The following is a 144,179-nucleotide window of genomic DNA, read 5'->3' on the forward strand; positions in this document are numbered from 1 at the left end:
TACTTGCTTACACTGTAATCCAATTACTTTTTGGAGAGGTGTAGCTCTGTGTAGTTATCACTCAGGGATCCATGTTGATGGGGTCTCCAGAAGGTGGCCAAGGCAGGAAAAGGGGAGAATGGAGGATTACACACAGATTCTTCAGTGCTTCTGTGCGTCACTTCCATTTACATTCCGTGCCCAAAGCAAGTCTCTTGGCCTTACGTAACTCCAAGGTGGAAAGGAGATACAATCTCCCGCCTCCACTCTGTGCGGGAATGGAGAGGAGGATCCAAAATCTGAGTGGGTAGGGCTAACGTCTACACAGGCTTATGGTACTATCAATCAAATTCTCTTCGATAGAATGACATCTGAGCAGGGATGTGGAGGCAATGAGAAAATAGCCCTGTGGACATCTGAGTGAAGAAAATTCTGGGCAAGTGAAACAGTGGAGCATAGGTTTGAGGGAATTCTGCTGGCATGTGTCAGGATAACAAGGAGACTGGGCTGACTGAGTGATGGTGGGGAAGAACGATAATGCTATAAGGTGATGCCACAGAAGTCGCAGAGACATTGCCTCAGAAAACCCCATGGGCCACTTACTCTAAGAATGTGGCCCGAGTCCAAAAAAATGAGATGAGCTAAAACCAAGGGAATGACGAGATCCGTCTTATGTTTATAAAAGATTATTCTGTCGGCTGTGAGGAGAATAAACTGGGAGCGGGAGGCAAAAGTGGAAGCAGAGACGAATTAAAAGGCAACTGAAATCATTCATGAGAGATGACGGTGGCTCGGGATAAAACGCTGGCACAAAAGGATATCAAATTTTGTATATATTGTAAGGTACCATACACAATGGAGAGACAGTGGGGAAAAAAAGATAAATGGTATGTGCACTATGATACCATTTGTGTAACTCTCGACTGTAACTACTTCTGGGCAATAACTCACACTGAGATAGGGGACTCTCTTAGTAGGACCTTGGATTAATCGTAGTGAGAGATAATTAGGAAGAGATTGGTGGATTCGGAATTCAGAATAGGGAGGAGGGCACAAATTTAATTGCGATTTAAGAGCTAAAATACCCTGAACTTGGTTAGTTAGTCGAAGGAAGGAGATAATTACTTTTATTTTATATTGTTCTATAAAACTGTATTTTCCTTTTTTGCCATTAGCATTCATAACTTTTAATAACCGACAATAAACACACTAGAAATGTGGACCTTAAATGTACATACTGCAAAGACAAATAATTTCAAAAATATTATGAGCTGTGGGTTAGAATATTGAAAGAATAGATTCAAATTACATGCATACGGATTTCTCAGTGAAAGGAAAAAGTGCATTCAGGTTATGAAGAATTATATTGTACTATCTAATTGGATCCTCGCAATAACCCACGAATAGCTATTTGAAATTTATTCATTGGAACATTGATTTATTCATTCAACATACCCAATTATTGGGTACTTTACTATATACCAGTAATTACGTTAGATACTGGGAGGAGGGGAATTAGACGAAAGCACAAAACAAATATAGCAAGCTCAATGTAAATACTAATAGTGTAAAACATCACTACTTTAGAAAAATGAGAAAGAGTATTACATTGAATCATAAGCAACAAGAGCACGAATAACTCAGAAGCAACTGGCCTACTATAATCAACATTTACAATTCTTACTAGATCATTGTCTCTAGTTTGGGGCTCCAAAGTACAGACAGATATGAAATCTTGGAGACTTTTCATGAGAGAACCACAAAGACAATTAAAGGATTAGGAAGTAAAGTTTATGAGGAAAGGCTAGAGAAAGGGGATTATTTAGCCTGCAAAAAGAATGTGGACGGTGATTTAATATTGGCCTTAGGAGTAACCAACAGTTTTAAAGATCCTGACTGACTGTTCTCTACTTCAACTGAGAAGAGAAAATAAGGAAATGGTTTAAAGCTGCGATGTCAGGTTAGACATAGCTAAGAGTGAAGGTTGTCAGGAGCTGGTAGAAAGGAATGGCATTTCTTCCTCAGGGGGCTTGGTCTTTAAAAAAAAAAGATCAATTTTCATCTGCCTGAATGACTTCCCAAATCCCCTTCAGCCTTCTGATTCTCTCTCTGGGGAAAGGGATTCCTTGACCTGGCTTAGCAATTCATTCCCATGCCAAATAGCCTTCAAGGTCAGGAAGCACTCTAATATAATTCACCTAAATAGATCCTGCTTCAACTTGAATCCATTTCCTCTTGCTCTTCCTCTTTCTTGGTGGAGAAAAAGTAACATTTGTCATGGAGCTCCATTTCAGAACATTTCAAATAATTCAAGACAGCAATTTTGTGCTCTAGCCTTCCTTTCTTCCTGCTAAATGATTTCAATTCCTTCAATATTTCACAAACTTTGCCCACCTTTTAATCTAGTTCATTATGGTATCAATCACAGCACCTCAATTTACAGGAGCGAATTGAAGAGAAACTCTTAGAGACCCTCTCTGTTCTTTGCATCTCTTCTATACGATGAAACAAGCTTTGATTTATAATCAGCACCTCTAGTCCTATATGATATCAAGAGATGCATAAAGGCATAACATTTTATGCCTTGAAAGCTGATGCTGAATTATTCGGCTTCAGTGATCCACATCTGGGAGGTCAGATCTTGCATTGGATTGTCCCCTCTACTTCCTAAAACTTAAACATTTGTGGTTCCTGGATGTATTAGTCAAAAATATTTTTTTGCTGAAAATGCCAAAAATCCAATTTGAACTAGCTTAGAACAAAAAGTGGATTTATGAAACCAAACCACAGAGGCAGGGATGCAGCTAAGCTTCAAAAATTGAATAAAAAAATCAAACACAACAGTACTTTTTCCTTTTGGTCTTTTGACTCTACTTCTCTCTGCAATTCAGCTTCAATCTTTCTTCTGACTAACTAAGTTCAGAAGATTTTAACTCCTAAATATCAGTTAAATTTGTGCCCTTCTCCCTATTCTGAATTTAAAATCCACCAGTCTGTTCCTAATTATTTCTCACCAAGATCAATCCAAGATCTTACTAAGAGATTCCCTTATCCTTAGCTTCTTTCCTTCTAACCATTTTAAGTTGTCTCTGGTTATAACTCTTAAAAGTCTAGAAAATAAAACTTTAAACTTTTGCAACATTCAAGACCCTAAATGATCAGCATATTTCTGACTCACTACCTTCCATCTCGCCTTACAATTTAACTATTCTGAACTATTTGCATTTTCCTGTTTCTGCCACAACCTCTTAACTACCCATGACTTTGGTCAGGATGCTCCTCCCTGCTTTGTCTACCAGATGATTTTTAAAAATAAATCGTCTTTCAAGATGGAGCTCAAACGCCTCTAGTCACAGCTAATCACTCCTGTGAGGGGGATGTGGTGTTACAGTGTAATAACAAGCACTATCTCCTCGTGCATTTTTCGGTTTTATTTTTTATTTATTTTATTTCATTAGTCTGCTTACCTTTCCTGCTATACTATGAACCCTTTGTGGGGACAGAGTTGATGTCTTTTTCATCTTCAAATCCCACCTTGGTGTCGTCACTTCTAAAATGAGATGGTGATAAAAGTATCTACTCCATAGGCTTGTGGTGAAAACCAAATAATCAAGAAATATAGAGTGCTTAAAATACATAAAATGCCTGGGACAGGACACACTCAATGAATGTCACTTGTCATTATTATTATTTTATGTGTTCTATTTCTACCATTGTGCTTGATTCACTGTAATACTCAATAAATTCTGGATGAATAAAGAGATGACTATACCAATATAAGAAGAGATAAAAGAGTGAATATATCTTCTTAAGCTTCAAAATATTCCTGAAGCTTTTTAATGCCAGTTGGGACTTGGTAGTAACCAAAGTTTGTTATTAACAGAGAGATATTGAACGATGTGTGAAAACAGAGTTGGTGATGTAACTTGGGTCTGCATTGGCCTGACAAAGAGCCTTTCAATCACAGCTGTGCTAGCTGACAGGAGAGGTCAGGTGGATCAAAGCAAGACTCTGCCCAGGAGGGATACCTACATTTACCTTCAGAGAATCTCTTCTCAGCTAAGGCCGAGATCTAATGCAAGGGGAAACTGATGTTTCGACTACATAGGCTAGACAATCAGATCCCTTTCCCCTACCTCCCAGTGTCCCCCATTCTATATTTCATCAGAACTGGGGGAAGAAGATTGCCCTTTTTGATTCAGTATATACAAGTCTTCCTGCACTAAATGTTTCGTGTGGGCTATATAATGGAATCTGCCAGACAATCCTAGGAGCTGTCTTACCATTCTCAAAGTACAAACCAAGACTCCAACAAGCCAAACCCTATGTCTTTTCCATTTTATTATGTTACCTTTTTTGAAATCTTTTAAGAGAACAAAGGACAAAGATAGGAACTACAGATGGGATTCACCTTGCATGTTTATCCTCTTTTGGAATCAGAGAGATGAACTAAAAAAAAACATCTAAAATGCCTTTGGAAAGGAGTAAGTAAATGAGAGAGAAAGACAGAGACAGAGAGAGAAGGTACCTGGTACTGTACTGGCCAAGACAATGCAAGAAAATGCAGACTTGAGAATAAAGGCAATGTGACTTAGACTTCCGTTGTTCCTAGCTATTTTCCATACTTTTTTATCGATCCTCCTGTATCGGTCATAGATTTTGAAGTTAGATATTTTATTCTCATCTCTACCAGTGGCTGAATAAATTTGAGCAAGTTTGTGTGTGTGTTTCTGTGTGTATGTGTAAAAGAGCTAGAGAGACAGAGAAATAAAATATATGTGTATATGTCATTTCTCCCTTCTCTCATAAATTTTCAAGATCTATCCATTTCATCTCTGTGAAGAGAGGAAATAGCAACATACATAAGTTGTAAATCTTGTGGCTTGTGTACTGGAAAATATCTGCAAGAAATCTAGTCTCATGTCCTCATTTTACAGAGTCAAATTATTTAGAAAACTACTCTTATGAGTCTAACTGTGTCTATCCCTTGTCTTATTCCAATTAAAGGAATTTCAGAAAACTTAGCTTTCCTCCCAAACATGATTAGGGATAAAAGAATTCAGCTGTAGATAGCACAGTTCTTTAATTTACATACACCCATAGATCTTCTGGCAAGTGAGAACATAATCCCTTTCCATTCCTTTTCTCACTAATAAGGAGAACTACCACAGCTTGTAACAAAATTATAATGGCAGGTGTATTTTTGAAAAGGCTGAATGCCTGGGGCACAAAGTGAGTAACAAGATGAAGTTCCGTCCTATCTCTCCCTAATAACAATCTTGCAGTTCATGCATTACTGGTGGTGGTCTACTACCTACTCTGCCAGTATTTGTCTTCTGTTACTACATGGCTTCTGAACCTGAAACAGATATTTCTGCCCTGGTACCTTTTTATCTTATAAGGATGTAGCTTCTTTTCTTTTCTTTAGTTTAAGGAGTTGAATTGTCATAGTCATTGAGGGAAAATAATAGCCATGATGTAATAGATTTCTTAGCACATGAGTTGATCATAGAAATATGACTTACTTAGAGAAATTTCTCCCTGATCTTAAAACTGCAATCATTTCTACCAGCCAAACCTCTAAAAAGCTTTCAAGGAAGAGTGGAAAATGTTGGCATTTAACCAACATAGGCCTCTAAAAATTCTTTTAAATATTTAACTATTTACTTTGGTTCTAGCCAAGTTAGAAGGAAAAAAATTTAAACCTCATTATAAGTGGATTTCTTGATTTTTTAAAATCTTCTTTGCGTGTTATGGTAAAAAGAACACTGGTTTAGATATAGGGTAATCTGGGTTTGAGTCACAACTGTGCCCATAACCAAATTTGTGCTTTGGAAAAAACATTTAACCTTCTTGTCTGCAAAATAAGGAGCCATTCAACCAGACGACATCTCAAGTTATTCCACTCTCAAATTGGATTATTAATCTTTTCTGAATATCAAATTCTAATTTGATCTTGAAGAATCCTTCAAGATCTAGAGTCATTCACCCTTCACCTAACCCTCCCCCCCCAAAAAAAATAAAGCAAAATGGTAACATATATTAGTTGTTATGATTATTCCCTGATTTTCTTTCAAAATAGCCATTGTCTGTATAATAAAGGTACAGAGATAGACAGAGGTAAAGAGAGAGGGAATTTAAGCTACCTTGAGAAAACTAGGTGTGATACTCTATCAGAGGTAAAGGCGACATTAATCTATAGATTAACCCTACTGTGACCCTGTTCTGAGAGAACATGCTGGAAACAAGCCCCTGGAGGCTTGATGGGATATGAACCAATGGCATAACCTAGTTCGGTTATATGTCACAATCTGAGCAGTCTTCTGTTACCGAATGCAAAAACAAGATCTTTGGCCCAGGCAGTAGGGTAGTAAAGCAGTAGCTTGAGCTTGAGCTCCTCTGATGGCTTGCCTGTGCCCACCCTTGACCTCCACGGGGCACTGCCAAGTCTGAGGTGGAGGTAGACACAGTTCCCTGACAGAGGAGGGCAGAGATAGGGCCACGCCAGACTTAAGTCCTCTCCCTGGCCCTGTTCTGCTTCTTGACTTTGTTTTTGTATTCTGTTTTGTTTCTTCATTACTTACAGCCGGAGAAAAGCCTTAAGATTTACTGACTTGGCTTCTGATCAATTTATTTTTTCTTTAGAAAATCCACTCTCTCCCTTCTCTAAACTTTTATTTTATAGCCCTCTCCTCATGTTCCCTCAGTCCTTCAATAATGTCTCACTCTCAATCACATACACAAAATGGCATTTAGTTTTTCGTGTTCCCCTTATAAGTAAGCAGATTCAAACAGAGACCTGAATCATAAGTCTCTGCTCTTTACTTCCATGTGACCTATTGTGTTTTGCAAAGTCTCTCCAAATTCTGATTTCACAGAATGAGGCAATGCAGTCAAAACGTGTGTTTTCAGAGCAGATAGTGTTAAATCCCAGCTCTGCCCCCAGTCGTCTTTAGATCACGAGGAAGTTCACCCAATCTCATGTTTACTCACCTCCAAAAGTGTAAGATAAATCTTTACTTTGGATAGTTTGATGAGTATTTAGTTTGATAACAGGAATGGACTTAATACAGTTCCTGATGCAAAGTAAAATTTCAAAAATATTTAATTTTTATGCTCTTACTACAGTTATTAATACAGCATATAGAATTAAATAAGCCATAAATACAAATCAAATGATACAAAAGAATAAAGTATTAGTCAGTGTCCTCAAAGAACTTAAAATCAAGTAATGATACAATTTTGAATATTAAAATTTCTTTGCTGATTGACATTGTTGGAAAGAATTTGGGAAAAAAATAAACTTTTTTGTAGATTCTAAACAATTTACACCAAGAATAATGTCTAACAGTAGTAAGCGCTTAATGATATTTACATAGATGAATAAATGTCTCTCTCTAAAATGTTCTCTCTGATCAGAAGAAACTGGAAGATTTCCACATTTACTCCCTTTTCTTGTGAGCTATCCACTTGGACCAAATCCCACAAGACTACTAAGACTTTCTGATCAGCAGCTCCATCCCCTACCCTGTACTTATTCCCACATGCTCCCTAACTGCTGAAAGAGCAACTTTCGAATAGGGAAACTGATTATCTCCTCTGTCTGCTCATTTTGGTCTCTGTCAGAAGATTGAGATGATTAGATGTCTTTGAAGTACAGCTTCCTGGTCATAAAAGGAATAATGGGGCCTCTATCCTCTGGATAAAATTGCACATGTTAGCACTCTCAAGTCCAAGATCATGGGTGCCCATTTTAAAGGAGCATTTTAAAAGAGAGACAGAGAAAGAATACTAAGTGCAATGTGGTGTCCTGGACTGGATTCTGGGACGGAAAAGGGACATTTCTGATGAAATCCCAATGAAGTCTGTAATTTAGTTAATAATTTTGTAGCCGTGTTAATTTCATAGTTTTGACAAATGGTCAGTGGTTATGTAAGATATAACCATTACAGTAAGCTGTTTGAAGGGTACACAGGAACTCCCCATGTTATCTTTGCAACTTTCTATAAGTCTAAAATTATTTCAAAATTAAAAAAATATATATTTAAAAATATCCAGAAGAAAGTCAAAGATCCTGGCGAATTGTTCGAGATATAGTGACATAAAGTGGCATAGGGGGCCTTACAGTTCAGTGACAGGTACACGAGCACAGACCAGTGGGTGACTATCATAATAAGAACAAACACATGCAGAGTTTGCATATGTAGTGATCAAAGTGCCTTATCTATATTAAATCTATTCTGCACAATCACTTATGAGGTAAATGCTGTTGCTATATCCATTTCGTAGATAAGAAAACTGAGCCTCCAAAAGCTTGAATCACCCACCCGAAGTCACCAAACTAGAGAGATGCAAAGCCAGCATTATGAACTTAGGCAGTTCATGGTCCTGTGCTGTTAATACAAACTGGCTTGCGGCTAAATATAGCAGCAAGTAATAAAAAAAAGGCAGAAGGCATATTTATGAAAGATAAATTAGAAACAATAGTAGAAAGTAGAATAGTGAATGTTATATAGGAAAGATAGAGATGACGAGTTTTGATATCAGCTCTACCACTAATGAGCTGTGATGACTTCTGCAATTACATTTTTTGCGCCTCAATTTTCTTATCTTTAAAAAGATAATGGTGATTATAGTACAAGTGGCAGATGACTAGAACCCAAAAAAAATTTTTTTGGAAATAAGAAAATACAAACCATCAACCATTTCTGCCAGAACAAGTCGATGGTGGAAGGAATATCAACATGAGTATTTCATTAATTCAGTCAAAAACTGAGTAATTTAATAAAAAAAATAAGTCTAACAATTCATCTAATATTTCATAATTTCATAAAAGTAAAGCAGTTGTAATTAAAGAGTTAATATAACTTAATACCACAATAATTAATTAACTGAGTGAATAAATTTTGAACATCTGTATGTGCTGGGCAGAGAATCAAAGCTGATAAAACAGAGGTGAATGTTTTCTGCCCTCAGTATCTGGAAAATGCTTACAGTTGGGTGACACAGACTTAAAAGATTATTATAATAAAAGGTGATAACTGCTATGATTGAGATGGGGCTCAAGGGAAAGTGCCACCTAACTAAGTAAAAATAAAATGAAGAATGGGGAACATTTTTTTTTTTTTTCAGGTAGAGAAAAGAGGGAGAACATCTAGAAAAAAAGAATCGTGCGTCCACAGAAAAGACTGAGAAATGATGAAGAATTCTGAGAGGCTTGCGTCAGTTGTTTGAAAAGAAACTGAGATGAGTGGGGACGAAGCCATCAATACAAATTGAGCATGATTGGCAAAGACCAAGAAAGGGAATCAGATGAGGTTGTAAGCAGAAAACCACTTTGATTAGATATGATTTTGAGGAATGGCATTAACTATATTATTGTGCACTGACCGAACCAGGTCACATCTGGAACATTAGGTTCAATTAGAAGTGTCCCATTTTGAGAAATATATTAACAAACGGAAGCATATGCAGAGAGGCTACTGAGATGGCAAATGAGCTGAGAACTCTCTTTAATTGTAAAAGAGCATATTTAACTAATTTCTGCTAGTAGTCAGGACCCCACCTCTTAGCCTTGATGTCAAACCCATCTCCCACACAATTTCACGAAATCCAATAGTAAGGTATCTTCATTACTATGCACGGAAGCCTTATTTTCTTAAGTAAAGATGCATGAAGTTGGAGTGCCAGTGTGTAAGAAAAGAAAGAGATAATTGGAAAAGAATGGAGAAGGATAGAATAACATCTTTATCCCACAAGTCCTTTGGATTAGGCATAAAACTACTGTAGAGAAATGGGAAGAGGCTGATGGAAGTATTGAGGGGACTTTAGGATATGACAGAGCTGCTTCTGGCATCTAAAGATAACTTAAGGCACAAAGAAGAAGAAGATACCCCTTCGTCTTCTCAGCATGGTGCTCTGCACCATCTTTTGTAAGGCTTGGAAACCCGGGGCATTTCATGGTGGGCAGTGAGAATAGATATGGGCAAGTGGGAGTCTAAGAAGGGCTGAGGCACAGTGTTATACTGCTGACAAACCTGAAAATTCCTTTGAGGATCTCCAGATAGAACTAAGGGCGATTTGAGGATGAATGCCAAAGTACTGTAACATCATAGGTGGACACTATCAAGCCAATAGACTAGACAGTGGGGTACCAGTTGAATGTGGTTCACACTAAAAGATAGACTAAAAGAAAATAATTTAATCTAGTTATCAAAAACAAAATACTAGAGGAATGGGCCAGGGACAATGGATAAAAATGATTCAGAATTAAAATTTTTAATGCGACCAAGTTACTGGTTATTTACAAGTAATATCTCAAAGAGTTCGAGCTTTACATGGGTTTTAAACAACCTGAAGCTAGGCTAGAGAGAAGACATAGATGAGAAAAGTTCCAAGTTTCACTGTGTGTAATTTTCAGTTAAAGTCAACCAAGGCTGAAAAATAAAGGCCTACCATGAGAAAAATATATGCCAGGAAAGTTTAAACTAAAAACTAAAGTAGAAAAATAATTTTAGAAAGCCATGGTGTCTCCAGGTGGCACAAAGAGCAAGTTATGAGTTTGACATGTAATACATCCCATAGCAAGAAAATGGCAGCTTCATGGACATTGCAAAGTACTTTTGCATTAATGCATGATAAAAACAAATAAACACATGCACACTTCTCTGGGCGCCAAACACATGGAAATCCATTGTTGCTCAATTTTCCTGATTTCTAAGACTGCAAAGTCTTGGACTATACACTTATGACATTAGAAAAATATTTCCTTTTGTTCCTTTAGGTGACTAAAATTAAGCACAACTCTGCCTTCACATGACTTTCTAACCATACTATCAGGAACTCAGAATTTTAGGCTCAAGGGTTAGGCTATCTGACAAGATCAGTAGGGATGTCGGCAGAATAGCGTGAGGTATGTGTTCTCTCACCTAGCAAGTAGCACTGGACATGGATACACAATCATTTACTAGAGTAAGACCACAAGTGTAAGAAACTAGTGTCACTTGTCCCTCAGGATGCTCATGACACAGTCAAATAACTCTTCATAAAGCTTCTAAATCCTTGTTTCTAATCCAGAGACTTAGAGTGGATACGTTGGCCCTTCTGGCACACACAGCACATGAGTTCGTCAGTAAGGATCCACACATTAAGTATTAGCACACCATACTTCTCTTATTTCTACATTAAGAAAAAAGCTACGTCCTTTTAGAGCAAATACAGCCTTTTAGAAACCACTACTCTCCAAAGCTTTTCGATTGTCCCCTACATCACTAAAATTAGTTTAAATGTAGTCTTCATGTTTGTTGGTTTACGATGTATAGACACATAAAACCATACCATTAGTTAGATACATTATAAAATATACACAACAATATATATCAAATAAAATAAAATAAATAGAAATAAATATTTGTAAATAGTTTTTTTACTGTAATTATTAATGATACAGGATTAATACTCTAAATAATACAAAATTAGACCAAATTAATTGTAAAAATTAGTGACCTACTAAATATAACAACTTACTAGTTTTTGATGTCTAATTTTAAAATCTGTCATAGTTCAAAAGGAAATCTTACACTAGCTTTTACGTACAAATGAAGAAGTGCATTGTTGGCTATTTTTAAGTCCCACCTACAGATATTCAAAGGTTTCAGGTTTTAATAAGCTGACAAATTCCTTCTTCTCACATAGTAATGGAAATTAGTTCATCCAAATTTATAAAAATGCACACATTTTCTATTTTTAGCAAATCGATTTAAAATTTACTGAAGCATCTTTGGAAAAATTTTAAAGATTTTGAAAAATTATAAGTTTTTAAGTGTATAGTATGAGATTTTTTTTAAAAAAAAAAACAGGGACTCACTTGAATACTCTTAAGTAACGAAATCCACACAATGCTAATCATCTTTCTCAAAATACTCTTTTCATAGCATATATATTTTAAAAATCCTTTCTTTTCATCACTTTAGAGGAAAATATAAGGTATATATCAATTTTCATACCAAAGCTGTTAGTCATCACAGAAAGCTTACAAATTTTGTCACTCTCATCTTCTGTAAAAGAAAAATGTATAACTTACTTTTAATGCTATAAATCCTATTAAATATTATTGCTGTCAGTAATATCCATACTCTTCTTTAGTTAAAAGAGTCACCAACTTCAGCTGGGCACATGCTAACAATGCAGCTAATCTCCACATTTCTGTTTCCCAAGCAGCTGGGTGGGTTTGGCCACAGGAATAAATTCTGGCAGATGGGAGGTGAGCTTAAGTGCAATATGAGACATTCTGACTGTATCCTCTTCTTCCTAGATCCCCTGTCCCTGACAACCCGAAGATGGACCTGGCACTGTCTATCCAAGTAACAAAAACACCTTGAAGTGGCAGAGCGACAAGACAGAATGAACTCCAGTCTTTAACTATCATTCTAGCCCTGGATCTTCACAACTTAAGATTATTTTACAAGGAAGAGGAAAAACAGAAATAAAAGTCCTAACATATTCTTTCTGTCACACATGGATCATCTTGAGCAACTGTGCTTTGAAGAGCATTGCTTCACATGGGCAACAGCTAAAACAAAATGTCCATGAGCAGTCATCAAATTAAGAATCTGAAGAAAAGGCTTTCTTCCTCACTTTCCTTATATTCTATTTTTCCTTTTATTTTAGTCGCTCTGTTAATTTTGCTTCAAAACTTAATTCCAGACAATTTAATTAGAGCAAACGTGGCTTGGTATAATTTTTGTTGTTGTTTTCATTTTTGATTTTGTTTTTGTTTTAAGAAAACATACATAGCTTCCACCAAAATGCTACCCCAGAAATGGCTTGTTTGCATATTATTTAAAGACTGATTCATTTAATACCTTAAGTATTTGTTTAAATACATTCTGTGCATTCACTTTACCTCTCTTTTTCCATTTATTATAACTTTCTTTGTTCAGTTTTATTCATTTCTGGAAATGTACCATTTGCTGTCCTTCGATACATTTATTTTTCTTCTACTTTAATACTAATATTGCTGCCATCAGAGTATTTTTCTACCTAATGTAACTTGTTTATAAGCTTTTTCTTAGACAAGAGTGTCTAAGAAAAAATATTGAACTTTCGATGTAGATTTATTAGATAGCTCCTGAGAAGGCCTGACATCCACTTTTAAATTGAAAATGATGCTAATAATTAGTCCTCAAACCTATGTGACCCAAATGTATGTGCATGTGCATAACACAGTACTCACCTATACCAAGAAGCAATACAGCATAGGATACATTGCCTGGATCTTAACCCTTACTCTATCATTTGCCAGCTGAATAAGCATGGGTACATTGCTTAATCATTCCACACATCCATTTTCAGGAAAATAAAATGAGAATAATTATAATTGTGCTTAATTATAGGACTGTTGTGAGGATCAAATCATATCAAGTGTGTAGAACACTATCTTGCATATAGCGAGTTCTATAACCATTATTATTTCAATTGACTACCTCATTAGATTTATTGTAGTCCAATATCTTTGAAAATCCAGCATTTATGGTTCAGTGTCAATGTGTAAGTAACAAAGAAGTTTTAGAGATTCTATCAAATAAGACATGTCAATGTGAAAGAGGAAGTTTTGCCAGTAGACAAAGCCAATTTGTTTTAGCTAGGCAGAGGTCCCCAAATAATGTCTTGCTGGAAAATAGCCATTCCCATTCAATTACATATTGTCTGTAGCTGCTTTTGTGCTACAATTGAGCTGTGTAGCTGCAACAGAGACTGTGTGACCCACAGATAAAAAAAAAAAATTATTATCTGGCTCTTTACAGAAATAGTTTGCCAACTGCGTTCTAGGCCATAATTCATAGTCCTTTCTATTCAAAGGCAACAAAGATGGCTGTGCCCCTTATATGCCCGAAAAGTCTCTCACACATGCACGCACTCAGAACACCTTTCTGTTTTCAGGGATGGACCCATTTGTCTTGACTAACCTTTCAAGCTGTGTCATCACCATTATGAGATTACTTTAACTGGCTTGTCATTTCCCATCAGCTAGAAACTCCCATGCAGTGGGTACACGTGCTCAGTGCCTTAGAATTACTCAACTCCTGCTTACTTTGCCTGGTAGGGAAGTCTGGTAGACTGTAAAATGGTAAGGAAAGAAGGAGAAGAATGAAGAGGTGTGTAAAAGCAGTTGGTGTTCAGGTATAACAGTGAGCAATGGTAGAGATGCCCACTCATTTTTACTATGGACTCTATTATTTAAAACCTGCTGACCAATTGCCAAAGGGCTTCCTCCCAACCTAAGTTAAACCACCCTCCCAAACACACACACACACACACACACACACACACACACACACACACACGTATGGAATTTAGAATTACTTAGGGTTTTTCTTTTTCTTGGATGGAAAGAATTCTAAGGATTCTGAAATAACGGCTCTCATAGTATGGCCTAAAGATCTTGGAGTATCCTGAGATGTCTTCAGTGGCTTGATGAGGTTAAAACTATTTTTATAATAACACTAAGAAATTATTTGCTTTCTTAAGCTCATTAGCTCACAAGGAAACAGTGAAGTTTCCAAGCTACATGAAATGTGATATCACAACACACAGAATATAGAAGCCCACATAATAATCTAGCTGTTTTCTATTAAACCTGACATTAAAGATATTTAGAAAAACTGTCTCAATACTTTTTTTCTGAAAATGTAATTACTTTTTATGAAAACATTTTCTTTATATGAACATATATTGGGCCTATGTTTATTTTAAACTATTTAATAAATAGATATTCTTTAATTTATCAATTTTAGTTTCTTCTCTGGTAAACAAGTTCATTGAATAAAAAGCCTCGATGGGTAATCTTTGCAGATATCCATAATGTAAATATTCCCTCCATGTTGATTTCAAGCTACCAATGGTTTAATAACAGGTTGCAGAATTCATGAATATTTAACAGTTGGTTCTCATAGCAACACTGCATTAGCACCAAAAAAAGAAGAAAGAAAGAAAGAAAGAAAGAAAGAAAGAAAGAAAGAAAGAAAGAAAGAAAGAAAAAAGAAAAGAAAAAAAAAGAAAAGAAAAAAAAAGAAAAGAAAAAAAATATCTGAGATAAATATCTGTCCCTGGATTACCAGAGTAAAGAAGTACACAGCCTTCTCTAGAACCCAGCCTCTTTACTCCAGTTTCTCCGAGCTGAACTAGAAAGAAAGGGACAATTGGCCCACCACACTTAAGCATCAAACCTGATTTCAAATGAAAGACAAGGAAGGTATAGTGGTGGGGAGTAATGGTGAGAGAAGGAGAATGAAGAAAAATAAATTTTGTTGTATGTCTTAAAGGACAAATGCCATATAAAACATGTTTTTTTTTTTTAATAAAAGGATCCCAAAGGTAAGCAAAATTAATAGAAAAGTAGCCTTCTAAAGCCAAAGCTTCTTTATTCCTTAAATCTCCATAATCCTTCTGAAAGAAATAAGTCATACGTCAAATAAACACAGGGTGTTATGCAGGTCCCCTTTATTTGAAGGATGAGACACAATAGTCCACTTTAAAGGAGAGCAATTACAGCTCGATGCCCTTAGGACACACTCTGTGTACCTCATGTTAAATCAAAGTCAATCTCTAAAGGAGAGATGCTCAATTCTACCTATAAAAGTAAGGCTTCGTGCTTGTTCATTACTTTCTAAAGAGAGGACAGAGAGAATCCATGTTATCTGAATTAACCTGAGTGTTCTCCATATTTATTCGGATATAAGCTTATTATGCCACATTTCTGTTGAGTCCTATAAAGTACAGCAGAGGTCCCCAAACCAATGCCCCCCTCTAACCTAGGGCTAAGGACAATACCAGTCACTAGCCTATTAGGAACCTGGCCACACGGCAGGCAGGTGAGCTGCAGGTGAGGGAGAGCAAAGCTTCATCTGTATGTTCAGCCCCTCCCCAGGACTAGCGTCACTGCCTCAGCTCTACCTCAGAGCCTAAGGCATTAGATTCTCACAAGAGCACTGGTTCCTGGTGCCAAAAATGTTGGAGACTGCTGATTAGTACAGGACCAAGCTGTTCTAGGGACAGCATGCTGATAAATCCATAAACAACTTACAACAATCTGTGGAACACAATCCCAGTTTCCACTGCTAAATTATAGCAGCTCCCTTGAAATCCAGGTCTTTTCTGATCCAACAGGCTTCATGGAAACAAAGAGTGAGACAGACCTTCAGGGGCCAGACAAACAGTGTCTCAAACCACAGATCAAGACATCACTCTGACCAAAACAGCTAGTGTCCAGCAACTGTACTTTGGGTGTTAACACAAGATATTTAAAGAAATCACTGATAACTTCATGAGCACGCAATATTCAACTAAACTGAAACTTGAACAATCAAAAAGAAAGTCCAGAAAGGTTTAGAAAGTTAAAATTTCCCTCAAGAAATCAACTTTAGAACATCCTTTAAACTTTAGCATATCCCTAAACAAAAATTCTTCTATTTTTACTCCGCTCTCTAAAATATCTCATTATATTTTATTATATTTTCATAATGCTGATCATGGTCTGAAATATATATTTATATTTTTCTTGCTTCTTGAGTGGGTTTTTTTTTTTGGTCTCCTCTCCTAATCATAGAATATAAACTCTGAGAATGGGATCAACATTCCTAGTATATAGAACAATGCTTGCAACATGTAGGATACTAATAAATATTTGTTGAATGCACAAACATATGAATTCAGGTCAATCTCTCTTCTGTTCAATTTGTCCTTTTGTCTTCCAAGTCTCACATGAATGCTTCTCATTGAATAACACTAAACTGGAACCATATGGAGTAGGGAGGCTCTGTGCATTCAGTTCCTTATTTCTCTTCTGCCTAAGAATGTGTTGGTAGTGAACCTAAGACAAAAACAGACAATCTATCATGGACAGGTTGTACCCTGGGTCTCATCTCAGGCTTCCTTTGGGCTACTTTGCCAAGAAGAGTGTAAAACATTTCTTAATATTTCCAAAACTCCATCAAACATACATGCAAAAGCATTATTGTCCTATAGGGAAAGACTCTGAAAGTTTGCAAGAAACAAAATAGAATGGCGAGAGTCCCCCTAGATAGGCATTATATAAATGAAAAGAGATTAAATTCCATAGTAGCACAAACCAGAAGTAAAATACAATAAGGCAGAACAAAGAAGGGTGATGGTTAGTTCCTCTTTAATTGTTTTTCTATTGCTTAATGAGCACCACTCCTGATTCAGACCAGGCAGAAATAGAGTCTGGCATGAGCTACATGCAGGTGTGTAAGCAGCTAATGGAAGTGACAGCTAAGATGACATATAACCAGGGTGTTGAAAAATGAATTATCCATGTGGTTTCAATGGGCCAAATGATATATTGGAACATCATGTGGTTTAGCACAAAGCATGGCATTCAAGATGGAAGATCTAAATCCTAACCCTGGCTCTCACACAGACCACTTTTACGAGACCGAATGAGTCATTTAAACCACATCGTGCTGTGGTTTCTCCCTCAGTCAAATCAGTGTAGCAAAATGTATTGCCCACTGACAACACAGGATGTTGCGAAGAAACAAGGAAGGGAACAACAAAAGTAACCTATTCTGAACACTGCAAGGTGCATGCTTGTGCAAAATAATGGCCCGTATTGTGTGATTGTCAAGGCAAGACTCTTGAAAAATTAGTTTTTCAAACTAATAAATCCCATTTTTCTAAAACGGTACAATACTTTAGAAATATTAAACTTCATTGCTTCAATTCTGACTTCCCTCCCTTTATATAAATTTTCATTATATACCACAAACATTTAGAATTAGAGAATTCATTTTAGTTACATCAACTGTTGCCAATAACTTGCCTACAAGATCCCCTCTGGCCAGAAATATGCATCCTTTCCCTGTATTCACAATCTTATATTTAGTCCTTGCCAATAGGCCGTTTAGGTTGCTCCAAATCAAATAAACTCTGAAGCCCACACAGTAAGTATTAGATCATTACTGAGCAGGCGGTACACAGGCTGGAGGTGCAAACAAAACGCAGGGCAAAAGAGAATCACCAGATCTGAAATCAGACACAGAAGCAATTATGCAAAGTGGAAAAAGCGTGAGACAAGGAGTCAAAATAGCCGGACTTAAATATCAGCTCTTTCTTAATGGTATACCTTGGTCGGTCTTGAACATGACTTTGAACCTCAGCTGTAAAATCAAAATAAGAGATTATGCTAGGTGACCAAATGAAAGAAGGCCTGTATGTATTACTCAATCCAGCAAGCACAGAGTGCCTGTAAGGGGACAAGCTAAACAGAGACAATGCAGTGGCTATCTCACGGTGACGTGAGAATTAAATGAGTTAACCTGTGTAAACCACTTAGAAGTCTGTGGCTCATGGTAGCACTCAAAAACATTGGCTATTATTGCTACATGCCAGGAAGAGCGGACACAAAGATCAAATAAGATATCATCCATGCCCAGAAGAAGTCATAATGTATATCAGATGATTTCCCAAGGTCTCTTCCAAATTCATGACTCCCTTCCTCTTAGTTAATTCTAGTTTTGCTTTCTCATTTTTCACGTCTTTTCTTACAGGCAAGGAAATTTCATGAAAATTGGCTGTTTACTGAGGAGAGGTTGCCCGTCTGTGATCACAAACTCTGTCTCCCCTGAGAAATACTCCTCAGTGACAGTGGTGCCAGTCCTCTCTACAGCAATTGCTACAGGACAGAGAACAGATCACCACGGGACCAAGAGCAAGAGCGGTGACAGGTACACCAAAAATCAAAGCAGTTTTCATAATCTTCTTGCTAAAAATAAGACAAGGAGTAGAAAATACAAAAAAAAAAAAATCCTTCTATTCCCTCAGTGACTATGCTCTTTATTGAAGAGTCTCATGGGTAAGGAATAAAAACCAGGTTTAATGAACTCTAAATTAAAGACACTTTCAAAACCCTACTTTGGTAGTATTCCTAACATTTCATGGTAAGCAATTTACTCTCTTTGCAAACCAATAACCTCCCTACTACACTCTTTTCCCTCAGCAGATGTCCTCACTAAAGGCCCCATGGTTTCTGCGAAAGATATAATTCATGGCTTCCTGTCACCAAATGTACACATTTACTTATGTCACCTCCCTATCTATCCTTTATTTTTGTATGTCACCCTTACTTAAATGGAAGAGTTATTCTCTCACACAGAGGATAAGCCTAAGTAATAAGTCCCATCCCGTCTCCCACTCTAGTTCTATATTTAATTTTTCCTTTCCTGTAGCTCCACTGGTTCCTCCATTTTAGTGTATAAACTTCATCAAGGGTCTCGATTTGTGAAAAAGTAGAAGAAAAAAAATTCTCCCTCAGTCTCACATACTCTTCTAGCTTCACCCTATCTTTCTCAACATTTTAAAAGCCACAGTTCTCAAAGTAGTTATCTACAATTGGTATCACCATTTGTTCACTTCTCTTTTTCATATTAAGTCATTCAAAGCAGGTTTCTGTTCCACCGAAACTGTTCTTGCTGAGATATTCAGCGATCTCCATCCATATCTCAAAGTACAATAGACTCCTCCGTTTTTATCTTGCTTGAACTGACAATGGCATTTGACCTGTTACCACTTCCTCCTTTAAAAAAAAAAAAGGCACTACAATTTTTACTGTGTCAGCACACCACATGCTCCTGCTTTTCCACCTACGTCTTTAGCTGTCCTAGCCAGGTCTTTTTGTTGGTTCTTTCTCTGCTACCCATTTCTCAAACATTGAAATTTGCCAGCACTAACCCTAAGACTTCGTGTTCATCTCCATACCCCCTAAGTGATCTCATGTATATTCAAAGCTATAGCACATTTTACCTCTAGTCCAGAGTGACCTCATCTGACCTTTAAACTCAAATACTCAAATATGTGGTCCATATCTCTACTTGAGATGTCTCGCAAGCATCTCAAAATCAGTTTTCCAAGACTAGTCATGGCATCTACATTAACACAAGTGTCCAAGCTCGTACTAGGAAAGTCCTTGACTCCTCCTTCTTACTCAATGTGCACATCTGATCCATATCATATAATTTCAACATTCTCATTTCTCAGCTTAAATGTCATTTCCTAAGAATAGTCTTCCTTGGTTCTAAAGATAAAATTAGCTCCCTTCCCTTCCTCCATACTTTATGGTTCCATACATAGCTTTCCCTTCTTCTCCAACTCTGTTATATATAAATCAAATCATCATTTCCTTCTGCTCATGTTTTATACTCATAATATTAGAATTTATATAATATAAGTCTTCCTTGCTGAGCAACTTAAGGCTGGGACCACCTCAACTTTGCCTCTATCTGTATTTCCAGTGTCTTGAACAAAGACTGGCACGTAAAGATTGTTTAATAGACATTTCATAACAAATGAATGAATAAGCTTCAAATTTAATCAAATACTATACAAGAGAAGACTCTAACCAAGTTCTGAATGATCATGGAGAGCTCCCAGAAGAAGCCTTATGCAAGCTGAGATTTGAAGCATGACTTTGATACTGTCAGGCAAATGACCTAAGTTTTAAGGAAAGAGGATGATTCCAGTAATAGAAGTGAAGGTTTTAGAACAGTTCCATGAAACTTGATCTTGGCAACATAAGTCAGTATAGACTTCAGGTTTCAAAGAACATTTGCTTTGGAATAATGTATTCCCCAACCCTGACTTACATGTTGAAGCCTTAAACACCAATGTGGTGCTATCTGGGGGCAGGACCTTTGGGAGGTAATTAGATCTAGATTGTTATGAGGATGGGATCCTCATGATGGAACTGCCGCCCTTATAAGAAGAGGAAGACAGAAAGATCTTGCTCTCTCTGCATCTCTATGTTGCACACACCACTGAAAGGCTGTGTGAGGACACAGCTAGAAAGCAGCTGTCTACAAGACAGGAAGTGGGTCCTCACCAGGAAATGAATCCACAAGCACCTTGATCTTAGATTTCCCAGCCTCCAAAACTGTAAGATATTATGTTGCTAAACCACCAGTCTATGGTATTTTTCATGGCAATCTGAGCTAACAAATACACCATAAGAAAATACCTTAAGAAGTTTAGCTGCATTTAATGTGCAATATGGAACCATCACTGAAGGAATTTAATGGGGGGGGGCACATGATCAGATTTGTGCTTTCAAACACACACTGTGGTTTTTGCAGAAATTGTATACATGTGAGCAAAACTAGAGTCCCAGCTGCCAGGTAAACAACTTTTTAATGACACCCTCAAAATATGATGATTACTAGAAGGAACCATTTGAAATGGAGATGGAAAATAGTGCATAAATTTAAGAGAATAAATGCCATCAAATTTATTAATTTGTTGGATTATGAGGTATCGTTAAATAATACCATTAAGTAAGAGGTAAATGAAAAGAAAAGAGGTTTTAAAAGGGTAATTAACAACTTTAGCTTTAGATATTTGATTTGAGTTCCCTGTGGGATATCCAAAATTTTATGCCCAGCAACTGATGGTCTATAAAAGGCTGGAACTCAGAATAGAGATATAAGTTAAATAGTGCATGTGTGGATGATTAGATAGATTCTGGGAAGGAGGAAAGGAGATAAAAATGAAAGAGAGCTAAATAAATAGATTTGAATGTGTTCACAATAAAGATAATTCAAGTCAGCCGAGGGGATCAAATTCTATAAGAGAAAAATAAAAATTCAGAAAAACAAAAAGAAAAGAAAAAATTTTGGAGAGAACTTAGAGACACACCAAAAGTTAAAGAATATATCAAGACAATTTGGAAGTGAGCATTTTTGGTCATCTAAAGAGGTCTTTAAAAAAAAAAAAAAGTTCCCCAAAACTGTGGTTTATTGAAGAGCGTAGGCCATTAGTTACTAATTGTATAATCTTAAGGAACTTCTTAATTTTTTTGTGCTTCGATTTCTTTATCTGTAAAATGGGGGAAGTGATAGCATCAATTCCACAAGAATGCTGTAAGAATTAAATGAGCTAGTGTTTATGTATAAAAACTTAAGGAATTGGCAGAATGTTAGCACTCACATTGCTGGCCATAAGAGAAGGTTTTATGGACAGCTGCCTTCACATATCTGCTCAGCCTATCTGAACTTCCTTCTGCAGATACCTTTTTCAATAATGCAGAGCACTAATTACCTATACCAAAAATAGAGGATATGATGTTGAGAAAACACACACAGACACACACACACACACACACACACACACACACACACACACACACATACACACACCGAACTTCATCTAATAGCAAAATAATAGTGCTCCACAAAAATGTCATGGAACTTAATGCCTGTGTGATTTTGTTCATTTTGGCCCACTATTCACTGCTGCTCACCGGCCAGGCCATCTCGTCCATAAAGCCATTTTTCACGCGTGGGCCACTCAAACAGTGCTAATCTTTTTTGTAGCCCCTGAAGCCCTTTGTTTCAACCCTAACTTGGTAAACAGCCTTGGCTCAAGTCTCCCTTGCTAGAGCAACTTCTTCTAATATAAATTAGATCTTATTTTACATAAGAAATAATTTACAATTTATTCATATAAGAAATAAGACTCTCCTAACATCTAACAGAGAGCTGAATACAAAATGTTCAATTTACATTTATTAATTTAAATTGAAAAACTGGAAAAGAGGCATCAAGTCATTAGTCTACACAGTAAAAATAAGGAATTTAGTCTCTATTTTCATAAATTTGGAAAATATTGTAAGAAATTTCCTTAAATCTTAATAAGAGAACATTAATGTTCCAAGTACAATATCATATATATTCTGAGAAAGAAGAAACGATACATTATCCTTGACTAGCAAATGGGGGGGGGGAGCAATAATCAAAGATTAATGCTAACTGTGAAAAGATTAAACTCTAATACTTATTAATAATTTTTTTAAAATAATATGGCAATTTCCTCAGGATTTTTCTGAAAATACATGTAAAGTACTTGAAGGAACGCTGAGAAAATTCGGGGAAAACACTGTCTTCATGTATAATATTAATGGCATAATAATGTTAAAAATAATTTAGCATTATCTCAAACTAGGACAAGAACAAAGTCCTACACATGTTGGGCCTAATGATATGAAATCACATAGGGAGCATCGCCCTCTGCTTTTTTCCAGGAGTTTGGAGAATACTAATTTTGTTGCAGGTAATTAGGTTATACTACACTGAGCTCCAAACGTGATTTTAGATTGTACTATGTGTCCACGATAGACAGAAAATTATGAAGCAGCCCCTTTCCTCAAACAATTTTCCGTCTGGTAGGAGGACAGAAAAGTAAAGAAATAACTTCAATAGACTTATTCCTATGAGTAATAAAGAAAAAACATGGAGAAGAGAGAGTAGTGAATGCTATAGATAAACTTTGTAAGAGAACTTTGCAGGAAAAGTGATGACCCTTGAACTAAGTATTGCGATTTATTTAAAAGCTATTTCAAAGCTTTACTTATTATCAAAGTAACATATTTGATTGTTGAAAATTGGAAAGTAGAGAATAAAATAACACCTGTAATCTAATACCACCACCTAGAGTTACACATGATAAAATATTAGACTTTTTTTCTATTATTTTCTATCTAATTTTCTTTATGTCATTGGACTAACACTATACCTTATACTGCGTTTTTTTTGTTGTTGTTGTTGATAGCACACATAATAGACGCTTTAAATAATGTCGTGAACTTGAAACACTTTAGTAAACTTTAAAGAGTTTTCCGAGCATGATTTTTACAGAAGCATTATATTGTTTTCTATGATACACTAAAACATCCTCTAATAAATTTTTTTTTCTGATTTTGAGTATCCTAAAAATAGTTATTACAAACGCGATTCTAATCAAAAGTAGTCTTCATAAATCTTTCTCCTCATTTAAAATGAGAATTTGGTATAGACATGGCAGATAGAAGAATGTGATCTTTTTTTTAAGATGAATAATTTTTTTCATTGAATGATCAGCATTCGACACATGCCTGATGACAGGACAGGCATTATAGGCCTCTGAAAGAGAATGTACAAAGGCACACAATATTGACACATAGCAGGGGTTTAAAATCCATAAGCGCATTGTCTTGCTAATCCATAAATATAAGTCAAGCAAGGTGGGATGTTGGATGAAGTTGAAGAAGTAGGTAGAAATCAGATCATAAATATACTTTTATGCCATGATCAGTAATGTATCTTTTATCCTGAAGGTAATGGAAATTCAATAAATGTTTGCTCAATGTAATTAATTTACTCACTGAGGAACAGTTTGTTTTCTTAAGTAAATAAGACTAGTAATGGGATACCTAGCAAAGGCCCAGCTGAAAATATTCTTCCTTCAGGAAGTATACCTTATCTTTCTAGGTAAAACTAGAGGAAGCCCTCTTCCAAATTATGCAGGACTTTTAATCAGTTAATTAATCAAAAATGATAGGCATAAATCCTTTTTACGTTTTACACACAGATTGAGTGTTAATTTATTTTAAAACTTAGACAGATACTCTAGTTATGAACTTGTTATGGCTCAAGTCTTTTCTTTGATTAGTGATTCAATGATCAGAGTTCAACCTCCTGCCCTTTTGCATAAAACACATCTATGATTCATAATATACGATACCTATTTTCATGTCTTTAAAATGGAGCAAGATATTTAAGATATGTTAGCATTCTAAATGCAAACTTCATCCTTGAAAATTTTTATCAATCTTATGTTTTATAAATTTTTCAAACTTTAAAAATTACTATTTCTAACCCTATAGCAAATTTTTCCTACCAACTCATATATCAATTCTTTTTTTTTAAAAAAAATATATTCCATTTAGATTTCATCGTAAAAACAAACTTCATTTAAAACATATTCATTAGTTTATTTAACATTAAATGCTTTGAGTACTCATATTAATTAGTAAAACTGGCTTCATCAGGTTGAGTTTACTAACCAGTTAAATCAGGTTTACGACTGACTCGTAATAGGAATTAAGAGTCACAAATGGAGTCAGTGGAATTGCAAGGGTGTTAGGAAGCAGAGTGGCTGGTTTGCTGTAGATACCAGTCAGCCCGCCTTACAGAGGGAATGGAGGGAACCCGTAAACCAGACAAACCTCCTAAGTGGAGTCTGTCCGGGGAATTACCAAGATGATTTCTCTTTTTTCCAAATTTCCAAAGACCTTTATCTGTAACTCTCATCACTATCTACCCATGCATTTCTGGTTTATGTGTTCAAGATGTGAAAGCTTTCATTAAATTTTTTATTTTATTGTTGGTAAAAGCAAAAAGGTTAAACCAATTCCACATGGACTTTAAAAAATGTAAATATTGTTCAAATTGATATACTTTATATGTATTCTATGACTACTTCATGAGGATTTACGTGAACATGTACATTAGTCATTTAAACTCATCTATGCAATAAATATTTAGAAACTATAGATTCTTAGGGTTGAGTGGACCATTATTTTTTTAATGTAATGATTATAAAAGAGATAATACAGAAAATGTTTTAGGACAATTGAGACCAGATACCCCTGTGATGGTTGTTTTGTCTTTACACACTCCCTGCCCTATATATATTCTCCACACTTCCTGCTCTGACCCCTAAAACTATTTCAACCTGTCTGTATTGTTCTGGAATCCAGAGGGGTTTGGCCAACAAAAGGCATGATCTGATGACTACAGGATGGTAGCAGACAGTGACCAGGAAATTTTGAACCCCATTCCCACCCTACCTCAGCAGTAATGTTTTAAGGAGTAGGGTAGCCTCCACTGGGCTCCAGAAAAACTATGTTCTCTCCCTGTCCCATCAAACTGAAACTAGTGACAGTATCCTTAGGAAGCTCAACATCCTATACTTCTGTAAATGGTCCCTCAATCTATTTTCTTCAAGATCCCAGTTGAATATTTATTCTATCTCCTGCCAAAACCCAGGCTGATACAACTACCAAATATCAGGCTATAAATCCTTGCATTAAGTTTCTGTTATTCAAAGAAACTTAAAAGTTCTTACTTTTTCTCTTCCTACTTGATATATGCTGAGTTTAGGTCTAACTGAGAATCTAGAGGAAAAAGCATGCTGGGTATTTAATACAATCTGAAAATAATTTTACAGCACTTATCAAAAATCTAGCATGATTCTATCCTTTGACCCAGAAAGTTCACTACTTAGGCTTTATCATTTACTAATACAAACATTTACTAAAGATACATCTCAGGGATCACAGACCTCAGGGCCTGTGAGAATCAGGCGTAAACGTAAAAAGCTAGACAAGTGCAATGTGACAGGGAGAGCAGGGCTGTGGCATGAATAACAAATGTAAATTTATAATTGCAGTAGACTCTGCTTTGTCAGAGCTACTTACTACAATGTTTATGTTGTTTATTGATCTGCAGGTTTTTTGAAAGAAGGCAAAAATCTGGATTTTCATCCAAATTCTCTCGATTTATACATGTTCACTCAACTTTTTAAAAAAATTTAAAAACAATTTGGAACCCAAATCCGTGAATCTGCACTCTTAATCTGGCCTCCAAGGGGCCAGTTTTTGAACCTTGATGGTTGCATAAGAACGTTATTGTTTGTAATGTTTGAAATAGCAAACATTTAGAAAGAAACTAAATGTCAGTCATAAGATAGATTTTATATTCCATACCTTCTAGGGACTAGATTGTCACAATTAAAAGAACAAGGCAGATTTGCATGTAAGAACCCAAAAGGATATGTTTTTACATCAAGTTTGAGAATACTATGAAGGCAATAATCTAATATTTTAAAGGGTTTGTGCAGTATAATTGTGTGTGCATGAATAACAGACAATCTAGAAAAATACACACCATACTGCTGACGATGGTTTAACCATGGTTAGTGTAAATGAAGATGGAGGAATATTTATCTTTTTATTTCTTCTTTTTATTAACTTTTCACAATGAGGTTATAATATGCATGCAATTAAAATAAAAATAAGATTTAATTAAAAGTTTCTGAAACTATTTTTCATGAAATAACTTTGGAGATTTATAGTCCATCATAAACTATAACAAAAAGAAATTGTAAACTGTCAATAAATATTGACTAAGTTGTGTCAGGCACATTTCTAAGAGACAAGCATATATCAACTCAGTTAAAACTCACAACAACCTTTATGAGGTAGTTACTATTATTTCCCCCCTTTAGCTGCTGCAAAAACTGTAGCACATAGAAGATTAAGGGATTTGCCAAAAGTCATACAGCTAATAAGTGGTAGAGCTAAGAATCAAACTTAGTTTATCTCGAGAACTCACTTAACCTCAACGATGCTGCCTAAATGCTGTCTATATCATGTCAATACTTAAGGAAAGGTTCAATATAATTTCAACAATAGATTAATGTTACTGAAGTTATTATTCATAGATTATGCAAACTAAATTATCAAAAATAACTTCAATAGTATTTAATTCAAGATAATATAACCCTCTTATTGTAAAACAAACAACTCACAAAGAATTTTCCATATCTCTTTTGAATAAGTTTTTACCACAGCTTAAGAATTTATAGATTTACCTTTATCTAATGTAAACCAGCCAATAACTATATTTTAAATATTCAGCCAAGGAAGAAACACTTCAGTTCTCAATATATGTGCCAAAATCTTTTGATAGCTGCCAAAATTATAATTTAAAGAGAAATCAAGGTCATTTTATCTTTTGTGGAAAAAAGAAGAGTTAAGTTAACCTTGTAAACCCAAATAAGAATAAAGAAGAGCAAAACATCTGGGAGACATGCCTTGTAATGTCAAATGCTTCTCTTGTTAAGTATGACCACAACAGGCACGTCTCAAGAGTCACGCATTGTTAGGCCATGTTCGCCCTCTACACAACCAGCAGTGTGTTAGAACATCTAGAGGGGCTTCAGAATTTTCCTTTCACTACATTTTATACTTGGTGTCACTTCTTCCAGCATTTGTCAAGGCAGAGGACTGTTTTGACAAGAAGAAAGATTATAATTTTGCCATTAATACTTTTCAGAGCATGGCATTTTTATTGACCAAAGGATGAAATTCGGCATTCCTTCTTTCTCTTCTCAAGCACTCTTAATCATTACCCTAATTCAATCAAACATGCAAGGCTTATCTGCAGGATGTTTTCAAGACATCAAAACAAATTACTGTTTATTCTTGCTTTAGCTTTAGTTTTTGTTTTGCTAACAAAGATAACTGGGTATATTGCATAGTTGCACTGTCTGGGAAATTACTAAAGTTGCAAAAATTGATTCCTAAAATGCCTTATACTTAAGAAAAAAAGAATGTATAAAAGTATAACATATCACCACATTATCAATTTCTGTGAGGACACAACAAATAAGGGAGGAAAGGGACACATCTGAGCCAAATTCTAACAAGTAAACTGAATTCATTCGGGAGATAAAATGGAGAAACAGAATTAAAACTTCTTCCTCCTGTGATCATCCGCATTGAGCCACAAAACACAAGGCCATTTCTCAGAGATAAGGGTATGGGAGCAAGAAGATAAGTATATAAAATTATTAGTTCTAAGATCAAAGCTTTACCTACACCAAGGTCCAGAGTTGTGATTACCATATTATGTTTGAAGCAAAAGACCAGTTTAAGAAAGAAACAGACCAAGACCAAGAAGGAGATTGGCTACCTCCCTAGTGAAGCCATATCACACCCACATACTAAGATGAAAGCTAAAAGTATGTAAGAATGAAGTACTCCAGGACATTCAATTCTAGGATTCTACCGACCAGATTTAGCCCTTCATCCTGCTGACTTTCTCTACTTATCACTTTCCTTGAAAATCCAATAGAGCTTTAGCAGCCCCAAAGGTTCCTTTAGGACCAAAAATTCTGAAGATTATTATAAATATTAATCTCTGCTCATTCCATACTAAAGATTCTTAAAATGTTGAAAGAGTGGTAGTATCATGTGTCCTCATTAGGATATTTTAATACTATGAACTTCTTCCCCCAGGAAGATACATACACAAGGTCATTTAGCTATCATTTCAGGGTGACTGCTGCATTGTCCAAGACCCTCCCACGCTGGGAACCAATGCTCCAAATAAATGCAAAACAAACAGACAAAAACAAACAGACCTCCACCACCACCTTTATGGTTTTAACCACCACCTAAAGGCAGACGACAACTAAATTCTCGACTCAAATTCAGACCTCATTCTTAAAGTCCAGAGATACATTACCTAGTGCTTTTCAAATGTTCTGGCCAGAATCCAAATTGTGTCAACTGTTTAAGAATATAAATTTAACCTACCTGGGCTTGATCCCAGTTCAGCCACTTGTTATCTGCATGACCTAGAGTACCTCTGAGTCCTCATAATAACTCTGCGTATCTCATTACCATCAGGACTGAGAGTGTTTGTATATGCAAAACATCTGGTACAACATCTGGCACAAAGTTAGTGCCAAATAAATGTTACATTATCATCACCAGCATTATTAGCATTATCAGTGATATTAATATTGATACTAATATCAATATTAATAATATTAATTCAATATTTATAAAATAGAGCTCTTTATCCAATCCCTAAAACTAGCCTGTTATTCCCCATTTCCTATTTCAATTAATTGTGGCATAATGTACGTAGTTTTCTAAGTTAAAAACTGGAAAAGATCTTCTCAATCACCTCTTTTCCACCCCACACTCAGCTGCCTTTTCTCTACCAAAATAAACAACTCATTTTCTTATCAAGATCCCATTTACTATGTTATGTTCCATGAAACTATTTACATTTTACCAAAAATATATCTCTATCTTTAAATTATTTTCTCTGCCTATAATTCTCTTCCCCACTAACTTTATTGGTAATTATACTTTCTAAAAAAAAATGGTTACATATCACTACTTTAGAAATAGTTTCCTAACACTTACTCCACCAACTCAGTCAGAATTACTTATTCTTCTCTATATTTTTTCCTGTGAATGTCCATAACACACTTGACCTACATCCAATATAATAACTGCGATAATATATTGTAGCAGTTAAGCATCTTATCTATATGAGTGATCATTACAGACTTTGTCTTGTTTACCTTAGTGAAGTTAGATCAATCACAGTGCCTAGCCTATACCAAGCAGTTGCAAAGATTTATTGAATACATGTAGATAAAATCAAGCACACAACTTTTGATGGTGTATAAACTATAACTTCAAAATCATCCTCTCCTCTTTCAAAGTAGTTCTGAGTAAGAAAGTAATTTAAGCGAACTTGCTAATCATTCCTGAGAATAGAAAAATTAGAACATTATCGCCGATGTATGATTTCAAAGGAAAGCATTTATATTCAGAAACGTCGAAGTAATACTGTCCTATCAGTTATGTAGACATAGCATTTTGCTTGCAAAGGCAAACTGCTTATCTGATATGAATCCCCAACAGAGACTTAAGATTATGATTATGGTCCCCAAATTTAATTGCTTTATGTTCCTGTTCATCTCAACATGTGTTTTTCCATAAATAGTTCTTACATTGTACAGTTTTCGAATCACAAAATACCACATTAGTGCATATTTCTGACAAAATATCGCTCTTATACAAACGTTAGTGTTATACTCTACAAATTTCGAAATAACATGTCTGAATACATATCTTTCATTGCCATCAATTTATAGGCAAAAATGTGAAATGTCTAAAGAGAAATGCTTCATAATATATCTCTAACTTCCTGGCATTTGACAAAATCAAGTTACAGAGTTTAACCAAAGGGGGAAATATTTCTAAATTGAATCTATTTGTGATATACTGGTTTAAAATTCAAAACTGCCAGCATATTCTGTTTACTCCCCTGGCATCTGTTGCATCTGCCAACTGGTGGCCAAAAATTAGAGCAGACTTAACTAATTAGAATGATCCCCATCTGGTAGCTGAACCTCTTGTTTACGCTTCCTTTACATTCTAAGTACAGAGATTTGAACCATAACTTTTGCGGTTTGTAGCAGAGGGGGCTCTCTCTGGCCAGCCTATTTGCTATTGTCCCACTGAATCGAACTTGATGCAGATGGAAATGTTCTCTACATTTTATGGTTTCTCTCCTATGTTCCTCTTGGGATGAATCATCTTTGCCACAAGAGTTTCCATTGTCTCCCAAAATACTTTCATGTTTGTTTTTTTATCACTGTAGGCCTAGATCTAAGAGTATACAGTACTTCCTTGAGAAATAAAACTTCTAAAGAGATTCATGATTTGGTGAAGCCAATACTATCCTTCCAAAGAATAAAATTAAAGGAGCGGATTAAAAGAAAATATTATGATATAGTTTATTTCTTCATGTTTTTTATTTAATCATTGTAAATACAGTTTCATAATAAAGCAAACTCCCGGCAGAATCATCAAGTGGTTACAATCTCAGGCTTTGGATAAAGGCTTCTGTTGACATTTCAGTCCTGTCTGCTGTTAATTGTGTGTCCCTCAGCAAGCTGACCTAACTTCGTTAAAGCTCGGTTTGTCCATATGCAAATTTAGAACAATATTTTAATTGCTGTTTCATAGAATTATGAGAATTAGATGAGAAATTATTATGTGTAGAGTGTTTACATCAATATGTGGCATAAAGAAAACTGGCAAAAGACATAATTGTTGAGAATAGAGGCCTAAAATATTCTTTTTTAATAACAATAGTCTTTTCAAATGTAGTATGCCTTGCATTTGGTTGTTCTAAGGTCTGTTATTTTGTCACGTTTTTAAGTTTCTCTTAGAAGCATTCTGATTTCCCTGAGCACCATCCTGCCAGTGTTAGAGAAGGATTAGCAACATGCTGGGTGACGGAAGAAAGCAAGCATGAGATTATTGTATTACCAATCTCACTTTACTACCATTTTGCCTGTTTCCCAATGTTATTTTTTTCTCCTAAGCGGACAAGAAGCAATAGTAAATTTGGAAACAAACTTAGTTGGAGAGACTGAGGAATAGCTCAACATCTATTAAACACCAACAATGTACTAGCACTGTTTTAAGCCCTGGTAATACAAAAATGAGAAAGACATGTTCTCTGCCTTCATAGTATTTGGGGGAGCCAGGTGTATGAATAAATAAATAGTTTTCTGAATAAATAAATAGGTTTCTGAATAAATTATCCTGGGTCTGTATTATAGTGTTTGGGAACACTTCCTAAGAGAAGTGACTTCCGAGATGATTTTTAAGGGGTTCATAGGATTAGTGAAGCTTCCTGTTATGATTGAAAGCCATTCCAGTTAAAAAAAATAAAAAAGATAGTGTGAGCTCAAGCATGGAATGGAGTTGAAAAAACAGTATGATGCTCTTTTGAGCTAATACAAGTAATACAAGTATAGAATTGCTGGAACCTAATGTGCATGGCAGACAGCATAGAGGGCCAAGATGAGAGAGGTGGCAGGGATCAACTGTAGAAATTCATCTTACAGTGGTAATGAGAAGCTACTGAATGGTTTAAAACAGTGAGGTAGCAAAGACAGACTTTCATTTTACATGACTCTTTCAGTAGCACTGAGGACAGGTCTTAAAAGCATAAATACAACTCTGCTGCAACTCAGGCATTAGCTAAGGAAAAACAGCCTCAACTGGGGCAGTAATAGTTTGAACAGAGTAGGTAGACTCGTTGATAAATCGGATATGGGGCTTGTCCCAGCTCGGCAAGGGAGGAGAAATACAACACTTTCTTTGTAGCTGAATAACTAGAGGGATAGTGAGGCCATACACTGAACTAGGAAACAGAAGGAGAAGCCAGGCTAAGTAGGAAGATAGGCAGTTCAGCTGAATGTGGTGTACTTACTGCACATGGGGGCACAATGAGGAACAAGTTCTTGGCAAACCGGTTAGAATTAAAATCATGTGAATCAATGAGATTATCCAGAAAATGTGCAGAATGAGAAAAGGAGTAGTCCAAGAATGGAGAAGGAATGGTTAGAGAGCCAAGAGAGAATCGAATCATAGAAGCCAAAGACATAAAGCATTAGAAGATGGACGCCAGTGACAAATGAACAGAGCAAATGCCATAACGTCACACGAGAACTAAAATGTGTTGTGAGTCAGCTTGGATTTTGGAGTCAGACCAACTTGGGTTCAAGTCCCTCTACCACAACTTACCATTTGTGTGACTTTGAGCATATAATTTTAAGGCTCTAACGTTTCATTTCTAAATCTGTAAAAATGATGCAATGTATCCCTGAAGTTAGTTGGGAGGACTAAATGGAACAATGTAAGTAAAACACCCTTTCATAGAAGCACCTATTTTGATTTTTTCCCCTAAAATGTTAGTGTTGTAAAATAATCCCATAGTTTAAATTTTTGAGTCAACAAATCAACAGTATGATCTCTCTACTTGATTATTTGACTATGAGCACTGTGTTTTAATTGTTCCCCTAATTATATAAATATCAGTATACGTATTGATGAATGAGGCATAATTAAAAAGGCAATCCATGGTCAATTCTTATAATTACAGGTCTAACACTTAATCAATCTAGATAATATCTTTAAATATAATGAGAGTATAGAATTGTGATCATCCTTTTTTGGGAAATTTACCATAGTATATGTAAAAATTTTATACATTTAGAAGAGTCTGGCTCTAAAGTAGAAACAATAATCCAAATCCTAGTCTATTCTCATGACCATAAATTTGACACAAACCACCTTTCACGGTTGCTCTCAGAAAGCAGTCAAGCAGAAAAACATGAGACATATAAGAATCAAAAGGATGCACAGAATACAAAAAAAAATGCAATTTGAGTGTTACCAAGTGAAATGTATTAGTCTGGGTAAAGAGACTCTGCCCTCAAGAAACATATCATCTACCAGCAGAGACATGACATTTCAAAAGATGAAGAAATCACATGAGGATGAGCCCTCAGAAAAGGCTTCAAGAGGATTTTATTAGAGATGAAATTAAGTAAAGAATAACATTGCAATAAGTTGACTCATGGGTATCTCTGTGTTGGGCATATTTTTTCAAGGTTGAGACATAGTTGCAAATAAAAGTATTAGGGACAATGGCTATGAAAAATTTCAACTAAAAAATACTTTCAAATCACAATAATAGCTACTATTTTGAGACATTATGACTGAAGCACTTGTCAGTCTCTGTGTCTCTCCCTCCTCCCTCTCACACATATACACGTGCATGCATGCACACACATGCACCCATGCACACACACATGCACACACGCACCCAGATGGTCAGATCTCATCCTCCCATAAATGCAAAATAAGGTTCTTTAATCACTCTTCAGTAATATTGAACCCCCTATCTATTAAATTATTTAAGAGTCATCATCCTAGTTCTCCCTGATCTCAGTTTTGTTTTTACTTGTGGAGCTGGTTATTTAGTATTGCGCTTAGCCCCATACCTATTCTTTTTTCCTCTGCTCTGTTATGCTGGGGCTAGGATTTTGTAAACTACATTTCTCAGGCTCTCCTGCCAGCTGGCTGGCTGCCTTTCAGCCTGTCCTAATAGGAGGTCCTGGCAGATTTATAACCAAGAGGAATGAAGAAGGCATGTTTCTCTCTCTCCCTGTATTCTATTTCTCTTTTGCTGCTTCTAGTAGAAACTCTGGAACTTGTATCAATTTCTCAGAAAACCTAGCCTTGCCTCAATGCCCCTCCTGCACAATCTCAGAGTGGATAGTTTACCCTGAGCCTTCGTGCACCATCTCCTTTCTTATTTCTCTAGCATGAGAAGCTGCTTTCTTGCCATTATTTATCTCTGGATTACCTCACTTCCTCGTCTTACTTCCTCAACCCTTTCAACACTTGTATAATCAATACCCTGTATTAAATTCCCTCTGTTTGAAACACTTGAAAGTGTTTTCTGTTTTCCTGACTAGACTTGAGCTTATGTACTAGTCTATTAATCAGTCCTCTTCAACGCTCTGCCGGGTTGCCAAAAGTGCGGGAACTCAAAAACATCCATGTAAGAGTCTTCAAATCCCTGGTCCCACATGTATGTATATTATATTTACACACACACACACACACACACACACAAACATGCACACTTTAAAGAGTACAGCAGGTACTCAAATAACCTCATTTCCTTCAATATCACTTCATTATAACATTGATGAAATGCCATAGGAACTTAACTCCTGTCTATATCATCTAAGATAAAATTTGTTTTGTTATAGGTTGTTTCGTTGCAGTTCTAAGAACGTGCAATGTTAAGTGAGGACTTGTTGTATTATCAGAGAAGCATTTCATAGTACAATTCCTTTCACATAAAAAATGTATGTACATACACATAGGTATCTATATGGATCATCACAATAACAATTATGATAGAGAATATTAATGGTTTTTATCCATGTTTCTCATATCAAAAATATATCAATTTATAAAGGTATTTTCATTTTGAAAAATATTCAAATATTTTAACATTTAAGAGCACATAAATATATTATAAAATTGTATATTCATTAATTTGGTTATATTAATGGGTATATGAAATGTAAATAGAAAATAAATATCACCTATGAGGTAAAATAATGTGACTACAATATGCCTTTCACAAGAGACTTAATGAATGTTCATTAATATTTTTGTCTTTTAAAATTTGATTTTGTTATATTATTCATCACATTGTCATTTCTTCTACTAAAACATAAACTCGCATAACTGGGATCAATTATACTTTAAGACATCCTTGCATACATTAATCTGATACCAACTGGTAAACACAATAAGTAAACAAAAGACTTTAAATCAAAAGAAAATGAAGCACCAAATGCAAGATTGGTAATTACCTCTCTTGGGCACCTGTTTTTACTATAACTGAACAGCATGATACTGCATGACTACAAACAATATTTAAAAAGAGAATAAGGCAATTTCCACAGAACAAGTTAAAGATCGAGTGACTCCATTTTGGTGGTTTGTATTGCAAGCTTAATGTTATTTAAATGTATTTTTTATAGTGTGTTAATAACAGTAATAAAAAAAGAGGAAGAAATGACAACATACAGTTATGTTATAACAAGCAGATGGTGGCTGGAGATGGGCTGTTCTCCAACTGTTCCCATTCTTTTCCAATTCATGATCAGTAAAAGGAATAAACATTTGTGTTCCCCTAGTCTGCCATAATATTCCAAATACAAGGTACAGAACCTCCATATATTACCAGATGAAAATTCTATACAATAATTGTTTATCATTCTAAACTTAGAATTGCTAATCCAAACCATGAGTGGTGATTTAGAAAGTTCAGGAGTGGGATTCTTTTGTCATTATAGGCAATATTGTGTCTACTGTTTCTATTAGGAAAGACCGATCAACAATAAACTGCAGTCATAATTCATTAATAAAGATATATTGTTAACCCCCTCAAAATTTCTTTGGTGATAACTTGTTTTAATAAACACCACAATAGGATATGTCGGTCATAATTAGTGCACATATTTACAGTCTGGTGTATGGTGTATTTTTGGCACCATAAATTAGTACTGATTTTAAAATCCATTTGAGGTCATATTTACATTTGGGGACATGTTTAGAGAAAAATATACTGTACGTCAAGTAGATTCCACCAATCATACTGGATTCATGATCTGTGCTTAGCAGTTAGTTTTATTCCACGCCAATCAATATCTGCTCTAATTATCTTCAAAACATTTAGATTTATTTCATTCTTGATATCCTATTATATTAGGTCATTGCAATAAAAACTGTGGCATGGAAGAAGTGGACCATTTCTATCTCTATATCATAACATGAAAAGTTACCTAAATTTAATGTACCACTCTGTTATCACAGGCTCCTCAAGTCCTCATGCCCCCTCTTCATTTTCCCCAAGGAAATCTACACTGTGCATAGAGTCTGATATAAATTCACACTGAAGTGTAATAGACTGCTACGCATGATAGCTGTGGGGCATTGTATACTTAACTGAGCATGACACCTTAAGTCAGTCACCTCTTCCATGACTACTGCTACTGCCTCAGCTCACACCCTGATGAATTCCCATCTGAATATCTACCACAGCATCTAAAATAATCTCCCTTGCTCAATAGCCTTATGCCATCTTGGATCCAACTCAGGCTATCATACTACACCAGCAAGGTCTTTAAAAAAAAAAAAAAATGCCATGCTTTTATTTCTTCTGCCCCAAAAGGTTCCCCAGTCCATGCTTGATAAAATCAACCTTTAGCTAATTTTCCGAAATTAATCTTTTCCTATACCATTCTTACATCTTACTCAACTGCTAGCAGTTTTCGAATACTGCACAATGTTTTACGCTGCTACTTTTCATTCAGAATTTTGTTTGCTTCGATTTGGTTTTCATTTCTTTTGTTTTGTTTTGTTTTTGTCTGGCTGAGATTAATGCCACCATTGAGCCACTTGGTGAAATTTTGTTGGTTCTTCAAAATAGCTCTAGTGCGAGCACCTTTCTGTGGCCTCTCCTGGCACCTTTTAGGAACAACCACTCTCTCCCTGACAATCCTTATACACACCTGTGTTTGTCTGCTTCTCATCCTAGCCTTTAGGCCCCTTGAGGCCAGGGACTATGTCTTAATCTGTGTTTTATTTGTCTCGGTATTCCATACAATTTAGCATTGTAGTCACTTCATGTATGTGTGTTAGTTGAATAAAGTGAAATAACATAAATGCAATTATTAATATCAAACATCATTTAGCCAATAGAGGAAATGTTTTTTGATGTGGAAGTTTCACACTTGAAGGCAAAATATGTATACGACTTCTTAATCATAACGCTAGTGTACAGAAAATCTTAACTCCTTACATAGACACTGCCAAGAACACTTGCTGGGTGTCTTCCTAGCATGTACTTTACTTTCCTCTCTCTTTATTAATGATAAAGCTATGTGGTTTACATGAGACTAATTTGCCTCCATTAATGACACAAGCTTTGCTTTCCATCTTCTTAGAAGATAATCTCATTCTCTGGCCACAGTGTTTGGATCACAGGTAGCCACATGCTTTAAGTCAAGCCAGTCAAAGCCAGTGAAATTCAGGTCTGGAATTCCAGTGAGTTATCAGAAAGGTGATGTTTTGTTTCCTCATAGATATGTGAGAAAAGACATAACCCAAGGAAATAAAGGCAATCACTCTGTGGTGTTGAGAAAAAGATCTGCTTTGGAATAGAGCCAACACTAAAAAATTTACATCCTGATATAGAGAGAATCTGAATGCTGGTAATATATATGAACTTTGAATCAAGCTGTGCCTATGTACTTACTGTATGCTAAATATTTCCTTTGTTATACTATTTTTATTTTTTAGAGAAGTTTTATATTTACAGAAAAATTACACAGAAAGTGCAGAGAACTGTCATATACTCTTTCTTCCCACACACAGTTTCTTCTATTATGAATACCATTCATTACTGAGGTACATTAATTACAATTGATGAACTATTACTGATGAATTGTTATTAACTAAAGTCTATAGATTACATTAGAGTTCATCTTTGTGTTGTATAGTTGGTGGGGTTTAAAAAATGCATTATGTCATGTGTCCACCATTATAGTATCATACAGAATAGTTTGCTTTCTTAAAAATTCCCTGTGTGCTTTCTCTTATTCATTCATCCCTCCATCCTACCTAAACTCCTGGCAACTACTAACCATTTTATTGTTTCGATTGTCCGGTCTTTTCCAGAATGTCCTATAGTCAAGTCATCAAAACTTAGTCTTTTCAAACTGTCTTCTTTCACTTAGCAATATGCATTCAAGATTTTCCCTGTCTCTTCATGGCTTAATAGCTCTTTTTTTTTTTTTTTTTTTAATTGTTGAATGATATTCCATTGTTCGGACTTAACGTAGTTTGTTTATCCATTCATCTATTGAGGAACATCTTAGTTGTTTCTAAGTTAGGGCAGTTATAAATAAGCCACCATAAACATTCATGCGTAGGTTTTTGTGTGGAATAATTTTCCACTCAGTTGGGTAGATACCTAGGAGTACAATTGCTAGGTCATATATAATAAGCCTATGTTTAGCTTCATAAAAACAACAACAACAACAACTGTCAAACAGTCTTCTAAAGTGGCTATACCATTTTGTATTTCCTAGAAATCAATGAGCATGTAATTACATTCTCATCAACATTTGTTTCTTTTCTTTTTTAAGTCAGTCTTACTGTAAATTTTTATGTACTTATAACTGATATTATAAGAATAAAAATGGGAAAAACACAGAGACATAATTTAAGGATCTAAGTCCATGGTACCTGGAATAGAATTCTAGTTCTTTCATTTATTAAATGCTTCATTTTGAAGAAATTACTTAGCCTCCCTCAGTCTCAATTTTCTTACTGGTATAGAAAACAGAGGGACTGGTTCTTCTCAGACTGTTGTGAACCCTCAACACAAATGACAACCTAATGATCAGTATTTAAAAAGTTAAGTCAAGATGTAGCTTAACCCCCTGGAAATTAGATGGAAATGAGGAAAAATGGAGGTTTACTGTTAAATTCTCTCTTCTTATGAATCTCGGATCAATTGAATTTCCTCTTTTGCATTTTTTCCCTAAGGTATGTCTCAGAAATCTTTCTTTTAAGATGGCAGAACTGAAATCTAGGACTTTTTGTTTGCCTCCACCTGATTCGACCCACATATTTAATGTACTATTTAATTAAACATAAAAATATCAGTTTTGTGTTCCTATACATTGATACTTGAACAATAATTTAGTCATTTTAAACAGATATATTATGAAACAAAAGTTAGATAATGATAACTTTCTCTGCACGGAGAAAACCTTGAGGAGACATTTTATTCTCATCTAAGTATTTTCTGTTCATCTCTTCCTATGTCTGTCTAAATGTTCCCTTCCTTTTCAGTTTTTGTCCATCTTCAAAACATAGACCTTTACTCCGTAATCTTTTGGCTCTGTCATAAGGTTCCTATCCACCACATTTTCTTATGTGTTCTCTTACCTTTTAAAAGCCAAATATAAGAGTAATGTGAGTAAAATAAAATACTTCAATATGTATTCCAATTCTTTATTTGCTTGAGGGAAAATACATTGCAGGCATTCCTGGGAAACTATTAAGAACTATAAGAAAGAGAACTATCTGACTTCCTTTCTCTATATTTTTTTGATGTTTACTTTTATTAGGAATTCCACAAGTTCTAGTTAAGTCTTTAGACTACTCCAAATAATTGATGGTTTCTCTTGAATTTGCATTTCTAAAAAGCTTACCTTTTTTCCTTTTTCTCTTTTCTGCTAAATATCAGATTTTTATTATTTATGACCATTAATACAGCTTATAATTACAAAAATTGTTCAAGATCTAGATGATAGTGACCTACAAAAATATTAATTCTAAAACATGACATAACTATAAGTCATTGTACTTTGATAATGCATAGGTAATATTCAGTCAAGCAACTAATAAATGTATTAAAATGTATCAGCAAATAACTGTTGCATTAGATACAAGAGACATTAAGCTAAATAGAATCCATTCTTTGAAGAAGTTGACAGTCTGGCAGAATGTGGCAGGAACATAAACAAACACAAGAACATGTTTCATAAATTATATCAGTAAGTGTCTAACTTGGACACTAAAAATCACATAAATACAACAGAAGGAATGTAATGCAGAGACTTGTTAAATGGGTGATAGGAGAGGTGAGAGCCACACAAAGAACCAAACAATTAGGCAGACAAAAGCAGTCTGAGGCAGAGAAGAAGAGAAAATATCTTGGCTTTCTCAATCCTCTCTTTTGGATTTTCAGCCAGTGTGTCCCACTGGCAGACTGACTAAATTTAACTGGATTCTAGCCAACGTGGGAGCCTGAGAAATTTACCCCCACTGCAATCAAGCTCCTTACAATACAGAGCAGAGCAAAGGAAAGGCACAGAATAGCTCAGAGGGTCATTAGGCCCAGAAACAGCACATACACAACGACAAAAGTCTGTGTGAGGTAGAGTAGAGGCATAAAAGAACTGATCAATTCTGGACTGACGGAGAGAAATAAGCAGTAAATTCCTCATGCTAGTACTCAGAATGAACATAGGAAGGAAGGAAGGAAGGAAGGAAGGAAGGAAGGAAGGAAGGAAGGAAGGAAGGAAGGGAGGGAAAAGGAAGGAGGGAGGGAGAGCGGATAGACAGAAGAAAGAAAGCAGACAGGTGGGCCAGAAACAAGTCATTTAATCTTGAACCTTATATTTTTTAAAAAAGTAATTACAATTTTATATATACATATCTGCGTCAATAAAGAAAAAAAAATAGATATTAAAATGTAAAGTGACCCAGAGAAAACATTTCTATGTGAGTAACAGCTCAGAGGCTGTCACCACCAGATAGAAAATTTCCCTCTTATGTAGCATCCTAATGGTCATGTGTGAAGACAGAATAGTAAGAGCCTAGCCCATAAAAGAAAATCTTAAAGATGTAGCTTTAAGGTTCCAGGGGACTTCAGGAATGGTGGTGGTGATTCAGATCTATAACAAAACTTTCATTTTAAGTGATCGTTACAGCATGCTAAACTAAGGCCAAAAAGAAATCCAAGTTTCAGATCTTTTACATAATTTATTTCATGCCCGAAGCCTGGCAAGAATCAATAAAAGAAAGAAAAGTGTTGTGGGCATGAGCCATAGAAGAAACTTTAAGGCAAAGACTCAGCTTCAGAAACCACATTGAAACAAGACTATTAAGAGTCTGGTCTATTCAGCACAAAGCACAATAGCCAAGAAAATAAATTGAGAATCAATAACACCAAATCCTGAAATCACCTGAGAACTTCAAACAATGATATTTATCTTTCTCTTTTAAAGCAACACACAACAGGGTCACAGCGTCACATGGAAACCACAACCTGGGAAATTCTATCTTCCCTGATGACCTCGCAAATCTTATTTCACCTCGTGCCACAGACATGACCATGGCTGTACGCAAGTCCTGATGTGAGGATCGTGCCCCTGAGAAGACTGGAACTAAAGGTTGAAATCCACTATAATTCTGTGTGTTTTTTATTTCTTTTCTGTGTTCAACATTTATTTTTTCAATGTGCCTGTTAGAAGGAAATACAAATCAGTACTTACGATCTCCCAAATCTACTTTTAATGTCTTCCTCTGTTTTTGCCTTCTAGTAAGAAAAAAAATCTAAAGTCTCAAAAGATTAATGAATTCACATCGTCAAACATAGTTTACTTGAGGCCAGCAGACCTTTCAGTGAAAAAGGAAAAACATTCTACGATTTAATGCTAAATCTCTGGATTTCATTATTGCCTCCTTTGTATTCAGTTTGTCTCTCAAATTGTCAAAAGCCCTAAAGTCTTTCTGATGATCACAAATTCCCATTTAGAAAGCGTTTTCCTTTCTCAGTGGAAAAGTGGCATATTGATGTTATAACTGTGTCTGCAAATAAGATCCTTCAGGACTGTCTTCGGAGGTTTGTGAGGAGTGTCAGGGAGACCCTCCTTGAATAGACCCTCAATCCTATCCATTATTTATAGAAAAAGGGATAGTTAGGATATTTTTAAAGATTATTCTGCACACCTAAAAGCAGATAAAACAAATAAATGTAAGGGAAAACTTTCTCTAAGGCTCCTGTTTCTCTGAAATGACTCAAAAATGAGGTCCACTATAGACAAGATTTTGCTTCAAGACAGGACAACACACTGAACTTAATCTGGAGGTTGTGTAGCTGCTAAATTGACTCACCATTCCAAGATAATTTATTCAAACTCAATCCTTATGATTCTAATTGTTTGACGGAATAATGGAGGCTTAAAAAGTGTCCAGGAGAAAAAGCTTTCAAGCTTTCTCAGAGTCGCTCACATCATTCCACCTGATGTTCATTTTTACCCCAAAGCCAATTGCTTTCTGGGAAACACAGAAATTAGAGAGACAGGACTAGAGAAGAGGATGGAATTTGAAAAGATCATCTGGTTCAAGCTTTCAGACTAGTGTATGTCTGAATCATCGAGAACAAATACCTAGTTTCTTGAAGACCTCAAAGAGGGATAAGGAAAGGGTTTCTTGAGCACCTAATAAAGATAATCTCAACACCTGCTATTTTCCTGGATATGGAATTCCAATTATAGAGAATAACTGCTCAGTAAACCTCCTTGATTTAATATATAGTACAGATAAAGACCACAATCAAAACACCCTTTGTACTTCCCTAATCCCACAAACCAATCCTATTAGTCATTCTTTGCAATTTTCCACTATTGCACATCTTTTTAAATGTAGAAAAACAAAATTAAAAGATTACTTCACAGCCTCTTGCCCATTGTATTCTTTTCTCTGTATTAAATCAGGTAGGCTTATTTCCACAACAGCGTCATAGTACTGACTCATTCAGAGTTAACTCAACCAAGCCCCAGGTCCTTCACTTTTTATTCTTATGTACAGATAGGTCTTCTTCCAGTTGTATTTATAATGTTTACATTTTTGTCCCTAAGTAACAGAGAAAATATATTGTAGTTATAGCCAGAGGATGTAAGGAATTAAAGACAACAGGTTTTAGAGAATCCCACTGAGAATCACACTAGTTTTCCTCCAGCACCGAATTTTAAGAACAAGTTTCCAAAATCTTTTAAATCAATTTTGATGAATTTCTCCAATTTTTTGTTTTAACATCTCACAGATAAAAGATAAAATTCTAAGGTGGTCAACAAATTATCTCACTGACCTTAGTTCCTTAGAAAAGATATGACATATAGAGAAAATTATGCTTTAAGATAGTAAGGATTTGTAAAAATAAATAAGTAACAAGGACTGATTGATTAAAGTTTATATCTTGAACAAAACCTGGAAATGCTATGGAAACTAGTATAAACTTCGTTGTTTGGGTGCTTAAAAAAAAAAAGCAAAAGATAGAAGGCTAGCTCTTCTCAGCCTTTAGGTAGCTTTTAAAGCTAACATTGGGAATGTTTTGTTTATTTTTAAATAATTTTTTACTTTCTCAATTACAGATGACAAACAATAATATATTAGTTTCAGATGTACAGCATAGTGATTAGACATTTATACAACGTGTGAAAAAATCACCCCAATAAATCTAATACCCGTCTAATAACATACATAATTATTATGATAATATTGACTATATTTCCTATGCTATATTTTACATGTCCATGAATGTTGTTACTACCAATTTATACTTTTTAATCACTCCCCCTTTCTCACTCAGCCCCTTAACACTCCTACTCTCTGATAACTGTGTGTGTCGTTTAATCTGAAGTGAGTCCCTTGTAGGTAGTATATGTAAGGGTCTTGTTTCCTTATCCATTCAGCTACCCTATGTCTTTTGATTCATTTAATCCATTTATGTTTAAAGTAATTTTGACAAATATGTAGTTATTATCTTTAAATTGTTCATATTTTTTAAATCTTTTTCTTCTTATTCTTATAGAATTCCTTTTATCGTTTCTTGTAATATTGGTTTAGCGGTGATTAATTCCCTTAGTTTATTTCTTGTTTGGGAAGCTCTTTACCTGTTTTTCAATTCTACATGACAGCTTTGCTGAGTAGAGTAATCTTGGTTGTAAATCCTTGTGTCTCGATTTGAATATTTTATGTCAGTCTCTTCTAGTCTGCAAAATATCTGTTGAGAAATCAGCTGACAGTCTATGGGAGCTCCCTTGTAGGTAACTAACTGCTTTTCTCTTGTAACTTTTAAGATTCTCTCTTCTTCATTTGACATTTTAATAATGATATTTCTTGATTGGTCTTTTGAGGTTCATTTTGTGTGCTTCCTGGGCTTGTATGTCTATTTCCTTTGCCAGGTTAAGGACATTTCCATCATTATTTCCTCAAATAGGTTTTCAATTCCTTGTTCTCTCATTTCCTTGTGGTACCCCTATGTTGCAAATGTTATTACATTTCATGTTGTCTCAGAGACTCCTTAAACTATGCTCATTTTTGCAATTCATTTTTTGCTGTTCCAATTGGGTGTTTTCTTGTACCTTATCTTCCAAATTGCTGATTTGATCCTCTGCTTCATCTAATCTACTGTTGATTCCCTTTAATGTATTCTTCATTTCAGTTATTGTATTCATCATTTCTGACTGGTTCTTTTTAATGTTTTCTATTTTCACTTTTATGTTTCCCGTCTCTTTGTTAAACTTTTCACTGAGATCATTAAAGATTCTTATAACTGATGTTTTGAACCCTGCATCTCATAGATTGATTGTCTCAATTTCGTTTAGGTTTTCTTTTTAGAGTTTTGTACTGTTCTTTCATTTATGACATGTTTCTTTGTATCCTCACTTTGGCTGCCTCCTTGTGTCTGTTTCTATGTATTAAGTAGAGTTGCTATGAATTCCAGTCTTGGTTGAGTGCCTTTATGTAATAGGTGTCCTGTGGAGCCCAGCGCACAGTCTCCCTAATCACCTGAGCTGTGTGCTCCAGGTGTATTCCTTGTGTGGGTTGTGTGTGACCTTTTATTGTAGTTGAGTATTGATTGCTGTTTGCATATCAGTGGGAAGGATCGACCCCCGTGCTGCTTGGTTGTGAGGACTGGCTATGACTATAGTGAAGGAGCCATTGTGTAGAGGCTGACCCTGTAGAACAGTATTTTCTTTAGCAGGGGTCTGTTGCCTGCCAAATCTGCCTTTTGGGTGTGTCATTTGTAGAGCTGGTTAGGTGATGCTCTGGTGTGGTCTGAAGCTGGCTACCAGGTGTGTTGATTCTGGCCCCTCTTGGGAGGGGCTCTGGTATGGGCCAAGGTCAGCTTCTGCCTATGTCCTGCTCAGGGCTGCTTGGTGATCTGAGCTACAAAGTAATTTGCATATAGTTGCCACTTGTGCTGGACTTAAAGGTGCCTAAGAGAAGCTAAGCTGCAAACTGAGGTTGGCTGTCACTAATGCCAGGCATGGGGCTGCTTAGCCAGAAGTATGGGACATAACAAGGCCAGATTCTGCTCCTTTAGGGTCTGTGAATCTTTGAGAGGTTTTAGGAAAGTCCATAGTATAAGCCAAGACAGGCTATTTATACGGAAAAGCCACGGGAAGTGGTTTTGAATGGCCTGCAAGTTAGGCGAGGCAGGGTCTCAGAGAATCACCAGGCTGGAATGAATGATGTTAGCTAAGCTGATGGAGACTCAGATATGGCCCATCTATATGTGCAAGCTGGATGCAGGGAGGGCTCAACAAAGGAACAGTGTCCTCTGCCAGGACTTCTATCTGGGAGAAAGATGTCCCTCCAGCTCTTTTTCTGAAGCCAGATAATTCAGTTCCTCCACGTATGTCCCTGTGCCTTTTGAGTGACTTCCCTCCACTGGATCACAGAGCGAGTAAGTTCATGAGTGAGTGAGTCTGTCAGTGAATAAGTCCATGGTCAACCCCTTTAAGAGGAATGCCTGGAACTCCAGCCACCTTCCACCTCATTCAGCCTCAATCTCTGCTGGTTTTTATAGCCAAAATTATAAGGACGTCTCTTTCTGGCACTGTAACACCAGGCTGGCTGAGGCTCCTCGCTCCTTATGGGGAGACTTCCACAGTCTATATATCCCTCTCAATTTTTAACTGATACATTTGAGTGTGGCACACGCCTATTCCAAGTCTCCACCACTTTCTACCAGTCTCGGAGTCAGTTCTTCTGTATGTCCTTAGTTATAGGACTTCTGTTTATCTAGATTTCAGACAGTTCTCAATGACAGTTGTTCTGTACTTTAGTTGTAATTTTGACATGGTCCGGGAGGAGGCAAGCACAACATTTACCAGAAATCCTCTTGAAGATGTTTCTATATGTAGTAATAGATGATAAAACACTCAGTCTTATATCAAAGCTAAATAGATATTCCTTGGAAGCTGGTTTGTGCCTTAATAAAATTCAATCTTTATGAGATATGTACAATATGAAAGTGTGCTAGTTTTGAAATCAATACACGAAAGTCATAATAACTACCACAAATAGCTATTATTTTTACCTATCAGGGTTATTTCAAACTTGTATACTAAGACATCGCTTGACTTAACCTCACAAAATCAAAACACTCACACTTTTTTCTAGACTGATTAGAATTTATTGGTAACTTACTCAGCAAACTGCAGGAGCTCAGACGTCCCCATTCATCTGGTCTCATAAGCTAAAATTTTAAATATTTTTGATATAAACTCTTCCTTCATTCCACATGGTAGGCTGTCATCAAGACTTGTCTAAGTTGAACTTGAGTTGTTTCTTATTCAACATTTCCTCTTTGCTCTAATGACCACGATATGCTGTACCTACTTAATCTCAATAGTCTACTGATTATTTCAACAGTTTTCAAGTGATCTTTTGACATTAGTCATCACCTTTTTGCTACTAGAGTGATATTTTTAAATGTTTCTTTTATAGTTTCACTTTTTTTTGTGCAAAATCTTTCTGACTTTTATATTGTTTAGGACATTGGGTTACAAATTACAGAAAACTTGATTGTATAAGAATGCTTAGTCACATGACCACACATAAGCACTTAGGAGACTAGAAAATGTAGTCTCTAACTGGGCAGCCCAGGACAAGCTTAAACCAAGTTAAAGTCTGTCCATCACTGATCAGAGAGAGACAAATCCTAGTAATAGCAGTCTCTGCACAGTCACACAAATACTCTGTAATTGTTTTGTTTTTAAGTGACCCTCGTAATAGCAGTTTTAGGTTGAGAGAATGGTAGTGCGACTAGTCCAGCAACTTTTTTAAAAAAACTATGCTCTGCTGAAGCTTAATATTCAGCCAAGATGCCTCTAGGCTACCTCCGGGCAAAAAGTGGTTGAGCAATAAGAATTCTGGTCCCTCAATCTTCTTCAACAATAATAGCAGTATTTTACATGTATTATATTTACTATTTTTTAATGTGTATTTTTTTTCAGCTCTATATCACACAGGTTAATCACAGACACTTTCTCATCCTAGGATAGATATTCCTCTTGACTAGCCCATCTCCATTATTTGAACAATTATTTCTTAAGGTGAAACTTCATTGAAAACAAAAGATTGAAACCCTCCTAACATATTATTGCATAAGGAAGAAGAAAACTGAAAAAAATTCATCTGGTACGTTCATAAGAAAAATGTTTTCTATTCGGAATGTGAAAAGAGAATTTTTCAATTTAGAATGTAGAGAAGAAAGTGACTTATAGACAGGTATACTCAAATAATAGTAAAGGGTAACTTTGGTCTAAACTTAATGTTAAATCTCAATATTTTTACCTTTCTGATAAGTATTTATGACTTCCTATCAAGTTATACAGTGCTGGAAGGGACAAGAAATGGTATTCTTTGAATTAACTCAAGCCCTTTCCACACCAATCGACTTAATTATTTTCTCCCTTGTCTGCTACATGTTTCTTGGTATTTAGAATATCAGAATATTTTCAATAGACAAAAAGCTGACCTCTGACATCCAGCACACAGTTATAATTTTAATTCCAAGAGAACACCCACTCAATCCTTTTGACAGTAATCCTTGCCAGAGCTTTAATACATAGGGCGGGTGAAATCTCCCAAGACTAGAACTTTTTCTTGGCAGAAGGACATCAAAGGAATGAAAAATACTTTGAGAGAAGGGCTTTTTTGTTTGTTTGTTTATAATTTTTACACAATAAGGTTTATTATTCGTCAAGTGTTTTTTCCAGGTTCAGTCTGTAATATCTAAAGAATAGAAAATGTATGCCCTTATGAGATTTTGCTACAATGTAATTTATTAAAAGACTTCACGTGGTTTACACCTTCAAAGATAGCTTAAAGGCCTTGCCACTCATATTCCTAACCTGGCTCCAGTGCTCTTTGTATTCTTCCACTTCCTCTTCCAAAATTTAGGTATAGAATCCACATCACTATAATAGTTTCACTCATTCTTTATTAATTCCACTCCATTTGTGATCCTGCTTTTCTATTTTCAAAATTTGTATTATTTCTAATTTCATTTCTTTTGCATTTTATCAAAGGACCCATTTAATTCTGGATACATGAAAAAAATTATAAACAAACCATCAATTTCTTCTAGCTATATTGTTCTACCATATTAACTTTGTATGAAGCAGTTCTTCTGGAGAAACCTTGAATTTGTTTTTCTGTTCTAGCCTTTATTTTCTTTGTTCTGCTAATTCTCATTGGGGGTTTTCATAATAATAATTTATTATACTACTCCATATAGTTCCCCATTACTTATTCTTTAACCTTCATCCTCAAATCTGTAACTGGGTAGTCTTTTTAATAAAAAGTGTATTATGTATTAGGTAGTGTGACTGACCAAGGACATTTACTGAATTTATTCATCCCCCTCCCCCCAAAAATTCATTTTGGTAAATTGTCTATGTTTGTTAATGTTTCTACTCTCCCCTAATAATAGAAAGGTAAAATAAAACCTCTATGAGGTGATATATCTGGAGAATTCGGGAAATTTTGTAAAAGATAAGTAACATTAGGTGATTAGTACCAAAGGTATAGGAATGTTGGTTTCAAAAATTGACTCTTTAGCAATCCTACATACTCCTTTTCTGAGATTCAATCCTTTAACTCCCTCACATGGCTTGAAGGCATAGGTTTAAAACCATTTCATTAGTGAAAACTAATTAAGTACCCACATAGTATTTCAAAGAGTAGAGATCAAAGACATGGAACTACTATTACTAGAAAATATTTTTCTTTTTAAAATAAGGTACATACATTGTGTAAAACAAAATAGAAGCATCTGCTTTTATTGTAAATAAAAATTGTCAAGGAAATTAAAATATCGATTGGCAAGTTTACCATGTAAAATTATTTGAAAAATTCTAGACATTTTGTTTAAGATGGCAACATTAGGGTGATTATATTTATTGTCTAAGCTGGGATACTTTTAAAAGTAAAAGAGCACTATTATATTATAATTATGTTGGATGATAGGTATAAAGTGGGACCACCTCCAAAGAAATTGAGATACATGATCATTCTTTAAAAATCACAAACATTATACACTTAGGTATAAATGCAGCCCAATTCCATAACTATTTCTTGATAATAATGTTGAAAACTACTCAGATACCATGAACAAAGTAGAAAGGAAAAAATAAAGATAAATTACAGGAGGATTGCTATCTATATAAAAAGCATCAGAGAGCAGACAGAGGTACTACCATTATAATTAAAGAATATGCTATTAGTATCTAAAAATGGAAAAGACACATAGACAACTGGAACAAAAGAAGTATCTTGATTTCTCTTTCAATTCAAAATAAACTTGAGTAATAAAATGGAGTTGTTTTTTTTTAAATAGAATTCAAGTGCAGTTCAATATGATCAAATTAAAAATAAAAGCATGAGTTGACCATCTATCTGATAATTTAGTCATGAACTATAATAAAAATTTCTATGGCCTGAACTCCAGGCTGATAGATGCAGGAGCTATATTAGCTATTGCATATCTGGTTAACAGTTTACAAACTTCCAGGATATGAGCAGACACAATTTTCATCAATAGGCTTAAGTAATATTTCCTATTAACTAAAAGAAAGCTGAAAGTACATAAAGAGAGAAAATGTTTCTTATAAATATTTATAACCTAAAGAATTTATTCAATGCCTGTTTTTACATGAGAATTGTGAAACTGTCCTAAGAATTTGTCATAAGAACAGTTGTCCTAAGAACTTGACTAGAATTTGTCCTAAGAACATTATCAAGATCTAGTTCATGTTCAGAAACAACAGCAATGTTCTCTTCTTCCATAAAAGAAAGCCTATAAAATTTATGAGAAACAGAATTCTAGAATAGGAGGATAATCATAATTGATTTTAAAGCTGGAAATAAAATAATCTATCATTAAGAAAACATTCAATTTATTTTGAAATATGTTTGGTCATTAATAATAATGTTACATTTTCTAATCTAACACAGTATTCATAATATTTGCTCTATTTAGAAAGGCTTGTAAAACAAAATCAGGAAAAATCAAATATTTAAAATGATACTGTCACAAGTTATTTCTACTTGTAAGCTCCGTTCTTGTTTATATAATCTCACCTGTATTTAGCAAGCTGCAAACAAATGCTTCATTCTATAATAAGTAAATTCAAATTTATGACAAGAATATTTATAAATCTGTTTAGGTTCCCTATATCTTCTAACTCAATTTTCATAACTAAGAAAGCTAAAGTGTCCCTTTTTTTTTTTACTGTAAATGCTTTTCAGCAAACACTGATTTCATCATTTCCTACATAAAATTACAGAAATTTTTTTTGCACAAATATGAACAGAGTTTCATGTTTTTCACTGATATAAGAAAACAAAATGTGATGTATTTTCCCTAGTAAACACTAGGAAAAAGTAATACAAACTAACCGTAACAGAGAATAGGGTAGCGTTATCAAGTTGGATGTTTTTCCTAAAGATCAGTACACTTACGGAAGGTCTGAATGTGGACGTTTTTCATTGAAACTCTATGGCATTGAGATCAAAAGTTTTTAATGCTAATAAACTTGCCAAGATATTTTGGTTTTATACAAATAATTGGCTTTAGAGTCTTGTAAAATACAAAATCTTTTTTTTTGTTTTGTTTTGCTTTGTTTCCATTTTAAAATTTATCTTTACTTTGTGTTTTCACAGTACTATGAAACCTGGGAACAAGAGCCACCTCCCCACCCCCAATTTTTGGCCTGTTTAAAACCTCCCGAGGTCTCTCAACCACCAACAGCACTGTGGTTAGAGGAGGCACGATTTGGTGGGACCCTTATATTCGTTTGAGGCTGTAATTTTTGTTCCAGTAACTAACACTTCATTAAGTTAAAATAGTTTCATTATGAAAGGAAATATTCACAGAGAATTTAACCAATGAATGGAAAATTACTAAGTTTCCAACCAGTTTGATTCAAACTAAATGTAAAGCTTATTAATAAAGTTGGTCTATGTTTTGAATTTTTGAAATTTTTTAATTGCAGGAGAATGAAAACAGGAGGCATTTGTAATCTTTTAAATTTACCACAGAAGAGCAAAATGGCACACACAAAAAAATACTTAATTACTCTTTAAAAATATGTCATCTTCTATTTCATTGAAGTTGAATGCAAACGCATGCTTTATTTTCTTTAAAAACCGTGTATTATGTCCTGGACTTTATGCTCACGTTTAAGCATAGAAATTCTTGTTTTATCTCCTTCATTCATTCAACAACTATTTACTGAACACCCACTGTGTTCAAAGCATTGAACTAGAACAACAAGGAAAGCAAAACCAATAGTTCCCTCAGGAATTAACACTACAGAAATTACATAACCAAAATTATTTCACTAGAATCATGATAAGTGGCATGAAAGTGAAGTCCAAGGTACTAAGAACATTTCTCTGAAAAAAAAAATAATCATTTAAAATCATATCTGAAATAGAGTGGGTCTGGCTTAGGTGAAGGGTGATGATAAAGAGGGTAATTAATTTAATAAGAATAGACAGCCTAAAGAGGAAAATAGTATGACTCATTTGAGGAGATGAAAAGGAAACCAAAAACCTACTGAAACTGGAACACAAATAACCAAGTAGAAAAAAGTGCTGACTCGAGTCAGATGTTTTGGATGCCCAGTTCTGGCATCATCATCACCTCTAAGTTATATAAGTTTGTGTGACTTCAGTTTCCTTATCGAAAGGATAAGGATAATAACAGTATTGACTCTATCATTGCTAGAAGGATTAAAGAGTTTAGACACTTACAAGCTTATGAACACATAGGAAATGCTACAGTAATGTTAGTTCTTTTTATTATTAAGTTTGGCATAATCCCAATGAAAATACCTAAAATATATGTATTATTTATTGTACTTTTCTTTCTCTGAACGACGTCTTCATTTATACAATAGGATGAAAATAGGGATTCTTTGTATACCCACAGTACATGTTGAACAATTTAAAGTAAATGGACATCATGGTCAAAGCACTGGCATACATTTTCAAAATACCCTTTGCAAAGATCTCACAAACTACAGTCCCAGGAAATTCAGCTCTTTCTTCCTGATGGTGGTCAATATTATCATTATTATTTGGTTTAGTTTTCCTTTAATAAAGCTAAGTCATTAAGCCTGGGAAACATTGTTTTACACATTTACCAAGTCTAGAATTGAGTTCCATTATTATGGCTGAGCTCTTATAGTAACAACTACTTTAGATTTTTTAAAAAATACTGTAATATGGTACAAAAGTAGGGCCCATTAAAACAGAATAACTATATAAATGTACATGTGTCTTTGAACCAAACTGTAAGTTTTAAGCTTTAAATTGATTTTCACAATTTCTGTTTTCTTTGTCTCCCTTCCTTTCTTCCTATTTCAAGTCTTATTATTTTTATTCACTCCTTACTATGTAGCCAACATAAGCTATCCTCCTTGTTTGTTTTTCAAGTCTTGGCCATTCAAATTTAATTAAATTCTTCTTATTTTGTTGGTCAATTATTTTTCTATTCCTGTTTGTTTCTGAAGATTGGAATACTTAGGGCCTCCCATTTGTAGAAGGATTAACGAGGCCAATTATTTTCATATCATTTGTTACACATGCAAGAGATGATTTCGGCCCTGTTCTCGGACCTGAGGTCATAAAGTTCTCACATACAGCCTATAAATGCAGAATTTACTACAGAGACCAGCGAACCCACTGATAGTGATGTTCTTACTCCAAGTACTTATCTGACATTCCTAGTGCAACAGAAATTCAGGTTCTGGATGAATCCCTCTATGCTCTCTTGGAAAGATTCCCAGCTTTACTGATGTTCACTCAGGAAGAGATTCAGGACTTTTCTAAATTTATCTGAAAATGAAACTACTCGGGGGAGTGATTATAATCCATTTATAGTCTGGCTCTGCATGAACATCTATCCTGAAACTTGCCTATAATCGTCAAAGGCTAAAAGTATTCACTCCTGAAGCCCAAATACTTGCCTTATTTAATTTCGAATTCTGTGTAAAGACTTTCGAGTGTTCATTAAGGCTTCCTAGACCCATTTGGTTTCCCACTTATCTTAATTTTAAAATATGTGATGCTTTTTTCATTACAGGCACCATCGTGAACTACCTCATTCCTAATTGGTTCCAGTTCTACATTTTTACTCATTATAAAATTAATGATCTGATTATTATGAAAAATTAAGGATGCAGAGTAACACATATCCATCATCACTCACTACCCCAAGAAGATTGATTTCAGCATATTTCCTTTCTAAATTTCTAAAACTAAAGTGGTTTTTTTTCCTCATGCACTTAAACTTCAGAAAAATAGCAATTATTTATTCAAAATGAAATCTATAATCTATATCCACCAGTCCTCCCCTAATAGAGTATATCAATTTTTTTGCATCCCTGTAGCATTTTAAGATACAAAGACAAGTATATATTTTACAGATGCCACCACTTCTAGGGCAGTATATCTTTCCATTTTAAAAAAAGTACAATGAGAAAGTTACACTTTAAAATCAATAACAGCCTTAAACAATAAGAAAGATTATATCTTTCTTTAGCTTAAAAAAGGATATAATCTCATCTTCTTTCTGTTTTTTTTTTTTTTTTTTGCATGTAGGAAAAAAAAAAAACATAAAAAGAAGGAACAAAGCCATTCTTGACTTTTTGATTTGTCAAGAATATTTACCATCCTGGCTAAAACATATTGCATATTCTTGGGAGTTTAAAGTTAAATTACACACCAAGAAATTATGGTTGAATGTAGATCTACCTATTTAGGGCTTTTTGTAAACATACAGTTATCTGAAGTACAATAACCATGCCTATTTCTTCAATGAAGAAATAGCATTTTTGTATGTCACATATGGAGATATGCTTACATTCACATAAAAGCTAATTCTGATCTCTAAAATGTGGAAAAGATTTCACAAGGGGCCGTATAAGCACACTTAAATGGATAAGATAGGAAATTTACTTTGGGGTAATTTAGTAATTTTTGCACCCCACTGGGGTTTGTTTATTCACAGGAAGAGCACAATTTTGTGGAAACAAAGGCCACAGTCAAGAGATCCTCTTGTCTTTTCTTTTTCGTTCTTAATCCTAGATTGGCCAGGAGAACAAATAAATTACTAAAGAAATTGTGCCCTTTATATTTCTTCCTTTGATGCCCACAGGCAATAGATATACACTGGGATAGAAGTGGGATATTACAGTTATTCTAAGTAGCTATCAAACCTGATGACTTTGGGTCTACAATCTTCAATATGTTTAGGATATTAACCAATTTACACATGAGATTTCTCCTTCTGTACCATGAGAAAGGCTAGCCGAAGAGTTAATACTGTTAAGCTAGAGATACTGGACTAGACTATGAGACAGTCTATCTAGGTTCTAACACCACAGAGTGCAAGCAAGAGGTGGGTGTTGGAGAGATTTGCCACTGTTAAGTAGAAAAGAAAACCCATTGAATTAATTCACACCTTGCTTATCTTTTCCTATGGGATTGACACTTTTGCCATTATTGTTTGGATTCTCTATGACACACTGTTGCTTCTTTTTTCTTCATTTTTTCATCATGTGAAACAAGTGGTCTACACATTGAGGTACATGGTGCAAAAATCACTCATTAAGATATGTGAGAATATAGTAAAACTATATTATTTTTTTCAAAGAAAATAAGAAAATTTAAGTCTTAGTAATCTTTAGTAGACTGCCTTTGTTATTGTTATATAATGTATAAATAAATATACATTTATGAAGAATATACACACTACACATTTTTACCACAGATGCACAAAAATCAATAAAGTTTGAAACCATTTGTCTCTACCAACAACTAATATTGTTACTTTGGAAAATGTTCTTGGGAAAGTAAGCAAAACTCTCTCTGTCCAATCTCTGCTATTCTTATATAAAAGTGGAGGCATGTTTCTAATGGACCTCTCACAAAACAAGACATAACAGACTTCTTTCTGAGGGTATTTTATGCCTGAGTTGGGAGTTTTCTGACTTTGTTTCTTCAAGGGCTATTAGGTTAGTTAGTCTTCGAAAAGATCCCACCTTCCAGGATTTAGGTGTTTGTGTAGTCCCTTCCACATCAAATAGAGTTGACCTATGTAACCCATATAACACTGAATAAATTACAGTATGCAATTTTCAAAGCTAGGTTAAAAAAAAACACATTGTGACTTCCACTTTGGTCTGTTGGATCACTTACTCTGAGAAAGTCGGTCACCATGTCATGAATATACTCAAGTACACCAAAAGTGAGGAATTGTACCTTTATGGAACATTCAAAAAGGAACTGAAGCCTCCTGGCAATATCCAGCAAAAATTTCAGTTCTCCTAGCAACAGCTAGCAAGTAACTGACATCCCCTCCCAATAGCTATATGAGTGAGCCATTTTGGAAGCAAATCTACCAGCCTCAGTCAGGTCTTCAGACCAGGTCTATGAACCCAGTCAACATCTTGAATACAACCTCAGGGAAAAGTCTGCGCCAGAAAGATCTAGCAATGAGATTAACCTTAACCTATTTCTCTTGTCTGAAGAAACTTTCCCAGAGTAATCTCATTCACCACCATGGAATCAACTACTATATAAAAAGAGATGATCCCCAAACCTAACCTTCAATCCAGATCCCTTCCTGAGTAATTCAGATTGCCTCGTAGACCTCTCTATCTAAATTTTTAATGACATTTTATATTCCGCAAGTTAAAATTAAAGGTCACCATTCCCTCTTATGTTCTATCTTGAGTAACCTCACTGTCTTACCCAAGCTGAAGCTTAAATTCACCCTCGAAATTTTTTATACCCTCATTTCAGGCTTCTCCCTGCTCTTACTTACTTATTTTCCAAGACCTCCAATAGACCCCTTTAACATTTCTCAAATATGCATCTTCTTCATTTCTACCATTACTGCTCTAAGTCATCATCTCTCTTCTGATGCAGCTTAGGCAGAGGTAAACATACTCACTTATCTGTCTTTTAGTATATAAGATTGGAAACCAAAGTGTTAGTCATTGGAATTGTCTCTCCTCTTTAAATTGAAATAAGGACTGAAGGGGGTGGTGATTCTTATGTCATTATCTATATAATCTATGAAACTTCATTTTGCTATCAACTCACTCCTAAGCCATTCCCTTGATTTCTCAGTGATTTTATTGTTTGGCCACTTGACTTCAACAATTTTTATCTTATCTCTGGTGATTTCAACATTCACATACATGATCTTCCCACACCCTGGAACCAAAAAGCACTAACTTCCTTTCCTCCAATGATCTTTTGTTTATCTCTGCCTCAACCTTACCTACCAAAACAGTCATATCCTTCATCACTTCAATTGTGAACATCCAATTATCTCATCATTATCTCCTTTATTTTCAATTTTCCCATTTAGTATTTCAATTCCAAAAATCCTTTACCAACACCAGAACCCTCCATTGATTGGTCTTAATAACATTTTATGCCTCTCATTCTCTCCAACTTTTTTCTCTTTGCTTGGTTTATTTATACTATACATCATTGGAAGCCTTCCCTGCATAAGTCCTAAATTCTTTGGTCTCTGTCTCTCTACCATCTCAATGGTCATGAAACACTCCAAGCGATGATGAAATAAAATTCTTTATATATTCTGTGCTATCCCATGTACCTAAATGTGGTGGGATAAAAGCATAAAACCATTAAATTCAGTCAGCTATCAGATACCCAATGGCTATCTGGAAATTTGTTTATTTCCTACTTTCCTAGATAATCATTTCATACGTTCTTCTTCATCCTCAAACTTTCAATACATTTTCCCTGTTTGTCACTCTCTGCTGAGGAACAGAAATAATCAGAAACATCCCATTTGCACATCTACTCACCTGCCTATATCTGAACACATGTATCTTGTCTTTACATCTTCAGGAATAAATATCAGTACACCATTTCAGGCCAATCTCCCTATTTGTGCCGTGGAGCCTATCTCCTCTCTCTATTCAAGAATTCCAGCAATATTCTCCCTCTCTTCTGCCCATCAATTTATTTATCTCTATTAGGTAATTCCACAGACTACACACATACTGTAACATATCTCATTCCTACAAAACAACTCTCCTTTGAGCACATGTCACATTACAGCTATGTTCCTGCCCCATGTCCCTACTCCCTATATAGCCAAACTCCTCAAAAGAGTGGCTTATTATCCCTAGCTACAATTTCTCTCTCTATTTTCTCCTCAATCTACTTCAATCATGCTTCTATCACTACAAGTCTGCCATTTCAATGTCATCAATGAGCTACACATTGCCAAATCTAGCCAAGAATTCTCAAATCTACTTTGGCATGACTATCTGCAGTATTTATACTCTCTCCTTCTTGAATTCTATTTTTTCCTTGTTTTGGGAAACTTCTTCTGTCTTTTCAGACACTTGTCCAAATTCTATTTACCTTATTCTCTAAGACTCTTTTTCATTGACAATTTCTAAATGCTGGAGTTCCCAAGAATTAGTCTTTGGACCTCATCACTACCTATGATCACTCTGCAGGTAAGATGTCATCCAATGTTAAGGCTATCATATACTTTACGTAATAATCCCCAAATCTATATCTCCAGGCCTGACTTATATCCTTAAATCTGGATTTAAATAATCACTGATTTGTTCAATATATTTATATTACAATAATCCATTTGACATCTCAAACTCAACATATAGAAAATTATACACTTAATATCCTCCTACTTCCCACAAAATACTACCCTACCTGAAAATTTTGCCACTATGCTATAGAGCAATTTCATCAATCCTATTTCTTAAATGAAAACATTGGGAATACTTATAACTCTTCTCATTCTATCACACTATATATCTAAGTTATTTACAAATTCTGTTAGTGCAAGATTCAAAATACATTAAAATTTGATCATAGTCTCATTAATGGTGTTCTTCATTTTCTACTCAGTTTGTTTTCCACTGAATAACCAGTGGCAACCTCTGAAAAATTAAATTATAGCATAACTCTTCTGCTCTAAAACCTTTTTAGGGTGTCCTGTTTCACTAGGAGTAAAACTGGATGTTCTACAGAGGACTACAGGGCCTGCTATAAGCAACAACCCCCTCCTCATATTGTTCACTCTATGATCTCTCTGACTTCTAATGTGCCAAACAGACTCCACCTGAGAGCTTTGGAACTTGCTGTGCCCCCTGCTCATTAAACTCTTCCTTCAGATATCTGCACTGTTCACTCATTCTCTGTCTTAGTTTCTGCTCAAATATCAACAAATCAGACCTTCCCTGACCATTTTATCTAAAAGGGCAAAACTGCTTTGGGCATACCTCATTCCACTTCTACTCTTTAACTTTCTCCATAGAACTTATCAGAATCTGACACATTATATATATATATATATAGTCTGTCTTCTATCCCCCTCATGTCAAATACAAATTTCAAGAGGTCTGGAAAGTTATTTGGTTATAACTGCTTCTAATATCTATTACAGTGCTTCCTGTATGTTAAGCAATGAATATTTATTGAAATAAATGATGAGTGAATGAATGGATTCAAGAAGAACACAACTATCCAAATATCCAAGTATCTGAAAAAATTTTTTACCTAGACTTGAAAACATTCTGAAGCAGTAAAATATTCAAAATTATCTCTACAGTAAGTACAAATTTTCATATCATTTTTTTTCAAGTCTTCCAACATAGACCCATAGCCTAAGTAAAAATAATTCTACAAGAGGTTGATTAAAAGCAGCCTTGGTACACAATTCTCTGATAATCTGACTTAATTTATGGACTAATTTTGAGTTCTAGATAAATAAAATAAAATCCACTAGGACTGCAATTTATTCTAATATTGGAAAAGTATTGGCTAACTGAGATTGAAGATATTGTATTTTCTGAAAGGGACCTGCACCAATCAGCCAAGTATAAAGTAGATTTTCTGTCCTCTAGTCAAAGTTGAGAAACTTTGAAGAATTCAATGTATGAGTAAAAGACTACTCCATTTTTTTCCAGATTCAATCTGAGGGAATACTTTTGAATAACGCCAAAATGTCCCAGAGAAGGATAATAAATCCATACCAATACAAATAAATTTTCCAGTCCTGGAAATTCTACATTATGAAAAAATATAAAGATTTTAACATTGAAAAAATAATTGAAAGTATTATACAATATCAACATTGACAATTAAAAAAAAAAAGAATAAAATGTCCCTAGTATGTGACCCCATGTTAAAATGTTTGTAAAATAAGCTTTTCTTTGAGTTGCTTGGCTGCCAAAATTATGAGCTATAAAATAATTAAAATACGAACATACTCTATCAAGTAGTGCGAGATTAGTTTGGGCAGAATTACACTATTCTCTCTACCAGTTATTTGTTTCCAGAACCATATCTCTAAGAGCAGCCCTCATTTAGGAATAGAAAGCTATTTCATCTGTACATAGGCATCCAAGCAAATATATAAATAATTTAATAAACAAACACATTTTTATCTATGGATGAGAAAATAAGTTCATATTTAAAAAAAAAAACAAAGAAAGCACAAGTGTGACTTTATTACTTCACCTTGATTTCATAAGATATAAATAAAAAGTGTATGTTAACCTCTACAGAGTATTTACTAAATACTGGGCATTGTGCTAAGTGGTTTTCAAAATAATTCTTTTACTCTAATGAAAGAGACCATTTACAGGTGAGGACACTGAGGTTCAGAGATTTTAAGTAAATTTTCTCAGGTTACAGAATTAATACATGAAAGAGCCAGTACCTGAATTCACAGGAACAATGTCTAGAGCTGGGGCTTTTAAGCAAGGTGCTGTACAATCTCCGCCTTGAGGGGACGGTGGATGTCCTCATGGCAATTAAACGAAACAGTAAGAAATCAAGGGGAAAAAATCCAAAAGCTATGTACATTTCCTAACCTCAACAGAAGGAGAGAATCAGGACAAAACTTCAAGGCAGGTTTAGAGGTCGCAATGACTGAATAATGCTCTCAGGGGGCAGTAGCAGTGGCGAAGGCAGCAGTGGTGATGATTCATTAGTTCTGACATTGTCACCATATCAGAGAGTTGAACAAGAAAACTCATTTTAAGAACAAAGAGGGAAAACAATAAAAAGAGGCCCAGAGATGGTTTCTCAGAGGAATTGATTCTTGAAGGATAAGGAACATTTTGTCAGCAAGTTAAGAGAAGATAGGACGTTCCAGAGAAAGAAGAAAACAGAAGCCAATGTTAGGCTTGATGAACACAATAACCTAGCAACTTCAGGGAATGGTAGTGGGGACCGGAGCAGAGGGAGAGATTTCTTTAGAGAAGTAATATCAGATAAGGGGCTAGCTGAGTGGCTGTAAATAATATTTCCATGTTTGTAAATTAATCTCTGTAGAAAATTAAAAATTTTAAAGTAGATTTAAAGGAGAAAATTGTAAAATTTGTCTAAAGTAGCAGAAACGTCTCTAAGAATATGAAAAACCACTTGACGCCTTCCACAGACACACTGATTCAACAACAATACATGAACCAATTCTCTTTATGAGAAATTTAGAAGAGTTAAGAGGCCCCAGCATCCCAGGTGACTATAAAACTAGAGGATTCTATCTGAAGACAGATTTTTTTTTTTTTTTTTAACCATGGATTGTGGTGCTTTCTAAGTCGAAATCTCCAAGTCTTTTGAAATTTATCATTAATTTCTGGGTATAATTTGTGCAGCAATAAATTAACTATGGCTTTGAAACTGCCATGACCTAGAGGGCCCAGCATACAACAGGCCGGAATCTCAGTGCTGTGGGCTGTTGGAGAAAAACAAATAACCAAGACTAGAAAAGTGCTTATGAACCCAGAGGGGTTCGCTCACAAAAGAAGGTTTATATGCTGAAATCTGGTTTCATTTTGGGTTAATATTAATATCCAAGGCTTTCAATCTATTACCAGGAATAGAGTAGCAAGAATTACCAGTCCATTCTACTAAGAGTAGCTGCATAGGCTGAACAATTGTAGTTTGATTAGCAGAAGGGAAGCATTTGTCATCTTGACAACTGGACCTATATCGGTGCCTTTATTTTCAAGCATATTCACTGATCATATCAAGAAGATTGCCTGCCCTCTTGAGAAAGACCTTAAGAAACCAGTAGAACTGAGCCTGCAGAGGACAGAAGGCTCCAAACACAGTGAAAGCAGCATTTGTCAACTGTTATTTGTTTTTTTCTGTATCTTACTATTTAATTCTTACTTGATTACTCTTTTGAACATCTATTGCTAATTTCTGTAGATGGTAAGTTTTAAAAAAGAAAAGAAAAAAAGACCAGTATTCATAAGTTATCAAATCAAATTCATTCCACAGTATTAAACCCTTATATGCTGTTCAACCTGTGTTGACTAATTTTGGAAATGTTAAACCTCTAAAGATTTTTTTTTTTTAAATTAAAGAGTGACATCAACAAGATGGCAGAATAAGAAGCTCCAGACCCTTCTTCCTCCCACAGACACACTGATTCAGCAACAATACATGAACTCATGCTCTTTATGACAAATCTAGAAAAGAGTTCAAAGGCCCTGCATCCCAGGCGAGTATGACACCAGCTGCATTCAAGACAGTAGGAAAATTTTTGGAACCCTTTCAGTATAGTTCCTCTCCCTAGCTCAATACCATGTGATCAAGAGGAAATTCCCATCTTCTTCATGAAGCTGAAAGAGAAGACTTGATTGTACATATACATTTCTTTGGGTGAGGGGGCATTGCCCAAGGGATTGGCTTCTGTCTTGCTTATCTCAGGGCACTGACAGGGTTGAGCACAATCTAGATGCCTGGGCGCCAATGAAAATGACAAAGAACAGAAAGGCTGAGCTGCATTCTGCTGCCCAGAGGACCTGTGGTACAGCAGGCACAAGCTAATATAGCTCAGTAGCCTCTTCGTTGAGGGATAAAGAAGAGTGGAGCATGCATTCATTGTCCCAGGTTTCTGGGAGCTGCCTGAGGGACCAGTTTCTGTCTAGTCCAACTTGGAGAACTGATGTGACCTAACATAATCGAAATGTCTATAGACGGTTGAAAACAAAAGAAGAACTGGGTGTCATGCTGCTGCTTCGAAGGACGTGGTACAGCAGACAGACATGAGAGGAAGCAAGAGATTACAAGATCCCTTGCTTTCTCATGATTTCATTTGATTGCCATGAGGACATCCACCATTACCTCAGGTGGAGATCGTACAACATCTTGTTTAAAAGCCCCAGCTCTAGACATTGTCCCTGTGAGTTCAGGTACTGGCTCTTTCATGTATTAATTCTGTAACCTGAGAAAATTTACTTAAAATCTTTGAACCTCAGTGTCCTCTCATCTGTAAATAGTATAGAAGTTAGAAGACAAAAATATAAAATATAACTGTAACTCTAAAAATATCTTAATGGATAAATAATATAAAAAAATGTAATTCATGAGTTGAATATCATAAACTAGGGGGGAGTGTAAAAGTACAGGATTTTTGTATGTGATTAAAGTTAGGTCATAAACCTAAAATATATTGTTATAACTAAAAGACATTTTTTTGTAAGCCAAATAAACACAAAGAAAATATCTACAGAAGTTAAACAAAAGAAAAATGTATCAAACCTTGTCACTAAAATACATATATATCAACACAAAGAAAAAAACAATAGAAGAAAAAAAAAGACAAGACAGAAAATAATGAACGAATGGCAATAGCAAGTCCTTCCCTATCATAACTACTTTAAATATAAATAAACTTCCTAATCAAAAGGTATAGAGCAGCTGAAAGTATATAAATAAAAAATTAGAATAAAAAAAATATGATCTCACCATGTGCTGTCTACAAGACACTCACTTTAGATTTAAAAAGATAGGTTAAAAGTGAAAGAATGGAAAAAAAAAATAGTCCATTTAAGTAGTAACCAAAAGAGAGCAGGGTTGACCATACTTGAATCGTAAAATACAAACTTTAAGCTAAAACCTATCAAGAGAGATAAGGAAAGATATTATATAATGATAAAAGAGTCAATTCACTAAGACAATATAACAATTATAAGTAATAAATGCCCAACAGCAGAACACTTAATTATCTGAAACAAATGTTAACAGACTAAAGGGAGAAATAGACAGCAACATAATCATACTAAGAGATTTCCACTTTTGATAATGGCTAGAATATCCAGACAATAGATTAATAAGGAAACAGAGGATTAAACAATGCTATAAACCAAATCGACCTAAAGGACATATTTAGAACATTTTAGACCAGTAGACCCCAACCTTTTTGGAACCAGGACCATTGCTCCTATGAGCATCTAATGCCTAATGATCTGAGGTGGAGCTGAGGTGGTGATGCTGGCACTGGGGAGTAGCTACAAATACAAATGAAGCTTTATTCACTTGCCTGACATGACTCAGGATTTTGGACCCCTGTTCTGGACAACAGCAGAGTAGAGGTTCTTTTTCAAGTATACATGGAACATTATCCAGGATAGATCACATGGTAGGCCTTAAAACAAGTCTTAATTTAATAATATTGAAGCCATACCAAGTATCTTTTTTAACTGCAATGGAATTAAACTAGATATCAAAAGCAGAACTAGAAAATTCACAAAGATGCAGAAGTTAAATAACACGCTCTTGAACAATCAACTAGTCAAAAAAGAAATGAAAGAAAAATTATAAAATATCTTGAGACATATGAAAACAAAAAGACAATGTAAAAGAAATTATGGTGTGCAGCAAAAGAAATATTAAGGGAAGTTTATAGCAATAAATGCCTACATTAAAAAAAATATGTAAGTAAACAACCTAACTTTACACCTTAAGAAACTAGAATAAAAGAAGAAACTAACCTCATAGTTAGCAGAAGGAAATAATAAAGATTAAAGATGAAATAGAGAATAGAAATAAATTTTAAATCACCAAAACAAAGAATTTGTTTTTTGAAAAGATCAACAAAATTAACAACCTTAAGTTTGACTAAGAAAAGAGAGGAGAGGCTCAAATTAATAGAAACAGAAATACAAGAGGAGACTTTATAACTGATGCCACACAAAAACAAAAGATTGCTAACAGACTACTGTAAACAATTTTATGCTAACAGACTGAAAAACCTAGAAGAAATGGATAAACTCTTAGAAACATACAACCTACAAAGGTTGTATCATGAAGAAATAGAATATCTGCACATACCTATAACTAGTAAGGACATGAATCAGTAATCAAAAACTTCCCAACAAAGAAAAGCCCATGACCAGATGGCATTACTCATGAATCCCACCAAACATTTAAAGAAAAAATAATGCCACTCCTTCTCAATTCTTCCAAGAAATATTGAATAGGAGAGAACACTTCCACATTCATTTTAGGAGGCCAACATTACCCTGACACCAAAGTCAGATAAGGCCAATACAAGAAAACTATAGCTAATATCCCTGATAAATATCAATGCAAAAATCTCAAAAAAATACTAGCAAACCAAATTCAACAGCCTATGAAGAAGATCATACACCATGACCAAATGAGATTTATCTCTAGGCTACAAGGGTGATCCAGCATATAAAAATTAATTGGTGTGATGCATCACATTCTCAGAACAGAGGATAAAAATCACGTAATCATCTCAATAGATGAGGAAAACGAGTTTGATAAAATTCAACACCCATTCAAGATAAAAACGTTCAGTACACTAACTATAGAAAGAAATTACTCTCAACAGAATAAAGGCCACATATAAAAACTCTGTAGTGAACGTTATCAGCAATGTTGATAAAATGAAACCTTTTCCTCTAAGATCAGAAACAAAGCAGAATGTCCACTCTCATCACTTTCATTCAACTTATTACTGGAAGTCCAAGTCAGAGTAAATAAGCAAGGAAAAGAAATAAAAGACAACCAAATCAGAAAGGAAGTATAATTACTTCTGCTCACAGATGACATAATCATATATGTAAGAAAACTCTAAACACTCCATTAAAAACTGTTAGAATAAATGAATTCAGTTTATAGGATACAAAATTAACAAAAATGAGTTGCATTTCTATATACTAACAACAAACAATCCAAAATGAAATTAGAAGACTTCCATTTACAATGGCATCAAAAAGAATAAAATATTTAGAATTAACTAAGGAGGCAAAAGATTTGTACACTGAAAACTACAAATCATTGCTGAAAGAAATTAAAAAGGATACAAAATAAATGGAAAGACATCCATATTTATGGATTGGAAGACTTAAAATTATTAAAATGTCCACACTATTTCAAATGATCTACAGATTCAGAGCAATTCCTATTAAATTTCAATGGCATATTTTCCTCGAAATAGAAAAAAAAATTCTAAAATCCACATGGAATCATAAAAGACCCAAAAAAGTCAAAACAATTTTGAAAAAGAACAAAACCAAATGCCTTATAGTCCCTAATTTCAAAATATATTATAAAACTACAATAAACAAAACAATATGATAGAAAGACAGATGTGTAAACCAAGGGAGCAGAATAGAGAACACAGAAATCATCGTATGCATATATGGCTAACTGATCTTTGACAAGGGTGCCAGGAATACACAATAGGAAAAGGACAGCCTCTTTGACAAATGGTTTGGGAAAACTGGATGTTTCCACGCAAATGAGTAAAATTGAACCCTATCTTACACCATACACACACACGCATACAAAAATCAACTTAAAATGGATTAAAGACTTAAACATAAGACCTGAAACCAAAATTTTTAGAAGAAAACAGAGGAAAAGCTTCAGAACAAAGATCTTGAATGTGACACCAGAAATCACAGGCAATGAAAGCAAAAATAAACAAGTAGAACTACATTAAACTAGAAGAAAACTTCTGCACAGAAAAGGCAACACACAAAATAGGAGAAAATACTTACAAACTGTATATCTCATAAGGGGTTAATAATTAAAATATATAACAAATTCATGTAACTCAATGGCAAGAAAAAACAATCTAAAAATTAGCAAAAGATTTATATAGACATTTCTGTTATAAAAAAAGAAAGGATTTAAAATCTTTATAGGAATTAGTGAGATGAATATAGATTTATTGTTACCATTTCAGAACTGGAAACAGATGACTGTCCTAAAATATTGAAACAATGAAATTGAGACAAAGAAAATGGTAAACCATATAAACTATTGAATTATGCTTAGGAAGTGGTTATCTGAAAATGTAGTTCAGGTGAAATATAATTAAGTTAAAAAATTATTTCATCAAATTAGCATAAAATAACCTGAGATAAAATTCATGGAAATTACAAAATTTTCTGTAACCATTTGAAGTTGACATCACAGAATGTGAAAGAAAGAAGAAAGAAAGAAAGAAAGAAAGAAAGAAAGAAAGAAAGAAAGAAAGAAAGAAAGAAAGAAAGAAAGAAAGGAAAGAAAGAAAGAAAGAAAGAAAGAAAGAAAGAAAGAAAGAAAGAAAGAAAGAAAGAAAGAAAGAAAGAAAGAAAGAAAGAAAGAAAGAAAAGCAAGGCCTGATGAACTTGACCTCTGTGCAGTTAAGTAACATGTATTGCAAGTTCACTTAGACATAGTAAAGAAAAAGCCAGAAAGAATAATACTGACACTAACAGAGATTAAGTAAGGAAGGAAACTTTCCAGAACTTGAAAAGTTTTATGCTCAAAAGTGCTGATGACACAGCAGGAATTAAGCCTTTATCCCTGAAGCTAGGTCTGGTTAATATTTCATGGAACCACCTCTCTTCGGAAGTAACCAAATTAATTCAGTGGCTACACTCAGATCTGAGAGCACACAGCTTCCTCACATACACAGTTGACGGAGGCCCAGTTTCCTGCAAAAGCAGCTGGAGCTCTGTCAACACAAGGGAGTCGCCCAGTGGAAGATCCTGTAACGCCATGCTGGTAGCAAACAAAAGCAGGGAACAGACTTTGTAGCCGCAGGAATACTAATACAACCAACACATACCCCAGAATCTTGTCAACCACTGGATTTATTTATTCATTTATTTGATTATTGATTAAGTTACTTCCAGCACATCCTCCTTCCCAATGAAGTTCTATATGGAAATCCAACAAATAAAACAGGAAAAATTAGACCTAATCTGATCAAAATGGTTTGGGGAATTCAGAGCCCTGCTAACGCTCCCCACGCCCCCCCCCCCCCCCGCCCCTGGTCCCAGGGTGTCTTCTACATTTTTGCTGCTTTGTAGAACACAGTTTGAAAAAAGAATAGATATAAATCATTTCTATGAAGTTTCCAATTTTCTTCTTTTATTTTTAGATTTAAAATAAAGATCACTAAATATTTTTATATAACGGCTAAGATACTATTAATGAAAAAATTTTTAAGCAAAGACATCATTCCTGGTTGCCAATCAACATATTAGTTAGTAAACCAAAGGAAGCTGTGAAATGCAATGCACAGAAAAATTAATTTTGCTATTTACATTTTTTAAAGAAATATTTAACAACATCAATAACCCACCAGGTATGGACAGGTCCTGGGGATATATACACAGTATGCAGGGCCCAGAGGTCAAAAGATATGGGGCATGCAATTAAGTCTCATTTATTTAATATTACTCCATATATCTCAACATTTGGGCACCCACCAGCTTGGCTGGCAGGACCCCACTCTTTTCAGGGGCTGCACCCTAATATTTCTAGAAATTCTCTGGAATGCTTTCATGTCTCTATCAAGCGCATCTGGTCATCTCCTCCTGCCGGTGGATGGGAACTCACATACACTGCTCAAGGCTCCAAGTATAAAAATGGCAACTCTGAAAATACTGCTTCTGTTAAATCAGCGCCTCCTCCACCAGCCTCATTTAACTCAAGCACAGCCGACCTTACTGCTGGAGAAAGGAGAGACCTTTCCATGTTGGAGTCACTAAAGCATCTGAGCACATGGGGTCGCCAGCCCCTGCCGTCCATAAGGATGTGCCTTTCCTCACCGGCCTTGTGTACAGCTGTCTAATACACAAGCAGTGATGGATCCAGGGGGGTGATAGGTACAGCATGCCCAGCTTTTGTTTTGTACTCTGAGGGGTGAGCTGCGGCAGCGCAGCCTGGCCCACAAGGAGTTCAAGTGCTGCTAGGTGGAATGAAAACACCCTCACACTCTACCGTCTTCCTGGCTTAGGCTCCATCTGCACCCATGTTAAGCATGTCAGAAGCTGTTTCATATAGGAGGGTGGAGAAGAAAGAGGAAGCAAGAGGAGGGCTATGGAAAATGAATTACAAGGAAGAAAGAAAACCATCTAGGAGATTTTATAATAATTAAAACGAGAAACAAAGAAAGGTAGAAGGAATTGGAAGAAGCTAAAATGTAAGTAAAATCTTGAACGATAACACTATTGACCTGAGAAGAGTGTGATTCATAAGTCAAAACTTGTCAATGCAATTATATATGTTACTACATATAGCTGAGATGAAAAAATAAAAAAAATAAAAAATAAAAAGATTTTTTTTTTTTCAGAGAAATTACACACAACATTTTTATGAAGTCCCTTTCTGAAAAAGGATTATGATCACTGGGGTCATCGACTTCGTGCCTATAAACCTACTGTTGGGTTCCTTGGTGCTGGCTACTCCCTTTGAGTGCCATCGCAGACTAGCAGCATCTAGAAACTGGTTATAAATGCTGAATCTCAAGCCCCACTCCATGCCTTTCTGAATCAAGTAATCCGTTTGCATATCATAGTTTGAGAAACACTGCCAAAGAGGACTAGGAAGGCAGGATTCCTTTAAAACACAAGTGCCCCCTACACAACATACAACAATATCACAAAAAGAAAGCTCAGATTAGTGTAACTTGTATGAAAACCCAGCTCAGAAAAAAAACAATCATATCAGTTAAATCGGGCATCTAAATATCTTTCTAACTAGACAGAGTCCCATCACATTCTGCACTAAAATACAATTTAATAAAATCAAATGAACAAAAGTATAAATACAAAATGTTAGTGATTGATGTCCAATGAGATAGATGGAGGAGCATATCATATCAGCAAGGATACCATTAACTTGGACAAAATGATTTTAAGAAAACATGAATGGCCACAGTAGCCACACAACTACATAAGACAGCATTACTACCAAGTAGAAGAGCAACTCCATGATGATAACTGGATAAAAAAAAAAAAAGGACCATGACCAGAACTTTGCCTCTGATCACTCATCACTGGGTTATTCATTTCTAATGAAAATAGCTCTTGATTTAAAATTGGCATCTGTAAAATAAATGATGTAATTAGGTACAGATACATGTAAATAAAGTGCTAAGTAAATCCATGCATCATTTACTTTCTGGAGTTCCTCTGAGTTTTTTTTTTCTTTCCAAAGGAAGAACCCAATTTATATGTAGAATTTGGCCAAGTCCTGTATTTATTGCTCCTAAAGCAGTGTTACTTAACCCATGGTCCCCAGATAGATCACCTGCAGAATCATATGAGAGTACTTTGTAAAAACCAGCCTCCTACATTCAACTCCAGACATTAATTCATAATCTCTGAAGACAAAGTCTAATAATAGATATACTTAATAAAATGCCCAGGTGACCTTCATTCATTCATTCATGCATTCATTCATTCAAATATTGTACTATTGCCGGCATTTACACAATGAACAAGACAAATACTTAATAACAAAAGAACAGCCGTTCTCACTAAGGTATTCAGGAACGACTTTCCTGGGAGATGACTTGGACCACTGGGACTCTTGGCCCAGTTTCAGAGGGAACAAATGTCAATAGTGACATCTAGAACATTCTAATTAGAGGTGTTGCCTTTGTGGAGCTCCAGAAACTGGGGTGGTGAGGTCAGTGATATAGGATTCCGTTTTGGACATTGTCAATATTAAATAAGTCATCATCATAACCATCTGGAACTGAAATAGCAGAAGCCAGAAGGCATCCAAAATGGCAAACCATCAAGCCCATGAGATACTCCATCAGTAAGTATCCTTAGTACTATTTCAGGGAAATGTGCAACTACAGGATTTATAGAGTAGGCAGAGAAAGAGCAAGAGAAATATGATTGGTAACTTTTACATGACACTATTCTTTCTGCCCCTTCACTTTCCATTATTGCCTCTCTGCGCCTTCTCTTCACCCAGTATATCCTCAGAAAAAGGGATTTAACATTATTTTCAGGAACTATGAAGACAGCTTCTCAAGAACCTTATAATTTAAGGGTAGGAATGGGTTTTCAGAACAGCCTATCTAAATCCCTGGGTGTTAAGTTTGTAGACTATATTGAAACATTTTAGTCAGAGAATATGAGCCTCTTCTTGTTAACAGGAAGAGGAAAACCATGTGGAAGATTTATCATGAGGTTTTTATCCAGCACCTAACTAGAAAAGATACTCATGACAAGTACATTGAGAATTTTCAATACCTCTTCCAGGGTAAGCAGATACTATTTACGGATTTATACAAAATCCTAGAACTACTTGGAAAAGTGTCAAAATGTCTACCCTAGCTCTCCAAAATCACTTTATACTCAAAAAGTGAAGGCTTATTCAATGCTTTTTAATATAACAAAAATACACATTTTTCTTTTAATTTTATTTCTATAAAAGTATTCAGACAATGTGTTCTTGAGTAGTGACATATACTCAGAATTGGAGCATAGGAAAACTAGATGACTCACAGTGCTTAGCACCAAAAGCTAGAAATGTCATAAAATAGAGGAGAACATGAAATCAACTATATAGAGAATAAATAATGGAAGCAAAATTACATAATCAGTTATATCTCGTTGGTACTCTAACGGGAGCGAGTTGGAGTCAGGATGGATTGCGAGTGTGGTTATAGAAGTAAATTGAATTTATCAGAAAAGACAGAGAGAAGATGAAGGGAGAAAGTTCAGTAATATTTTCAATGATTATAAAGCAGGATCAAGAGGTTAAGAATGTCATTCTAAGTGGGAAGAATGTCTGCAAAAGAGGAAGCACAGCATAATCATGAAATGTATGCGAAAGAAACAAACAAAAATTCTGGGTAGCTGGCTCGAGCAGTATTTGCAATGAGGTGTAACAGAAAAATGAGAGAGTTTAAGTCCGCAGAGAGTACAATTGGGTACTAATCTTATATGTGATTGTGAAGAGATTTACAAAATAATCCAAAAAATGAGTGAGAAAGGTTATTGCTCTCGTGCCAACTCAGAAATAAAATTATATTGGGATATTCTACTGAATAAAATATAATTCTATTTGTCAATTTGGAAAGAAAACTGTATAACTGACTGTTTAATAAAATGTAAACAAAAGACATTTTAAACACATGAGGGGCTTCAGAGAAATGGAAGAGAAATATAAAAAATAGTAGCAAAGATGTGTATCTTAATGACTAACTGAGCCAGGAGCTAACTATAGTAAATGTTGACATTATGAAACACATGACCAAAAAGTAAATAAGTAAAACTAGAGAATTAGATTTCTTTAATGACAATTTGGAAAAAAATTTTAATTATACAAGATTTAAGTTTTCAATATGACGAAAAGATGACATAACGTATCTGAAACTATTTAGTCCCTATTTAAAATTGCAGGTCTAGATATTTCTTTCTTTCCCAGACTTGTAGATATTGGCATTTTCCATATATAAGGGAAAGTATTTTAAAACACTTACTAAGTCAAAATTTTTGATTAAATTGCTACAAAAAGTGCATGTGTTATGAAAATACAATGAGCAAAATTCAATTAAATACACCAAAGTGTGATTTTATTTTTACTAAACCTCAGACTGTTTCCAAGAACTGTTTTTTTCTAACCTTCTAGGATAAATTAAAGCAGAGAAATAATAAAGAGGAGATAATTAAATGAATTCAAAACATTCTTATGGGGACAATATATACAGAACATAGAGCAGCATAGATGTATTATCCACATTTAGAGATAAGAAACATCTGATACCGTCTCTGTGGCCTGGACTGGAGCATCAGTTTGATGATCTGGGACAAGTATTTATGTACAGACAGCTTCATCTACAGCACTAAAGCCCCAGTTAAAATGTCCCTCAATGGGGTATTGTTGTTATACCATTAAGTGTAAGGACATCAACAAACTAAGTTAAAAATACTCTTTAAAAAGCTTAAAGAGAATAAGAATTTTGTCTTTTTTGTTAACTACTCAGTACACAGAAGAGCAACTGGAATGCAACTGGTGCTCAATAAAAAACTTAAATATATATAATGCATGGAACAGAAAAGGTTTCCCATTCTGGTCTCATTTAATCTAAAATGTTAGGCCTGACAGTGTCACTATGTGTTCTTCGTGAATCTATCTATGTTTTCTAATTACCGTGTTGAAATTCTCAGTTTGAGTCATCCCTTGGAGAAAAGCTTCCTGTTTCTTGACTGCTTCCTTTCATTTATTCTAAATGTGTAACTTTCATTCAAAAAAAAAAAAAAAAAAGGAAAGGGGGTGCCTTTTGTGCAGGAATCTCAGCAACGAAACGGAAGAAAGGATTACCAGCAACCATGTCCTCCATCCTTTAAAATCCCTGGAGTTCCCTTCAGTTTCTCCTCTAACCTCTTGGATATTACCATCCACTCAAAATCTCTCGGGATACATTGACTCCCACTTTCCTCTCCATCAATTGGAGCTAATTCCTCCCCAGGTGATTCTAATATACCCCATCCCAGGCCAATTGAATCAGAATCTCTGGAGAAGAACCAAGTATTTCATCTTTTAAATATCCCCCTGGATGATTACATTGTACATCCAACGTTGAGAGTTGCTGCTTCTTTTGAGTGGGGTTTCTGAAACTTTAGTGTGCATATGTTCACCAGGAATTCTGTTAAACTACAAATGCTGATCCAGTAGTTCTGAATTAGGGGTCTGATAATCTGCATTTCAAACAAGCTCCAGGAGCTGCTGCTGCTGCTGGTATGGAGACTATATTTACCAAGTGCCTTTTAAATTTCTTAAGGCAGGAGAGATCTTTTTTAACTCCCCACTACCACAGTTCACAGAAGTAGGAACAAGTTTAGTAATCTTTACCTTATTCTCTCACATTCTCTTTGCTTCTTTTGTCTCCATAGACCCTAAAGTAATTTCTCAGAGTCTGGCTCTTGGAAAAATTACTTTCACTTGTCTGAGAGAGGGAAGGGAATAATATTCAAACTCTCCCTCAGATAATGAGAGGAAAATATTTTATCTGTAGAAAATGCATAGAATAAAATCAAGACAGTTAATTTTCCGTGTTAAGACAATCTAAAAGCACTAGCCAACTGTAGTGTTCATTTGCAAGTCCAATCCTACATCCTATTAGATACTGGAAAAAAATATGTTGCTGGGGAGGAAGTGAGAGAATGTGAGAGAGAGAAAGCACATGCACGCACGTACTTATGAATGAATAATATATTTTTTAAAGAAAAATATAGCCTCTTCTAGTAAAACAACCTTCTCCCTTATCACTTCGTATGTCTGCTACCACAGTCATTTTGGAAGTACCTTTATGACAATACGTAAAACACCTAAAGGAGCTTTTAAGTGTAGCAAAGTCAAGACCCACGTTAGAACAACCTAGAACAACTGATTCAGACTCTTTAGATGAAGTCTGAACATCTGTGATTTTTCATTTTCCCAGCCATGCTCACCGAGTGGGCCATGCATCACTGATGGAAATGGAAAGCCATGCCAAGGACCTGCGGGCTCCCTTGTTGAGGCTTCCAAAAGGAATTGCTAATTAAATCTAAAGAGCAAACAAAACTCAATATTTTAAAAGTGCATTTGATAAAACAACACTCAATCGTGAATTTAAAAAAAAAATCTCTAGCAAAGAATGAAAGGAAATAATCTCTAATCTGATTAAGTATTCTATCAAAAGCCTATAGTTAATATGTCAAATGATAAAACTTTAGAAGTGTGCCCTTTAAAATAATTTAAGGATGACTCTATTGATGATGTCATTTAATATTGTGCCAAAAGTGCCAGCTAAAAAACCAAGCAAGAAAAAGAAAAAGGTATAATAATTAGAAAAATATATATTAAAAAACTCTTAGTATGTACAGGCAATATGATTACCCATGTGAAAGATCTAAAGAGAAAATTTTAGATCTAATCAGAGACTTCATTTAGAAGGGTTTCTGGATATAAGTGCAATATTTAAAAAAAAAATCAATAGCATTCCTATTCAACAGTAATAACAGTAACTACAAAATTTTAATAAAAACATGGATACATTATAGTGCTATATAATGGAATATATTTTAGCATGATAAACAAGAAATCTTTGGTATATGTGTCAACATGGATAAATCACAAAAATATAACTTTGGAAAGTTTCATATTAAGGATTCTGAATGATACCATTTATTATTGTATAGAAACGAGTTAAGAAATAGTATATATACACATATCACTTATTAATAACCATAAAACAAAAGTATATAAAAGTAAATAAGAACTATATTGAATTAAAATGGCAGCTTCGAGATAACTATGTTTCTTACCTATGCCTCAGCAAAGAGAGGGGAATGAAATAGGAAAGGAGCAAAAAAGAGAATTTTAATTAATGTTTATAATATTTTATTTCTTTTAAAGAAATCCAATGCAAACAGGAAATCAAAAGTTGCCTTTAGCATGAATATTTGTAATATTATTAATTGTGCTTTTTGATATGCATGAGACCTGTTAAGATAAAAATTATTTTAAAGTAGTGGTGAGAGATGTATGAAGATAACTAACCATGGTTATAGAAAATCATGCAACGTGAAGAAGGTGTTTTTAGCAAGAAGTTACCTTAGTCCCTTCGAGCTTCTATAGCAAAATACCATAGGCTCACAAACAACAGAAATGTATTTCTCAAAGTTTTGGAGACTGGGAAGTCCAAGATCAAGGCACTAACACATTTGGTGTCTGGTGAGGACCTTCTAGCTGCAACTTCACATGGTAGAAGGAGTGAGAGGCCTCGAGGGCCTTTTTTCACAAGGTCAGTAATCTCATTCTTGAGGGCTCCACCCTCATGCCCTAATCACCTTCCAAAGGCCTCCACCTCCTAACACCATTACCTTGGAGGGTAGGATTTCAACATATGAATTGGAAGGAGGAGTGGGAGGGGGAAGGACACATCAAAGTTCAGTCCACAGCAGAAGCAGAAGGTCTACAGTGTCAAGGGGGCCACCCGATTAAAAACTCAGTGATTTAATGCTCAATGATTCACTAATACACCTATAAAGTAGAATAGATAAAATTTTAGAAACTAGTATTAAAAGCATATGAGTTTGAATTTCTATTTAGTCACTTATTAGCTGTGTTGACATGGTCAATGTTAATTCGCCAAGTCCCCAAATGTTCATCTGTAAATGAGACTTTCTTCTGAAGTCTCTGATTAGATGTAAAATTTCCTCTCTAGATTTTTCACAAGGATAATTGTATTGTCTGCACATAGTAAAAAATTTTTAATTATTTTTTCTAATTGTTCAACTTTTTTTCTTTTCCTTGCAATGCTAAATAATAGCAGCAATAGGGATTATTTTGAAGCTCAAATGAGATATGAAGAATTTATTATAAATATCAGTGACTTAGTCATTTGCTTTACCTCTCTCAGGCCTGAATTGATTTAGTGAAATAACCTTCCAAGAATAATAAATTCAATCCAGTCGGGATCCATTGTGCTTCCAAAGAATTTTCGGTATCATTAGGAAAATGAAGTGTGGGAGTCAGATAAATGGGGCTTCATGTCCAGGCTCTTCCACCTAAGTTATTTAAATCTCTCTGTTTTCTTCCAATACAAAAAGAATGAAGATAATAAGATGCTTTGCACAAATTTGTCCTAAGTACTGAATAAGATAAAGTACTCAGGAATGACGATATCTACCATAAACCATAAATGAGTTGCTCAATAATTGTTCTTTGTCTTTGGAAAGACAAGAATAATAGGAAATGTGAGGATAAGTCACCAAATGGGTCATCAAATGCCAAAGTGGGTGGGGCCGATTAAGTGTTCCAGGAAGCAAGAGGGTTCAGTGTGTAACAATGTAAGATTCACTAACATTTCTTTTGGTAGAATTATTCCAAACATGTATTACTTCTCAAGTCTAGGCAAAACTGCTTGTTTAAGGAAGCAACAAAATGAAGCTCCTTCTTTCTCAAAGAAGCTCTTGAATTTTTGGCTCATTACCTTTGAGGCTCTTTTTCATCAATCTTCTGAAACAGGATCCCTGGAGGCTTCATTCTCATATCTTATCTATTCCAACAAACTAGTTGTGTTGTCTTTTCCTGTTTTAATCTGGAGCTTTCCAAGCATATTTGCCTAAATTTTCATGCCTCATTTGCAAGACAGAAAGTTGCTGTTACATAAGGCTTGGCTGCAGACTGTGCCTGGGTGCCGGATTAGCCTGGAACCCTCTGAAAGAGCTGAGATAACCTCAGCTAGAGAGGCTTATCTGGCTTGTTTTTACAAATGGAAAACAAGTTGCTGAATAAGGGTTTATCTCAAAGAGGAGAGCTACTTGAACAATTCAGATAACTTCCTATTTGCCAACCAACTTTCTGTTATCAGGAAATACTAGACCAAGAGGCTGACTGTATAAAATACGTGGAAATGTTCAGCAGGCATTTATATTCCAGCTAAAAAGATGATGTTGTTTAAAGAACAGACAAGTGTTAAAATGCTATTAAAAGTGTACCAAGTACATGCCAGTCAAAAAACCCAGAACAAGCTGTCACAGATAGGCTCGTATATCAACAGCACTGTGTCTTTTTGTTTGCCTTTATCACAACTTGTTGTACAAAGAGCCATTTACCTGACTGGGGCTGGGGCAGTTGTCATTTACCTGTTTCCTTTGAAAAGGTGTATTTCTGAATCTTGTGCCCGATTGATGCTCTATCTACGAGAGCTTTCTATGTAGTAGTGTTCCCAGAAATCTCCAAGAAATTCAGAAGATATATTTAGAACTCCTCAAGATCAAAACCTTCCTGTAAAAACTGAGGAGGAGAGAGGGAGACAGGGGACTTTGAAGGCTTCCAAGGAATGTACGAAACATGCTAATTTTCACCAATAGAATTGATGTACAAAATGCAAGTGGTTTATCCCACCATGGAAGAAGGCAAATGGCAGATGCTGTTTCCTGGGCCCACTTTGGCGAACGGGAATCTGCATGGCAAGGGAAATATCACAAAGGAGAGGAAAGAATAAATATTACAGGAAATGATAGAAATGTTGAGGGGAAAAGGCTAAAAACTTTGACAGTGGGAGGAAGCAGATGCACTTCAGTGAAGCTCTGCAGGAAGTTTAATAACGCTGCCACAGACCTGGTGACTACTGAACAGCAGGCCTAATCTAGCATTTAATCGTGTGTTCTAACAGTCAAAGGAACAAGAAGTGGAGGAAATGCTGAAAAGTAAAAATAAATAATAATGAGTCTTTTGTATGTGGCAAACTACAGACAGACCAACTATGCTTCTGGTGGGTTCTCATTATGCAAAGGAAATCCATTCCATATGAAACAGGACACTTTTTTGAAATCAGCTGGCAGTAAATTTGGATAATAAAGATGAGCCTTTCAATTTGAAATATTTATGAAATAAGGTTGTCAAAGTAGAGAAAAAGTGTAAAGAACTGAGATAGAAAATAGCTAAATCATTTACCAACAGAAAGCTAGGGAGAAAAATGAAACTTTTTGAGAAACCTAAATCTTTCCTTAGGAACTTAAGACTTAAAATATCTATGGAAGACTTTTTATCTGTGAAAAAGAATTCTAAGTCTTTTATGTGGGATATAAATTCTTAGCTTGAGTTCACTCTAGAATTCTGGTGGTTCAAAAACAGAATATAGTGTTCCCCCTAATCTGAGGGTGATATGTTCTGAGACCCCTAGTGGATGCTTGAAATACCAAACCATAACATGCCTACGGTAAAGTTCAAGTTATAAATTAGGCATGGTAAAATATTAAAACAATAAAATAGAACAATTAGAGCAATACACTGTAATAAGTTATATGGATGCAGTCTCTGTCTCTCAAAATATCTTATTGTACTGAACCCACCCTTCTACTTCTTGCAATGATATGAGATGATAAAATACCTATGTGATGAGATGAAGTGAGGTGAAGATGTAGGCATTGTGACATAGCATTAGGCTACTACTGACATTCTGACAATACATCAGAGGGAGTATCACCTGCGTCAGGTGACTCTGGATCAAGCTGTGATGATGTCAATGGTTTTATTAGACTTTGGTTGGCCAAAGCTAGCTGAAACCCTGGAAAATACAACCTTGGATGAGGGGGAACTACTGTATGGACCAGAAGGAAGGGTGTAACCTTAAACAGATTACTTCGTACTCTGGGATTCAGTTTTGCTCTCACTGTAAAATGGGAATGATATTGATCTCTTGAGTTTGTTATGATGATTAAATAAGAGTATTTATAAAATCTTTAGTCCTTCCTTGGCATACAGTAGATGCTCAACAACTGGAGTCAGTCATTATTAATATTGTCATCATTATCACCAGGCTCTTAACTCACTTTTCCTCAAGACCTGAGACATAAGGAATATTGCCTGGATTCTAAGGGGTTGATCTATAATTAAAATGGAGATAAAAACTAAAACACTTCTAAAGAAAACTGTCATGGTTCAGTGAAAGCAGACAATATCAATAGCATTAATGCTTATATGCAGGTAGGATTTAGTGCTATGAAGTAGAGATAGTGTCAATCATGGAAAAGCTGATTAGGGTGCCATGACAGTGAAGCCATTACAGGAAGTATCCAAACATGACATTAAATATCATTACTTACTTGTTGAGAGAGTGACTTATTTTTCAATTCTTTTAGCTTCTGATTCATTCAAGGGGAAAGTATCAGTGGGTGTTAACACCCCTGCCTTTTAACACCTAAAACTTACTAATCTCCCTATTAATAAAGGAAGAACAAATCTCAGGTCTGAGTTCTTATATGTAAGCATCTCTACCAAAATTTATTAATATGTTTTCTTTTCATGATATACATTTTGCTTTCAAAATACACGTACATGCTCAAAAAAAGTGAGTTTATCTGAAGAAAAATATTAAATAAATCATTGTTCATCTTGTTATTAGCTTATGTTCTTGGTATGACTGCTTAAATTTTCAGTGCCTTAGTTTTTTTTATTTATAATATAGGGTAACAATAATACTTATCTCATAGGGCTTTAAAAGAATTAATCGAATGATGTATGTAACATGTTTAACAGAATGCCTAGCACATAGTGAAACAAGTTTAATAAATATTTGCTATGATTTTAGAAGAAGTCAATTCTTGAGTTCAAAGTACGCTCCATCATTTTATGCAACTGATCTTCATACTTAACAGTCTGGTTATCCAAATTATCTTCTACTAAAAAGGGGATGATTAATGCTATTATTAAAAAAAAAAAAAAGAACAAAACATGTACATACATATAACCACACAGAGTCATCAATTATTTTACTCCTAATAACTGATAGACTTTGAAAAATTAAGGACATCCAGTACATCAGAAAATAGGATCATATAGTTATATGTGACTGAATGACAGCAAATTAACATCAAGTATCTCAGGAACCATACGACATGCTTTTGAGGTTAAAGAAAGTAAAAAGAGAGATGTGATTTAAAATGGTAGATAAAGAAAGACAGAGATGGGCGGGCCCTAGCAAAAGATTCCTTTTAGAGTATTATGCCATTTAGGGTCTTTGGTTGCAAGCAACAGAAACTAACTCTGACTAACATAAGCAAGTTAAAATTTTGAAAAGTAATTGGGGAAGGCTAAAAAAACAAGACTTGGGAACAGGCAGTGGCAAAGGTGGCTCAGAAGGCCTTGAAATGGAAATAGGACCAAATAAGGAAAGGCTGCTTAGAATGCTTCTCTTTGGAGATGATTGGAAAAAAAACCCACACAGCCACTGCAAGAAGGTCAACGTCCAGGTCAAAGGCTTTGATCTTCGATCTTCAATAGTTCTCAAGACTTATCTTTCAAATAGCCATAGTTTCTGGTTTGTATTTAACCCCAAAACACAAATCGAAAGACCATGGCGACATACAGAAAAAACTACCCTCTCGCCTTTGCTGAATCGCTTTGGTTTTCTCCTGGAGAGCCACCTCCACCTGTCTCCAACCTGACCTTTGCCACAGGAGACTGACCTAGATGGACTGCGTCAACAGGATCTTGGCTCTCTATGATCCAATGGGATTTGCCCGGCAGCAGGAGACTGGAGGCTGGAGAAGTCAGAAAGTTCAGAGTATTTATCCGATTACCTGCCCACTGCCACATTACATGTGGCCGATCTCTCTATCACATCCCTCCATCAAAATTTATAGCTACTCACAGACAGTTCCTAAGTACCTTCTCCAGGTTGCAGTGATTGTTCTCCCGTCCCTTGATATTCGGGCCTGATAATGGCTCTCCACGTGTTACTACCCTAAGGTCCTGACCCAATCTTCAGCTGGCTCCCCTAAACTGGTCCACACCTTTGTAAATAACTCCTGTTTTACAGTGTCAATTACAACTTTTAAGAGTTGTATTCGGTTTTGTAAGGACCCAGACTGACACATCTTCTCTCGAGTATCATTTCAAAGATCCTCTTTCCAAACAAACTCTTTTTCCCTTGTTTGTTGATACTTAAAATACAGTAGAAGAGTCAAAAGCATTTTCTTTAAAAAAAAAGTTTAAATGTCTAATATTTTATTTATTTGTCAACTGACTCGTACTTCACCTTGTGTAAAATTGTAATACAAAGGAACTAACAGAAAAAGAGATAAAATTATAAGTGAATAATTTGATAATAACTAAGCAAGAATACTGGCAGTATAAGTGTGGCAACTGTGTGGGTTGAGTTAGGGTTTGGCTTCTGGACAAAGCAAAAAAAAAAAAAATTTGGTAAAGTAATAGTTACTCACATTAGAAAACAAAAATTTAAAGTGCAAATTATCAGTGGTATTACTCTGCGACAACTTCACTGCACTAAAAGCATAAACAACAGGCAAAGTTTGATGGACTGAAGTCAGCTCCTTCCTCTTTTAAGTGGGTTTTAATGAAGTGGGCAGGAGGTTAGGAAAGGATGAACATGTGAGTATTATGAGAGAAGAATGCCTACCAAAGGGGCAATGGGCCGAAACATGAGGAACAGGGAGAAATAAGACAATCTTCAGAGATATGAGCAATTTTCTGAGAGTTAATCCTTCTATTTGACTAGATGGAAATAACTAGAAAACTAAATAGAAACACCCAGCAATTTGCTATGTTTTTACTAATACATAGCCCTCTCTCAGATGATCTGCTGAGATTTTTGTTTTGGGGCTTAATTCTTAGTTTGTTTTTGTTTTCATTTTTGTTTTGCTTGTTCGTTTTTTTTTAAACATGGCAAGATTCATTAATGAGGAAACTTAACAATGGTAAGATATCCAATACGAAGCCTCACTATAGACAATTTTATGTAATTAAAAAAAATTCTGCTTAAATTTTAATAACCAAACTAACTACTATCAATTATGTAGACCAGTTCTTTCAATCCCTCAAATGACATGGGGCAGGGGCAGAGAACAAGAGAGCCTACAAGTTCTTAATGACAGAAGTAGAGGCAGGAGCAGGTCTACCTCTAATGCTTAGGAGGAGGCCCACATGGCTTATGCCTAAATTTCTAGTTGTAAATCAATCTAACAAGCTGATAAATAAAATGTATTTAGTTTCACTATCTTCTTACCAACTCACAGAATTGACTCAAACTTAAGTTTATTGGATTCCGTGAAGTTCCACATCAGAACAAAAAGGTGCTAGTAGATGCGATTCCTCCCCTATCTCAGCTTTCCTTCTTTTTCTTACCATCCTGACCCCATTCCTGACTGTGAACAGCCACATGCACATATGCTCAGGTGTGGACGGAATATCCGCATCCCCCAAATAATCACGTGTTGAAGCCTAATCTCTCAGTGTGGCTATATTGGAAGAAAGGGCATAATTCAAATTAAATGAAGTCATAAAGGTTGGGCCTTGATCCAATAGGATTTGTGTCCTTATAAGAACAGCCATCAGAGAGCCCTCTCCTCCTAACACACACATATGCATGCACACACTGAGGAAAAGCCACCTGGGGACATAGGAAGAAGGTGGCGTTCTACAGAAACCAAATTGGACAGAATCTTGACCTTAGACTTCCAGCCTCCAAAAGTGAGAGAAAATAAACTCCTGCCGTTTAAGCCACCCAATCGATGGTATTTTGCTATGGGGGCCTGCGCAGAATAAGACATGTGTAAACACACCACACTGCGTGTCCAAGCTCTGTCCACTCTCCCTGCAAATAGCAACCTTTAGTCACTCCTTGTACCTTGAGGTGTGCACAGTGATGGCACAAGACCCCATCCAGAGAATGGCTCTGGACAGAGGCCCCTGCAGGCCCTGGAAGCCTACTCAGAACCATTTGGCCAGGGAATTTAGAAATTATGAGTAACCGGAGCATGTTCTGAAAGGGCAGACACAAGCTCTGAGTGGTTATGAACTATTGACTCCAGAAATTTTTACTCTGTAGAGGATAATAGGAATAAAGAAGGCCCAGAGGGTCTTCCCAAAAATGTGAAACTAATGCACAGGGCTTATACCCAAAGGCTCAGATTTGAAGATGCTGCCTTGGGGAATTGGGTAGTTTTTTGTTCAGAATCTCTGGTGAATCTGATTAGCACACCTCACTGGAAAACACTGTCCTACAGAGGAAGTACTGAGCAGTGGTCGAATGCACAGCCGAATGTGGTTAAGTGCATTCTAATCTAAAATGTCTGGCTGTGAATGCTTCCTGCATTATGGGCTAGCCACAGAATTCTACACAGATTACTTATCTATGCCTAATATCCTCACTCTCAAATGGAAATTGTACATTACCTGTTCCATATGGTTGTTATGAGAATGAAATTAGTAAATATATATAAAACGCATATATGTGTCTGACTCATAGTCAAAAAATTTCAAGAAAAAATAGTAAAATTTAACTCCTGTGACTAAACTTTTCCAACACTGTATAGGTAAAAATATTCAAACAAATGTCTAATATAAGATTTTGATAGATGAGAAAATTTCACTCTTCTATGTGTTCTTCCTATATTTATTATGTTTCTCCTTCATTAACTCTCATAATTGAAACTTGGTCTGAAATATGAAATGCAATTGGGCTGCCAAGGGGATACAATCGTTGTCTCTACATAGTGTGAAAGTCATTCTATCTCTGCTAAGTAAACTCCCATTAGTAAAAGTGTGAAGTCCATGTACACCTTGAAGAATTTCCCATTTCTAGGATTACCAAATGAGTAATCCTGTGAAAGGATACCTCCCTGCTTGTTCCCAGCATACTGAATTTCTACTGGCATTTCCCCCAATGGAATAGGTATGCTTATTCTTACAGACCAAGCAAATGCTTATTCAGAGCACAGATCTAAAAAAGCATACAGCCTAATGAAATAATATTTCAGATCTCACATTTCCATGTGGCAGAACAGGAATAGAAAGAAATCCTACTAAAGCTGGTACTGACATTCCCAGATGTGCAGCCATTAACACATGCTAAAACAGGCTTTTTAAAGAGTCTATGTATTTTTCTCCAAAGGAATATAAAATACTGTTCTCTAAGGCAGCCCATAATACTTTGTCTTCTTTAACTGAGGGCTTGTCAAAGCAGCAAGAGATGTTCTGGAACACTGCCACTGTCATGAGTGCCATGAGTGGGGGAAAGGAAGACAATGGAAATCAGTGTCACTTTTATATTCCCTTTTGGTTCTTTTTAGTTCTTCCAACCATACAGTATTGATTTATGGTAGGATTAGTCCAAAGTAGTCTGTGCATCATTAAAATGTTTAGTTGAGGGCCTGTTTATCTCTTACTGTTTACAGCCACCCAACGTATCTTCTAGAGACAAAGATAGAGCTCTCTCAAAAAGCTCAGTGAGCACAAGCAGTGTAAATCCACTCTCCAGCAGCACTGGTAAACTTAACTGGCAAAATTAACACAGACTGCTAGGACCAGGGGTACACGTTGTGCTTGAAATAACACATTTGGGGAGTATTGAAGGTCCGATGTCATCCGACTTTTCAAATTCTATTAAAACAAAGTCCAGACAGTATCATAATAATTTAAATCACCTAAAGTCAGAAGCTGTTCATTTGCCATCGGAAAATGAAACCAGGAGATTCTCCCATAAAGCCTTAGGACCCTGCCATATTCACTACAGGACTCAGAAATGCTAAGTCCAAGGCAGGTTTTGATCCCAATTATGGCTTATCAAAAATAATTCGAAACCATAATAGTAAGAGTAACAACAGAGGACAGTTGGAAAAAATCTCCTGTTCTTTAATTTCTCTTAGTTGAAACTCTTTATAGAGAAGGTGATATTTCTACTGAAACTTAAAGAATAAATAAGAGTTAATACAATGCCACAATGGGTACTCACTATATATTGGGATATCAGAATACTGCAGTAAGTGAAAAAGATAAGTTTGCTTACTTCATGTGGCTCACTAATAATGGAGTAATAGACAAAACTACAATTACAACATATTTTATCAAATTCAATGATGTTAGGAAATCATTACATCTGAAAAAAAAGAAAAAATGGAGAAGATGAAGGGATCTTATCTTATTCATCACCATAGAACTGATATAGTTCCTGGCACATAGTTTAAACATGTGAAGGTCATAAAACCTATATTACAAGGTCCAAGATTCTTTGACCAGATAAATATGAGCAGCTAACCCAGCTTTAAATGTCCCTCTCATATTGATCTAAAAATAATAAAATGATTAGGAGAATTTTACTTAGAACTCAGGCATCTAGAATCTAGCCTAGAACTCGATAAAATAAACTGTCCCTTTGAGTGCAGGTGGGGATTGAAAAGGAGAGGGTGAGGATGTGAAATTATAACAACCCAGCCAGAAAACAGAAGCCACTCTAGGTAGTTAAACAAGAGAGACATTAGTACAGGGAACTGAATATACTGGTAATTGAAGAGCTAAAACCCTAAGCAGGGGATTGTGATGACATCTCGATCTTAGCAACAGTAGAATGCTCCAAATAGTCCTAAGGACAAGGAAGCTGGAGCCTCCTGCTGGAAGGTAGAACCAATTCAGCACACCTGGTGGGAAATAGGAACTGGAAAGTTCTCCACCAGGAGCTGGAACCACAGAGGAGAAGTTGCACGGCTAGGATGATACTGGAAACACAGAGACAGAGAGGGTTATAGTGGTGTGCTGATAATCACGTTCTCCCCTCTGAAAAAAGAAAAATAATTGCAGTGTTTGACAGGTTGGAAGTGTATATACTTCCAACCTGGTTGATTTAAAAAAAAAAAAAAAAAAAAACAAGAACTAACGACCCGCTTCAAAAAGTAATGAGTTTTTTATAACCTGTTCTAGCCAACCAGTGCGAGCTAGCTTCCGCACACTGCTGGTGTGCCTTCCTTTCCTTCTATCAATGCTGTCTTCCCCGAAGCCAGGGGAGAGGGTGCCTGACAAATGTGAGAAACATTCTCGCAGAACCTGGGCTCAGCATTTATGGAGATCACAACACTGTGCTCCAAGGAGTGCCAGTCACACCTTATTCTGTACCTTTCTGCTCTGCTGTGCTCAACACAGAAATATCTCTGTTTTCTGGCCATATATTTACCATTGTAAATATACAAATAAAAATAAACTTTAAAGGGCCACTTTGCTCTAGAATCATCTGGTATTGGCCTTTTGGCTGTGCCAATAAGGACTCATCAGGTTCAGAAAGAGGAGAAAGCAGTGATGTTTTCCTGACCACTGTACTGCTAAAGTGGAATTCCACTTTTATGCCCTAAGGAAAACACTTAGATTTTATAGCTGCGGAGGCTGTTTAATGGTGTTACATATGGACTATCAGGATGTCTATGATTTATGCACTGTAGGAAAGGCTTTTCAAATTTAACTCATCTCAAGTTATTCTTTCCACCAAAAGCAACAAGGGTATAAAACCACTCTCTCACTGTCACAGCCTGGCAAGAAATACATTAAATAAGTTGAGACATGATTCATCTGACCTCCAGTCTTGTTAAGGTAAAAGCTTGTCTTTGTTGCTATTTATGCCTATATCGAACATTCTTTCTAGATTTTTCTTTTGACTTTCAATAGTCTATGTCATGGATTTCTGAACTCCTAAGAAGTCTCAAATATGTGTCTGGGAGCGTGCCTCTTCTTCGTTTGCTTATTCTAAAATACAAAGAAATTTTGTCTGAAATTAAAGTCGTAATAGATGCAATCTGGATGAGACTTATCTTCAAACAGCTGGGATCTTAAAACAAGTTTTACTATTGATTTTGATTTTAATACCCATCATTTTCCCCAAATGTCCTCTGGGAAAGGATTTGAAAGGCGTTTAGGTTTTCCACTTACATTAGATTGAGCAGTTCAATTCAGCTCTATTTTTATGTCTTGGAACTACATTGGAGATTACTTTTATGCTATCTAAAATGCTCACTCTTAAAACAATGGGTTACTTTTTTGCATTATCATAGGCATGTTATGTGTAATAAATATTTAATAATATTTCTATCTTAGAGAAATTTTGGCATATAAAGGAAAAAAAAATAATTGGGTATACAACACTTTTCTGAATTACCAGTTTGGTAATGAAATCCAAGTGTCTCATACATGACTAACAATTACAGTACTCACAACTCTATGATAGATATTGGAGAAGCTGAGCAAAAAGAAACTTCTGAAAATATAGGAGCTAGAAGTAGGTAATATAAGATAGCAATATTTGTGAATGTAGTAATATAATCAAAAGATATAAAAATATTAGCATCTGCTATATAGTCGTAAAAGCTAATCACCTGAGACTAAATTTCAGAAGAGGTCTTAATGATTTAGATGTTTTTGATATAAGGTGTTCTCATGATACTTGCACCTGCTTTCTGTTTTAAAATTTTTTATATATATCTTAATGAACCATTATAGTTCTCAAATTGTACATCAAGTGCCCAGAGCAGACCTTTGTTAGGGAGCTGTGCTTGTGTATGTGTATCTGTTTGCGAGGTAACGGGCATAGCCAAGTTCATTTGCTTTTTTCTTCTCTAGGAAGTCTTTAATTTTGGATATTCAGATGTACAATTTGCTAGTAATTTTCTATGAAACCCTAAGCAAGTATCTTAATGTAATTACATTTTAGTTAACTTACTTATAAAAGGGAAAAACAATATTGATGTAAATCACGCTGTTACTTAGAGATATTATCAAATAAATTAATTTTCCAGCAATCTGAAAAAAAAAAAGGAAACCAAAGTAGTGTCCAATCAGCTTTACTGAGATTTTTCAGATCATTTAAAAATCCATAGCGACTAAGTCCTGACTTAAATAACTGAGAGAACTAAGGTAACTTTAAAAAATGATTCATTCCCATAATTTATGTAGCTTAAAAATTCAAAGCATTAGATCAATCATTAAGTAGATAAGTTATTTTTGTTAGAGTATGTTATGGAGAGAATGTATATTTGTTATGTAACACATGACAAATATAACTATAAAAAAAGATTTTATACCCATCCATGACATTTTATTTTCATTTAAATATATATATTCCCAGTGCTGCTCTTGTATTTTTCTATTGTTTTTCTTTTCCCATTAAAGAATCACATTTGTATACAGTTGCAATTACTATTAGATTTACTCTAAAATTTAATTCTAAAACATGTGCAGATAATAAATATTACAGTCATCATTTAACAAATTAAAGCATTTTTTCTGATATACAACATCTCACAAATTTACACCACAAAGAAATTCCTACAAGTGCAACAAGTTCAAAGTTAAAGTATAATGTTATCTTTCTTTGAGGTTAACAGCTTTACTAATATTCTCATTCTACATCGTTCTTTTAGGTGGGAATTTTTAATATACTTAATCATACATTCACATTTTTCTCAAGTTTCCCCATTTAATTTTCATACGTGTGTTTGTGTTCTCTTTTAATGAATTAGTCTCAATGTCAAACAGTTAAGTAACCTTCAGATACCTATATGAACAAATAAGGTTGGGAATTATATTCCTAGGAATGAGGAGCAGCTTCTCAGCAGGGTTTGATCTGTTATTTGCTGTTAATGAATAAGTAGTTCAGCAAAATCAAGAAAAACTTAAAATATGTATGTTGAAATAAGTTGCCATTCAAAAGTTCAAATCTTTCATTATAAAAAGATAACTTCTAATTTGTATAGAAATCTGTAGAACCCCAGAGGCTATGTGAAAATCCCCACAGAGCTCTCTGAGAAAGAGACTTAAGCACAGCAATTATTGCATTGTTTGTGGTTACAGTGCAGTTAATGTTTCTTTTTTATGTGTCCTTAGAAACAGAAAGAAAATTGACATAACCAAAATTTATTTTTTTTTCCGTTCTTTCTTACCTAACATCTTTGCATTAATAACTTTATAGTATGGGAGCTACGGGTTGTTGTTTTTTTTTTTTTAATAGTAGAGAAAAAGGAAAATATTAATCATATTTAACAACCCATTCAATATGGACAATGTTTAATCAGAATGATGCCAAAATGCAGCAGCAACCAATGAAAATGGATCCTGTCTATAAACAACTCATAGAAACCAGCTGAATATCAGCCCAGGCACAGGCTCATTGCATCAAAGAAATTTCCAGAAACACGAAAAGTTTTAATTCCCTGTTCTTATGTCATTATCTGCAAGTGCATATCTGAATTCTGGCATTTAAAGAGCTATATATAATATACATATATACACAGTCTTGAAAATATCAAAGAGGCAACAAAACAATAGACTTATGAGGCCCAAAGGGAAGGGAAACTGAGGACTAAGAAAGCTGATTTGGAATCTGCTTTTTTTCTAAGATTTCTTAATTCAGGGAAATTACAATATTTGTCAGCTTCACAAGGAAAAGGAGACAGAAATCAAAGCCTGGCTTGTATAAAGTAAAAAGCTGAACAGGAAACCAAGCTAAATGAATAATACTCTTAAGGTGAGGATGAAGTATATCCTACATGGATTTATCTCAGATTTTAATCTCCTCTGCTACCTTAGGAAAATGTAAACCTTGAAAATAGATTAAGGTTGTACTGGGAGTTGTGAGCACAGTTCCCTAGCAAAAACAAATGCCAATCCTCTCTGGAGAAAAGTATTTCCATTATAGACTTCAACTTATTTCTGAAAAGATTTTAATCAAATACATTGTGCAGCCCATAGTTATTGATGATGAGTTACACAAGGGCAGTAAACCTCATGAGCAAGAACCAGCAAATACAACAACAGCAACAAATCTGCCCAGAATTCAGATTTTAGAATTACTCAATGCATAGAATAATAACTATATATCTATATTTAAAGAACTAAGACACCGTAAAACTATAAGCTATAAAACATGACATAGAAGATTTGAAAACAAAATATAATTTTTAGAATAAAAATATAGGAATAAAAAAGCAACCTAAAGCACATAGTTTAAGGGGAAACTAGATACAGATAAGGAGAGAATTAATGAATTGAAAGATAGGTTAGAAAAAATATTCTGAGTGCTACATAGAGAAATAAAAATATAGGAACTACAGAAGGAGGTAAGAGAGAGAGAGAGAGTGACTAATGTGTGAAACTCTAACATAAGCTTAATCAAACTCTGGAAGCAGAAAAGAACAAAGATCAAACAGAAATAATATTTAAAGAGAAAGCTGAATTTTTTAGAAAACTAATTATGACATCAGTACAAATATGCAAGAAGTTCCAAGAAATGCCAAGTAGATTAAGTAATATGAAATGGTAGATCTAAATCTCAATATATAATGAAATATTTTAAAGATAAATATACTATATATTTTAGTTGTCACAGATTGCTAAAACTAGATTATGATAAGAATTCATATAAACCATAAGGATACAGAAAGACTAAATGTAAAAGAATAGAAAAAAAGATGCTATGAAAATCCTAATAAAACGTAAGCTGGATTGGAATCAGTCTAGACATGGCTCACAGGGAAGCACTGGTAGAATTAAAAGTCACTTCATTATAACAAACAGTTCAATTAACCAGCAAGATATCACGATTTTAGATTATATACAATAATAGTATAGCTTGAAAATATTACAATCAAAATGGACAGAAATAGACAAATCTATAATTATGTAGATGATTTTAATTTTCTTCTCCCAATAACTTAGAGTAAAATCAGACAAAAAGACAATAAGTATATAGAAAATTTGAACACTATAATTAGTAATGTGTATATTTGGGAACATTCTAAAAATTGACCATGTACTGAATCATGAAACAAGTAGTGGCAAACATCAAAGGACTGAAAATCACAGGGAGTGTGTTGTCTGGCCAGAGTTCAATAGCTAGAAATTGGCTAAAGGCAAAATAAATAATTTCTTTTAATTAAAAAAGTAGAAAAACTTGGTAAGTTTAGAGACTAAGTTTTTTAGTTAAATAACACTTTTATATAACCCAGTGGGTAAAAAAAAAAAAAAAAAGGAAATTATAATGAAAATTATAAAACATTTTAAACTGATAAATAATAAAAATATTATATATCTAAACTTGGGGAATATACATGGACTATGCATAAACTGGGACATATCAGATTTTAATTTGGGAATGTGGTATAGATGTATGGTTCCTATGATCAGAAAATTTCTAGAATCCAATGGCTATTATTTCCATATATTGTTTCCTATTACAGCCTTTAGGGGTTTTGTGGAGAAAGCAGTGATAGAGTCAGAAGACCAAGAGCATTTAGTCATTTAAATCCATCTACTCACTCCATTTTCTTCGTCACTTTTTATTATAATATCACAGGGGTTTAGCCGGTAGCAAAAACTCAATCCTGGAACATACTTCCAGTTGTCTGGCAATACATGACACGCCTTTTACTTTTGGTCGTGCAATTTATAATTATTGTCTAATGCCTAGTAAAGATCAAAAATCAAGTTAGAAAGGACTATTACTTTCTACATGGCAACAAAACTTTTTAATTTATCATCTGCTGTGGTTTTTATTCCTAGTACTATTTGCTGACCTATTGCCTTTCCAATAAGATTAGGGCATCTATTTTTTTAGAATAATGGTAGAAGCCAACTAAGTAAGTTTTAAAAATAAACACATCAATGTTTATGCATGAGACTTCCATATAGGTTCTAACAACCTACTGCCATTATAACAGTGTGACATAAAGCACTTTGATTTACAAGAACCAAACACCTTATTGAGAGAGAGAGTTGAATTTTGAATTTCAAGAAAGTCTGGTTAGGAAAGCAGTCCTGCATAAGTAAAATAGTTAAGTAGAGTCAATCAGAATAAAACTTAGGAGCGTTTTTGTTTTGTTTTGTCTGTTACACTACACAGTAGGATAAAATCCTTTCGTGTGATTGTCTCATTTCTTTTATTTTTTCTTTCCTTTCCTTTTCTTTTTTCTTTTCTTTCTTTTCTTTTCCTTTTTTCATTTTTCTTTTTCTTTCTTTCTTTCTTTTTTTTTTTTTTAAGAAAACTTGAAGGAGAAGAGAAAAAAGAGAGAATTAGCTATAGGGGTAGACTCCGGGTATGGAACTCCTATAGAGGAAAAACTCCAGTGGGTTGTAAGGTTACAAGGGAAAATGAAAATAGAAATCATCTACATAGTCTGGAGACACAAGGATAGGAGGAAATTTTGCTCCATTTTTTAATAGAGCTTGGGGAGGAAGCAGAAACTGGTAGTAGAAAGCTGTCTTTCAATAGCAGGATGCTGTAAGGGTAGCAACAAAAAGCTGCAGCCCACATAAGAGATACAGTTTCCACAGCATCAGTGAAGGCCAAGAAGGTAGGGGCACTGGTGTGGCAACCCCCAGGGCTTAATCGCAGCAAGAAAATAGAACAAGAAAAACAGCAGCCGTAGATAACATCCATGGATAGATACTTCAGCAGCAGAAGGAGCTGACTCTCAGTGCTGACAGAAGCTGACTCTCAAAGACCAAGGTGAAGAAGCTCCACTCAAACACTTCAAACACAGGTTGCTGGTAGCCGGAGAGGAATCAGAGTGCTAGTTTTCAAAATCTTCTGTGTATCATCCCATAAAAAAATTTCTAAAGACTACTCATGCTCTTGCTCATTGTTTAAATTGTCAGCTATAACTTTCTATCCTATTTTTAGATAGTTGAAAATATGTAATTTCTAGTATATTATATATATTGAACTTTAAAATAAACCTGTAAATACCAGTCTTTTAAATTTATCCAATGAAATTTAAATACAGTACAGATATGATATCTACTATCATGTTAAAAATAATTACTGAGAGCTTTTCTTTGTCAGTTAGAAATTTTAGAAAAGAATATTCTTTTTTTCTTTTAACTTCTATTTCCATTTTGATTTCACTATAGAATATAACGCAACAGTATGCTTGAAAATATTTTCATTAATCAATCTATTATATGCCACTATAACAAAAATGTGCATATAAATTGAAATTCTACTTTTTGTTTTCATTGCCTGAGATCATGAAGCTCTAAGTTAAAAAGAAACAAACAACAACCGAAAAAAAAAAAGAAAGAAAAAAGAAAACATGTTATCAATAGGAGCCCAGTGAAATTGGGGTATAACCATACAGAGGAACACTATGAAACTTAAAAATCGATAATAACTCTCTGTGTCTCTATGTACCAAAGTAGAGCATACCCTAAGTTATATTAAATAAAAAAAAGAAGAACAGAATAATGTGTTATAATGGAGAGTAAACTAAGAAATTATACACCTAGTTCATTTCTTAAGCAAAAACAAAACGAAACAAAAACTCTAAAATGTTATTAAGAAAATATGAACAGTCATCACCTATGGTGAGAGTAGAGCTGGATACGCGGCAGATGAGGCAAGGATGAGAGAAGAATCGTCGCCAAGTAACAATTAATCCTGGGTTTTGAACCACTGACTATTTGACATAAGTACATTCGTGTGTGTGTGTGTGTGTGTGTGTGTGTGTGTGTGTGTGTGATTATTACCAACAATCCATGGAAAAACACTTCGAAATATTACAAATTTTGACCAAAACTTAATAACCATAAAAATACATTTCAATAAAAACATATCACCTAATGAGATGAATGGGGCTGAATTTTTCCAATTACATTATGTATATGTGAATAAATATTATTTATCACTATAACGTAACAAGAGTAATTCTGTTCCTACCCTTTTTTTTCATCGTAGAGTTTAGAAACCTTCAATACAATTCAACAGGTAGATAGGAGAAGGAATTTTGTATGGCTATTTCAGTTGAGCATTTTAAAAAATTTCTTTCAAAATTTTATGTCAAGAATCTTATAGCGAACTCTGATAAAAAATTAATTTTAATCATCAGATAAAAATTAAATTAACTCCTACTTTGTTTAAAGCAAATAACTGCACATTAAATGTACAAAATGATGTTACCTTGTAATGAATCATTAATTGTTTCAATTTTGTAGAAGTATATAAAAATTCTGTAAAAAATCATCAAAAGACGATTGTTGATACCTGTTGATCTTTTACTTAGAGGTATCTTATTTGACACTAAGAGCTGAGAAAATAAAATCATTGTTGATATAAACAACTTTGCTATTAAAATCATTTTAATTAAATAGTTTGATCTTGTCACATGTTTTCAATAAAGGTTCTTTAAAACCTTGTAGCTACAGATTTAGTTTATTTAATTTACTTAAATGTCTGCCATATAATCTAATTGGGAAAGCTAATCGTTATTGTCAGATTCATTAGCCCAATATGATTTAGTTTCTGCCGGAAAATGTCTAACTTGTTATTCCATTCAAATAAGCATATACGGTCTCATGATAATGATTCATTTATGATACCTAATTTTAAAACAGATAAGGCAGAGGGCCTTGCCAGGAATTTGTCGTCTAGCTTAAACGAGTCACATAACATTGAGTATTTCTTAACAAAGCTTTCTTTGTGTTGCTTTTTACTGTCTTCTCATTCAGGAGCAATGTATTCTTTGGCAATAGTCAAAGAATGGAACACATAGAGCTCAGCATCAATCAAAAATCATCACTCCAACTGTCTCACTCTGTGCTTACTTAATTCAAAGCATCCTGATACAGACCAAAAGACATTGTTTCTCATATCGCTCTTCACCCTTGAAATATACCATAAAAGAGAAATTGAGGATATTCTGCCACAGATTTTGTTACTTTCTATAAAGGAGGTTTCACTGGCATCATTTACTTGGGGCCCCTCGGTCTTTTTACACCCAGGGGTAAAGTGCCTAAGTAAGATTCAGGATGCTTTACCCTTTACACAGTGGGGGAAGGGCAACTGTGAAAGGAGAGGCAGGACGTAATGATACATTAACTGCGGGAGTTTAGATAAGCTTTAGCAAAGAAAACAAGAGAGATCGGTCGCCAGAAACTGATCCCCTTAGAAACTTCCCTTTTGAGTCAGCCACTTGGAAAGTCCTCATGTGCCCCATGTGGTACACGTCTGAAGGACCCATCCCCAGTTTACAGCCCACTGCACCAGAGAACAGAACTAACACCAGAGAACTCCTCCCAAGATTGTGATAGTATGTAAGCTCCCCTTTCTCTTGAGCAGAAGGGAAGGAGAAAAGAAAGGAAGAAGTGAAAAACTGAATATTTACTTAAAATTAACTAAGTTATTTTGGGATAGATGAAATTTTAATGTGCATGACATTGTTCTTCCTCAAAGTGGCTAGATTAAGTTGTGTTTTGTTGATAAGAGTGAATGGAGATTGTAAACACATGAACAAATTGAGTTTTATCTCTGCATATTCAAGTCATCGTTGGTAAACTATTTCTATTATGGCTTTGGAGATTGGAAATGGTTTGGAGATGAATTTTACTCAAGATAATTAGTCCTAGAAAATAGGGGTCTCAGTGCTATTCAATTACAGTCTACAATACTAAGGAGAAGAGAGAAAGGGTTTCAACTATTTTTAATAGCTGAGCTTTTTTCCATTTCCCTAAGAAATATATGACGTTCAAAACATACACACACTCACACACACAAAACTATAAAAAGAAAGATATTCTGGTTGAAGCCTGATTTGAGAGTCCAGATCCTCACCCATCTGGTCCCCTCTTTGCCCCTCAGATCTACTCCTGAGCCCCCTTTCCAAACATTTTAGTTTCTATGGGACACATTTGTAAAATATTGCGCTAAGCTGATCTCTTTATGGACCTTGAAACCAAAACTGCAGCAAAGTCAATATTTAGAACAAAGCTGAGAACCTCAAAAAAGTTTTAAAAAATGTATCCTAAAGTAACCAATGTGGCCCTAAAAGAGTTAGAAGGTCCAGCAGCCTGGGTTTGAAACCCAGCTCAGTATTCGTGAGTTATATCAATAACCTGAAAAAAAATTTAGCAAGTTACTAAACCCACCTGCATCTCAGTCGGGCAATCTGTGATCACCTAGTTTACAAGACTGTTAGAAAAATTGGTGACAATACATATGAAGCACATGATATACACTATGTACTTAGTACACAGTAGGAGCTCAGCAAATGATAAATAAATTAATGGAATTTAATAAAACTCATGAACTTTTAATTAGGTTGTATTTGGCAAGGTTTCCTTCCACATAGTTCTTCGATTCCTCCTCTCTTCAACAAACATACCAAACTTCTTAAAGCTTATTTGACTGTCTTTGGGACAGAGGGAGAAAAACATATGTAAATTCAGATTTTTGAATATCTAGATAAAGAATATAATCCTAGGGTGGATGTTTTATGTGCAGAAAGAGGAGAGGAGAGTATTGACTCATGTGTGTGTGTGTGTGTGTGTGTGTGTGTGTGTGTGTGTGTGTATTTTTTTTAACACTATGTGACAGCTCAGAGCCCAGAGAGGTCAAAGCTCCAAATGAGAAAGGGGAAGATGAAAAGAGGGGGTCACACTGCAGCACGAGTGAATTCTGATAGTTCGAAAAGAAAATAAAAACTAATATATATATATTAGAGGGTCGTCATAATGTTTCAAATTATCAACTAATGATTACATGATTTTCAACATTTTTTTTAAATTTAATAAATAAAGTAAATCGCCTTACAAACACCACAATCAAAAGTATTTCATATTTCAAAATCTCTGGTTTCCTTTCTCCAGAAAATTTACTATACATTTACTCAAAAGTGGTAAGAGGTATCATAGCATCATGCTGAAAAGTTGATGTCCTGTAGGTTCACAGCCTGATTTTGAAAGTATCAGGGCAGTTGAGTTCAAATCTTACCTGTACTTATCTTTAAGTATGTAACTTTGAACAAGTTACTTTTAACTCTAAGACTCTCTTTACCAATCTGCACAATGGGATTGATGATAATAAATAATTCACAGGTGTGTCATGAGAAAAGAGTGAAATAATTTAGGTAAAATGTTTAGTACTGTTCCTGGAATGTAGTAAGGACTCAGCAAATACAAGATATTAGTATTAATACTACTTCTAATGCTATTGTACTACAGTAGTAGGTGTAGAACCAGGACTAGTAGTATTATTGCTAGAATTAGTATTATATGTAGAGATATCAATTTCAAACATTTCAAATGTTTTACTACTGATTCCCCAACTACATTACAACTTTATTCATAATAGGGTCCATTTATCACTTTTAAAAATCAACCACAATTCCTAGCTCATTTCTGGAGTTGGAGCAAATATTTCTTGATTGAATGATATAATAAATGCATTATAGGTGGATGTATATGAATTCATTTGCATTTCAACTCAACTACTTAGAAATAAACAAGCCTAACATTTGATATCTCCATTTACTCACCCCTATGTTACAAACAGCTAATTAGGGATGATATGGCACCGTTTAAGTTTTGGCAGACTATAATCTGTGGATTTTCATACAACCAACTGCCTAATTCACCTACATTAGTCCACATGCCAGCAAAATATACTCACATTGAAGAATATTATTTGGTTAAAGAAAATCAGAGGAATGAACTCACCTAATTATGACTTCCAAAGTCAAAAATTTAACTTAGAGAAATGGTTTTATTAATGCTTTCATTTATAGAGCTTTGTTTATGTCATAAATACTAAAGAAACAGTATTTTGCCCCCAGGGATATTCACAGGTATAGCATTAGCCAAGTAAACATGTCATTAGCTGTGGTAATGTGTTCAACATTTTTTGAAGTAATATGGAACAAAAACATTTCAGTTAAAAATAAATTTGAATCTGATGTCCATACAAATATCATTTTTAACACACAAATTTTCAACCGAGAGTGCTCTCTGTGAAAAACTCAGAAGAGGCAATTAATATCTGTTTGCTAAATTAAATTTTTTAAACTTTTTATTTCTATTTAATACAATTAAAATTGAATAGATCTCTAACTTTAACAAAATGGGACAATATGATCTCATCTTACTGGGATATATATAAAACCATGGTGTGTAGTTTTGTTTTTTTTGTTTCATTTTGTTCATTCTAGGATTGACCAGATGTATCTGATATAGTTAAATGTATGTAAATTATCTCTCAAAATCTCCTGGTATGTTCAATTGCACTAAGAAATCTTATAGCGTAAAATTATATAAATTAAATAGATGGCATAGATATTAGACATAGTAGTTGCCCCATATCCATGGTTTCATTTTCTGCAGTATCAGTTACCATTGGTCACCACAGTCTGAAAATATTAAGTGAAAAAGAAATAAATAATTCATAAGTTTTAAATTGCACACAGTTCTGAGTAGCATGATGAAATCTCGAGCTATCCTGCTCCCTCCCACCCAGGATGTGAATCATCCCTGTCCAGAGTATCCATGCTTAGTAGCCATCTTGGTTAGCAGACAGACTGCCATGGTATCACTTGTGTTCAAGTCATCTTTATTTTACTTCATAATGGCTCCAAAGCATGAGAACTGCGATACTGGCAGTTCGCATATGCCAAAGAGAAGTTGTAAAGTGCTTCCTTTAAGAGAAAAGATGAAAGTTCTTAACTTAATAAGGAAAAAAAAAGTCATGCTGAGGTTGTTAAGATCTATGGTAAGAACAATTTCCTATCCATAAAATTGTGAAGAAAGAAAAAGAAATCTGTTTCTGCTGTTTCTGCTATCACAATTCAACCTGCAAAAGTTAGGGCCACAGTGCACAATAAGTGCTTAGCTAAGACAGAATAGATATTAAATTTGTGGGTGGAAGACATAAACAGAAAACATTTTCAACTGATGTCAACCTGTTGTACCAGAGAACATCGAGCCTACATGAAAACTTCAACAAGGAGTCTCCTGAAATGAGTGACATGAAACCATTAGTAAATGGCTTCAAGTAAGGGATGGTTTGGTTCCACAGGTGTAGGAATAGGCTTGACATCCTATCTCACATCATCACAAGAAGAAGGGTGAATACAGTACAATAAGATATTTTGAGAGACCACATTTGCATAACTTTTGTTACAGTATATTGTTATAACTGTTTAATTTTATTAGTTATTATTGTTAATCTCTTACTGTGCCTATTTTATAAATTAAACTTTATCAAAAGTATAGATATAAAGGAAAAAACATAGTACATATAAGGTTCTGTGGTTTCAATAATCCACTGGGGGATCTTAAAACATATCCCACAGACAAGAAAAGACTATCGTAGGTAATAGATAAATACATAGATACAGAGATCCACAAATAGTTAATAGATCGACAGAAGCATAGAGACAGGTTTCGATCATTAATGTAATTATTATTTATAACAATCCACTGCCTAATGTGCTCTTTTTCCACTCATCTCTCAATTTTTTTTAGCCCTCTGAATACATTAAGACAATAAATAATCAGGTATATAAATATAGGTTTTTATTATGTTACTTTACTATGAAGGAAATAGCCCCAAGAAAACTAGATTCAATTTTTTTTTTCTTAAGAAAAAGTAGAGTAGAAAGGAAACTGATAGGGAAATCAGAAAGACAGGAGTTCGCAGAACTAGAACCTGTTTTTGACAAGGTAATATGGATAATTCAATACAGTGGCAGCCATTTTGTTACCATTCTAATATCTGTTCTACTCTTCCTTTCTTGACCTGTTTATGCCAATAATATTCCTCTCCTTGCCACCTAAAAAAAAAAAAAAAAAAGCTAACTCTCACTCTTTTCCTTTAACCTAGGAAAGGCCAAGTCCTGATGAGTGAGACACCAGAAGGAGGGGCAAGGTTAAGCAGAGGAGGAGCTTCTAGAAAGAAGATATGGCAAAGGAAGAGACTCCACTGATTTGTTCCTTCTGCCCTTTGACCTTATCATTTTTCCTGTCTAGAATGATGCTGGAGGGTACAATGCTGAAGGAACAGCAGCCGGTTTCAAGAATTAAAATGTAAATTACCAAATAAGGCGGGATAATGCCTATTAAAATAAAAACAAATAAATAAGTTTAAAGACTCCTTTGAGGAAAAGAAGGGCACCAATCAAGAAGGTTACTCTTCCCCGCACTCCCTACCCTCCAAAGAAAAAAGATGGTTGGGAGAAACTTCTGTGAACGGGAACTAAGAACAGATACATTTTAGGCTGTCTAAGGGCTGCATGAAATACAACGTGATCTGAGGTTATAAGAGTCAATAAGAATCACCCAGAAATTACTTGTTTTTCTGAAATTGAATAACATACTTGTATAGGTCATGGTTTGATTGCTGAAAATGTTACCCACTCTTGTTTACTTATGTAGAAGGACCTTTATTACAGAATATTAAATAGTTTATAGAATTTTGAGAAAGCTGAAAAAGATTTTAATTTTATAAATGTTTTCAGAATTACCTCACAAATTCGAGTCCCTTAGTGAGCCAATATCTTACATGATCGAAAACTCTGCAGACCTAGACCTCGCTGCACTGCCACCACCCATAGGCTGCCATGGTCAGAAGGCTGCGGCCAGCTCCAGAACCAAGTCACCCATAATATAACCACTAGCAAGACGGATGACCCTTACCATGTCAGTGGAGGAAGGCGCAAACAGAAAAAAGAAGCTGAATTGGATATTGAGTGCCAATTCATCATGTCCATCAGACTGGGACTAGAGTGAGAGGAGATAAGGCATCTAGATGTCAGATTTTAGGAAGTCCTCACTCTTGGGGCTGTGTAAGTGGCCCCAAAGGAGTCTTCGCTTATACTTTGTACCCTGGTGTCTCCTTCGCTCCAGCCTAGTTACAGCATTGAAATCCATCGCTCTACCAGAATGAGAGGGATGGGATTTATAACAGATGCAAATAGTAGATCTAGGAAATGAAATTAGAAATAACTAAAACTGTGTAAATATTGTATGTGAGGGAGAGAAGGGAAGATACTCTTCCGTGTTATGGAAGCAACTCAGGCTATGTGTAGTAAAAGCTCCTGATGACTTGCATCTTGTTGCCTCAGCCTATGATTTCAGTTGCAGCTAGTGTGGATAATTCCATATGATCTTAGACTCACCTAGAGCTGAAGGGTTCCTACCTCAAGAATGTGCTGCCCTATTTCTTGACCTATGACCTTTTCAAAAACCCCAGGAGTCAACAAGCGCAGTCTCCTGTGCAGGAAGTTACTCACCCCAGGGATATCCTTCCACCAAAGGGAAGAAGGAACTAATGGATAAATGTCCCAGCCTAGGGTTCCTCAACATATCTGTGATGGAGAACCAATTTCCTTCCTTCCTTAAGTGTTCATTCATAGAGAACCAATATTTTCACTTTTGTAAAATCACACACTTAAACGCTGCAGCAAAGTCAAATGCTATAACAGATTCCTAAAGCTTATTCTGACTTTCTGACTTGTTGGGGACTGCTACCAATCATTCTGGGCACTTTGAAAAGCACTGCTTTCACTTTTGTTGTTCAAGACAGCAATTCCAGAAGCCATTCCGTAGTTTCTCGGGAGATTCTGGCCAAATCAGACCTTGATTCCCACAGCAGCACCCTTATCAACCCTCTCTACATTGGCTTTTTCTCCTTTCCTGCCTCACTTTCCCTACATTCTCACTCCTGCTTCCTGTATCACTCCACCATCCCCTCTCCCAATAAATGGACCGCACAAATAAAATCCTCATCTCATGTTCCTGGGAACCTACACTAATTAACGAGAATGCCTACAGTCTGAGATCAAGAGACTAACATGGAGAAAAGTTGTAAAAAATAGATACAGAGGGAGGGGCAAGCTTGAGAAACAGATCAATCTCAAGGCAGCAGGAAAGGGATCCCCATCACATCTGTCAACCTACAAGGAAGGGAACAAATTATAGATCCTTCTTGATATTTTTCAACTGTTGAGAAGTAGGGAAAAATCTATCTGTTCATTTAATTCTTATCCTCTACTTTTATGTAAAGCGTTATAAGTAAAATTTTATTAGATATGTTTACTATAAAAATACATAGAACCTTATTAAAATCTTTTCAAAATCTATGGATTCTGCTATTACCTCAAGCAAGTTATTAAACCTCTGTATGGCTTAGTTTCCTTGTCTAGAAAAATGAGTTTGATCTGGGCTATATTTGATATACATCATGCTAGGATTAGAATAGAGTCCAAATAAAGCATTTGGTAAATTAGGTATTATTAATAAGGTATTATTAAATAACTATTATTTTATCTCTCAGTATTTGCCTTTTCACTCATTACACTCCAGCCACAAAGGTGCTCTTCATATTCCTCAGGGCAATAAGTTCTTTCTTGGTCCTGTATGCTTGGAATATTCTTTACCTTCCAATAACCCAAATCCTCATTAGTTGTAGGCTAACTCATTTTCTTCTTTAAATAAACATATTTGTGACTTTCTCAAGATAGTATTTTTTGATACCTTAATATAGATCCACCATTAAAGACTCATTTCCCCCCATACTTCTGTAACACTTACTACAACTGTAAATTTAAAACTATTTTATCATATTTTTTTGATTGTCACCATGTTCTCCATCATTTATATGGAGGGAGGAAGTCTGTCTAGCTCAGCTTTGTGCCTAATGTAATATCCAGAATATAATAGGTACATATAAATAGGCACTGTATAGACATACTCTTTCTGTCCTCATTTTATTCGAGGCTATGTAATGCCTAGAACAAAATAATAGGTTGCAAGTGAGCCCACCTTCAAAGTGATTTATTATTCCACCAAAACAGGACTGGCAAAGAGAGTGGCCAAAGACCAATTTGTGACCCTTGCCCAACAGCCATATGAAAAGTCCAAATGTAATATTGGAAGAGAATTGAACGTAGGACAGAGTTATTCTATCTCACCTTTAACCTATAAGAAGAGCTTTAAGGACACCACTGGAATGAGTAATATGTGTTCCCTAGAGTTGGGGACACACAAAACTGTTGTGTAAACCACACCAGAGAAATTAAATTACAAGAGGCTGGCCTGTGTTGGCAGTGAGGATGAATGACTACTTCTTGTCAGGCTGGAATCGTTTCACATTCTTCACAAGTAGACTTGCTGAAATGATTATGTGAACCTAACAAAAGGGGTAGACCCAACCAGATGCCCAACCAGAGGAGATAAATAATCCAGATCTCAAGAAATTTAAGTGAATCTTCCCAGTGGGAAATATCTGCAGAAGCGGTGAAAATGTTTCATGAGACAATAATTCCAACGGGATTTTTTTTCTCTCTCACATCTCCTTCCTAGCCTTGACCAATGTCTAATCCTTGGACAGATAGAGACAGCCCAGCAATGAGAGGGTGGAAGAAAAATCAGGGAAAGCTAAAATGGAAACTTCACTTTCCCACCGCGGTCCCAACCTGAAGTAGATCCTACTAGCTGAGGAGACAGTATTTTCTACTACATTTGAATTCTAATTTACATTGGAGAGAAAACAATAGTTACTGGGTAAATCTTTTTTGTGACTGAAAATGCCAAGAGGATTTTTATTATATGAAAGTGACTAAGAAAGTCACATATCCATTTCAAAATTTTACTCATTATATAAGAAAAGATAAGCCCAACGAAGTAGGTTTGAATAGACAGTTATAATGGGGTAGAAGAAGAAAAATTATTTTCTATTAAGTTTCTATGAAGTTACTTTTAAATAAATTAAAAAGTGAGCATTAATAGCCCTATTATCAATATTCACTTTAACATTATTGATGAATAGAGTTACAGCATAGGATTGCAAATGGCAATCAGCTTTTCCTTTGTGCATTACAACTGTGTATAAAAATTAAATAAATTGATTATTTTTCTTGTGTTATAAAATATAATAGACTTCTGGTTACATTTGCTGCATTAATGACACTGAAAATTTGCAAGGCATTAAAAGGTACACTTGTAAGCAAAATTAATAACTTGAGTAACTTTTTCCTAGTTTATTACCCATGGCATACTACATAGATCTAGAAAATTATTCCAGCCTTCATTAAAGCTTTAAACAGTTATGAAATAGCAATGCCCACCACATGGCTTAAATATTTTATGCAATATCTTTAATCATCTCTTTGTAATTTACAGTATAGGTTGTAAAACCATTACAGATGTGCATTAATAATATATATTATTTTTTTGTAAATATATGTCACAAATGCATTCAAATCCTTTGCTTGAAGATAAATACTAGAGTTTCTTTTATAACTGCTACACACGTTATAATTTTCTTTTCAACTTGTGTTTCACACATAGTTTTCCAGGCCAGATTATTGCCATCTTTCAATAATTATCATTAAAACCACCCTTTGGATTATACAGAAAATTTTGCCGTGGTATTTATTAGGAATATTCACGAATATGGATGTTTTCCTTTCAGATACGTGGCAAGATTTTTTTCCTATTCCCTTTGAGGATAAGCATGGGCCTCTAACTTGCTTTGGCTAAAGATATACAAACGGAATTAATGTGTCACTTCCTGGTGGAACTTTTAAAAGTCCCAGTGCAGTTTCCTGCTTCTTGGAAGCATGTGTCAAGATGCAACTTCTTTTAGCCTGGGACCCTGCCTTAGCGCACATGCCCACCCGCATTAGTCATGCAGCATGAGTGAGAAATGAATGTTCTTATGCTCAAACACAGCAAACTGAGTTTTATTTATTCCTGCAGCAAAACCTAGACTGGGAGGTGGCAATTTTTTTTCTGTAAAAGTCCAGATAATAAGTATTCCAGGCTCTGCAGGCCATGAGGTTGAGGGGGTACAGAGTTTGCCACACAAAATATGTCTTTTGGGGGATATTGATTATTTAAGCTGGTTATTTTTAAGAGCTGAAAGAAAGTCTCTGGAAAAATTTTTGACTGTCTCTCTAAACTGCCTAAAGGAATTTCAGTAGAGGAACTGCTCTAGGAAGGGAACTAGCATCAGAGATAACTATAGTTTAACATGGACTAGGTGTGATGGACAGGGAAGAACCTAGCAAGGTCTATTTGATCAAAGTCTTCTCTGTGTCTCATTATTAAAGATGGCCCAGCAAACATTTGTTTACTAAACATTTACTTTTCCATCTCTATGTGAACTGCCTTCCTCCTCTTGGAAGTCCAAACCACTACAGTACCCCCACCCCAACCCCAACTTTAGCTCAAGGTGACATATAAGCCTCAAGTGCCCAATTTGTCCTAGGACCCGTATTCTTATGGAACCCCCTTCTGTACATATGTAATTTAATTTGGTTATTTTCTCCTAGTAATCTACCTCTTGTCAATTTGATTATTAGACCAGCTAAAAGAACTAAGATTGAAAAGAGGGGAAACGTTCCTTCCTCCACAGGGTCTCTGTTGCAACTAATGAACTCTACATTGTAATGAAAAAGTAGCCACAGGGGGAGGAGAGGTAAAGAAAGAGGTGTGACTATGTCCCGGTAAAACTTTATTTACAAAAACATTTGGTGTTGGTGAGTCAATTTGGTCTGCAGGGCCCTAATTTTCTAGTCTTTGGTCCACTCTGACTGACAGCAGTCTTATAATGGAGTCATAGGAAATACATAAAAGTGAACTTAAAATCATGTATTTTGATTGGCCACCCTGATTTTTTTTATACCTTGGAATTTAAACTAATACTTCCAAAGAAGTTTTCATATTTTTTTTTGTGGTTTTTATTTTCCATGTATTTTCTAAATAATATCAGGACTGTGTTTAAGTTATATGGAAAAATAAATGTTTCTACACCCTTGAATTGAAATATTCAAATATTTCTCTTTTTCATTGGACTAAGCAAATGTCTTGGCAAGGCTTGGAAAAACTTTTATATTTCAATTATTTAATTACAGGAAAATGAACCATTGTAATATGTCCATTTTCAAAGTTGTATAGAAATATGATGTGGTGGAAAATTTTCCTTCTACCCTTCTAGATTCTTTGGTTGGTCTAAATAATCAAATTAATATAAGACAGATTAATAGGAGAAAAATAAATTTAATCGTGCATGTCCAGGTGCTCCATGATAATATAAGACCCAAGGGCAAGTTGGACAGTTGAGACTTATATGCCATCTTGAGCTAAGAAATGGGATAGGGCCTTGGGGCTTCAAAGGGGAGTAGGATAATTCACAGGACAGTAAGAAGAGCAGAAATTTGGTAATTAGATGTTTGCTCTGCCATACAGATAGATCATTCAGATAAAAAGTTATCTCTAGTAATAGTTCTCTGTTGGGTCTAATAGCCTTCAGCTCAAAATAGTCCATATGCCAAAGCTGCACATTTTGGGGAGGGGGAGGGAGCTCATTCTGAACTCCTTCAATACACATAGAAATGTGCCTGAATATAAGTAGCAAAAAAATAAATGATTCCTCAATCCAACAGTAAGTCTTTTCCCTAAGTGTCACTGGTTTTATATCAGTGGGAATCTTGCTAAAAATGCCAAGGGTATGTTAAACAATACATAGTCACATTTATATACATTATTCACACACAAACACAGATCTCTATAGTGAAAAAATATTAGCAAGGAAAATATCTGAGAAAGCATCATTTCTCTTCAAGGAAACTATATTCTCTGAGTTCAATCAATAAATAAAATCTAGACCCCTCTTGTTCCTTATGACTTATATCGATTTTTATTTTAATAAAATGCATTCATACTTTTCCTTTTTTCTCAGAGTAACTGCTTCATCAACATTTAAAATAAATGAAGTGAAAACGTTAAAATATATGTGAAGTATTTCAGCATTAGTGTAATAAGTAACCATATATTTCAGTGAACATACTACTTTTTGGCTGTTAGCTACTAGACCTGTAAAGAAGTCATTATGTTTCATTCCACACAATTCAATGAATGGATATTTGACAAGGTGAATTGTAATAATTCCTTTGGATCCATTACCTTTTTTTTTCATATAAAAGCCTTTCAGCCTTGGAATTATTAGTATAGTAGATTCTTATGCTTCTAAAAGTGTTGATGAATTGGCTAGCCTACAAGAATACTCACTTAATTAAAATTTTTTCTATTCATAAATGATAAAAAAAAAATTAGGTCAAATTATAGACTAAATGCTTCCCAAAGTCCTTAATTTCCATTCTGATAGATATGAACAGAGGTTAACAAAAGCAGTTTAAAGCACTGAACTTTCTTCTTTGTGTGCATGTGTGTGTGTGTAAATATAAACCTCTAAGCATGTAAAATATGCATTTGCTCTGATTTTCTAGATTTGTCCTGAAAGAAACACTTAGAGTCTGGTATTAAACCCATCAACATTGTGGGTTTTAATAGAAACGTTGCCCAGTCTTTCAAGTACTACTCTAAATAATTAAAGATTTAAAAATTCCTGGTTCGGTTTTTACCATGTAGATACATTTATTCCACTCATTAGTGGAACATCGTATAACATAGCCCAAATTAACAAAATGCAAAGAATGTCATCCCAGCAGGAACCCTGGAACATGAAATGGATTTCTATCACGGAATTTTTGTGAGAGCTCATTTGGGTACTCTCAATAAGCTGTGGTAGTTAAATTTATGTGCCCAATTCTCTGGTATAATCTTATGTTTTTTTCTCCATAACAGGGCTAAAAGACCTTACAAATAAGCAATGCACGTGGATGACTGTTGTTTTGTTTTCTTTTGATACTTATCCCCTACGGGCTTGATTTGTAATTAAAATAAAGTTACTTACATGGAGGTCTTGAAATCTCCCATTTTCTCTCTTACATTTTAGAAAAATCTCTTTGTTTCTGAGGGCTTGAAAATTTCTTACTACTTGAACTTAGACAAATATGTCTTCTTTATAAGAGCTATTGTCTTTAAAACATTGTCTTGCAGACGGAAATGATAAAGTTATAAAAGAAAAAAAACTATGGGATATAGTATTAATTTTTAAACTACATATTCTGGAAGGGAGTAGAATTTGCCACCCCAATATAAGCCTCTCTAGCATAAGAATTATTTTAAGCTGATTATTAAAAAACAAACAAAGAAACAAATAAACAAAACAGCAGACACAGGAGAAGCTCTGAAAACCAAATAGAAATTACCCTATTGTAAGAGACATCTACATTTATAAAGCAAATCTTCATTTTTAAGGATGTTTGTCTCCCTCTCTGTTCCAGGAGGAGAAGAATGACTTAACATCTCTGGAAACTCTTATCAATGAAGAAGGGAACAACTTAGATCTGAGTAACAAGCACATTCTTGCTTCTTGCTCCTGTGCTTTTCCTGGTAATCTACCCACCTACCCACACCCCCACAACATCTTTCTTCTGTCATTAGCTAGAAATGGTAGTTAAAGTGACAACTTACGCCATTTCGGAGAGTTATTCAGATTTACTAAAAATCTCCATATAAACAAGAGTTACACATGTTACCAAACTTCTGTTTGTTCTTGTCCTGTCTAACTTATCTTTTATTATAGGGTGGTGGGTCTCTACCAAGAACCTAGAAGGGTAGAGGGTAAATTCTCTTTCTTTTCTTGCAGTTCGAATCTATATAATACCTATTAACTATCTACTGTAAAAACAAGAAAATTAGCTTCCCTATTCTTCTTAGTTTTCCTCCTGAAATTCTGGTATATATGCACGTGTATAATCAAGCACCATATAGCTAATTTCAATCAGCAGCACACCACATAGAATATGGTGGTCTCATAAGATTATAATGGAGCTGAAATTTTCTACTACTTAGTGGCATCACAGCCATTGTAATGTCGTAGTGCAACATAGTGCTCACGTTTGTGGTGATGCTGATGTACACAGACCCACTGCAGTGCCAATCATATCAAAGTATAGCACATATAACTATGTACAGTACATAATACATGAGAATGATCATAAATGACTGTTACTAGTGTATGTATTTACTATACTATACTTTTTATTGTTATTTGAGAGTGTACTCTTTTTACTTATAAAAAAAAGTTTGCTGAAAAATAGTATGTCGTGTTACATTGGCAGCAGCCTCATATTTCAAGTTAATTGCATTTTTTTTTTTGCAGAATCAAACAAAATTTTATATTTATTTTTCATTAATTTATTTTTAATTATAACTGACATACAGTATTTCTATATTGAAATTTTACAGGTGGTATCATGTACAATGGACCACGTCAGTTCACATACATGCAGACTAAATAAACATACAAAATGACATCTGCCCCCAACTTGTGATGAAAGTATGCATAAGAGAACAGTTGGAACAGTTATTTGAGAGGTAGGGGCTCAGAATGAGTCACTCCAAGACATGCCTCTGTGGTATGTGGATTATTTTGAGCTAAAGACAGTTGAGACCCTGTGAACTCAAGAAAAACTTCTATCTCCCTTTTAACTACCTAATAGAATTTAAATTAGAAAATAAGGGGCTTACCCATAATCAGAGATTATCAGAAACTACTAATTACTGAGCATCTGCTCTTCTTATCACCATGCAATGACCTTCCTCTCCTCTGAAATTCTAGACGCCTTACCTCATCCTTAGTTCAAAGTGTCATATATACCTCATTTTAACTTTCCATCTTTGAATTTCTCATGTACATGGGGTCTCTGATGCTCTCATGTGTGGAGTTCCCATACACACGTATGCAATTAAATGTAATTTTCTCATTATCTGTCTCATGTACATTTAATTATTGGACCAGCCAAAAGAATCTTGAAAGGTAAAGGGCAGTTTCTTCTTCCAACATAGAGAAAATGAGTAAACGAGAAAACTGAGTTAGAAAATGTTTTGACATTTTATATTTTCCTTCCCATCTTAAAAGAGTATTTAAAATCTATTAGGTTCATTAACTGTTTTGATAAGACATATGCTCAAAACTTAGAGCACACTCCTTCTCTCTGTCTCTAGCTCCCAATTCCCTTGTTGTATGGACACTAATTTTAATAATTTTTCCACACAATGTGCAGACAGAAAAGGTACTAGCTTTCTATGGGTAATTTAATAACAAATAACCACTGTAAACAGGTAAGAGCTGTTTGAACAACAATTCTCATATAAATAAAATGAGTCTGTTTTTTAATCATATTATGACATAAAGCCATATTTTAATGGTTCATTGTTATATTAAGTAAGTATATTTTGATTATACTGTATTCCTGAAATTTTGTCAGTCTTTGTATAGTGTCACCATAAGAAACATCCTAACTTGTAGAGAATTTTTATAAGAGCTTATTTGAGCCAAACTGATGACACGTGCCAGAGAGCAAGATCTCAAATGCTCCAGAGAATGACAGTTTTGTAGCTTCCTTTCTGCATTTGAATTTAAAGAGCAAACATAAGGAAGATTACATGGAGGTGAGAAAAAAAACAAGGCAGAGATTGGATTACAGGACATTCAACAAGATTATGTGCCCTGTTGAGGGTGGTTATACATTTAAGGGGTCTAGAAAAGAAGATTACTTCTGGCATTTCAAAGATGTGTTAACCTAGATGCACAAGAACAATGGACAGAGCTGGCTTAAAAACCTTTCACTGTAGAAGTTATAGGCCTGGGGCGTGACTACTCACTACGGCCTGTCCAGTTGGGAATTTATGATCAGATTACTCTGCAAGGTTACTTTCAGTTAGATTTATTACACTGCCCCTTTTTGTCCAGGATAGAAAAAAAATAATGAAAGCAGGATGGAAACCCAATAAAATAAGACTCATGACAAGACATACGAATATATTACTTAGAGAAATTTGCTTTGAACAGTTCATATCTCATTTCATACTTCAGTATTTTCATACTAAAATTATTAAATATTTAAATCTTGCCACCACCACCAACACACGTCCTCATATTTTTTGATCCTCAGCTAAAGTTATCCCAAACCACTCCCCTAGCACTGACAGCTAGGACATCAATGAGACAACCCTTTAAAATGTTCAGCCCCTCATTGCCCAAGATTTCCTTGTCACCACTTTGTAATTCATCATGTTCCTCTCACTATTATTTCTTCTCTTACTAGATTATTTCTACTACTATTATTATCCAATTCATTTATGAGTTTAGCAAAAGTTGTTTGGGAAAAATAATAGGAGTAGAATCCACATCACAGCGGATGAGTGTGTAAGAGTGAAAACTGAGGAAATGGTGAGCACAAGTAAAAATAATTTTTTCGAGAAAACTGGCTGAAAAGGGGAGAAGAGGTATAAGGAGGGAGTAGGTGTGAGGTACTATGCGTTTGATTTGTTGTTGTTATTTTAAGATGGAAGATGCTTGAGCATGTTTAAAAATGAGAAAGATCCCCTTGAGAAATGGAAGCTGAACATGTAGAAAAAAGGAAGGAAGTACAAAATATATAGATCCTGGAAAAGCAGGAAGGGAATGGACCCAAAGCTCTGGAGAAGAAATGATCATTAAAGAGAAGTAAAAGTCTTTGGCTTTCCTGGTGTATTAGAGGAAATGATCATGCAAATGTGGGCAAATCTCTATTTTGCAGTGGTGAAAGGAAGAATTTCCTATAGGAGGTTGTGTTATCTGCTGAAAGTGACAAGGGGGAGGCCGTCCTTAGGGTGTATCAAGAGGATGTAAAAGGCACAAAATGATCATAAAAGATAGCATAATGGGTCTTTCACCAGAAAAATGCAGAAACAACCAAGTCCTATTAAAAACCTATTTGAATGTATTGATTTCAAGTTAATAATGGTAAAGTTGATGAAAAAGAGGTTTTATGGAAAGTGAACTCCCAGGGTGAACTGATCATAAATCCTTAACTGGGCAGGTCATGGTAGGTAGTCACACCCCAGGTATGACTTATTTAGTTAAAGGTTTACCTTTGTCTTAAGCAAGCCCTGTCCATTGTTTCTGTGCATGTAGGTTAATGCATCTTTAAAATAACCACTCCCAGGAGAGGGAAGAATCTTCTTGACTATCCTGTAATCTAATCCCTGCCTTGCTTCTCCCACCTTCTCCAGATCTTCCTTACATGCATTCCCTCCTTAACTTCAAGCACCTAAAAGAAACTGCAAAACTGTCATTTTCTGGAGCAGCTGAGATCTTGCTTCCTGGCAACTGTCGTCAGTTTGGGCTCAAATAAACTCATAAAAATTCTCTATAGGTTTGGATGTTTCTTATGTCGACAGTACTGTTAAAGAAAAAAAACCACAGGCCCCAAATAGCATTGCTCATACTAAAAGCCCATGATATCAAACCTAGATTTAATACCTAACTGTAGTTCCAACCTCTTCCAAAAAACATAACCTTAATCCACCAGTCTGGAATTTTCTGGTCAAGCACCAGTAAGGTGATCTGTCATATGGGCTCTCTTCATTCCCCATAGAAAGATGAGACCATCTGCATGATAAAATTCCTTCCAGTTCTCTTCCCCCAAAGAAGATACAACCTGGCCCAAAAATAATCCTTTCTTTCCTTTTGCTATTAGCTCCCTTGCCCACACTTCTTCCTATAAACACCTTCCATTTTTTTGCCACCCCTCAGCAACCTTCTCTTTGCTAGATGGAATGCTTCCTGACTTATGAATCACTTAATAAAGTCAATTAGATCTCCAAATGTACTCAACTGAATTTTGTTTTTAAGAATCAATATTCCCTCTGGTGTGGCCATCTCCAGTAATACTCGAATGTTCTCAGTAGTACTCACACCACTAATTGGGGTGTTATGCAGATTAAGTTTTGCTTGGAGGTATGAGAAAAGAACAAGTATTTTTTTTTTTACAGTATCAAAGGGTTATTGAAATAACAAAGTATAAAATCTCAGCTGAATGATAAGGAAAAATAAATAAGTGAGTGGAAAAAGTAGAGAAATTATAGGAAAACAGAATTTGTCACCCCAAAATGTCTCTTTAGCACAAAAATTACTTTAGGCTGGCTAATTTTAAGAAACATCAGACAAGGAAGAAGCTCTGAAAACCAAGTAGAAGTCACCTTTTTTAAAGGACATTTACATTTGTAAGGGAAATGTCCATTGTAAGGGTGTCTACCTCCTATACCAGAAAGAGAGGGGTGACCTTATCTCTAGAAACTCTTATCAGAGGAGAACAGAACTTAAATCAACATAACCTTACTCTGGTGTACTGTGCTTTTCTGTAAACTTTCAAAACTGCCTCCCGCCCCCACCATCTTTTGTCTTTAGCTGAAGAATGGTATTTTAGGTGATGGCTTGGTCCATTGGGGAAGATACTCAGTTGTCCTGGGGCCTTCCCATGTATACAGAGGGTAATAACATGTTTTCAAACTTTAATTTGTTTTTCTCCTGCTAATCTGTCTCATGTCTATTTGATTATTGGACCAGCCAGAAGAACTTGATTATTAGAAGAAAATCACCCCCACCTCCAACAAGATTAACACACTACCATCTCTGAAGAGGTGAATATAGCTAAAGTCGTAGATTAATTCATCCCTGGCTTCCTTAATTAAGCAGAAGGCTAGATTTTCTATAAAGAACCAGACTGGAGACATTACTTGAACCAACTTTCTCAGGTACAGGCCATTCTTTTTACCACATGAAACGTTTGTTTGAGAGTAAAATTCACAATTTCACACCAAAGTTTGCATTTGTTTTCGTAAGGAGTAGGCATGAAGAATTGTTTCTAAAATTTACTAAAATGCCTATTCTCAATAGTGCATTTCCTAAACAAAAGCATCCAGCTCTTTGCTGAAGTAATTACTATTTCAAGTTGGGTGGCCTTAAGCTTTTCATCTGAAAGTTCCAACCAGCTCTGATTCTGTACATCAAATAACACTTGGTGTGGGTATATATACACATATTCGGATAACTAATTAACATTATATATGAAGCCACAATAGTATGCATTCCTTTATAATGAAAGGCACAATTCAGTGTTATAAAAAAGAACAAAAATAAACAAACACAATAAAGACATTTATCCCCAAGTTTAACTTCCTCATGTAATTTAACTAAGGTCCAAGATTATTTTTGTTTTGTTCCTAAATGCCCTCGGGCTTCTTGAATAAAGTTAATAATAGTTTTTGAAAAGTGATTATGTTCCTTCAAAGGTAATACATGATCCAAGAAATATCAAATGGAGGTGGTACTACTATATTTATGAACAGATAATGAAAATATTTCAAAGTGTTTAATGGCTTAATAAACCTGCTATAAAAAAATACCTAAAATCCATTCTATATTATAGATATTAACTTGGTTGGCAAGAACTGAGAAGGGATAATAAGAAAAAAGTAGTTTCTAGGTATGTCTTGGGAAAAAAATTTATTTCTTATTCTTGTCTACCAGATTTTCCCAACTGAAGTAAACATCTGGAAGGCAGGCTAGAGAATCCAATCATAAAGTGTTTTATCTCTGTGTGTGTGTGTGTGTGTGTGTGTGTGTGTGTTTGTCTTTTACCAATAGAATGTCTTTGTCCATTAATTCCTGTACTGATTTCTATAACCCTGGAGTTTCCCAAGGTTGCAAAACATAAAGCAAATTAATGATATCTTGGATTTACATAAAAATGTTTGCTGGGCCAGTTGGTTTTTCTATAACCTATTAACATCTGACCATGTTCAGTAAATAAATTATGCCTCTGTTCAGTGAACTGGTCCCTACTTAATGATTTGTTTATTTAATGGAAGCCTATTGTTCTTCCTAGGAAATGTAATATATCAAAATAATATTTGTTGAGTCTAGCAAAGCACTGACCCTCAGTGGACATTAGCCAGTTAGCAGTAATGCATGCAGCAGAAGAAAATGGATACATTACATACTCAGACCATTTGAGTTGGAAGGAATCTTAGAGAGTCTCTGGTTCAACTCATTCATTTCATGTAGGAGACAACTAAAACCTGGAAGAAATGGCCTGCCAAAATTTGCACAAGTACTTATAAACTGGACCAGGACCAGAGCTCAAGTTTCAGATTCCACGTTTAATAATCTTTCCTCCAGCTGAAGAACATAACGAGAAGAGTATCATTTTGGCAACATATTAGCTTCATACAATCTCATAGTTTTGTAGCCTCTTCAACATACTGAAAAACTAAACTTGATTATTAGAATTAGCACTGCTAGATTTGTTATTTTCCCATTCTGAACACATCATAGATACCATAAATAAAGAATGCGGATTTACAAACTTATAATTCAAGTTTAAATATAATCATCATTTAGTCCTCATACTATTCAAGCCATGATATCTATTGAGATTATAAATCGACACGGTAGGAAGCAAAGGTGTAATTGTTTAAATGGCTTTCAACTATTTTTTATTTTTTAACTTAGGATAAATTTTCACTTTGGGGGGGCTTGAACAATAGAGAATATTGTACATATTTAATCAATTCCACTACACCCATAAAGTATTCAAATGACATAAGAATGTGCCATATATCCTATTAATAGGGTAAATATGCAAGATTTTAACTTTATAATGTTATATGTGTGCAGAGGGTAAACTTCACAGGGAACAGACAGTTTTGAATTATTTATGACTATAACCTATATGTCTTGCTTCATCAACTTTGGGTAAAAATGAAATCTCATTTTATATAATATTGCAATTAAAAGATCTAAGACACTTAGATAAATTTTGGTTCTTCCTATCATCTTTCCTGTGATGCATTCAAAGTCACATGGAAGTGCTTACTAAATCCTGGTTACTGTCTGTATATAGAGAGAAAACCTAAAAGTTTGCTCTATCCTCCAGTCCCCTATGTTGGTATATTAGTGTGGCCTGCTATATGGCATTGCTGTTGAAAACGGGAGTTGCCGTAACCCAGATTTTCTTGCCTACTGCTAGCAGCATTCAGGCTCACTACACCCAAACATATCACTGAAGCAATCTAGTACAGTTTCTGCTCCCTGCTAGAAGATTTCATGTCACTTGAGTATCATTCATAACTAAAACCAAAATAAAAACCCTTTCTATGGAAAAAACAATTGGTGACAGAAATACAACATGACACTCTGTAACAGTAGTTTCTCACTGTGTAACTTTCAGGATGTGGGCAGCAGAGCACCTTGTTCCAGTGCTGAATGTAACTTAGGCTCTTCCACAAAGTACAGGCCTGAACTGCTAGCATTGTGGCTCTTCCTGTTGACCCAAGGCCTGTCCACAAGGTCAGCGTGGGTGGAGCAGGCAGGGTCATAATTTCAAGATTACTATATGCCTGGAAGTAGCATTTCCTCACAAGAAGTTAGGCTTTGGGTTTAAACATGGGCCATCAATCCAAGTACCTCACTCCCGTCCTCCCTAAAGGCCTTATCCTCACTCATTCTGTTTCATTCCCACACTTCTTCCCTTCTCCTTCCTATATTATTTTCTTTTTCTTTTTCTATTTGTTCCCCTTTCCTACTGGATCATTCACGATAGCATGAAAATATAATATTCCAATTTTTTTCTTCTCTTGATCCTGCCTCTCCCTCCATTTACATATCAGTTTGTTAGTTCTCCTTTATAGATTATCAAAGTCTCCAAGCAAAGTCTCCTCTTAAGGTGGTTTAATGTCTCTATCACTCCATATGTATAAATGGTTGACATTTTTAGTAGCAGTTTTGCTATCTTTTTAAAAAAGAGAAGAAAGTATGATTCAATCTATCCAGTACTGTGCTACAAAAAGTAAACAAAAATTGCATCAGATAATTTATGTCATATGAATCTGTTCACAAATGTTCTTGGGGAATTTATTTCTGATGCTTTCTTGGAAATTAAATGGGCAGCAGAGGCACAGTATATCTGTTTTTGCCATCACCCAATCAACCTCAAGCTCTCTATATTTGCTTTCCTCAATACTAACTAATATTTATTCAGAACCTACTATGTGTTTGACCTTATAACATCCCCTGAGAGTATGAAAATGAGAAGTCATAACTCAGCCCTAAAAGTTTTCATGGCCTAGACAAAAAGAGACATGCAAATAGCATGTATCACTAGTAAGGTATGAAGAATTACAGGAGCAGGGAGCTGACATTTGCAGGATGAATAAAGCATTGAACAGGAAAGGTAGCAGAAAAGACATATTCCAGAAGGAGAGAAGAACATTTACAAATGCAAAGAAAAGGGTAGGGCTGAGCACAAAATGTATACGTTTCTTTCCATTTCTATAGTATAAAGTTTGAAGCACGAATAACCAGAAAATGTTGAGCAGAAAAGTATGGACCACATCTTGGCAGCCTTCTGTACTATGCTAGGTTTGATTTTATCCTGTAGGTCAGTGATTCACAAACAGAATGAACAGGAGAAAATAGGAGAATCACATAGGAACCCTTTTCCAAATACACATGGTTACCATATGTGTTTTGAAAAATGTCTCAGATGATTGATACAGCATCTCCTCCTTTCAACCTAATTTGAAAAATCACTACTGTGGATTATGGACAGTCATTGATGAATTCTGAGCAAGAGAATGATTAAAGAGGTTTCCCTGATATTCAGAGTATAAGAAGACATCCACGAACACTGGATATCACTTCTTGACTAATTCCTACCTTGTAATTATATTTAGTACTTTGGTCAATTTCCAGGATAGATCCAACTCCACAACACTTTAAACAGAAATGCATTTATTTTGCAGAAAATATCAGAGGGAAATGAAGAAAATAATTTCCTGCATACAATAGAAACAATAAAATTTTCATATTAGATACAGATCTCTTTTCCTCTCACTGCCATTTTCTCATTCTTTTTCTTTCTTTTCCCCTAATTAAAAAAAAAAAAACCCTCCATCATCCTGAATAATTCAATTTTTACTCTCAACTGTATGGCCCATTCAGAAAAACAAAAACCTTACAGCTATTATGTATTTTTCTTCAATCGCTGCCCCTGTTAGTCTCTCTTCTTTATTGCAAGAAGTTTACCAAATTACTCAATCCTTTTAAAGAGAAGTTTTAAATGTGGAAAATTTTTTTCTATATTTTTCTATATATTAGAAACACCAGCATCATCATTCATTCATTCATTCATTCATTTTATAAACATTTCTCGAGTGCCTACCATATGCCAGCCTATCTTAATTCATAGCTACAATCTAGTTATCTATCTTGGCATCACTCTCTCTCCAAGTCATAAGGATGTTCTCATAATAGTAAAAGACAATCATAAAAATACTAAATCAACTTTATTTTTTTCAGTTATGAAGGCACTATTGTGAGCTTCTAAAAAAAGAAAAAAAAGCTTTTTCAAAGAACAGTTTTGATCTTTATGTATTTCTTTAAATGCAAAAGATTTGCATTCTCTAATGGCTTTCCTACCCTCCTGCCTAGAGACAGAGAAATAGAATGAGTAACCTTCTTGCCCTTCTCTTATACAAATAACAGATTTTCCCCTTAATTATACAGGCTATCAGTTTAAAAAAAAGATTAATTTCTTTCTACATATAGAAAAATTATCCAAAGAAATCATATAAGTATAATTTTATAATTCTTACAATTATTTCACATCCCAAAATAGAATCAATTTATAAACACAGCAAAACAAAGGCATCTATCTAGTTGTAAGTAGCTTCTCTTCAACCAAGGATAGATGGTTAAAATTCTCCTCATGTTCTGTTTTCGAAATGTTGCACTGCTGTTTTTAAAACTAATTTGGTGAGCCTCAGTGTAGGACGTAGGGAGAAACTGCATTTACTCTGAACCGTTTCCTGGAAATTGTTTAGTCTGCCAACAATAAGAAATTACAGGAGGACATTGAATTACTCCCTACTCAATCTAGTGCTCCAATGTAGAATGTTTTCCTAAGAAATGCACTAATCTGAAGAATTCCATGTTAATATCTTTTATTTATCTAAGTCAAATAGATATTTGACATATTATTGGATAATATGTCAAAACTATCCTTAATACAAAGCATGCTTTTTAAAAATTCCCTTCAGACAGAGAATATTTCAATGTAGTTGTCTGCATTTTACATGTGATCCAATTCTGTTTGGAGATGGTGGCTTTAAGTAAGAAACAACTATTTCAGAAAATAGATTATTTAAAACTAGATTTTTATGCCAGATCTTTTTTGTTGTTGTTAAAATACTATATAGATAAAGATTTTTAATGATGCTCATGAAACAATAGCATCAGAGAAAAAAGGCTAGGCATTTTCATCAAAACACCTTAGAATCCACTGTTGACAGCACCCCCCCGCCCCACCCCCAAACACCAATCAGTAGGTATATGTATAGTGGGGGTTGAAAGAAGTTACTTAAAATTCATTATAAATTAAAAACCTGACTGGATATGTGAATTGCTTAATTTAATATTATAAACTAATATCTGTCTGTGAAATAGGAACTTAGTATCAGTAAGGTTGCCTGATTTAGCAAATAAAAATAAATAAATAAATAAATGGATGCCCATTTAAATTTTAATTTCAGATAAACAACAGACAAGTTTTTAGTGAAAGTATACTTTATGAAACATTTGGAACATACTTATATTTTTTAAAAAATGTTTGTTGCAGCCTGTATTTTTTCCAGCAACTCTAGGTATATGAAAAAAGCATTTCGTCTTTAAAGAAAAAAATAATTGGATACAATGCGAACCTTATGCTGCTTCGAAGTGTGCTGAGTCACTTATGAATTGAAGGTCCATCCTGCTTACATCCTAGCATAAGGTGTTTGTGATTAATTTTAAAAGTTTGGACCTAGAGATCTGAGTGTTCTCAAGGTTCACATCATTTAAGCAACCAGGATACCATAGCCTTTTGTAGCTATCTTAAACTCAAAACACTGACTAACCAGGAAATCTGGTAGGTGTGATCTCGTGGTCTTCACTCTTATTGTTATTATTACCACATTCTGTCTGAGTGCTATTGGAGATAATTCGGTTTAAACAGCAGTGTTAAATTAATTTATCTAATTTTCCAAACTACGAGGAACTCTACACATTGTCCCTTATACATCTGATCTTTGTTCTGCAACTTAGCACAACCCGCTCTATTTTTCACTCCTACAATACCTTTCACTTGCCTGCATGCCTAGTCAAACTCTGCATTGAGCTAAATCTCAGTTACCCCACGGAGCCTTCGCCAGTCAGTTTTGTCAACAACAGTCTTCCCCCTTCTGAGTTCTTGTAGCACCTTATCATCTAATCAGATAAAGATTAAACAGTTGTTAAGATACAAATACATCTGGATGCATATACACGCACGCATAAACTGACACACCCTGATGAAAATAATTTAATATCCTCTCTTCTTTTTCTCCCATTTGGGTAGTTTGCAGAGAGAGTATCTACGAAGTATCTGTGAGCTTTAAAAAAAATCAAGAAGAAAAGGAAATGTTACAGGATGAAGTGAATTATACCAGGGTCCCCTTTGAGGTTATTTGAGAAATATATGTAAAACATTAAAGCTATTTTTTGCCAGAGACTAGGTTGTTGTTGTTTTTTTTTAAATTGCAACACTACTCCAAGATTATCCCGAATAGTGGCCTACATCCAGAAGATTATGTTCAATTAATATCCTCATGATAACTGAAAGATAAACAGTCTTGAATGTATTTTATGTGCACTCTACATGTTCGATCTCATTTAATACCCAAGAAAATAAGATAAAGTATTTGTAACTGTAGAACCAGCTCAAACTGCCTCTAACCTGTTTCTAACAAGCTACCGAGTTGCTATGCAGAGACCACAGACCAAAACGTAAGTCACTTAATCAAAGAATGTACATAGGAGACAATTTTGACCTCCAGTTGTACCCAGAACCAAAGCCTTACCTCTCTTCTCCCTCCACCCCACCCCACCCCTATGGAACCAAAGGACCGGCAGGTGATCAGAGCATGAACACCAGAACCTTTCAGAAGTGAAGGGTCCATTGTCTGGGACGATCTGGTATAGAAGCCCTTTACCATATCTTACGATAAATGACCAAGCTCCGAAGCTCTCCAATCAAAACCCGTGCTGCCAGCACTTCTGCATTCCCACCTGTTCCCCCCGCCCCTTAAAACTTGCCCTAATCCTGAATCGGGGCGATGGAGTTGAGCCTTGCCTGCCAATTTCACAGGAAAGCTTTTTCTTTTCTCAAAAGCCGATGTCATCAGATCGCCAGGCAGGCAGCAAGCCCTCGCTTGGCAACATACTTTCTATCTTCACTTTACATATGAGGAAAATCAGATTCAAAGAGGTGTCATGAATTTCCCACAGTCACATAACGCTTCAGATTAATGCAGGTGATATATAAAGAGTTTACTATAACTCAGGCACTGAGCCGTATCAGAGGTGTCAAAATAGAAGAAGGAAAAGAAAATGTGTGGGGGGAGAAGATCAGGCGAAATGAGTGGGAAGAAGAGGAAGACAAGAAGAGAGGGTCCCAGGCTTCCTGTATCCTATATTCTATTAGGGATAAGATATATACAAATAAATAAGTCATATATATATATAGTACTGCATAACGATCATGTGTAAAGAAGATAAAATGATTAGTTTTATGGGACATGAGAAGAGCAATGAAATATTCACAAGGGAGTTACAAATCAAAAATTTAAATACGAATCTCATACTTAACATACAAGGGGGAAAGCGCACGTGCCGATGTGAAGGTTTGCAATTATGAAACCAAATGATGTGTTCAGTAAAGTAAAGCTGGAGAAATCATGAAGGGCCCCATATGCACATAAAGGGTCTTGACTTGTAGCCTGGATGGGAGAGGGAATGTAATAGCTCATTATTCAAAACAAATCCAAATGCTCTGTATAAAGTCCAAACTCCTAAGACTGACAGTCAAAGCTTTGAGAAAACTGGCCCAGACTGACCTTTAAAACTGCATCTTCAAGAATGCCTGTAAATATTTCTCTCCAAACATATGTCTATCGTTCTTTCACAAAATATGCCCTGCATACTTCTTCCTCTATGCTTCTGTCACTTTTTGATATATACTTAGAACACACACAGAGTTTCTCCATAAAGGTCAGCTTAAATTCTTCCTCCTCTACTTCTCTATTATTCATTTACTCATCTGTAGCCATTAAAACATGGGAGCAACTACTAATACCAGTATTTCTTTTAGAAAACCTATTATTTATTTAAAGAAAAATACCTTGTCTATGGCCGTGACACCTTGAACAAGCCCGATCCCATCCAATCTTGGAAGCTAAGCACGGTCAGAGCTGGCCAGTACTTGGATGGAAGACCACCTAGGAAGACAGGTACTGTAGGTGTAGAAAATAAAAAACAAAAAATAAGGGATTGTAAGCTGACAAGGTCCTTGCAATCTGTGAGGTCAACCAAAGGTTGCCTCACCTTGAAAAAAAAAAGAAAGAAAGAGAAAGAAAGAAAGAAAGAAAGAAAGAAAGAAAGAAAGAAAGAAGAAGAAAGAAAGAAAGAAAAGAAAGAAAGAAAAGAAAAGAAAAGAAAAGAAAAGAAAAGAAAAGAAAAGAAAAGAAAAGAAAAGAAAAGAAAAAAGAAAAGAAAAGAAAAATACCTCAATGAGTTGCATGGCAGTGGAAGATTAACCTCTCAGGCCCTGGGTTGGAACATAAAGAAAGACAAAATCTTTCTTGTTCCTCAGATTCTACTTCCTTTGAGAAGCCTTTAGTGTCTCCTCCCTCAAACTCATCATGTGTTCCTCCCACGTGCCCCAGTGTATAATAGGTTGCCCTTGGCTAACATTCATCAACTGTATTGCAATGGCCAGTTGACTGTGCAATCACATGCCCCACTAGTCAGTGGGACACAGGGTTTTTGAAGGCACGAACTGTATAATGAGTACTACTGTTCTTGTAATACCTGGTACATAGTAGGTGCTTAAAAGATGCTCTGTGAATGAATGAACAAAAGAACTCCACCAGGATAGACAACAGTTTTATTATTATACCTACTAGAATAATGAAGGATCAATAATTTCTTGATAACATAGTAACTTGAAAATAATAGTAGAGCTTGGAGAATTAGCTAACATACATCTTAAGATAGTTCATGTGTCAGAAGAACATCGTATTACCAACCAAAGCCATGTCACAAAGGAGAGTTAATGACCTCAGTTGACATAGATAGGTCACGAAGACAAATTAACTTTGAATCACTGTAGTTGTTAGTGACTGGACTGGGACTGTCTATTAACTTGTACCTGGAGCAATAAGATACTAAAGATGCCACCAACTCGGCCTTTAGGTATCAGAGGGATTAATCAGATGTACACTGTGTTTTGAACTTTAAGTGACACTAGAGCTCCACAGAGATCAGTTATAGTCAGGCAGAAAGTCAAAAGTACTGAGATAAATATTCCCTTATCTCTTTAAGACTGTCATCAAAACAGCCAGAGTCCCAGTCCTGCTAGATGAATGTGATAATTATTTCTAATAGTCTGTAAATAATAAAAGCAATCAACTGTATTGCAACTTTTTCTTTCTTTTTTAATCTTAGATTAAATTTATTAACCCTTACTGGACTTCAGGTTTTTCATGGCCTTCGTTTGTAAAATTATTCACTCAGTCATCCATTTTGCCAGTGCGGATTGAGTACTATTATGCATGCACCAAGCACTAAGTGTTGGGTATATGATGGCAAACAACACATACTTGGTTTCTACCCTCACCAAGCTTATAATCTGGCAGGGAAAACAGACACTGAACAAGTAATTGAAAACGTGATGAGTAACTCTGAAGGAGCAGTACAGACAGCTTGGGGAGTTTAGAGCAGTGTGATCTAACCTAACATTTAATTATGCTTTTCGAGAACAGAATAGGCTGGAGTATCCCTGGGAAACTCGATTGGTCCACCCCAGAGAAGCTGAGAGAAAGCTATGCTAACTAGATATTATTTTCCCATTCCAAAGTGTAAGGGTAAAAAAAAAAAATTCTTAACCCCCTATTGATAATTTAGTCTCAATATATTTAGAAGAATGGAGACAACTGGGTCAACTATTAAAGCCCCAAACCCTTACTTAATACCTGAAAAGAATTAAGACCCAATGTGATCATATGATAGGCCCCAGGATTGCAAAGCTCATAAACACCAGGGCGAAAACACAAATCCAAGAGTTATGGCCTCTGCAGAGTACTCCCTGAATATTGCACAGCTGAGAGGGAAGGCCAGTTAGTCCCCTAACAATACCTTGGTTTATATTTATTTCATGATCAATGTGTTGTTTTTTTTGTTTTGTTTTGTTTTGTTTTGTTTTTGGAGGGGGGGATTCTTTTGGTAGGAGAGTGGTCATAGTTTTAGGTTTTCACAATTTGGGGAATGGAGGTAATGGACTCTGAAAAGAAGGAAAGGATGGAGGCCCAGTAGAAAGAAATAACCCTAATTCAATCTGGGACACAAAAGGTGTCCTCATTCCCCTTCCAGCTTCTCCGACCATTGGTACAGAGGTATGGCAGGGACAGGGAGTAGAAGATCTTAAGCTCCTTCATAATTCCTCCCAGTCTTCTTCAGTATCCTTTAATAGGGACATCTGAGTTTCTCAGTCTTTGGTCAAGCGCGAGTAAATATAAGTTTGGAGAGATTTATCGTGTTTTAAGCTATAACGTAAAGTCTAAATAGAAATCTAGTCTTTGTTGCTCAAAGTGTTTTTTTAAGATGAGTTCTCCAGCACTATTTCCTTACCCCACCGCACACTTCCAACCACATCACTTCTTCAGGACATCACTATTTGGAAATTCTGGAGCACTTGAGCCTGCGCCAGGGTTGAGCCTAAGCTCACTGGATGACCTGTGTCATCATTTACCTAATATTTTACACTGGTGGAGGCTTTCCTTTGACTGACCCATGAAGTCACTGGTTGCTAAATTCTTCACTCTAAATGACCTCCATTTATGTCCCAGATTCTACTTCTCCCAACAAAAGAAAACAAAGCTTTACCAGCTTAAAGAAGAGGTTTGTTTTGATGTGCTTAGTATCAGGGGTGGTGTTCAGTACACTTGCAATGGGGAAGTTTGGGGTCTTTTGTCCCTTGGTTTAATGGTTAACCTTTCCTTAATGTCTCTTCCTTCACCGGTTTAACGGTCTCCCTTTGATCATTTTGCTTCCCTTTTAAGGACGAGGAGCCACCTTCTGCCCACCCCCCACCTCAGTTCATCGCCCTTTCAGGAGCTTTCCCTTTGACCCTCAGAGCAGCTCCTGAGGTATTGGCACTTCGTCACCAGTGCGCCCCCACCAGACTGTCACCATTACACTTGTTACCTTCCCGATTAAACATTCATCCCCATTTCTAAGTACTTGTGAGGGCTTTGTTCCAGGGAGAGAGTGACGCTTTTGTGACACGTCTCCCCAAAGCGCGCTTCGCTGACCGTCTTTCTCCAGGCTCCCTTCAACAGCAAACACTGTGCATCCCACGCAAAACTGGATGAGAAAATCATATGAAACCTCCACTGTAGGCACTCTGAGGAACTAACTAAATTATTTCAGGCCATACAGCACTATCTGGCACACGGAAGCAAAACTATACAAACCCCACCTTCACTGACTGCTGCTTGTTTTTGTTTTTGTTTTGTTTTGTTTTTCACGAAGTGTTTTCGCAGAGGTTCTTTCATAATCCTGTGAGGCAGGCAGGCCAGAGAAGAGAAAGAAGCTGAGACTCAGAACAATTCAGCTTTTTCCAAGTCAAACGTTGATATCCCTACAGCAATTACTTAAAAACTGAAATATGGCAATGCTGACTGGTAAACAGCTGCTAACTTGAGACTCCTGAGTGCCACCCCTACCTGCAGCCCTGACCCCTCACCTGGAACTCTCCATTCTTTCCACAATACCTGGCACTATAGGGTAGGCATCCTGTGCTTTAGTCAACAGTTAGTTCTGATAGGCAACACCTAGTATGTACCTGCTGTTAAAAGGCCTGTATTAACCTAGGGCCACTTTAAATATCATTTTCAGCTTTTTTTGTGGGAGCAGAGTCACATAAGTTGTGTAAGTTTCAGCTACAAATCTATGTGAATGAAAACGTCTCTTAGGAATTTTCAAAAAAAGATCTTTTTTCCCTGCTCCTACCAAGAGTCAAGGTTGGCACAGACAAGCAAGTATGCCTAGGCCTTCTGATGTGTAACATTTTGTTTCTTTAAAATATATCATTCTTTGTTTAAATTTTACTTAAGAATTCGCCCTGCTATCTCCTGCTCTATGTGGGCCCTCAGCTTTGTCTCTTGACCTCCACTAATATGTGCCTATTAAAACTTGCTCCAGACCAGTGGTCCTCAACCTTTTTGGCACCAGGGACCAGTGCTCCTATGAGAATCCAATGCCTGATGATCTGAGGTGGAGCTTAGGTGGTGATGCTGGCGCTGGGAAGCGGCTGCAAACACAGATGAAGCTTTGCTTGCTCACCCACTGCTCACCTCCTGCTGTGTGGCCCTGTTCCTAACAGGCCACAGACCAGTACCTGTCTGGCCCAGGGGTTGGGGCCCCCCGCCCTAGACTACCAGTGATTAGAGCTGCTCGCAGGCAAATGTCAGATCTAGCACTTGCTTACACATCTGGATCTAAAACATTTCTGGCCACTGATTGTTTCCTTTACTGCTAGTTCAGCCATGCTTTTAATAAGATTTAATATTTAATCCAGCATTTTTTAGGTGTTCGATGCTGAGAGGGTATTCTCCAAATAGCAGGTTCTCTGTAACGCCAGCAACAGAAGTCTTTGACCCAAAATTTGTCATTTTGTCCTTTACTGGCTGCCAGACATGCCATATACAAATCTCAGGGAAAAAATGAACTTGCAAACTTGGCACAGAGAAGTGGAGTTCCATTTCATGATAGTGCGTAGAAACGGCCCCTGGGGCTGCACGGATGCATGGGAGGCTGTGAAGTCACTGAAATTGCTATCATCTGGAAAAGATGTGATCATCAGCCAGACACATGGGCTTAAGCAAAGGAAAGTTTACACATTTATTAACTAAGATTTTCTTTAGAAAGAGAGAGAGAACTCTTTCTTTTCTTTTTTTTTTTTCTTCCTTTTTTCAGTTAGAGCAGCAGCTGTCATGGGAATGCTAGTAAAAGTACATTGCAGGAAGCGGGGACCGTGGTGGGACTCAAGCCAAAACACATTGGGAAGCCCTAGTGTAAGAGGAAAATGCACTCATCTCATTTAGAGGAATGAGACAGTTAGATTTTCGCCTTTGTGCCAGGGAATACGTGTTCTCCCAGAGCCAAAAGAGAGACGTTCCCTCCAGCTCTGTCCAGAGTCACCTTTTCAGGCAGATTTATTCTCAGCCGAAGGGAAGGATCCAGCTCCAGCTGCAAGGTATTCTAATTTGCCTGCTTGCTAAGAGATTTGTTTGTTAAAGTAGAATTTCGTGCTCAAAAGGAGTGGGAAAATCTCCTAATGATTGGGGTAAAGCAGCAATGTATAGAAAACATCTAATCAATAGGTATATATATACGAAATATATAGGGAAAGATAAACAGCAAGTAATTATAGGTAGACAATTACACCCAAAAATCTGGTGTAAATCAAATACTTCATTTGCATACTATTACACGCTAAGATGCCTCTCAAGCAAAAAAAAAAAAAAAAAGGCCTACGAAGGTCAATTATAGAAAGAATTCTAGTGCATCAGAGATAAATTCATTTATCCAAAAGTATTTGTTAAGCTACTGCTATGTGTTAAGCATTGTTCTAACCAATTCATTAGTGAACAAAAGGTAAGTTTTTTTAGCTGGTAATATATTTTAATACAACTCTTTGTGAATTTTTCATTTTTCATTTTTTTCTTGTCCCTATACTTTCCATCTTGGGTTTCTCAGTTTCCCCGTTCCCCATCCTGGATATATGTATGCCCTTGTGGATTCTGCAGCCAAGAATAGTTTCGGCAGGTTCTCAATCTACCAGTAACTAGATGGAGGAGGAAGGCCTCTAACCGGGTTGCATGGCTTTTGTCCTGTGAGCTTACATTCTCCCAAAAAAGATGATTCAGGGTAACGATTCTGGCACATTATCTCATTAAGCCTCCTGATACTAAATGAAGAAGGCAGTTGAAAAATAACACTCCATTTCACAAGAGAGAAATCTGGGGCATGGAGAGGTTAAATAACTTCTCTAAATCAAACAGCCAGCAGTCGGGCCTGGGACAAGGACGGAGATCTTTAAAATTCACATCACATTTTCCATGCCTTACATTGCAATGACTTTAGATTAAGTTAAAAGAATTCTGGCAATAATCAAGGATATACAAAAAGGAAAATGTAAATATTAAAGAGTTGTTAATTCAGAATATTGCTAAAATTTGAATATTGTCAACACTAACTTAAGATATAGAAACTTAATCATCCACATAAAAATGTTGTATGAAATTTTCTTTAATTCAATAAAACAGTAAGATACATACATATATATATATATATATATATATATATATATATATATAAATGTTTTCATTCCAGATGCTCTTTTTCTAGTGCTGATAATACAGCTACAAACAAAACTCTCAGAAAGTATTTCACAATATTATGTTGCTATCTGAGCTTTTAAAATCTAAACTTGGAAAATGAAATACATAAAGAAAAAAGTAGAGGGAAACACATTTGTAAATAACCTGGAAACAAAGAAAAAAGATCAGGCTGAAACTGAGAATCCAGCTGTATAAACACATTTACATGCTTTTAAAAATCTCAGGTCGGTAGTATTCATAAGGCCTTCCCACTGCCAAATCATATACGTCACATTAACTCTTTGTGCTTCCATATCCTTTCCACGCCGCATCAGTCTAAACTGTCCGTTTCAGATGGAACCACTCAGATTCCATGAATGTTTTCGTTTAATCAAGTGAACATTGTAAACTGTTTTTCTTGGTCATACACTCTACTCTTAAATAAAAATAAGATTATCAAAGATGAAAGACTGAGATGCAGGTGCTAAATATTTGCAAATACTTTCATGACTCCCAGAGATCTGAATTACAAGTAGAGAAGTTGCAGTTTGGGAAAGAGGTCTAGATTCCACTATTTGAAAGGAGAACGATTGTCTGTCAAAAAAAAAAGTACAACGACTAGAATAGAGACTTCTCAGAGGCTTTCTTTAATGCACTGAAAGTCAGTAACTGATCTGGCCACATGTTGAAATTCTTCTTTCAATTAAATGAAATTAATGGTAAGGAGAGCCCACACAGTGTGTGGCTCTGCGGTAGGGGTCATTTTAAAACTTCATTTTCAACCTTCATAACAATAGTGACAATACCTATTTTGTTAAAACCGATTACAAGGTAAATTCACATCTGAGTTCTAACAGATGCACTACCTTAATCAACCCCAAATCTCTCTCACCCTAACACCCTACCTTGGTCAACAGGGAAGTTCCAGATGAATGTTAACCCATCAAATGGGGCGGGGGGGGGGAGGGGGAGGAAGTCTTATTTGTAAATTGTAACAACTTTATTTTGACATTAATTAGGTGGCTTACAACAATACTACTGAGGCTAAATACAGCTGAAATCAAAATATTCCTTTGCTACAAATGCTGTTACTATCCAGCCTTTATTTTACCTGTTTAGGATGAAAGGCTTCCCATTTCATGATCAACTGAATCCATGCTAGCATATTAAATAAATGGTCTCAATAAAAATAACCATTTCCTTGAACAAGCAAAGGTAGGATTATAAGATCTAACAAATAAAAATTCACAATGTTTAAATTTGGATTTCAAAAAACTGAATAATTTTTTAGTATAAGTACATCCCACGCAACATTTGGAACATATTATCATGTCCCAAATATTATTTTTGTTTGAAATAAAAATATTATTTTTTGTTTACTGGAAATTCAAATTTAAGTATGTGTACTGTATTTTATCTGACAACCCTGCATGAAGTCATCACAGTAATCAAGACTTGTTCAGCCATAAAAAATGTGAAGTATTTGGCTGAATCTATTCATCCTCAAAGGGTACTTTCTTAAATCGAACAAAACTCAACTTGCTTCCTTGTCATTTTTAGATTTGTGATCACAGTGGAGTGTAGAATGATTAGGTGAATGAACTTTTGGATAAGTACAGTGAATACCTTTTTAAAATTAAATTTCAAAATCAAAGGTGAAACAATAATTCTTCTCAAATGTTAAGCCTTTTTAAATTGCACCTGTGAAGCTAATTTTAAGACATTATTTTACAAAAAGGATAGCGTTAACAAAATCTATTCCTCTTCTTTAGGCATAAAAAGTATTTATTAAAATTTTTGAAAAAAATAAGGAAAAGATGACAAGAATCTTTGTAACGTGGTGGTATTGATCAAATAAGACATAAAAGGTTAAGCCAGATCTAAGGGATGAGTATTGAAAACAAGGTTAGCTGCATTTATTTATCTACATACAAGATTTTGCCATGTAACATATATAGTTGATCCTTGAACGATGCAAACGGTAGGGTGCCAATCCTCCCACACAGTTGAAAACCCGCTTTTCACTCCCTAAAACTTAACTACAGTTGGCCCTTCCAAGTGGAGGACTCAACCAGCTGTGGTTGGAATCCACACTTGGGAAACAGAGGCTGGAAATGTAAAGCACGGTTTTCGATTTGCGGTTGGTTGAATTCCTAGATGCAAAACCCTCAGAGAGGAAGGGCTGACTCTATTTACCGGAAAAAAATTTCCGTGTTAGGAGACCCAAACAGTGAAACCTCATATTGTCCAGGGTCAACTGTATTTTAACATACAAGTATCACATTGAAATACTGCCCCCCCCCTTTTCTTTTAAAGATGTATCTCATGTGGTGATATGTGGGCTTTGGTTTCACCCCATCCAGAGACCAGCAAAGCTGAGCTTTACACAGACAGCTGGGAACAAGAAAGGGGGCCAGGGGCTACCAGTATCACTCACACAGGGGGAATGGCCGTGGGTCCTTTACCTTCTCAGCAGAGAACTCCAGCTGCGTTCACCATGGAAGAAACCAACGGCCAGCATGGGTGCCAAGGACTGCCTGCAGAATTCACCCATTTTGCCCCACAGGTTTTCACATTCACAGACACCAGCCACCTGGATTTCTTCTACCCCTCACATACAGCCTGGGATCCACATTGCAGCCATCCCGGGGCCTCCGTGGTTGCACAAGTGCCAGACACTAGACTTGACCCCCACAGCTGACCCCTACCATCGTGTGCATGCTCAGAGCTGGCCCCATCAGCTGTGCACCTGACTGAACGCCCTCGCTTGTCCACCTCCTGACATGAGCCTTCACGGCAATATTTGTGTGACTGCAGCTTCAAGAGTGCACCCCGATAACCAAGACATCCACAGCTGCTTGCGGGCCCAGCTCCAGCCCTGTTTCCTGTCACTGGCCAACATCACTGGGATCACCTGCATCCTGTCAGGTGAGCCCTGTCAACAGACTTCGCCATCAGGCACATGCCCATGGTGAGACCCTGTGGCCACAGGAGTGCACCCTCACAGCCGGAGGCTCCACAGCTGCTAGAATCTGAGCCTTGCTGCTGGCCCTGGCCTTTGCCACTACATATATATCTGCAACTGGCCCCTGCTATTACATAAGCACCTGCAGGTGACCTTCACAGCTAAGTGTGTGCATACCACCTGCTCCAGCCCATGATCAAGTGGGATGTATCCCTGAAATGCAAGGATTTTTCAACATCTATAAATCAATAAATATGATGCACCACATTAATAGAATGAAAGACGAAAATTATATAACTATCTCAGATGCAGAAAAGACATTTGATAAGATTCAACATCCTTTCAAGAAAAAACTCTTAACAAATTGGGTATAGAAGGAATGTCTCAACAAAATAAAGCCATATATGACAACCCATAGCTAACATCATTCTCTAACAGTTAAAGTATTGGAACACTCTGGCTCTGAAAGCCCAGGTGAGTAAACGCCCAGCTATTCTGCTTTCTTAACAACAGCATATTGATTTCCACTACTTCCTGTATAATTCTCTTTGAACTTTCATAAGGAATATAACTAATTTTTCTAATACAATAATAATACAAATTTTTAGATTATATTATACACTTCCTGCCATTCTCCCCAACATCTCCTGGGCATAGAACATGACACCTCACATCTCTTGGGCTAAATAAGATAATGTCCCCCATTGACCTTCTTCCATCTCCTACTTCTAATCCCAAGTAGTCTTTGAATATTAACGACAGCAACTTATGAATTTTGCATTTTAACATTACAGAATTTAGCTCAAGCATATGAATTATTTTCCTCCCATATCCCTGGCTCCCTCTCCCAATGACTTCTTTAGTAAGGGGTTTATTTTACATAATGGCATGTTCGACTCCCAGAGGAGAGATACCCTGTGATACGACATTCCTAACACTTCAGGAAGCAGAATAAGATAGTGAGCAAAACAATTAACCAGGAGTTTAGACAGCTGAATTGTGGCCATGTTTCTACCTCTAACTACATATTTGACTTTGGATAAGTCAACTGAACTCTCTAATTTACCAGGGCTTGTTCAAGCCTGAAATAACTTCTCTCCAAGAAACAATAGATTTCTTGTCTTTTACAAGTTGCCTTTAGACAGTGACAAGTTGATTAGTAGATCCAGTTCCTCACCAAATCATTTTCTTCTGTAAAATTTACAATTAGCATTGTCTATAAATCATAAAAGAAACATTGAATATATATAATTCAGCTTCTTTTCTATACAACTATTTAAATACAAAATAAGAGTATGGGGAAAATGATTATAAAATTGCAAATTTTCTCTGAGTTGAAAATATTTGTCAAAAAATTTATAATTTCTAATGAGTTCTAGTTTGCCAATTTGCAAAAGCAGTTTCATTTGTAATCTAGTAGATACAACCTGCTCAGTGAAGGAAGAAATTCTGTTTATTAAAATACAATAAAATTAATTTTTATGTCTAACGTGTTGAGTTTGATAGCAAGTGTTTTAAAACCACGAAATGAATTGGTCTTGCTGCTTTAAATTTAAATTTTTGTGCTTTTTGTGTCTTTAAGCAATCTTTGCTAATTTCACAAGATCACTGACTCATTCAAAGTATTTCTAAATCCATACATTTTTAAGTTCATATTTAACTTCTTAAAAATATTCTCTGTAGTATAAACTCCAAAAATAACTCAGACCCCTTTTTCTGCTTTAGTAAATGGATCTGTCATTCCATATGTTACCATATAGACGAAGGAAATATAAAGATGAATAAGATATAGTTCCCGACTTTAAGGAGTTTACAATTAAGTAGGGGAAAATAGGCAACCAAACAGTAAAAACCCAGAGGACTACAACATTAATTCATTTAATAAGTATTTATTGACCACTCAGTATTTGCCAGTCGCTGTTCTAAGTACTAAAGAAATAGTAGTGAAAAACATCAAAAACACCTGCTGTCACAGAGCTTACATTATCACAGAGAAAAACAATAGGAAAAAGCAAAATATCGACCGCTGACAAATGTCCTAGAGGAAAAAGAGAAAAGGGGAAAAAGAGTTTGAGGATAGTTAAGGAGAACTCCAAAAGGGTCACATGTGAACAAAGACTTGAAATGGGCAAGGAGCCAGCAAGGGCAATGACCCCGAGGCTAATACATTCCTGGTTTGAAGAAAAAGCTGATGTGGTTGGAGGGGGTTGAGCAAAAGGAGAAATTAGCAAGAGATGAAGCCATTGAAGTGATGGGGCTTCATAGCAAGGTTGTCCTTTATGTGATGGTAAGTGTATTAGTTAAGTATTGCTGCATAAAAAGTCATTCCGATACTTAGCAGTTTAACTCAATAAATATGTGTTATCTCACAAAGATTCTGTGAGTCGAAAATCCATGAGTTGTTTAGCTGGATGCTCAGTTTCTTTCAAGAAGCTGCGGCCAGTTGTCGGCAGGGGGCCACAGTCATCTGAAGACTTGACTGGGACTAGAAGACCCATTTCCAGACTGGCTCACTCACAAGCCTGGTAGCACTGCCAGCTATTGTCAGGAGGCCCCAGTTCTTCACCACATAGACCTCTCCATAGGGATGCTTGAGTGTCCTCCCAACAAGGCAACTAACTGTCTTCGAGAGAGAAGATGACTAAGAAGGAGATGAAGAAGGAGAAGGAGGAGAAGGAGAGAGGGGAAGGGGGAGGGGGAGAGGAATGCTCTAAGAGAGTGTGAAGCAGAACTAGTGTGTCTTTTATGACCGGCTCTCAGAAGTCACACGGTCATTTGTACAATGTCTCTTTGGTTACATAAGTCAGCACTATTCAAAGGAGAGGGAATTATATAAGGGCATACACACCAGAAGAAAAGAATCACTGGGGCCCATATTGTAGGCTACCTTAGCATGGAATTTGGATTTATTCTGAATAAGGGAGTTTTCAAAAGATTTGAGCACAGTGGTGACATAACTTAAGTTTTAAAAGGATTTCTATAGTTTCTGGGTTGAGAATGGACAGTGCTATGGCCATGGTAGAACCTAAGAGGATAGTTGAGAGGCCTTTGCAATAATAATACCTGCGAGATGGCTGATTAGATGGTGATAAGGATTAAAGTGTTGGCAGTAATAGGTAGGGTCATATTTGGAATCTGAAGATGTTTTGAAGACAGATCTTACAGGATTGCTGATGACTTTTATGTAGGCTAAAAAAAAAAAAAAAGGAGTCAAGGATGAGCCAAGATTTCTAACCAGATTAACCAGAAATATACTTGGTTCAACAGAAATATTTATTTGTTTTTAAAAGAAATACAAAGACAGGAGAGTCAGAAAAATCCTCTAGGAAGAGATAGCTCTGTTCTTAATGGATAATTAGTAGTTGGTCAAGCTAAGATAAGAGAGGAGAACTAAATGTGTGTATGTGTGTGTATATGTATATATATATATATATATATATATATATATATATATATCAACTTGAATAATGGCAAAGCAAAAAATAATGTGTGTGTTCAAAGAAACAAAGTAATTCTATGCTGCTGGGGTGCCTATCATTGAGCATTTGGGAGAAAACTTTGATGTAAACTATATCTTTTCCATTTGTTCAATTAACAAATCTTTTATTTATTACACACTTTTTGCCAGGCACTCTACTAGCTGCAGAAGATACAACAAAAAAACAAAAACATGTTTTGGCCATGCTCTCATGAAGATAATAGTCTAATGTCAGAGAGTCTTTAAATAAACTATCAAAAAATAATGTGAAATTACAAGTATGATGACTGCTTCAAAGGCTGGAAGCATGGTGCCACTGAAGGAAATTACAAGATGAAGGAACAACACAAAAGACATCACAGAGTTGTTGTCCCTGAGGAAGTGATATCTGGACTGAGATTTGAAGGAAAATTAGGAGATAGCTGAATAAAAAAATATAAATGATGCAAGAGGAGAGAACAGTGTATGCAAAGCCTTATAATAGATGGAGGTGTAAAATGTTTGTGGAAGAAAGAGGGCCTTCTTCTTTCTTTCTGAGGATGGAAAGAAGGAGTAGAAGGATGGAACGAGATGAAGTTAAAGAGGACATGGGGGGTCGGATCATCTCAGGCATTGGAGGCCATGTGAGGGATTTAGCCTCTATTCTAAGCAGCATAAGAGGGCAGAGAAAGCATTTTGACAAAGAGGAGTAGCTGTGCAGGGTTGGAGGAAGACATAATGAGATTTACTTTTTAAAGAAATCAGTTGTGTATGGAAAATAGATTTCTAAAAGGCTAGAAAAGATGTGGAAATTCTAGTTAGGAGACCCAGTGAAGCTGATGGTATTTCTGAATAGGATTTTGGCAGTAGAGATGAGGTGACTAGAGGTAATGAAAGCTTATTCAAAGATTTTTTTTTAAAGCAGTTGGCAGTAGTGACTCCAGAATTTTTTAAACATATTTTAAAATTTTTAAAATTTAAAATTTTGATAGAAAGGAATTGCTTTAAAAACGTTTCCACCTAGCCAGAGCACCATTTTATATGAGTGTGTGGTTTGTGAGAGGGATGACTGACATTACTGGGAGGTTAAATAACCTCTAAGCCCACTTAGAGCCACCACTGGGTCATTTCTGCCTCATACAACTGGGTAGATGCTGATGTCCTTTAGTGAGGCAGTACACTTTGAAAGAGGTCCAGCTTGAGGCCGATGGGAGACCATGAGTTAGATTTTGGAGTACAGGAAAGTTCAATACATAGCCCCCTTTCATCTTTTGTGAATAACTACTAATTAAATAAAAAGAATCTATAATATTTTAGAATCTTATAAAATAAACACACTCAATATTTGATAAAATATCACTAAATGACACCACTATCCTGAATATACTCTATTCACACTGAGAAAAAAGCAAATCAACCTGTGTTTTAAGGTTGGATTATACACTATGTGTTTTGTCCATATGTAAACACAATACAACCGATCTACTTTCAAAAAAGCATGTGTTTCTTAGGTATCTAATAATAGATTTATATTAAGTCACCCACAGTTTCCCTTAGCCATTATTGAGTATGTTGGAAAAGATAGTTGTTGATATTCCAGGTAAAATATGCAGCCATGGTCAGAATATAATTTATCAATTTGGGTGTTGGGAAAATTCTGAACTGCTCATTGTCTCTTGTCATTTGTTGCTACTGATCTATAGTCCCGGGGCCCTTCACACTTGGGAACTGTCATCTCCTGTAACAGGCAGTGGTATAGAAAAGCCACCTAGTTAAAGCAAAAAAGCTCATACATAATTATATAATTTTGGCATTAAAAAAAATTGTCATCAGAAGAAATAATTTGATGTTTCCACCTACCTGACAAGAAAGGTAGTTTCTAGATCCTGAGAATTTTTTATTTGCTAGTTGTTTCCAGTATTAATTAATAGGCATAGGGCTACAATATTAGCGGAGATGATGAAATTAAATGACTCTGTACAAGGAAAAGAGAGGGATGAAATAAATGCCACCAGAGATAGGAAGCTGTGAGCATTAAAAAAAAAAAGGAGGGTTAGAATAGGCCAAAGCCGAGGTGTGGCTTTGGGAGAAAAACGGACTACGAGGGAGAATTTTAGAATGAAATGCTATGTATATGCTGAGTGATGCAAAGCCTCCTGGGTCTCTTTCATGAACTCTTCAGGAAAATATGTAACTTTCACCAGTGTCTTTTGGAATTTATTTGTTTGTTTGTTTTTGTTTATTTTTAGGGAATAAAGTATTGATTCTTACCCCGAGCATGTCTTTCATGGGCAAGAACAGTCCAGAACCTTCCTTGGGTCCAGCCCACATCTGAGTTCACCTCTTTATCTGATGCAGAAAACCGTGTTCTGTTTCCACATCTCCCTGTTTAGAAATTAGATTTGTTAGGTAATTAGTCAGATATGAGAGACAAGGGAACAAAGGAATAGAGGCCTAGCCTAGAGACCACCCAAAGAACACCCTTTTGGTACTTAGAGAATCCCTCCTGCATCCCCAGAGACAAAGAACACGAGGGCTATAATCTATAGCTGGTTGAATCCAGCCACAGACCCCTGTGCGGAAGGTACTACTCTAACCTAACCACAACCTAAGCCTCATTATACCATCATTATAATATCATGTTTATGCCCAGAAGTTCACAAATCTAATTATAACAGACCGAATTCTGGGTGAGCACATGTGCACTAGGCAGAGTTATATAGCAGCCAAGTGCCAATCAAAATGACCTCAGGCGCCAATCACCTAGGAACACCTTTGCAACCATCCTAATATAATACAGACCTCCCCACTTCTACGTGGTTACAGCTCTCTTCCCTGAAACCCTCTTCCTCCTTTGGAGCGTGCTCTGTCTTTCTAAAATAGACTTTTAATCAATCTTTTCTAAATCTTACTGACCTGTGATTCTTTGCTGCATCAGTGGGGAAGAACCAAAGAAAAACACTAAGTACACTTCTGAATTGTCACCTGCCCCCGTGCCGCTGGGGACATGGAAGTTCAAATCACCTCCAATGGTAACAGATTCTTTTTGCTTTATTTCTTTCCCTGAATTTTTGATTCCGAATAGCCATCTGCCTCAGTTTCTTCTTTGACCCCCACATACTTCCAGATATCCAGGCTCCTGTTCTTTTCTCACCTAATCCCTTGGCATTCCCCATTCCTCCTCCTAAAATACTTCCTCACTCTCATCTCTACCTTGTCCTAATGAGGCTGTTTGCCATTCAATAAGGCTTCCTGACTCAGTGATCTGCAAGTGTGCGCATGTTTATATGCAAGAGGCAGATCTAGTCAAAGGAACTTAGAAGATATATGCTACTAGGCAGAATATTTTTATAATAGTACTGTTATAATTATAGTTTCTATATCATTATTATAGTACTATTCATCATTATTATAGATAAACTGTTTCAGACTCCTGTTATGTCAGGCTTTATGCTAAATAATCTGAAAGCAGTCTATCACTTAATTCTTAAAATAATTCTAGGAGATTAGTATTAATAGTACTATTAATGCATAAGGAAACTAAAGCCCAGAGTGGTAAAGTCATTTATCCGAAGTTACAAAGCAGATGCAGTATTCCAAGCCAGGCATATACTAATTCACGTTTATCTATCTTTACGATTCAAAAGTTTTAATAAATAATATTTTTATTCAGATACACAAATATTTGTAAATGCTTATGTTTTGTTTTGCTTTAATAAGATACGAGACAGATAATACAAACAGAATGGGAGGAACTTGGGATATTGTAAAAAAGTATCTAAAAAAAACTGCAAAACAAGCCTACATATCACTTCCAAGAGGAAAAAAAGAAAACCAAATGCTAAAACTTAACCACATGAGTAAAATGTAAAAAGTGAAAAACAGACATTCATAATTCAGGTTGTCAGCTTTCAAAAATATCATCTTAGACTGGGTATTACGAACTATACTGTGATGTCTAGCAAGAACATAAAAAAAGGTTTGATGGCAAGGGAAAAAGTGAAGTAAATTTGAGTACAGTCAGCAGAATGAGGAAAAGTAAGATGAAAGTAAAAAAAGGAGGAGGAGGAGGAGTTTATCTAGAAGCTTTTAAGTTCAGGAAAGTCTGGGGAAAGTGGTTGTGGAAACATTATTAATAGTGACAAATTGACATCATTGATTATGAAATTAATGGAAGAAGGAAAAGCCTGTCTCTGAGCTTTTATCCAAAGATTTCAAATGTTTTAAAAGAGTCCCATGGTCAATTCTTTCCAAGGAGACTGATAAATTGAACATAATAAAAGCACAGATCAAGACCCTGTCAGCCAACATTCTGGGATCATTATATTCTCCCAGAAGGACGACCCCTCTACCACGCTAGAAGCCTAAGGCTGACAGCCACGAAATATTGCGCTGCCTCTAATGATCCCAAGCATGATGCGACTCGGCTTCCAGCCTGCCTGCACAGTGATTTCCTGTGCACAGAGAAAGTTAGCTTGGCAATAAATAACCTATTTGCCCATAGTCAGGGAGGACTACTTGACAACCAAATGAATAGAGACTATTTTGAAAATAGAGGAAAAATTACCCTTCGCCGAGAAAAGACTGATAAATGAGACGCTTACACTGGCTTCAGTTAACCATTTAAAAAGCAGGAACAGCCTGGATAGATCAGTTGGTGGTTAGACATAATCTCCAAACCATCTGTAGTGTCGGACTCTAAAAAGTTCCACAAGGCACAGCAAAGGAAAAGGTAAAGGACGACTTGCGTGGCACAACAGAAAATCTGTTAGAGATAACTGCGGTCAGGACTGGACATTGGAATGACATAATTTCTCTTGGATTTCCAATCGGGCATAAAACTGTTTGACTAGATAAATAAAGTTCAAAGAGCAAGATAACTTTATTTATTTATTTGTTTCACTCAAATGAAATCTCAGTTACACACAGTAAACGGAGCAGGGCACAACTTGAAACTCAGGTTAACCCACTGTTGCTCCTCATTACATCCGGTCTTGAGAAACAATCCTTAAGGCAGTAGGAATAAGGTGGTTGGGGAAACATTGATTGTGAGGTGTTGTTTTGAGGAAGGAGATGACTCCATTTGGAAGTCTGGAAATTTATGACTAATGAGCATGAAAAATGAATATTTTACAATTAAAAGTCAGTTTAGAGAAATTCCAATTCAACCCTCACGTTTTGAACAGAATAGAACCTTTATCATAGGACTTCTGCATATTGGTAGAGATTTTCAATAACTGAGCTCATTCTGTCCCCTATACATCAGACATCAAAATAGGTTCAACTCGACTGGAACTCTGTAAATGTATACCTCAAAGATTTGACCTTCTGACATGGAAGAGAAATATTCTATTCAACAGTATGTCGGTAGCCACGTGCACTATATGAAAATCCCCATAATGCTCTTGAAGAGATATAAAATATGAGTATGTATTGAATTTAGGACATAATGATCCCTACTATAGCAAAGCATTTTATAATGAGGGACTGATGAATAATATAATTTTTAACAAAGATGATGAGAAATATTATCCTTAACGAATAGTGCAAGGCAAGAAAATAAGGATTGTATAAAATCTTCCCACTCTGCCCTGTCCAATCACTTTTCACACACACACACACACACACACACACACACACACACGCACACACACATCACCTAAACTTATGCTTCAAAAGCAAAAATCTAAGCCTTCAGACAAAGGGAGTAGAGAAAAAATGTTGAAGTAAGAAAAAGATCTGACTCTTATACACAATTGATGGGACTATAAATCGAAATAGACTTTCTGGAGGGCAATTTGGCGGTATGTATGAAAATCTAAAATGTACTTACTTCTTGACCTAATAATTCTACTTCTAATCTAGAGAAATATTTGCAGGTGTGCATAAAGTTATGGAAAATTCTCATTATCTATTATTTATTAAGCAAAAATACTGGAATCAAACCAAATGTCTATCAATAGAGTAGTAGTCAAATTATGATTAATTCTCATAATGAAATACTATGAAAAGATTTAAGTGAATAAAAGAACTATATGTTTTAATATTAGACTATCTCCAAGGCATATTGTTGAATATGAAAGGAATAGAAAAGGAAAATGCAGAGATAGATAGATATCATAGTATGATTAAAATCTATGGATTTACATTTACATATATGTTATATATATAAATGCATTTACAAAAGTGTATGAAAGTATGCTATCGTAGGTCCCTTCTGGAAAGAAAAGTAGTTTTCTAGGGGGAGAGATGAAGAAGGTTTTATTTATTCATTTTATAAATGCCTATATTGTTTAAATATCTTAAAACAAGTGTATAAAAAGGGAAATATTTTAAAATTAAAAATTTAAATAATATTATTGAAAAAAAAAAACAGGGTCTACTGAGGATAGACTAGAATGTGCAGTGGTATTAATCAACCCCAAATTCTAGTGTGCTATTTCATGTTCATCACAATGCAGAAGTGATTCTGCTTTGCTTGGTGTTTACCCTGGGACCCAGCCTGATTAAGGCAGATCGTATGGCCATGCCTCCTTAAAGTCACCAGGGGCCCAGCCTCCTTTTAGCTTTTATTCTGCCTCCTGTAGCTTCCATGTAATCTCAAGATGATTTTCATGTTTCAGATATTGCATTCATATTTTAGATAGCAGAAGAAATAAAGAGATGAAAATTTCACCTTCATAGATTAAGAGTTTCCCAGGAAGTCCCACAGAATATTTCTACACCAGCTCATTGGTCAGCATGTAGTCACACGGGACAAACCTAGCTCCAAGTAAGTTTAAAATGCATTTTTCCAAGTAGATACACTGCCCAACTGTTTTTTTTTTTTAGTTGTACATTTTTTAAAAAGTTTATTTATTCTCATTAGTTTCAAGTATACAGTACATTACTGTATACTATATAGTTTATAAAACGATCTCCCCAATTACTCCCTCCCTCACCTGACCCTCTACCTAGCCAATGTATTAATGCTAACTGCATTCCCTATGCTGTGCTCCCCATCCCCGTGACCATCCATCAGCTACTAATCTGTACTTCTTTAACCCTTCACCGCATTCTCCCAGCCCCCCAAACCTCCTCTCTTCTGTCCAACACCAAATTGTCTACTGTATTTGTAAGTCTGTTTTTGATTAGTTTGTTCTTTTCATTCCTTAGATTCCACATATAAGTGAAATCATATAGTAGTTATCTTTCTCTGTCTGACTTACATACTTTCTAGGTCCATCAAAGCGATATCTTTTCCCATCCCCTTCCTTTTAGTCTGTGTGTGTCTTTTAATCTGAAGTGAGTCTCTTGTAGGCACCATATGTAGGGGTCTTGTTTTCTCATCCTTTCAGCCACTCTATCTTTTGGTTGAAGTACTTAATTGTTTTCCATTTAAGGTACTTATTGATAGGAATCAAGTTATTATAATTCCTTATTCTTGTTTCTGATACATGTTTTTTCTTCATAAAGAAGTCCTTCCAACATTTCCTGTAATACTGGCTTGGTAAATGCCTTTATCTTATTTTTGTCTGGGAAGCTCTCTATCTGTCCTTCAACTCTAAATGATAGCTTTGCTGGATCAATTACTCTTGGTTGTAGATCCTGGGTCTTCGTCCTGTCAAATATTTTTTGTCAAGCCCTCCATCCTGCATAGTTTCTTTTGAGAAATCAGCTGCCAGTCTTATGGGTTCTCTTATAAGTAAGTATCTGTTTTTCTCTTGCTGCTTTTAATATTCTTTCTTTGTATTTAATCTTTGGCATTTTAATTATGATGTGACTTGACATGAGCCTCTTTGGATCCCTGATTTTTGGAATTCTCTGAGCTTCCTGGAGTTTTATGTCCATTTCTTTCACCAGGTTAGGGAAGTTTTTCATTATTATTTTTTCAAACAGCTGTTCAACATCTTGATTTTCTTCAGTTACGCCGATCAGACGGATATTTTGACCCTTAATAATGTCTCATATGCTCCTTAACTTATTTTTATAGTCTTGGCATCTTATCTCTTGCCTTTCTGCTTGTGTAGCCTTGGCTTTTCTGTTCTCTAGATAGGGCATTTGATCCTTTTCTTTATTCACTTTGTTTATTCCTTTATTTATTCCATTTACATCTCATCTCAGATAATGTGTTCTTCATTTCAGACTATTTCCCTTTTATAATTTCCATTTCCATTTTTGTTTTTTATCTCTTTGTTGAAGTTCTCACTTACTTTGTCTACACTTCCCAAAAGTTCATTGAGCAAAAGTTTTGAACTCTGCATCTGTTAGATTACTTGACTCCATTATTTCTCGATCTCTGTTCTGTTCTCTCATATGGTTTCTGCTTCATTGTCTTCCCATTTTGGCTGCCTTTCTGTGTCTGTTTCTATGTACTAAGCAAAGCTCCTAGGTCTCCCGGTCTTATTAGTGTGTATCTGTGAAGCAGGTGTCCAATGGCACAGTCCTGAGAGAGGTTCAGCTATAAACCAAACTTAGCCCAAGCATCTACCTTTCTGGGGCCACTCGTTAAGATTCATCAAGCAATCCACAGATGCTGTGCTTATAGTTGCCTCAAAAGGTCACACCTGAAACTGAGGCCAGCTGCCACCAGTGTGAGTCTAGGTGCTGCTCAGCAAGGAGCACCTGACTCACTGAGAATATACCTGGATGTGGCTTGGGTGGGGCCGTGAGTTTGGGGGAGACAGGGGTTTAGGGAATTCTCTGGGTGGAGGGACCTCTGTTATCCAGTTTGATGGCATCACAACAATGGCGGTACTGTGTCCGGTTCACTGGCAAGGGGGAGGGCTCAACAGGGAACAATGGATGCTGCTGGCACTTCTGTACAGAGCGAGTGTCTCCTGGGCCCTCACTCCGACAATGTCTCCCCATAAGTCCCTGGTGCCCCCTGGGCACAGCCACATTGACACTGGTGCTCAGAGCGAGCAGGTCTGTCACTGCAAAAATCCGCTCAAAGGCGCAGCCCCTTTAAGAGGTGTCCGCTGCTGCCGCCCTCCGTCTCACTCAGCTGCTCCAGACTGGGCAGCCCCGTGTCCTCGCCCTGTCCTACCTTTTGCCATTGCAGGGTGCTTTCTTGGATTTCTTCCTGGTTGTATGGCTTGTTCCTCTAGATCCTAGGCCCTTTTTCCTTGCTGCTGCTCCTTGTTTCCGTCACAATTTTGATTTGGTTGCCAGAGGGAAAAACAGAGGCTCTATTATCTATGCCATTTTTTTTTTTTTCTCCAGTCTGCCCAAGTGTTTTCGAATATGGTTAGTATTTCTATCTGGATGTCTAATAGGTGTTTATTTTAAAATTGACCTGTTCAAAACAAAACTACTTTTCTACACTAAACCTGAGCTCCCACAATCTTTCCTATCTCAAAAAGTGGCAAGCCCAATATTACAGTAATTATTTAAAACCAGGAACCTTGGAATTATGCTGGAATCTTCTTTCTGGATTTTTTTTTTTTTTGCTCAAATGTCAACTTTTCAATTATAAACTCTGACTGCTTAAAAAGGTAGTTTTTTCATTCCTAGTATTTTCTACCTCTCTTCTCCATTTTCCTTCACAGCTATTATTACCATCTGACATATTTTATATTTTGCTAACTTATTTATCTATTTTATTGTTCCTGCTATAAAATAAGCTCCAAGAGGGGAGAAATTGTTATTTTCTTTGTTCCCTTGCATAT

This window comes from Rousettus aegyptiacus, unplaced genomic scaffold (genome assembly GCF_014176215.1).
Source record: "Rousettus aegyptiacus isolate mRouAeg1 unplaced genomic scaffold, mRouAeg1.p scaffold_m13_p_15, whole genome shotgun sequence".
Taxonomy (NCBI): domain Eukaryota; kingdom Metazoa; phylum Chordata; class Mammalia; order Chiroptera; family Pteropodidae; genus Rousettus; species Rousettus aegyptiacus.